This window comes from Zingiber officinale, chromosome 6B, assembly GCF_018446385.1.
Source record: "Zingiber officinale cultivar Zhangliang chromosome 6B, Zo_v1.1, whole genome shotgun sequence".
Taxonomy (NCBI): Eukaryota; Viridiplantae; Streptophyta; class Magnoliopsida; order Zingiberales; family Zingiberaceae; genus Zingiber; species Zingiber officinale.
The window spans coordinates 18,838,853-18,983,031 of NC_055996.1; the positions used below are offsets into that span (position 1 = coordinate 18,838,853).

At 38.0% G+C, this 144,179-nt stretch overlaps 4 protein-coding genes, 3 long non-coding RNA genes and 1 other non-coding gene across 11 annotated transcripts; 5 read left to right on the plus strand and 3 right to left on the minus strand.

Moving 5' to 3' along the window:
• Positions 1-1,509: 1,509 nt before the first annotated feature.
• Positions 1,510-1,865, plus strand: LOC121992189. The gene is made up of 2 exons (XR_006114817.1): positions 1,510-1,562; positions 1,726-1,865. It is a non-coding gene; the product is annotated as an uncharacterized LOC121992189 (long non-coding RNA).
• Positions 1,866-21,236: 19,371 nt separating this feature from the next.
• LOC121989972 lies at positions 21,237-21,973 on the plus strand. The gene is made up of 3 exons (XR_006114382.1): positions 21,237-21,469; positions 21,609-21,683; positions 21,918-21,973. It is a non-coding gene; the product is annotated as an uncharacterized LOC121989972 (long non-coding RNA).
• A 5,749-nt stretch (positions 21,974-27,722) lies between these two features.
• LOC121989973 lies at positions 27,723-29,496 on the plus strand. The gene is made up of 3 exons (XR_006114383.1): positions 27,723-27,779; positions 27,928-28,015; positions 28,266-29,496. It is a non-coding gene; the product is annotated as an uncharacterized LOC121989973 (long non-coding RNA).
• Positions 29,497-32,117: 2,621 nt separating this feature from the next.
• On the plus strand, positions 32,118-33,098 carry LOC121992190 (ubiquitin-related modifier 1 homolog). Of its 2 annotated transcripts, none has more exons than XM_042546390.1 (5): positions 32,118-32,270; positions 32,366-32,417; positions 32,509-32,584; positions 32,663-32,745; positions 32,874-33,098. In XM_042546390.1, exons 2-5 carry the CDS (start codon positions 32,395-32,397, stop codon positions 32,989-32,991), a joined length of 300 nt encoding a protein of 99 aa, XP_042402324.1. In that variant the 5' UTR covers positions 32,118-32,270; positions 32,366-32,394; the 3' UTR covers positions 32,992-33,098. The 2 variants fall into 2 exon arrangements, with proteins under 2 accessions (XP_042402324.1, XP_042402325.1); XM_042546391.1 differs by having other exon boundaries at positions 32,141-32,274.
• Positions 33,099-36,550: 3,452 nt separating this feature from the next.
• On the plus strand, positions 36,551-42,299 carry LOC121992191 (E3 ubiquitin-protein ligase At4g11680-like). 2 transcript variants are annotated; one of them, XR_006114818.1, is made up of 5 exons: positions 36,551-37,265; positions 39,750-39,869; positions 39,945-40,097; positions 41,106-41,267; positions 41,900-42,029. XR_006114818.1 is itself a non-coding variant. In XM_042546392.1 (5 exons), exons 1-5 carry the CDS (start codon positions 36,730-36,732, stop codon positions 42,068-42,070), a joined length of 1,122 nt encoding a protein of 373 aa, XP_042402326.1. In that variant the 5' UTR covers positions 36,557-36,729; the 3' UTR covers positions 42,071-42,299. The 2 variants fall into 2 exon arrangements, 1 of the variants encoding a protein (XP_042402326.1); XM_042546392.1 differs by having other exon boundaries at positions 36,557-37,265; positions 39,945-40,077; positions 41,900-42,299.
• A 798-nt stretch (positions 42,300-43,097) lies between these two features.
• Positions 43,098-50,246, minus strand: LOC121992193 (COP9 signalosome complex subunit 1-like). The gene is made up of 6 exons (XM_042546393.1): positions 49,692-50,246; positions 48,600-48,920; positions 47,219-47,335; positions 47,040-47,125; positions 43,547-43,781; positions 43,098-43,457 (listed from the first exon to the last, which is right to left on the minus strand). The coding sequence occupies exons 1-6, from the start codon at positions 50,118-50,120 to the stop codon at positions 43,281-43,283; spliced, it is 1,365 nt and encodes a 454-aa protein (XP_042402327.1). The 5' UTR covers positions 50,121-50,246; the 3' UTR covers positions 43,098-43,280.
• Positions 50,247-53,518: 3,272 nt separating this feature from the next.
• Positions 53,519-62,535, minus strand: LOC121992194 (inorganic pyrophosphatase TTM2-like). 2 transcript variants are annotated; one of them, XM_042546395.1, is made up of 12 exons: positions 62,346-62,535; positions 59,751-60,112; positions 58,446-58,560; positions 58,126-58,321; positions 57,885-57,998; positions 57,586-57,759; positions 57,016-57,210; positions 55,428-55,550; positions 55,205-55,326; positions 54,792-54,906; positions 54,389-54,649; positions 53,519-54,022 (listed from the first exon to the last, which is right to left on the minus strand). In XM_042546395.1, the coding sequence occupies exons 2-12, from the start codon at positions 60,085-60,087 to the stop codon at positions 53,822-53,824; spliced, it is 1,953 nt and encodes a 650-aa protein (XP_042402329.1). In that variant the 5' UTR covers positions 60,088-60,112; positions 62,346-62,535; the 3' UTR covers positions 53,519-53,821. The 2 variants fall into 2 exon arrangements, with proteins under 2 accessions (XP_042402329.1, XP_042402328.1); XM_042546394.1 differs by having other exon boundaries at positions 59,751-62,535.
• Positions 62,536-85,104: 22,569 nt separating this feature from the next.
• Positions 85,105-85,215, minus strand: LOC121993420. The gene has a single exon (XR_006115269.1). It is a non-coding gene; the product is annotated as a small nucleolar RNA R71 (small nucleolar RNA).
• Between the last annotated feature and the right edge of the window lie 58,964 nt (positions 85,216-144,179).

Genomic DNA, 144,179 nt, shown 5'->3' on the forward strand with positions numbered 1-144,179 from the left:
AGGTCGAGAGGGCTCGGTGGCCTCTCAGACCAAGTGAAAGACGAGAGGGCTCGGTGGCTCGTTCTCCGAACTAGGTCAGAGGGCTCAGTTTCTGGACCGGATGTGGAAAGTCTGGTGAGTGAAGCCGGTGGGAAAGTCCGGTGAGTGAAGTGTGGAAAGTCCCGTGAGTCGAAGTAAAAGTCCCGTGAGCAAGCGGTGGGAAAGTCTGGTGAGTTAAACCAGCGGTTGGAAAGTCCCGTGAGTGAAGCCAGAAATGGTGAGGCAGCTGTGAAACCCTAGTGAGTGAAGCTAGGTGAAAGTCCCGGTGAGTGAAGCCGGCAGGGAAAATCCAGATGTATCAGGGTGATCGGACATCCGGTGTTGAGAAGGTCAAGTAGGTCAAGAGAGTGACCGGATGCTGACACGGAGAGAAAAGTCCAAGTGGGTCAAAGGATTGACCGAACACTGGTGGGGAGTCTTAGCAGGTCAAGAGAGTGACCGGATGTTGCATGATGTACCAACAGTCAAGGTTGACCGGATGTTGGTTTGGAAGGTTTGGGACTTGGTGCAAAATCAGAAGCTCGGATCGATCGGTGGATCGATCCGGATACATCAGTATCCGGATCGGCGTGACCGATCAAGAACAAACAAGATGCTATCAGATGTTATCCGATCGGCCCGCACCGATCGAAAGCGCAACGAGGCAAAGAGAAAGGAGGGATCGCCCGGACCGATCCACGCACTCGATCGGTCCACGCATCGATCAGAGACAATCGAGAACTTGGGCGAGTTCTTCGAAGAATGCCGATCGGTGCGGGACCGACAAGATAGTCCCGATCGTCCACGCATCGATCAGGACCTCGACCGATCAGGATGGAGCCTGATCGGTCCAAGCCTAGCCGTTGTGACTCAACGGCTATCTCTGCTTCGTCTGCTTCGTCTGTTCTTCTTCGCAGGTTGCAGGGATCAAGCAGAGGATAAAAGGCCTCAACAGTGATCACTTCCACAAGACTGCTCTTACTCTTCTTCCTGGTTCTTACTGAGCTTTGCTGAGCTCTCATTGTGTTGAAGCTCTGCATGAGTTTCCTGCTGGTTTTCTAGCTGAGTTTGGATCCTAGAAGCTGCTGCTTCACCTGGGTTCCAATCGACAACAAGAGGCAAGCAAGTGTTTTTACATTACTATTGTTCTTGTTTTCTTGTTCTTCTTGTACTCCTTATTGTTGTTGCAAAGATTGTGGTGAGGTTTCTCCACCCACAAGGAGTATTTATTAGCCGGTTCTCCAGGAACTCATCCACCGACGGATTGATAGGCTTCGTCCACCTTACGGACACGCCGAGTAGTAGGAGTATCATCTCCGAACCTCGTTACATCTTCGTGTTGAGGTTTGCTTCCTTATTTTCGTTTCTATTTAGTTATTTCCGCTGCGCTAACCTAATTCGTAGGAAGAAACGAACGATTTGGGGTCGGCTATTCACACTCCCCCTCTTTAGCCGCGTCCATCGATCCTAACAGTTATGAGCAGTACTGTAGCAGATTAGTACCATCTCTGACCTACTATACCTAGCCTAGGATATGGTTTTAGGTATGAGCATATATCTACGATTCTTTTTAGTATCTGCTATTCCCTTTATAAGACTGTGTACTGTTGGCTTATTCTTTATTTATATGTAATGTTCATGCACTATCTTTTCTTACCCGCTGAGTTCCAATACTCACCACCCCGTAAAATGGTTTTCTTTCGCCAGGTAGCAGTAGATGATTCATGGATGCTTGGAGAGATGTCGGATGTCAATCCTGGGTCCTGCGTCTTATCGATTTTATTTCCGCTTTACTTGTATTTTTGGCATACAGCGATTTTTAGTATTGTATGAACTGTTCTGTGTTTTGGGGTTGATTCGTGGTGTTTTACTTTTCGTGATTTAACTGCGTGGTTGTGTTTATTTCATTTTTGTCCAGCCGGGTAGGCTGAGTATATTAAATTGCATGGTTATGTTGTTTCTATTTTATATATGTTCCAGCCGTTTGAGTTGATGGTTATATAGATATGTTATGTGTATTTATTGTTTCAGATTGTCACCCGTACAAGGGAGATGTTGCCGGATTTTTGTCTAGTAGAGACTCCTCTGGGGCGTGACACACATAACCTTTCAAAATCTTCATTGTCACACCCCCAAAGAAGTCCCTACCGAAAAATTTAGGAAGCATCTCCCTTGTACCGGTGACAATCTGAGGCATACATACATACAAAATACATCAACCATATACGGCTGGAATATGTACACAACCACGCAGTTAATAATGCAGCCCACACGGTTGAAACATAGCATAACCACGTAGTTAATAATGCAGCCCACTCGGTTGAAACATAGCACAACGGAAATCACAAAATAACGAACATGAAACGAACAAAACAACTCACTGCGAGCTGGCTCGACTTGACACATCATCACCCAACCAAATATAAGATGCCACAAAACAAAACTCCATATAAAAGAATACATAAATACAAGAACAAGTACAAAACCAACAATACAAAAGGAAACACTAACGAAAGGAGAAGCTCGATGTGACATGGGACTGACGGACGGATCTCCAAGCGACTCCATAAATCTTTTACCTGCTACCTGACGAAATAAACCAATTTACGAGGTGGTGAGTACTAAGACTCAGCGGGTAATAGACAGATAGTACATGAACATAATAAAGAACTAGAGATATAAAGTATACAGTCTCGTAGAGAATATAGCAGATACTACAGTGATATCATAATAAGTGTCCATACCTGAAACTATATCCTAGCCTAGTAACAGAAGGTCAGGTGTAGCAAAGACCTGCTACAGTACTACTCATAACTACATAGATAACATGTGAGGTACATACATATTACTAATAAGAAAACCAGTGTCTAAACTCATACCTCAGGTATATATCTCAACCTATGTAAGCATATCAGCATAAGTAAGCAACAACAGCATAAATAAACAATAGCAGCATAAGTAAGCAACAACAACATAAGTAAGCAACAGCATCTGCAAGTATAATAATAACAACGTATGCACGGATGGTCACTCCCGCCCACCCCTCTGTACCATGCCCCCTGTATGGTCGAGAGGCCGGGACAATAACATACTGTACACCACTCCAGCTACCACTACTCTCGAGTAGCCGAGGGGACAATTGCATAATAGCTAAGTAGCTACATCTGCGGCGGGGTCCCTGCTGCTTGCAACTCCAGCTATCACTACCCATGAGTGAGCGAGTGGGAGCACGTCAGGAGAAGTGACACGCTCCAACTATCACTACCCAAGAGTGGCCGAGCGTGCGACCTTGGCCAACGATCCTCTCAACCACAAGGGAGACATGGTCGTGGACATGCATGCAATGACATAATGCGTAAAATGCAGCAGCCATCATATATATATATAAACAGAAAAATGTATGTTACATGAAGCCAGCATGCTCAATAAGAAACGTGAATAACTAGCAGTCAAAGCAAGTAAGCATGATATCTGGTATCTATATATATCCAATATCTAATATCTAGTATCAGGTGTCTGGTATATATCTGTAAAATATCATAGATGGCAACAAGAGATTGTATAGATACAGAAATGAGTTTCTCAAAGATTGCGTGGATAAGCTTCAAGCACAAGAAAAATACGAGTGAAGTCAAGGTAAATACAGGAACTATTCGAAAATATAGCTCATGCACTAAGATCAATGTACTAAAGAGATAAGGCAAGAAGTACCCGCCTTTATCCGTCGATCGTATAAGACTAAAACCCACGTCGTGATGCTCGTCTCGAATCAACATCCTGCAAATCACGTGACGTATAATTTAGCTAATTTCATAAACAACAACTAGCTAAACCCAACCCAACTTAATTAGAGAAAAAACTCTAATCCAACTAAGAACCTCGATTCACCCAAATCCATTGATTAACTTAGATTTAACCCAACCTTATCAACTCTTTAATTAATACATATAGCAAACCATTACCAACAAGTCAATTCGATATAAATCCAACATACTTAATTCATCCAATTAATTAATTTAAGTTTAATCATATCTGTTGGTGCAATCGACCTCCAAGGTTTTAATGTCAGATAAATATGTTTAAGTATGGAGCTTGACCTAGGGAAGTCCTAGTTGTAGGCTAGGCAAGGAGAGAAATCTCGGTATATCGTGGAAGCCAGGTGGATAGGTCTGGAGGACTTGATCCATGGGTAGCTTAATACTGAGTCCTAGTTGTATGCTAGGCAAGGAGAGAAATCTAGGTATATCGTGGAAGCCAGGTGGATAGGTCTAGAGGACTTGATCCCTAGGTAGCCGAATACTGAGTCTTGGTGAGTGAAGCCAAGTGGAGAAAATCCTAGGGGATGGTAACCTTAGGTAACGAGAAGTCTTGGAGGAGTGAACTCCAAGCAAGGTTGATCGGATGGTTTCCGGTCGACCGGACCAGCGGATCTCGATAAATCTAGGTTTAGGTTTATCATTGTATTACTATTATTACTGTTGGCTAATGTAGTATTACAGGAAAAGTCTTAGTGGATCGGGCGATCAGACACTGAGCAGGCAAAAGTCCAAACAGATCTGGAGGACTATGTTTGGCAGGTAAGTTGAGGTAAGCAACTGGAGGAGCGACAGTGAGATCGAGTTCCCGAATGGAACAACCTAAGGTTGCTGATCCAACTGAAGAAATCGGGAAGGTTTCCAAGTTGAGATCAAGACAGTTCTACTGTCTAATATTACTCATGCATAATATATTATTACTATTCTAACCTTTATTTTGTAGGAATATTATTTAATTCTATTTTGCAGGTTTGGCCTGATCGGTCGACCGAACCAGCTTGACTCAGACCAGAGATCAGTTCAGATCAGGCAAAATAGAGTTCAGTCCGATCAAAGCTTGATCGGTCGACCGAACCAAAGGATTGGTCGACCGAACTATGGAGACTCAGCACTGGACAGCTCATCAGCAGCGATCAGCAGAAAAGGGAAAAAGAGCTGATCGATCGACCGAACCGGAGGACCGGTCGACCGATCCAATCAGAATTAATTACAGCATTAATGAAGATCTCAACTGATTTCGACGAACAGGGAAATAGACTGTTCGGTTGACCGAAAAATAGGTCCGGTCGACCGAACCATTTATGAGCATTTACTATAAAAGATCGAGCCAGCTTCTGTTTTCGACGAGGAAGGAATGGAGCTGGATTCGGTCGACCGAACAGAGGGATCGGTCGACTGAACGCTCAAGGAACTTATAAAAAGTGCTCGAAGTTAGAGGCTACAAGGAGACTTTCTGATCAACTCAAGTTCTATTCTGCAAGCTGTTCGTACTTAATCAACTCTGCAAGTCATTCCAATAGTGTCGATCGAGCTTCGACTTTCAAATCTATTGTCGGTATCTTTTATTTTGTATTGCACTTAAATTCATTTAAGATAGTAGGGGTGTTACTATCTTAAACATCTTTATATCTGTACGATCTGCTTCTTTCCGAGGATTTCGGAAAGAAGGGTTATAGTGCTTTGCCCATCGGTGCGGTCAAGAACCGCGGGCCTTCGAGTAGGAGTCGAGCTAGGCTCCGAACGAAGTAAATAACCTTGTCTCGTTTATTATGTCCGCTGCGCGACTTTGGTTTCAAAAGGTTAAAAGAAAAAGTTTTAAACGCGCGAAATTCACCCCCCTCTATCGCTCCAAACAATCTATCAATATCATCCAACAAAAACCACTAATCCTCAATCAAACCGATTGTTTCATCTTCTCATTCGCATTCATATTAAGTAACACATATATAACCAAACCTAGCACCATAATCAAATAAACAATAATTTAATCCATGAATACAAACAACTTCATATCTCCACTAACTCAACCCCACCATCAATTCATTTATCAAATATAATGTAGAAAAGAAATCAAATCTCAACATGACTTACCCCCAAGTTTGGCAACTAAGTGTCACTGAATATGGCTCACAACCAACAGCAACAATCCACTACTGTTCGCTAACTCCTTCCCAAGCGAACCTAATAATCCAAACAATGAATCCTATTAATTAACCTTGTACTCCAAACCGAGCTTGACTTCAACCTATAAACTAACACTTACCCAATCTCAAGTGAGCTACTAGTAGCTCATTACTAAAGATGCTCACAACTGGAACCGGATGGCCGACACTGTGGATCGCCGGTGAATAGTGCTGGCAGAATCTCAATATATTACCGACAGACTCCTCTCCATTACTAGATCATCCGACCACCAATTAATTGAGCGAGGAAGAGAGCAAGGCAGTGTTGATCCAAGCTAGGGTAGCGATATAGCTCCGTAGGCAACGATGGGATCGATCTGTGGCTGCTACCGCTGGAGATCACATACACTAGTACCAATTGGCGATGGCGATGGTGTCGGCACTAGGCGGGGTAGACCGCAGCAGAGACGAAGATGACAGAGGAAGTGGCAGTGGATCGGCGTTGAGGAAGGAAGGAGAAGCAACTTGAATCGGGCAGCCCAGTACCAATTAGAGTAAAAGATCTGAATGCTGAAGCTTGCCATCAGTGACCAAGACCCAATCGGAACCGAGCACCCAATCGAGGAGAAGGCTTGGAGTGAGAGGGTTCGGTCTCCGGTGGTGGTTGGCCGGGAGAAAGAGTTCTGGTGGTCGAAGCTGTGGAGCGTAGGTGCGATGAGGGAAAATCGACACTAGGGCTCGGATCTGCCAAGAAACAAGTCGCATAGATGCGGCGACTCGAGAAGGACGACGACCGCCAAGCGAGCTCGATCGATGAAGAAGATGGGTTGTCCAGCAGACGGAGAGTCGATCGGCGCCGGCCACTGCTCCGTTGGGTCGGCGATCTTCCGAGGGAGAGTCGCAAGAAAAAGGCTCGGGAGGAAATGAGAAGTGTTCGGCGATGTGGGAGCTCGGGCACGGATAATGAAGGGAACAAATTATATATAAATTAGGGATTCTCAATTAAACTCTAGGTTAACTATCTCAATCAACTCCTATCTTTAGATATTTCCAAACATAGAGCTTATAAACATATCCTCTCAAAATACGTCATACGAGCTCCAATTAAATCTCAGAAAATTTTTATAAATTCCTAAAAATTCCATTAAGATTATTCCTCAAATAACCTTATTATTTAAGTATTATTTTGGTGCCGTATTTTATATTCTCCTCCACTAACAAAAATTTGGTCCCCAAATTTACTGCTCAACCCAAGGATCCTCATCTAAGGGTAACAACTAAACAACATACTCATATACCACTTCATCCAGGTACCAAGAACAAATCTCCAACCGTAAGAGATCACTCCGTGGGTTATGACCTCACCTTGCTTCCGCTACGTTCACACTGTTGTCCAACCAACTGCGAGTAATTCAACTACCTCTGAACTCCATAATGCACAATATCAATAGATCCTCCATCCTCCACTTGGTGCGCTCAGACTGTCCATCTGTCTGAGGGTGAAAATTTCTATTACATCAAAGCTCCCAACTGCACTCTAGTATCTGAATCAACGGTGACAATCTTGCTAGTCTTTGATGCTTAACCTTCACTTGCTGACATACTTGATATCGAACTACAAAATTCGCAACGTCTTTCCCCCATGTCGTTCCTGTTAGAGTGTATACTAAAAGCCTAACTTTTGTAAACATTTATTTTGAAATAAAGAATCACATTGGTCAAAAATGTCTACATGCTAAGTGTAGTTGTTCAATTAATTTATATTGTAGATAACATGGTGTGTGGTGTCACACACAGAAGATCATGTTATCAGTTCCTTATAAATTATAAACAGTAGCTCACGACCGAGATGGAAAGGAACAAACCATCAGAACAGTCGTAGTGTAATTAGATATTAGTTTATCTTGACTATATAATTACACTAGTACACTTAGAGTGTATTGAGTAGGATCATTGAGGCAGTTTTTTTTTATACTGACTAAATAAAAGAACAAGACCTCGGTTATTATGGAAGTGTGTGCTCTTAATCCTAATATAATGATAAGCACATATATTTAATATTTATTTCTTTAATTTATCAATGGGTGAGATTTAGTTCGATAAATCAAAAGGCTCGATAAGTTGGGAAATGATATTATTAATAGTGTGTGTTGTTTATTATAGAAGGAAACTGTGTCCTAGTAATCTAGGTTGATAATGTCCCCAAGAGGAGCTCATAAGGATTACCATGTTAAACTCTGTAGGTGGACTTAGTCCGACATGATAATAAAGTTGAATGGTACTACTCTCGGAGCTAGATGTTAATTAAATGAGTTGTCAGTAACTCATTAAATTAATGGACATTCGATATCTTAAACACAGAGAGATTAACACACTCATGATAAGAAGGAGCCCATAATGTATTGGAACATTTCTATTGAGATTTGAACGACAGGTACTAGATTTCAAACTATGTTATGGTTTAACATGAAACCGAGCTCATCAAGGCCAAACCAATTTCTCCAGGTCTGAGCTAACTTCATTAATACCCCATATCTACTCATGAAAAGCCCATCTTGGTGTCCAAGAGGGGGCCGGCCCATGGCTTGGTGACCAAGCCATGGGGCCGGCCACTTCCTCCTCAAAGGGGCCGACCCCTTGCTTGGTGCCCAAGCAAGAAGGGGGCCGACCACTATATTCAAAGTTTAAGGGGCGTTTTGAATTTTTAAAATCTTCTCTTTGTAGACATCTATAAGTTTTAAAAAGAGGGATTTTAAATTTACAAAACTTTCCTTATTTGAATTAGGCCACATGGTTTAAAAGAAAGTTTTAAAAGTTTTAAAACTTTCCTTTTTTAACCATCCTCATGGTTTTTTAAAAGAAAGTTTTAAATTTAAAGATCGATCCACTGATCGATCCAGAAGCTTTCTGTTCGCTGGGAAAAGCCTGGATCGATCCACTGATCGATCCAGCTCCTGGTTTTTGCCCAAAACCAAGTCCCAAGCCTCTCGAACCAACATCTGGTCAACCTTGACCTGTTGGTACATCATGCCTAGCATCTGGTCACTCCCTTGACCTGCCAGGACTCCCCACCAAGTGTCCGGTCAATCTTGACCCATCTGGATTTTCTCGTGCCAAGTATCCAGTCAATCCTTTGACCTACTTGGACTTCCCAACACCAGATGTCCGATCATCCTTGATCCATCTATATTTCCCTTGCCTGGCTTCACTCACCAGGACTTTCACCTAGCTTCACTCACTAGGGCTTTCCTTCTGCCTGGCTTCACTCACCAGGACTTTCCATCTGCCTAGCTTCACTCACTAGGACTTTCACCTGGCTTCACTCACCAGGATTTCCTTCTGCCTAGCTTCACTCACTAGGACTTTCACCTGGCTTCACTCACCAGGATTTCCTTCTGCCTAGCTTCACTCACTAGGACTTTCACCTGGCTTCACTCACAAGGATTTCCTTCTGCCTAGCTTCACTCACCAGGACTTTCACCTGGCTTCACTCACCAGGATTTCCTTCTGCCTAGCTTCACTCACTAGGACTTTCACCTGCCTAACCTTCCAGTTAGGACTTCCCAGTCAGGTATCCGGTCACTCTTGACCTACTTGACTCTTCTTCATTCACACTGATCAATCCCTGATCAGAAACTCCCCACATGAACAACTGCACCTGCATTGTTCATGTGTCTACATGTATTGTCAAACATCGAAACTATGACCAAGACTCAAGCTTGGTCAAACCAGTCAGCCTTGACCTAAGGGATATTGCACCAACACTTATGTTTCAGATATCCGACGGGTTGTCAGTTATTTGGATATCCGACCCTATATCCAATGAAATATAAAATATAAATATAAATATAACAAAATAAAATTTTTTAAAATGATAATAGACATTACTCATTACACGTTATAGCAGCTAATCAGAAATAACTATTACAACGTGTAGCAGCTTATCGGCAGTAGTTGCTACAATGTGTAACAGCTTATTGGTTCGGTTATTGGGATAAAAAACTATCCGGTCCTACTAGATCAGATAATGCAATATTATGACCCTATATCCGGTGGATCATTTTTTTCGGTTCGATTCGGGTCGGTATAAGCGGGTTGGTCGGTTTGGTGGATTGACTGCTCACCCCTAGACTGTACGCATGATTAGTGCTAGATGTTAATTCCTTACTATATATATCAGTTGTACCTGCTGAGCATTGGACTCACTCCGCCTCCATTGTTGATATTTTTCAGGTTGATGCTGTCAGGAGAGAGTTCCAGTTGCTAGTCCCCTGCAGACCACGAAAATACTGGATGAACTTTTAGTTTATTGTTTTGACTATGTCCGACTTATTCTGGTTTTGATACTATGGATTTTTGATACTATGGATCTGGTATGAATGTATGTGTCGATGGTTTTGGTGTTTGGATATGTTTTACTACGTGCCTGCCTGGACGGCAAAAGAGGTAAGTTGATCTTATTATCGGATTTAAGCTTTACGAGTGTAGTTGAGTAGGGTTGTTTTTGAGTCCTCCTATTTCTGTTTCAGTTTGTTATCTATTAAACTGCGTGGAATGTCTGTGTGTTATATTTTATTTCTGTTATTATTCCAGCCGCATGTGGCTGAGGTATATGAGATGTAGAAAGTTTCATATTGTCCGCTGTATAGGGGAGATGCTGTCGAAATTTCTTCGGACAGGGACTCCTCCGGGGCATGACAATTTAGTGGTATCAGAGCTTAAGTTTTACGATCTTTGTTTTCGTATTTTGGATATTTGGGATAACCTTATACCAATTTATATGGTATCAGAGCACCAAAGTTTGGCGATACTTGTTTGATTTCCGTGTGTTGGATTTTCGAGATTTATCTGATACCAATTTATTGGTATCAGAGCAGGGTGTGATACCTGCTTTTAGTATTCTGGATATATTGTGCTAGCCCTAGTTTGCGAGTCAAACTGGGTAGTTATTGTTGGTTGCACGGGTTTTCCATTACGTATATGTTTTGGACTTTCGTTTCGGATTTATATGGATTTCCGGTGATTTTCTCGTACGGAATTCCGAGATCAATTTGGGGACTGGACAGCGACGGAACATCTCTAGATAGCAATTAGGTATGAAATTATTTTGGTAATTGTTGACACTTGTAGTAATATATGTGATGTAATTTAACAGATATGAGGATATCTACACGTATTGCTGCGAGACGTGGTGCTGGACGACCACGTACGAGGACCGCGGGATCTCTAGATATGCCAGAGTTGCCTTCTATTGATGAGCTTGTCACCAGTGACGACTCAAGACGTCATGGCGCTCGGCCTCGCACCCGATGGCTCCCTTGAGGTACCTACCTCACCGGCACCGACAAGATCCACCCTCAGATTCGATACCACCACCATCGGCATTCCCGACACCACCCCCACCGCGATCTGACCACCGCCACCGGGCCTACAGCAGTACCCGACACAACCAAGACACGTGCTCCTAAGACATACTTGTACCTAGCAAGACCGCATTAGGGATACCGACTTCTCCACATCCCACTATCACATCAGACATCCACCGCCACCCATGTTCACCCCACAACACCGAAGATATGCTCCAGCTTACCAAAGAAGACCGGAGTACCTCCTCCGGTTTATAGCGGTACCACCCGTAGCACCAGCTCTAGTCGGCCGTCCCGACACACCTCACTGACATTGTTGCAGCACGAGCCAGGATTCCAGTGTTGGCAGAGTCGATGAAGAGTCGATTTACACTCTTCCGAGGAGACCGTGATCCGAGTGTGGCCCTGTCTTGAATTGAGACTATGGAGCGGACTTTCTTCTATATGGCTTGCTCCGAGCGGGAGAAAGCAGAGCTGGCTGCTTTTCACTTACGGGACGCGACCGACACGTGGTGGATTACTCAGCGTTCCATCATCGGCGAGCAGAACATCACTTGGGCCAGATTCAGAGAGGCTTTTGAGAGCCATTTCTTTCCACGAGTTTATCAGATGGCTCGCCGGTAGGATTTTCTGAGTTTGTGACAAGACAACCGGTCAATTACAGAGTATAATATAGAGTTTGACAGATTGGCCAGATTTTGTCCAGAGCTAGTTGCTGAGGACAGTTCACATATGCAACAGTTCATTTAGGGGATGGATGGACATTTGCAACTAAGACTTGTGGGTCTTGGTATCACATCTTATGCGGAGATGTTGGACAGAGCCCTCATTATTGAGTCAGCTCAGCGGAGAGTTTTTCCGGATAGGAAAAGGAAGCAATGAGTCGACATCCGGATGATCCAAGCCACAAAGCTACACCACGCCAGAGCAAAGCGCAATGGTCATATCGTGGTACTTGGGTATCTCGTAGGTCTCGAAATCGTGATACATTAGACGCTTCCGGCCTCCACACAGTAACCTAAACAACCCGCCAATGACATTCGGTGTTTCGATGTGGGTCCCGAGATCACATCACCACAACAGATGATGGGAGCTTGCTTTTTATCAGAACCGCCGGGCATCGAGTCGAGATTGAAGGCTCAAAGATATCGCTCCCTGAGTTACCGTCAGGAGGACAGACAACAATGGTCTCGACGAGGAGGGCGGAGATTCCCTCACATCATCGCTAGGGACAACACCGCAGCAGATTTGGCATGCATGGACAGGAGTACTCAAGGCTTCCATAAGACCCCGCAGTTCCGCTCCGGACCTTATTATCCGACGCAGGGCGACGATGCACCTCACCTCAGGCCAAGCATTGCACTCCCCTCGCTATCAGACAAGATCGCCGCCTTCTCGCCTTCTCGCACATTATCCCAGCTGGCAAGTCACTACCGGCAAGCATTACCTCCTCCTCCGCCAGAGACTGGACGTGTTCATGCGATTACCAGGGAGGATGCACAGCGAGCCGACGGATCCGTTTTCCGCGATACGATTTCCATTTATGCATTTTCCGCTGATATATTGATTAATACTGGTAGCTCGCATTCTTTTATATCCCGTACCTTTATGCGGGAGATTGGTAGATTACTACTTTTAGACTGCAGCGATTGACTGTCTCCCTGCCGTTCGGTGATACTTTAGACGTTACCCAAGAGGTCAGAGGTTGCCCGTTAGATTTTGGCAACCTAATACTTATGGTGGATCTTTTAGTATTGGAAATGGTCGAGTTTGATATCATTCTTGGCATGGACTGTTTGTCAGCATATCATGCCACAGTTGATTACCAGACGAGGGTGGTCACATTCCGGCCTCCGAACCAACCCTCGTGGGATTTCACTGGCATCAGAGATGACGACATATCGATCATTTCGACGATTCAGGCTCAGAAGTTGTTGTCAAATGGCTGTCAGGGTTTTCTGTTATCTATGATTAGTACTGAGACAGCAGTAGTTCGCAACTCTCCGACGTTTCTGTAGTCCGGGAGTACCCAGATGTATTTCCAGAGGAGCTGCCAGGTTTGCCTCCCAGAAGGCAAGTGGAGTTCGCTATTGAGCTGTTTCCGGGGACCGCACCGACATCGAAAGCTCCTTATCGTATGACACCAAAAGAGTTGAACGAGCTGAAGGTTCAACTCCAGGAGATTTTGGATAGGGGATTTATACGCCCTAGTGTTTCTCCATGGAGTTCTCCAATATTATTTGTCAAGAAAAAGGACGGCACTATGAGGTTATGTATTGACTACAGACAGCTGAATGCAGTGACCGTCAGAAATAAATATCCTTTACCATGGATCGAGGATTTGTTTAATCAGCTCAGAGGTACATCAGTGTATTCTAAGATTGATCTGCGGTTCGGATATCATCAGTTGAGGGTCAGAGACTCAGATATCTAGAAGACTGCATTTAGATATCATTATGAGTTTTGTAATGTCATTTGGCTTACCAATGCTCCAATATGTTTATGGACTTGACGAACCGCATCTTTCCGAGTATCCGGATTAGTTTGTTATCGCTTTCATTGATGACATATCGTCTACTCATATTCGAGGAGGAACATGCGAGCATCTTCAGATAGTCTTGGAGACTCTTACGACATCAACAGCTAAGTTCGTGAAGTGTGCATTCGTTATCCTCACCGGTTTTCGGGACATGTGGTTTCGAAAGAGGTATTTCAAGAGACCTCTAAGATCGAGGCTATCACTAGTGGGGAGCACCAAGTTAATTCTGGAGATCCGCAGTTGGAGAGGCACATTACCGACATTTTGTCGAGGGTTTCTCGCATATTCGCTGACACGCCTTACTAGGAAAGGCGAAGTTCACGTGGTCCGAGGATCGCGAGACCGCCTTTCGTGAGTCAAGCGATATTAGTGTCGGCCCAGCTTTGGTTTTACCTTCCGAGAGGATGGATTAGACTTCACTCGACACGCCTCTTCGTGGTTGGGCGATGTTCGATGAAAGACGTACAGTAGTCTCCTATGCTTCTCACTCAAGGAGCATGAGAAGAACTACCCGCTCATGACCGAGTTAGCCGCCATCATATATGCTTTAAGATTTAAGGCCATCATCAGATGACATTACATTTGAGATTCTCACCGATCATAAGAGTCTCAAATACAATTTTATCGAGAAGGAGCTTAATCTCCAACAGAGGAGATGGATGGAGTTCCCAAGGACTACGATTGTACCATTAGCTACCACCCGGAAAGCTAATGTGGTTGCAGATGACTCAGCAGAAGTCCAGAGGGACTTGCTCGCCACCGAGTTTCAGCCATGCACTGGTCTGTGGTTTCTCCGAGTTAGATCTGAGGAGCAGGACCCAGCAGGTATTCGTTACCATGGTTGCTCAGTCGTCGATCAGGACGAGGATCCGAGAGGCCCAGGCTAGTGATCAGCATTTGCAGTTTATTGGCAGTCAGATAGCTTCCGGGCAGCAGACCGAGTTTACATGAGACGAGGAGGGTATTATATACTTCCGAGGCAGATTATGTGTACCTCAGTTTCATCCGGTCTTACAGGAGCTACTCCAGGAGGCACATCGCTCTCGATTTGCGATCCATCCAGGCGGGACCCGCATGTATCGAGACTTGAGGCGTTCCTACTGGTGGAACGGTATGAAGAAAGACATCGCGGATTTTGTAGCTAGATGTCTTGTCTGTCAGCAGGTGAAGGCTGAGCATCAGAGACCTGCAGGATTACTTCAGTGGATTCCTATTCCTGAGTGGAAGTGGGATCACATTACCATGGACTTTGTGGTAGGGTTTGTTGGAGTGTATACTGAAAGCCTAAGCTTTGTAAACATTCATTATGAATAAAGAATCACATTTGGTCAAATTGTCTACATTTGTTTGTAGTTTTTCATTTAATTTATATTGTAGATAACATAGTATGTGGTGTCACATGCAGAAGATGATGTTATCAGTACCTTATAAATTATAAACAGTAGCTCACGACCAAAATGGAAAGGAACAAACCATTAGAAGGTGTGTAATTAGGTATTAGTTTGTCTTGACTATATAATTACACTAGTACACTCAGAGTGTATTGAGTAGGACCATTTGAGGTCGTTTCTTTTATACTGACTTTATAAAGGAACAAAGACCTCGGTTATTATGGAAGTGTGTGCTCTTAATCCTAATATAATAACAAGCACATATATTTGATATTTATTTCTTTAATTTATCAATGGGTGAGATTTAGCTCGATGAATCAATAAGCCCAATAAGTTGGGAAATGATATCACTTATAGTGTGTGTTGTTGATTATAAAAGGAAACTGTGTCCTAGAGATACTAGGTTGATAATGTCCTCAAGAGGAGCTCATAAGGATTGTCATGTTAAACCCTGCAGGTGGACTTAGTCCGACATGACGATAAGGTTGAGTGGTACTACTCTTGACTAAGATATTAATTAAACGAGTTGTCAAGAACTCACTTAATTAGTGGACATTCGATATCTTAAACACAGTGAGACTAACACACCATAATAAGAAGGAGCCCAAAATATAATTGGGATTGGTGTTCAATAATGATTCTCTAGTGGAATGAATTATTATTGATAAAATTAAGTGTGTTCGGGAACACGGATGCTTAATTTTATCGGAGACCAAAACTAATTCCTCCTCTCATCCCTATCGTAGCCTCTTATTTATAGAGTACTATACCCACCTATACCCACCTTCTATACCCACCAATAGGGGGCCGGCCAAGCTAGCTTGGGAACCAAGCTAGGGCCGGCCTAGGTATAAATTGGGGTGGCCGACCCTAGCTTGAACCCAAGCTAGTGGGCCCGGCCAAATTAAATTAAAAAAGAATTTTAATTTTAATTTTTATTATGTGGAAGAAATAATTTATTAAAGAGAATTAAAATTAAAATATCTCTCTTGTAAAAGATCTATAAAAAATTAAAGAAAGAGATTAGATCTTTTTCCGTATTTGTAAATTGGTGAGATATTTTATTTTCTCTTTAAAATTATCCACATGTTGATAAAATTAAAATTATAGAAATTTCTTTTTATCAACCATGAAGAGATTTTTAAAGAGAAATTTTAATTTTAAAATTTCTGGAAACAAATTAGGAAGTTTTAATTGTTGATTAAAACTTGTCTAATTTATCTCTTTTGATGTGGCCGGCCATTAGAGATTAATTGGGAAAATTTTATTTTATTTTTCTCAATTAAATCATGTCAAGGGAATTAAAGAAATTTTATTGTAATTAAATTTCCTAAATTGCCTAGGCCAAGGAATATAAAAGAAGGGGTGAGGGTGCCTTCATGAGAAACAACCTTTATTATTTCTCTCCCTATTTTATTCCTTGGAGTGGCCGGCCATCCTCTTCCTCTCTCCCTTTTTGTGGTGGCCGAAACTCTCAAAGGCTTGGAGCTCTTGTGGCGGCCGGATACTACTTGGAGAAATAGAAGAAGAAGAAGGAGAGAAAGCTATCATCTCTTGGAGCTTGGTTGGTGATTTGTTCTTCATCCTTGGTAAAACTTCTTTGATTGTGGCCAAACCTAGCTAGGAGAAGAAGAAGGTGGTTGGTGGTTTCTCATCTCGGAAGATCGTTGCCCACACAACGTCCGAGGTTAGAAGAGGAATACGGTAGAAGATCAAGAGGTCTTTCTACAAGGTATAACTAGTAATTTTTCTTTCCGCATCATACTAGTTATTTATGGAAATAATACCAAATACAAGAGGCTTACGATTCTAGAATTTCGAATATGTTTTTCGATATTGTGTTCTTTTGTTTTTTTTTTCCTTGTGATTTGATTGTTCTTTTCGGTTAACCTAAAGTTATTTTAGGAAATTAAATATTAGATTTCTATAAAAGGTTTTGTCTAGTCGGTGGTGGTTGCTCCCATATCCAAGAAGGTCGTGTGCCTCGTCACGTCAGTACTGGGAACCAATTATGGAAATTAATATTTAATGGAATTAATAACTTAAGGTGATTTGGGTCGAACGTGTTAAGTTCCGCAGGAGATCCAAGTCAAAACCTAAAAGAACAAATAGATTAAGTTTTGGCTCAAACGTGTTAAGTTCCGCAGGCGATCCAAAATTTAATTTAAAAGAACACATGATAGCTAGGAAAAGGTTCAGATCTTTGTATAAAATTTTTATACAATGGAACCTCTAGGCTTTCCGAGTAGCAACCAACAGGGTTGCCGAGGACACGACGAGGTCATGACGCGATTTGGGTAATCGTTGATCGATTAACCAAATCTGTGCACTTCTTAGCGATCCGGAGGACTGATTCCCTGGATCGATTGGCAGATCTGTATTGTCGAGAGATCATCAGATTACATGGTGTTCCGTTGAGTATTATTTCGGATAGAGATCCACGGTTTACGTCACGTTTCTGGCAGAGTCTGCAGCAGGCCTTGGGCACGTAGCTCCGATTTAGTACAGCTTTCCATCCGCAGACAGATGGACAGTCAGAGCGGACCATTCAGACTTTAGAGGACCTGCTGAGGTCGTGTGTTATGGATTTCGGAGGCAGTTGGGAGGACCACTTGTCGTTGGTAGAGTTTGCTTACAGCAACAACTTTCATTCGGCTATCCAGATGGCACCGTTTGAGGCGTTGTATGGTAGACCTTGTCGGACACCCGTCCTCTGGGATGAGATTGGAGAGGCCCAATTGTTGGGACCTCATAGAGTTCAGCAGGATGCAGAGTTGGTCCGTACTATCAGACGGAGGATGTCAGAGGCGCAGGACCCCCAGAAGAGTTATGCTGATTGGAGACGCAAACCATTAGAGTTCTCTGTTGTCGACCATGTATTTATGCGAGTTTCACCCACGAAAGGGGTGAAGAGATTTGGCCTCAGAGGTAAGCTAGCTCCGCGGTACATTGGTCCTTTCGAGATCTTGGAGAGGATCGGAGCGGTAGCTTACCGACTGGCACTACCACCGTCCCTGTCAGGCGTGCACGATGTATTCCACGTATCTATCCTGTGGAGATACGTGCCCGACCCGACGCATGTGCTAGCAGATATCCCAGTTCCAGTTCAGCCTGACATTACATATGAGGAGATTTCGGTACAGATTCTCGATCGGAAAGAACGTCAGTTGCGGAACAAGACTATCCGGCTGGTTAAAGTCGGATGACAACATCATTCGGACGAGGAGGCTACTTGGGAGCTCAAGAATACTATCCGAGCTCGATACCCCCATCTTTTCACTTGAGGTATGTGATTTAATATACCGTTCAGCATTCATACTTTCTATATCTGTTGTTAGTATTTGCTGATGGTAGATAACGAAATTTGGGGACCAAATTTTTATTAGTAGGCGAGAATATAAAATATCGAAAATAGGCGAATATTAATAAGGGAATTTTCCGAAATTTTTGGATATTTTTCGAGAATTTTTCGGAGCTCGTACGGACGAGTTAATGGGGATAAAAGCGGGGCACCGGGAAAGCCTGTTTAGGCTACCCATTTAAGCGAGAAATTGTTTATTTTATAAATTTCTTTTTCCTTTTCCTTATTTCTTTTCCTTTATTTTCTTTTTCTGTTTTCTTCCTCGCCGAGACCTCCCGCACGCGCCCGATGCCTTCACTCGCTTGCCCTAATCTCCCTTCTCCTCGCGCCGAGTCGCCGACTCCTTGCCCTAACCGCAGGCAGCGGTTACTCCTCCTCGAGCATACAACCCCTCTTCCAAGCCCTCTCTTCTTCTTCTCCATTTTGTTTTCCTCCCGAGCCGCACACCCGACGCCATTGTCATTACTCTTCCTCCTCGCCAAGCGACGACGTCGATCGCCGGCCAACCGTTCCCCCCTCAACCCTAGCACCGTGCCCCTCTTCCTCTTAGCCTCTCCACCAGCCGCACTCGAGCACCGGCCGCCGACAAATCTCCCTGTGCTCTAGCTGTTTTCCCCTTGCCACGGGCTACTGCCGCCGCCGATCAGCAGGCACTCTCCAGCAACGCCGGCGTCCTCTCATGCCCTAATTCCCGACTCAGTGTCTGGTGTCGGCCTTTTTGCATGTCACAAGGCACCCCAAATTAATAAAGATTGGAACTCAATTAAAATTAAAACAAGTATTGTAGTAACGAGTCCCGAGTCGTATTTTTCCAAGGTTAACTAGTTAATGTGTGTGTATCCTACAATTAGTTCCAATCAAATTCCTACATCAACAAGATCAATTTAACTTTTCATTTAATTAACACTTCAAACTGAATCCTTACACAATCACAAATAGATCAAAGAATGTCCATTCTCACCTCAACATGATTAAACTTCTCCTCATCAAATTAACAACAATTAAACTCAAATTCTTAAGTATCAGCTCATCAAATAAATCAATTGAATTCCCTTCCATTCAAGTTCACAGAAATAGAGCCTTCAAGTATTTAACATTGACACTCTTAGTAGCCATAACTCAACTCAAATTCTCATCAAAGTTACAAGAACCGAAAATAACAATCCATTCTCTATCACAATCAAATTCAACACTTACTTGATCACCAAATCTTGAATTCACTCCACAATCAACAAGGTTAACAGAATTTATAATGAAACTAAACTCAAGAATTGAAACTAAACTCTAACTTGTTGAAACCAAAACATGACTTAAAAACTAGAAATAAGTTGCAAACTAAGTTAGTAACTGAACAAGATTTGGATTGCCAAAAAATCTCAAGGAATTAGAATTCGAATCAGAAATAAGAACTGGGTTTTTGCAACAAAGAAAATCAAAACAGAATTGCATAAGAAAAACTCAAACAAATTAAAATAGCAAAGTAATGGATCAGATCTGAGGATCTGAACATGAACATCAACAATTCAAAGACAAAACAAGTAAATCTAAACCCTAAGCATTCCTTAAACCGTATCCAAGCTCAAACTCCTCCAATCTGCTGTAACACAAACAGAAATGCCCTCGGGACCCCTATAAGCATTCAACAACAATCCAACAAGCTACCTTCTATTACCAGGGAATGCTCATAGCTCTTGGAAACCTCCATTCGAGCTCACATTCATCTAGTAATCCCATCAACCGAAGAACAGAGCTCAGGATCTGTGAAGTTGCAAACAAGATCGAATGGCCAATTCAACACAGTTTGGCTGCGGAATGGAGATCGGAAAAGGTCCAGTAGCTCTCAGGAGACCTCCCTCTAAGCTCTGGTGGATGCGAAGATCGCCGATTGGGAGACCTCCACAATCGGAATCGCGGCGATGAAACAAATCCCAAATCGCAATCGGGAGACCTCCCTCAAGCTCTCTGATCAACGGAAGATGGACGCCGGCAGCTCGGGTATTGCCGTCGGTGAAGAAGCCAGCTCTCAGATCTGGAATTAAGGAACGGGAACTCGGCGCCGCTAAGGAAGAAGACGATGCTACAGTGAAGAAATCGCGAACGCCCGAGCCCAGCTACTGTAGCTTCTCACGCAGGTTTTTAAACCTCCTCAGTTCAGATCCAACGGCTGAGATTCATTTGGGCTAGATCAACGGTGGAAAGTCATCCAAAATCCGATCTGAATGTACTGATGTTGATCTAGGGTCTGGATCTACTCTCCTGTAGGTCGGATCGATCAGATCATCACTGGATGGTCCAGATCAGCCCAGTCTTCAATGAACGGTCCAGATTAATCCGGCTGGATCAATGGCTGGATGAACTCAGATCTGGATCAAAACTTCTGGATCTTCATAAATGGCTCAGATCTGCTCCACTTTAAGGTGGATCGGCCAGATCTTCAATGGATGGCTCAGATCTACTCAATCTTGGATGAACGACCTATAATGCTCCGAGGCTTGATCTTCTTGTTTAGCCCTTGATTTGAGCCCAAATGCAGCCTGATCTGATCGGGTCCATGACCCTTTTTGATGCCTACAAAATAATAAGCAAATATTAGCATCAAATACCATGAAAATAGACTAATTTGCAATTAGGTCCAAAATTGATACAAAGTATAAAAATGTAGTGTAAATGTGGATTCTATATATGAAAACTACATCAAACCATGATTGTGTGAATGAGAATAGTATAGTAAAATCATGGTTATCAGTGTCCTAACTGTGATCGTGAGGTGAGTCCAGCAGAGAGGCTACTTTGTTGTTGGGTTTTCTTGGATCCGGCAGTCACTCTTTTCAGCACCAGCATGACTGTGAAATTGAGGTAAGGGCTTAGGGTTTGGTTTCTGAGTTTGTGCTATGTTTCTTGTCCTACCGTGAGCAGCCCTTGTATAGGGTGGAGGTTATGTTAGCTAGGGATGGAGGTTTCTAATTGTAGATTCATTTTGCTGGTGGTGTTTCAGGTTTCCAGCAGCAGCTATTCCTTCCGGCAGCACTATCTCTAGTTGTGGATCAACATCTGTACTGTGAGAATTTAGGTAAGGTGTAGTGCAATTGTTTCTTTTGTTGTAGCGTGCACCAATTTGTAGGAAAGGACAAGAAATGAATGTCACAAAAATCTATTTAAGTCTAAGTTGTTATGAGTAAATGGATTAGGTTTGGAATTTATCTAATGGTATGATTAGGGTTTATCCTAATTTAGAGTTAGAGGTTTTATTTAGCTATTTATGCTAATTTTAGCTAAATAAATGTATGTATATCGGTTGACACAGGACTTTGACGCGAGACGAGTATCTCGACGTCGGATTTGGACTGATTGGACTTATCCTATTGGAGGCGGGTACTTTTGACTTATGTCATTTGATATGCATAGTAATGAATTTAACAAATAGAAAAGATTATGTTTCTTATCTGTTTCGGTTAATCACTACCCAATACCTGTTACATACTTGGTTGATTGCTTGTTTTTCATCTCATACTATTCCTTACCTGCTTATACATGCTTATAGGGGTAGTGATATACCATGTTTCACCATGTTCAGGACATATATCTGATACCTTACCTGATCTGTGTGCCCTTGATATGATTTATTTGCTATGGTGCACATCATATGTATATAGATTGGTTCAGTATATTACCATGCTTAGTGGCATGCACCATTCGCATGATTGCATGCTGTGTGATAGGATTGCTCCATTATTGTCGAGCACATCACCAGTTTCATCACTGTTCGGTGCTCCATTGTGACGCTTATGGATAGCGTGACGCAGCGTGGTAGCACGCCGGCTTCTTCCTGCTCGGGTCCGCCCACGGGTAGTGTGATGCAGAAGTACGTTAGGATCCCTCCTCGCCATAGTGTAACGGAGACGAGCATCAAGGCCCCCATTTATGATTTGGGGTAGGAGTATGTGTGTACTCCGACAGATCCCGCCCTTGGGCAAGAAGCGTGATGCGTACAGCACGGTCGTCACAACCCTACCCACTCATCCCACTTTGTTGTGAGTCGGTGGCCGGGGTGACCATGACATCGCATCATACGATGCATTTATTGCAGGTTTATGTTTCACGCATTTATATGCCGATATTGTTTGGGTGCCCATGATCATACGCATACAGATTTCTATACCTCTCGAATGTTTGTCTTATACCTGTGTCCTGGTTACAGCTTTTCTCCTGCTTACTTGCATTTATCATTCTTATATCGGGAGTACGCATGATTAGTGCTAGATGTTAATTCCTTACTATGTATATCAGTTGTTAGACTCACCCGCCTCCATTGTTGATATTTTTCAGGTTGATGCTGTGAGAGTTCCAGTTGCTAGTCCCCTGCAGACCGCGAAAACGCCGGATGAACTTTTAGTTTTATTGTTTTGACTACGTCCGACTTATTCGGTTTTGATACTATGGATCCGGTATGAATGTATGTGTCGATGGTTTTGTGTTCGATATGTTTTATTACATGCTCGCTCGACAGAAGAGGCAAGTCGATCTTATTATCGGATTGAGCTACGAGTGTAGTTGAGTAGGTTGTTTTTGAGTCCTCCTATTCTAGTTTTGTTATCTATTAAACTGCGTGGAATGTCCGTGTGTTATTTTATTATATTATTCCAGCCGCATGTGGTCGAGGTATATGAGATGTAGAAAGTTTCGATTGTCATCAGACAGGGAGACGTCAAATCTTCTGGACAGACTTCATTCGTTGGTGTAACTTCTGACAGAACTCTAAGCAGCAGAAGGGCTATTTCGTCAAAGTTCTCAAGTTCACATTGCTGAAAACGTTTCTGCCTCTAAGCCGAAAGGCGGAAAGAAGAAGAAGAAACAAGTTGGTTCGGCAAAGAAAGTAATTCGACCTCAAGGGACTGGGCCGCAGGCAGGTGTGAAGAAGCCGAAGGGCAAGTGCTTCACATGCAAGCAGTCTAGACATTGGAAGGTGGGCTGTCCTCGCAGAAAGGAAAACAATAAAGGTATATCTTATTCATTAGTTGTTGAAACATGTTTAGCGATGTTATCTATCGGTACCTAGTGTGTAGATACGGGAGCTCCTCCGCTCAGTCGGACTCAACTACTCTTCCCCGTGGTGACTCGACTCGATAGCTCTTTTCTACTCGACCGGACTGACGCTCCGGTCATTGCAACGTTCTTCTGCTCCGTGATGAGCGCTTGATGATCTTGGATGCACGGGTGTTTGCTTGGACCAGACCTTTGTCAATCGGGCTCTTCTTGCCCGATTGGCCACTGCAGTAGAGCTCCGCTCGGTCCCCCTTTGGTGAGCCCGTTGGTTCTCTAACATTGACCTTCTTGACTTTGACCTCCACGTCGGCTGTTATCCCTGTCCTTTGACCTTAAGTGCGGGTCCCTTTTTATCATCAATATATATATATATATATATATATATATATATATATATATATATATATATATATATATATATATATATATATATATATATATATATATATATATATATATACAGGACTGATATCCTGTGGGACTTCGTTTCCGCCCTTGTGCACGACTACAGAGCTGGTATAGCAGACGTGGCTTATTTGCTTCTTTTATTTAGCTTTGGCGTGGCTTCATTTGTTTCTTTTATTTGGCTTTTGCTTTTTCACAGAACGCGTGAAGCTCTCTTCGGCAAACCAAAGGGACGAAGCTAGGGCACGTCGTCCTTGCCGCGACAAGTTCTCTCGGCCGCGAAGCTTCACGACGCTCTCTGTGCTCAGCAAACTCTCACAACGACGATCTTTGTGCTTTGCATTCTAGCCCCGACGCTCGCCGCATCCTCTCACAGCGAAGCTTTCCCTTGCTATGCGGTGTCCTCTTCCCTCGACGGGGAAGCTTCGCAGCGAAGCTAGGGTAGCGAGGCTTGGGCAGCAAAGTTTCTCCTTCATTGTTCCTCTCGACTGTGCTTACCGTCGTCTCCTCTCCAGGCATATAGGGTTTTCTACCAACTTCTAGCCCTAGTTTCGCCCCTCTATGTGAGACTCCTATACCTCATTTCTATTTACAATCCGTTTTTCCTGACATGTATCTAAAGGATCACACTGTTTTTATTTTCATGCGACTTTAGAAGATCCATTCTTCTTACCCATTCCTAAATGAAATGATTCAAAGCTTAATATTAAAATTTATGTTTATGTTTAGCAACTTGACAGCTAATCACCATGGCAGATAATTAATAGTAAGATTCAAGATGAGTTTGGGCAATCCGGTGGTTAACAACTGATTTTGGTTAAGGATTCAATTGAGATTTTTAGCAACTTATAATTGAGGAAATGTGCATTTTTATAATCTTTCTTTTTCCTTAATAAGAGTCCTTATATCAATTTGTATTCGTTAAAAAAAAATGCACATCTGCATGCATTTTTAGCAATTGATTGTGTTTTTTTTGGATGTCTTATTGTTATCTTTGTGTTTTTGTTCGGGTTGCATGCATGAGCTTGAAGTATCATTCTTATAATATTTTTTCTGGCTATTTGATAATGATATGCAGAATTTCATTTCATCTGCATCTGAAATTTCTTAGCAATGGGTGAAAATCATGGTGAAGATCAGCTATACATTTCTCAAGTTGCAGATGATCGAAAGCCAAAATATGGGATGAAATTCTCATCAATAGATGATGCATTTTTATTCTATAACCAATATGCACGCGAATCCGGATTTAGTGCAAGGATAAATAGTAGCAAGAAAAATAAGATAACAAATGAGGTTGTGTGGAAAACATTTGTATGCTTTAAATAAAGGCATACAGATGATCAACGGAATAAACAAGCAAAGGGTGATCAACGGACAAGGGAAAGAACACGTGGTGAAGTTAGAACTGGTTGTAAGTCAAAGATTTCACTTGTCAAGAAACAAACTGGATCTGTATGGGTTGTCACTAATTTCACAGAAGGTCATAATCATCTACTATCGACTCCTTCAAAGGTGCATTTGTTATGCTCACATCGTAATGTTTCAGCAGCCAAAAAAAGCATTGACTCAACGGTTTTCAGATGCCAATGTGCCAACTTGCCAACAAATGCGATTATAAGAGATAGAATATAGAGGGCCCGAGCAAATAGGTTGTACAGAAAGAGATATTAGAAATTTTGAGAAAGAGCTAAGGGATGAACAAAAGGGTATCGATGCTGAAACACTAATCGAGCTATTTGCATCTGAGAAAGAGAAAAATCTAGCTTTTTTCTTTAAATACCAGACTGATTCAGATAACAGATTCAGTAGATGTTTTTGGGCTGATCATGTATCAAGAACGGCATATAGTGTATTCGATGATGTGGTTGTATTTGATACAACATATAACACCAACAAATATGGGTTGATTTTTGCACCATTTGTAGGAGTGAATCATCATCACCAGACAATTATTTTTGGTTGTGGCTTTATAAGTGATGAGAAGACTAAATCTTTTGTGTGGCTGCTTAACAAGTTCATAGAAATCATGCCTAAAGGTGCACCAAATGTGATTATCATTGATCAGGATCCTGCTATGACAAAAGTCATTGCCCAAGTTTTCCCTCAAACAGTGCATCGATATTGTTTGTGGCACATACTGAACAAATTTCCAAAAAAATTGCATCCTTTGACTTTTCGTGACTACTATTAAAGTATAAATAATGTCATTAGAAATTCTACAACACCTGATGAATTTGAGAATTCATGGGAAGAGGTTATCAAGTGTGCTAACTTAGAGGAAAATGATTGGTTATCTTTGATGTATCGATTGCGACATAAGTGGGTGTCAGCTTATTTTAGCCATGTATTTTGTGCTGGAATGTCAAGTAGGCAGAGATCTGAAGGCTCTCATGCATTTTCAAGAGATATGTCTCAAATAAAAACTCATTGATGGACTTTATCACCTGTTTCAATAGGGCACTGAGACACCAAAGGCACAATGAGTTAGTTACAGATGATATTGATATGAATGAGCATCCTAGGATTAAGACAAACTGACCAATGGAATATCAAATGGTTAAATTGTATATGAAAAAAAATGGATGGAGTTTCAAAGTGAAATGAGTGAGAGTCATGGTTATTATACGCAACAAGTATCTATGGGAGTTGACTCAGTGGTTTATCATGTGATGAATTTTCAAAGTTGTTCTTCCTCCAAACCAAGGGTGCTCACACATGACAAATAGAGGGATAACATATCCTGTAGTTGTAGGAAATTTGAGTTTGATGACATTCCATGCAGACAGATGTTAGCTTTTTTTTGTATCGACCAAGTGTTTCATTTGCCTGATAAATATATACTCAAACGATGGACACGAGATGCAAAGGTTGGAGCAATATATGCTTTGGAGGTGCAAAATTTTATTGATGTTCTAGATAGGATTTTGATGTCAAGGCACTCAAGGTTATCTTATAAAGCTTTAGTATTAATTAATGATGCATCTTTGACAAATGAGGGGACAAACTTCTTGGATGAGCAATTGGATTGTATTTACAATAAAATTCAAGAGATGAATATTAGTAAAACATGTGACAATAGAGGTCAAAGGAAGAAATCTATGGATGAGTCCCCTAATATTATTGATCATTCTTTAATAAGAACAAAGGGGTGTGGGAAGAGATTGAAATCATCAAAGGAGAAGTCAACCTCAAAGTCCCGGTTATGTCGTGGATGTGGGCATCGAGGTGTGTCACATGACAAGCGCAATTGTCCCATTTTACAGCAAGGGTATGTGTCGATTAATTCTCCATTTGTATGATAATTTTATTTGCAAATCAATATCTTTTATTAAATGTGTACATTTGAAATGGTGTTGATTGTCAGATCAACTTTGGATAATCATCATAACAGCGATGATGACACATATGAAGAAGAATTGGCATCAATAGCAGGCAAGTATTATCAAAGTTTAATTTAAAGTTAGTGGTTGATTGATTGAGATATTAAAATTAATAATTGTCTTTATTATTGTAGGTTCTAACAATATTCGTTAGCAAATAAGAAATGGGGTAATATTATGTTTATTCAGTATCATTTTTCTATGGTAGAGATAAATTGGTTAAAGTTATCCATGAAAATATTGTTAAGGTCTTCCTTGGGGTTCTCTCTTGCAAGCAGGTGGGTCCTCTAAATCTCAATGCATTTGATCTAGCAGCATTATTTGACCGAAGGCAGGTAGACATCATTCTACAATTGGTACAATTGGTTTGTCCATGATGTTTTTTACAAGGATTAAATATTTGGCATTATTTAGCTTATGTTTTTCCTCTTGCCTGAGATGGTGATGCAGAAACAGAAATTAATAGTTGATTGATTGATGCAGAAACAGAAACAAGCTTGAGTTGGTGATGCAGAAACAGAAACAAGCTTGAGTTAGTGATGCAGAAAACGAAACAGAAACATTTGAGCAGGTTGTTTTGAACTCTTTAATTATTTCTGTATCTATTTAAACAAGCGTCATACTTTTCACATTTGAGTAGGCTATTGTGAACTCTTTAAGCATTTCTGACTTTAAGCATTTCTGTATGGAAATTGGGTGTTGCTATTTTAATTTGTCAATGTAAATTTCATCAAAAATTACTCCATCTGTTGTCAGTCTTTGCAAATTTATTTTGAGACTAGTAGATTAACAACAAAGGTAACTCTATCTGTACCCTGCAGGACTTAGAAAATGCGCTGTGCGAACTGCTGTGCTAGCAGGTATGAATTACATTGATTAAAAGTTTTTGAGATCTATAGCAGCTGAATTTTGATTGACAATGACAATGCTGTGCTAACTGGTAGGTATGATTCATTTTCTCTTCCAAACGCATACTTTTGTTGGTCTCTGCTTTGTCCATGTCTTGAAGCATATCTGCTTTGTTATGCTTCTTCACTTTCTTATATCTTATTTTCATGTTATAGTTCAACATCCAAAGGTTGTCATTCAAGGTGATCCAAAGGCTATCACTAGAGGATAGAATGTGACATACGTGATGATTCATGGTCTATATTGCTCACCGACTGGCATTACTTACATTGATAGTGATTCCCTTGCTAGAATTGTAGTGCACCATGCCCAATGCTATATAATTTTTTGTATCCACAGGTACCAGAAAAGTCTGCAAAAGATTGCTTTGATAGAATCCATGCCAATTTTGCAACTCCGCCTCAACACCAGCCACGTTCAAGAGCCAAGAAAGCTGATTTATCTCCAATAGTCCATTTTGCATTCGGAGACAAACCTCTAGATGGCACAAAGTTGAAAATCAGAAAGGCAAGGGGAACTCCAGATTCTTTGTTTACTACAGGTTTTCTGATGAAGTGCAGTGAGAGGTCTTCCTCAGCTCATAAGAGGCCTTTGTCTAGGTTTAAAACAAATGATGTAGATCCAAATCCAGAGGTTCTGAAGCGGATTAAGAATGTTGCTTTGCATGAGAGATATATTGATCATCTACATTGTATAGAAGCAAGAAGAAGGAGAACATACCATGGTAAAGAAAACCATGTCGTTAGTTGCATTAATATGAATGATACCAGGCCACAATCTAGAGTAAATAAAAGTTACGATGGTTACTTTAATGACTGAAGCCCAATCAGTTATCAGCCATTTTCAGGACAGGCAGGTGAATGCATTGGATTATGATGATGATAGTAGTTCTGCAGGGAACTGTAGTTTTGATTTGGATGACGACGCATGAGCAAATCTTCTTTCACTTTACAAGTTCGGCTGTGAAGATGAATTCATCAATATTCAACGCTCAACATCTGGTTGAAGTACAAATCCTTGGAAAAACAAAAAACTTCTGGGCTTCAGTTCCTATAGCTTGAAAATGTATTTTGTTTTTGCTAGTAGAAGACTAATGAATTTGGATCACCTCTTTTGTCTTTTTAGAAATGGATTAGAAGGTTATTATGTGCAACATAGCTTTTTTGTTTTTAAAAACAATGGATTATCAAATAAATGCAGTGGCTGCTGCAGCCTCGTCTTCCAATCCACCTGTTCGTTTTCCTTTGTATGCAAACAAATCTTCAACCATTCCTCTACGAAGCCACTAATTGCAGTCCAGATAATATTTCCAGATAACATTTCCAATTGCAAGAGACGATTATAACCATCAAGCAAACATACAGTACGCTAAAACTATTAGCTTAACAATATTTTGATGCAAATCATTAATTCTCAAGGTGCATAGCAACTCTACCATAGCAACAAACCACATCATGAAACCAATTTAGCTTAAAGTATCATTTTGATTTCGATACAACACTTGCAACTACTCAGAATAAAATTAGTGTTTGAAATTTGACTCATATAATGACTTGAAACAACATGCCTAATCATCATCATTATCATCACTGATCATAAGAGAATCCGACTGATGTTCTGGCTCTTTCAATGCATCTTTCAACTTAATAATTTTTCAATTTTTGAAAGTTTTCTCTTTAAATTTGAACTTGAACTTGAAGTTGCACATGATATTTCATTTCAACTTGGTGCAAAGGAAGTTGGTGTAGATTTTTTTATCTACGTATACCTCAAAAGCTTTTTTTTGCCTCCTCTCTACTTTTGAAAGATTTGTGTATAGCGCCCTTAAAGCGAATAACATGATCAGAAGCTTCTGCCTATGTTTCATAAATTCCCGGTTCACGTCCAATAAATACAACATATGTTTTTCCCTACATTTAAAATAACATTTAGAATCTTATAAAGACAATATATTAGAACTTAAATGAAATGATTACCATGGATTGGATATAAAGAGTCGAAGTTTTGCAAGTTTCCTGTAAAATCTATAACCAAAAGAATATAAGTTATCAAAGAAAAAATGTTGAAATCCAAATGAGACATGTCAACTGTAGAGAAATTTCATAAATAACTGATTGGTATAATATTGATGCAACCGATAGACAAAACATAAATTTTCAATTTAACATTTCTCTATTATTAACTAAATTTTATTCATAACACTTCATTTGACTAAGGAACCGTATTTATAACACTTCATTTTTAGAAGATAAAAATAAATTAATAAAGAGGTTATAATTTGTTTATGTAAATAAACTATAAATATTGCAACTCTAACATGTGGCCATTGTATTGTATGTTTTAACTAATCAAATTAAAGCAGTATATTGTGACCAACTTATTAATGGTTAAAATATACACAACAAAAATACTAGTGTCATTAGAAAAATGTAATTATATACAAAGATCCATGTTGATTTTCTTGGAAATACTAGTGGTTATTATAGCTGCAACAAATAGAAGACAAGATCTAGATCCTGCTCTTATAAGGTCCAAGGATTTGCAATCTAGCCATCACTCATACTTTTATAATTGTCTAAACATGCTATTAAGATAGTTATAAACTGCATGCTGGGTTTCAACTGTTAATTTTCTTTCTTCCAGCCGCTTTGATTCTACAATTATGTTTTCCCTACCGGATTTATAAACTCATGTCGAGATAGCTGCTCAATATGCAAAGCACCTATTGAAGACCGAATTACTACTGCTAGCTTCAGCTACACAAGGGTATCGTAGTATTTGTTTTTTTTCCACTTCTATGTGCATTTGGTCAAATGACTACACTATCTTAGTCAAGTGAAAAATCATGAAAAGACAAAGGTACTCCAAGAAAAAATAGGACAAGGATATCTGGGACAACAACCTACCTTTCTCAATCTTTCATCAAGTTAGAAGATTTTTAAACAAATAAAGCTTTCGAGAAAACAGAGATGAACAAAGATCATTTAGCCTTACATAGAGGTGTCCTCGTATGCGCGAGGCGGTGACGAGCTCGATCTGGAAGCTTCGTGCCCTAGCTTCGGGTCAGAGGTTTGACGAGAGAGATCGCCCTAGCTTCGTGCCCTAGCTCCGCGTCGGAGGTTTGCCGAGAGAGATCGCCCTAGCTTGGTGACCTAGCTCCGTGTCGGAGGTTTGCTGACAGAGATCGCCCTAGCTTCGTGCCCTAGCTCCGCGTCGACGAGGCCGGCGTGCCCTAGCTCTTCGTCCCTTTGGTTTGGCGAAGAGAGCTCGATCTGGAAGATTCGTGCCCTAGCTTCGCTTCGTCGCTGTGAGAGTTTGCTGAGCACAAAGAGCGTCGCGAAGCTTCGCGACCGAGAAAACTTGTCGCGGCGAGGACGGTATGCCCTAGCTTCGTCCCTTTGGTTTGCTGAAGAGAGCTTCACGCGTTCTGTGAAAAAGCAAAAGCCAAATAAAAGTCAAATAAAAGAAACAAATAAAACCACGTAAAAGCTAAATAAAATAAGCAAATAAGCCACGTCTACTATGCCAGCTTTGTAGTCATGCACAAGCGCGGAAATGAAGTTCCGCAGGATATCAGTCCTGTATATATATATATATATATATATAGTATATTGACATGGCATATTAAAATTTAAAAAAATGAAAAAATTAAGAAAACAAAAACTTGAGAGATTTAACTAGATGCCCTGATGACCATTCTGAAAGAACGCGACGACTTCACATTTCTTTTATTTTTATTTTTATTTTTAAAATTAAGTGCCCTTTTGAAAATTTGAGACGTCTTTTATTTTTTTCCCCACAAAGAAAGAACCCTAACGTCGCTTATTAGGTTAACCAGCCGTGAACCGTGCCCCAACTCCTCCTTTCCCAATCCGGATTCGCCGGCGGCCTCGCTCCCTAGAAAAAGGCAGTCATTTGTAGGTGGAAGGGCTTCTTCTCCTCCGTATTTACGATCCTAGTTACCCAATTCGCTGCCTTTCTTGTGCCCTTTATTTTCCTGTCCTTTTTTCAGCTGCGGCGATCGACAAAAGCAGAAGAAAAATGCATCTCACGCTCGAATTCGGGTAACCTCTTCCTCCTCTTTTCTAACTTTTACTTCGTCGTAGTTTCGACCGTTATCATTCTCACCTCGCTCCCATTCTTGCGGCACTTCAGCGGCGGCCTTGAGCTGCTCTGCCAATCCATCAAGATCCACACCGTGGACGTCAATCCAAAACCCGGAGAGGAAAAGGTAACATGAAATCGCCTCCGATTTTGTCCTCCCTGTATATATTACAACTCGTGATCTTCTCGGCGTCCTCTCCCGCAGTTATTGATGCGTGACCTCTTGTCCTGGGTCAAGTCGAATCTGATTAAGGAGCGGCCTGAGATGTTCGTGAAAGGGGACTCGGTGTACGCATATTATCTTCTAAGCTGTTCGATTTGTAGTTCTTGCCTTCATGATTTTAATCGTGTAAAGTTACGTTTTTGATGACTTTGTTTCCGAGTTTCTGATGGATTTCTGGTTTTTGGGTGCGCAGGAGACCTGGAGTGTTGGTTCTCATAAACGATTGCGACTGGGAACTTTGTGGTGGCATTGACACTGCGCTGGAAGAGAAGGACGTCGTGGTGTTCATTTCTACCTTGCATGGTGGTTGAGCATCAAGCCTGCAGGTAGACAAATCTTTAAATCGATTCTGTATGAACACAATGTTCTTTGTAACGCTCTCTAATATCTGCAGTCGAGTGAGGTTTTTCTGGTTCAATTTTCTTCTTGTTCTTCATTAAGACAACAAATTTCTCTCTTTCTCGGGACCATGCTTCGATTGTTCATCATTCAATTATCATCGAGGAATCCTCCTCAAGCACGGCATTCACCAGGAAATGCAAGCTGTTAAAATCCTATAGATTTCTTTTCTTTCTTTTTTTGTTTTGTTTTGTTTTGTTGAAAAGATGACGATTCACCCAATTGCATTAAAAAGGAATGAGATTGCACTTACCCCTGTTTCAGTTTGCAAAAAACTGCAGTTAAAATATGCACCTGTGTCAACCTCCGCCTTCATCATAGCAACTCCGTTCTTTTTCAACTTTGTCATTCTGCTCTTGAACTCTTAACCTTAGCACTGCAAAAGCGTCTTGTCACTGCAGCATAAACCATAATGTGCATCAGCTAACTATACTCTTGTTATAAAAGGTGATAAAATTTACTCCATACTCTTTATCTTAGCACAGAGATTGAATATAATGGCAAGCTGTGGGTTATAATACCATCCAGCCTAGACTATTAGGCGCCCATCCAGGCCCATGAGGGTAGCAATATATATATTCTCACAATGTGGGTGATCTTGTCTGAAAAGTCTAGAGATGATGCACTGGACACGGTGACTTAGTGGTTGATTCGTGGAAGACTTTTCACTCCATGGGAAAACTTTCTCTCAGCCTTGCACATACAGAAACGACTCAACAAAATGTCAGTACCTTGGAATCAGGAGGTGTCCCTAGGGAAGGTCCTCCGGTAGTCAAGTCAGTACAAGCCCGAGCGGATGAATGAAGAACAGAAAGGAACATGTGCACAGGAGTAAAGTTTAGATGTTCAGAGAACGTATCTTTCCAACGGAGAGAACTCCCTCTTTATATACCACTTCTCATAATTTCCACAATCATGAGGTGGAAAAGTGTATCAGAGGTTGTTAGGTAAAGGAGAGTGCGCAATCTGAACAATATACAATAATTGTTCGAGAAATCTTTCATTTATTCATATATATACCTTTTTTGTCGTTTATAGTTTGTGGCATTGTTGAGGCCGTTGAAGGAATATGTTGTCATAAGTGGTTGACTGATAGGGAACATAATAACCCCTTTAAAAGGTTCTAAAAGAATATTCTCTGACAAGTTGTTAGCATTCCCTGGCAATATTATTTCCTAGATGCATCTCGGTCGAAAGTTGGCCAGACTAAGCGCCCCTTGAAGTGAAAGCAGAATGGAAACTTGAGTTTTATAAGACTGGCCGGTATTTTGTACTACTCTACTATACCTACATGGTCATGTTGCAGCTCTGAATGAGTTACTACTCGATTCTTGTTGTACTGCTCTGTCATCCCTACGTGATCATATTGGAGCTCTGTGTGAGATATTGACCGGTCTTTAGAATCGCTCGAATATATGGAGTCATCTGGAGTTCTGGGTGAGGTATCACTCGGTCTTTAGGGTCGCTCGGATATATGGAGTTATCTGGAGTTTTGGGCAAGCCGTCCGGTCTTTAGGGTTGCTCAGATATATGGAATCATTTAGAATTCTCAGCAAGGTACCACTCAATCTTTAGGGTTGCTTGGATATATTGAGTCATCTGGAGTTCTGGGCGATGTATCGCCCGGTCTTTACGGTTGCTCAAATATATGGAGTCATAGAAACTAGTCCCTTGAGTCTGGACGGCCTTGTGACCACCTTACCATGTACAGGGCTACCCGCTTACCCTTAGGACTTGAACGTTCGTTCTTCAGGAACGATCAACCCTCAAGCAGCCCATCTTTAGAACGATTGACCCTTAAGTAGGTCATCTTTGCATTGGAGGCCTTAGTACCTAGTCGAGAGTCTAAACTCTGCCCCAGGGTGACCCTTGACCTCCACCCTATCTTGATTTTGACCTCCACCTCATCGTAACTTTAATTGCCACATCATCGTCTGGTCCGCTCGTTACATCTCATATCAGTGGGTTTTCTTTAAAAAAAATAAAAATAAAAGGGCATCTCAGATTTTATAAATTATAAAAGAGCATTTTAAAAAAATAATCAAATGGACCGTGTTTTCATGATTTTATCTCAAAATTACTCTTGGACTTAATACTATTGTAATAGTTATTGGGTAACTTCTATAATGGGTAAAAGTTATTGGATAATTGTTATAGCGTGCAGAAACTATTCAGTAGTTGTTATAATGTATTTAAGTGAGTTTATGATTTAGGATTTATACCGTGTAGAAGTTATTCAGTAGTTACTATAATGGATAGAAACTACCTAATAATTGTAATAATGTATTTAGTGTGATTTTTGGATTTAAGATTTATGGTTGATATCTAAATACTATTATATTAACATAGTGTTTATAATTATTTTAAAGTTATTTTTGATGATGTTTAAATAATTATAACTAAATAATATTTTGATATAATAATATTTTGATATCTTAAATCTTAAACTCACACTATACGTTGTACTAGATATCGAGTACGTTGTACTAGATATCGAGTAGTTTTTTCATGTTATAGCAATTATGAGTAGTTTCTACGATATAAATCTTAAATCCTAAACTTATTCTAAGCACATTATAGCATTCATTGAGTATCTTCTATATATTGTAGCGATTTCTGAATAGTTTTTACCCATTGTAGTAACTACTAAATAATTTTTATATGGTATAAATTCTAAATATTAAATTTACTCTATTACTTTTTACACGTTATAGTAGCTACTAAATAACTTTTATATGTTATAAATCCTAAATTTTAAATTCACCAGCTATCTAGTAATTTTTATAATATTGTTGGATCACAAGGTATTTTCAGAATAGGAGTGATGTTTCTATTAATTTAATTTTTGCCTTGGTTTTTTTAGCACTAGGTTTGCAAACAAATCTAGTCGAGATTTGGGGTATTCAAGTTTGTTTGATAAGGTAACTGAGTCAAATTGAGTTAAACTTAAATGAATCAAGTTTTTGAAATGATTGCTCAAACTTAACTTATTTTATTTTTTTTAGCTTAAGTTTCTTTGAACCTTAGCATTGAGATATTATCGAACTCTCAATTCAAACTTAGTTTGAGGTTTGTTCGTTTATATGTTATCGAGCTCTCAATTCAAGGTTATTTGATTGTTTAAAATTTTTACCTATGTGATTGATTATTAATTTTGATAATTCAAATTTTTTTTTTATTCAGCATATTGATAAGAATTTTATTAATAAACATGATTCATAAATATTATTTATGAATATTATTCATGAATATTAATAAATTGTATATATATATTTAAATTTATATTGTTTAATTTAACTGCTGTCCAAATTTATTTTATTGAATATAAATAGGTTGTTTTTCGAACGTTTAGTTCATTTAGTTTACAGCCCTATTTATCACATATCACATAGGCTCGTTCCCGTGGTCCGCGATCCACATTTAGGTAAAACGGTTCACGCTTCTCAGCCTCGCCTGGACGCTTTCGCTTGGCTGCTGTTGCTGTCTCTGTTAAACGAGAGGCACGAGAATTGTGAACGTATTTTCCGACTCGTTCACCCTTCTTTAGGGTTTCTCGATTTCGATCAGCATGACTGGAATCCGCCGGAGCTATCAGGCGTAGCGAAAGATTTCCAGCTCTCTTGCTTGATTTCGTTTCTTGGATCGTAGAGATGGCTGCTGCGAGCCTGGCGACCCCCGGCGCTGCCTCGAGCGCCGACCCCGCCCCGCTGCTCGGTACCCGCAACGGCGGCCGCCGCTCCGGCCGCGGATGGGGCCTTCTTCACACCGCTCGGTTCCTCCGACGAGCGAGTGGCCGGCACATGATGCGGGAGCCGTCGATGATGGTGCGGGAGACGGCGGCGGCGCATCTGGAGGAGCGGCAGAGCGACTGGGCCTACTCCAAGCCCGTGGTTTTGCTCGATATCCTGTGGAACCTCGCATTTGTGGGCGTCGGCGTCGGGGTGTTGGTCAAGAGCAACGATGAGACGCCGTCGATGCCTCTTCGGTTGTGGATCGTCGGGTACGCGCTACAGTGCATCCTGCATATGGTTTGTGTGTGTATCGAGTATAGGCGTAGGCAGATTCCCGAGGGGGCTCACCTGGACGAGGAAGAAGGCGGGAGTGGAAGGACCTCCGACTCAAATTCACCAAATGCAATAGGAGAGGCTGCAGACGATGAGCAGGGTGAGCAAGGAGGCAGTACTAGGTAATGGCTTACATGCTATTCATCTTGAATGTAACAGTTGGTAACATCGGCTTCCCATCAACCTATGAACATGCATGTTCAATATCTTTTTCTGTTTAATCGCATTGACTAATGGACATTCCAATTTCAAGATACTCATACTATCTCTTTTACCTGGAGATTAAAGATTTATTTTGTTGTTGATATTTATGCTGTAGCAAACTCCAATATAGTGCTAACTCATATTATGATACAAATATCAAGATTTTTAGAAAAGAAATAAATGAGTCTCCAAGACTGCCCTAAAGAATGTCCCAGTGTGACATTCTGATTCTTCATCTTAAGGATTGAATAGAATATTCATCGGTGCAACTGAGTTTGAGTAATATAACAAGGAAATCTGCCTCCTGACATTCTAGGAGAGCAAAAACAAACAAAATAAGTACATGTCTTGTAGGAAAAAAAAAGAGAAAAATAAAAGAAACATTTGTCACACATGATGACTTAGAATAACCGTTATTACATCATTATTATCCACAAACAAAATTTGACTCCTTCAAGTCTGGTTTAATGTCAGAAGCTCCCGCACCCATCTGTTGAATTACCCATGTGATACTGATCTTAATTATGCTTGATTTCATGTGTCCAATAAACCCAATACATGTGATAAAACTGGAGGACTTCAAATAAATATCCTTTAATAGAATAGGTGTAGACTTATAGTGATGCTGACAACTGGAAAATGCACATAAGATGGTGGGGAACTGCACGTTGAAAAGGATAGCCTGATGCATGAAGCTCCCGCTATGCGGGTCCCGGGAAAGGATCCATTCTACGCAACCTTATCCTGCTTTTTGCAAGAGATTATTTTCAGGATTCGAACCCGTAACCTTTTTGTCACAAAACAACAACTTTATCATTGCGCTAAGGCTTCTCTTCAGAGATGCGGGGTCCCAGGGAACTACACATTGAAGTGGTGGAGAAGTCAAGATGACAAGTATTTCCTAACTAAAAATCACATTCCTAACTAAAAAAAGCTCACCACTCGAACAAATCCACTAAGGAAAGAATTAAAAATCATTATTTCCTTTAAATTGCAGTGCTAGTTTTTGTGATTTAAAATGCCAAAGAATTTAAATGACGAGTAAGTGTGCAAAAGGATTTATCATAAAACTTTAGTAGAGAATGTTTTGAGGCTTTGTGAGTTCGAATTTCAAGCAAATGTTGAAATCCTATTTCAAGCTGGGGTTTGGTCCCTAACCAAAACAAGATGTGTTGGCCATTCTAGTGCTAGTGCTAGTGCTGTGATGAGCACAATTCTAGGTATAAGAGAAGCATGACTAACGAACCCTAGGTGGCGGTGATGGAGATCTAAGTGGTGGAGGAGGAAGATGTCACGACTTGGAGAAGAGGTAGAGGAGGAAGAAGATGGCAACTCAAGGAAGAGGCAATGAAGGTTGAGCGACTGAGTTTTCCACTTAGCGATTTAGAGATGAAGGATGAGCAGGTTGTCACGTCTCATGATGAAGAATAACTGGATTCGGAGCTTCTAAAGATTCTAGTGATGAAGGTAGTAGTTCACTTGCCGGCTTTGCATATTGATAGTTCTATAGCTTTATGTGTGCCAATTGGCTTCACATGTGCCAATTGACTGACGGAACAAAAAAAGTTTGTCTGTCAACCAATATAGAATGAGATTTAAAACACTAGGTTCCGATAGTGGATAATTGACTCCTAGGAATTTTTATTAATCCTGGAGCATGATGTATTCTGTGTCAATGCTTCAAAAGTAAATTTTGAATCCGAAGCATATGTTTGGGAGTGTGTCAGTAGATCAACACATGGAACTCACCAATAAACATCCTCCGTTCCTTGTGTTGACTCATGAATTCACAGTAGAAGGTGAAGACACTGACAGAGCTCTCAGAGATTCATTTGTATGATGTTGTGGTCTTTCAGTTACACACCACTATGGATAAATGCACCTCCAAGAACTGGCACACCTATTCGTGTATATGTTTCAAATATTTATGTGACAGATGTGTACTGATATGTTATGGATTTGAAGGAATATCTGTGTGTTTGCTTTCTTGTAGCTATACACCTTGTTGTACAACATTGTGTAGTGTATTTTTCTCGTTAAAACATGAAATTTGAGAATTCAACAAAAATAAGATACTCAATAACCTGTTTAGTTGCAAAGAGTTCATAAACTCACTATTCTCTAATCAATTACCTCTCATATTATTATCCTTTTTTTTTCTAACTTCAAATAATTTCTTCATATTGATGATTGGTGTTGGATTGCCATTCAAACATTTATGAAAGGAAAATGTAGATGATACATGCTACAAGTTGTGATTATGGTCTACAGATTTTTCTGCATGAGTACTAAAAACTTTTGTAGTGGATGGGTACCACCTTTGTTTTCATTTCAATAAATGAGTTCTTGTTAAAAATTACAAGTTGCATTTTTCTTGATCCTCCGTCGCTCTATTATGGCAGTTTTGTGAAACATTTGGAGTCTGCAAACACTATGTTCTCATTCATATGGTGGATTATTGGATTTTATTGGGTTTCTGCTGGAGGACAAGAGCTGACCCATGATGCGCCACAACTTTACTGGTTTCTCTATGACATAATATGTTTACCTTTGGTTCTAGAATTTAGTCTAATCTAATTTATTTTTTTATCTTGCAGGCTGTGCATAGTTTTCCTAGCGTTTGATGTATTCTTTGTTGTCTTCTGTGTTGCTTTGGCATGTGTAATTGGTATAGCTGTGTGTTGCTGTCTGCCTTGCATCATTGCAATTTTGTATGCTGTTGCTGATCAGGTGGACCACTTTGAGTGCTGGTGCAATTATTTGTCTTGCTTTTATGCAGCAACTGTCTTTCACTTAGCTGTCATATTGGACCATTGTTTGGGGATCTCAATTGTTTGATACTGCTAGTTTGAATGCATGGTTTAACATAAAACTTTCATCTATGCCTAGCATACTACAGCTCTTTTTGGTAGTTTGAGTGCTTTAACTTTATCTTTGGTTTCTTTGGTATGCTAATTTCTGTCATCGTTAAGTAATTATTCTTGAATTTAGTTTTATGGATACATTAAAAGGCTTCCATCTTATATTAATTGGCATGTGTTATTTCTGGGCAAATTTTCCATAGGGCACGCCTAACTTTTCTTTTTCCCTAAATCGTGCACCCTATTTTCATTGTTTTTCCCTATATCACATAACTCGTATCTTTTTTACCCAAAATACTCATATAGTGTGATTTAGGGAAAAATATAACTTAGGTGTATGTATTGTGAAGTTTCTTAATTTAGATGCACTTATCAGGAAATTAGTAGCCAAACACCATGGTTTAGTGAAATTAACCATGTTATTCTTTTAAAAAACTTTTGGTAGCACAAACCATAGTTGGAAATATCAGCCAATCGTCTTATGGATTGGCTGAGTTGGAGTGGTCAAATGAGCAAAACAAGAGAAGAATGTGATGAAAAAAAATCAAAACTCATGAATTTATGGAATTGGGCAATATTTGTCCGGATGGTTGAATTCTTGTTCAATACGACTAGGAATTGGTCCAACAGAAGCCACTCAATAACTTCAGGTTTAAATTCACTTCTCCACTATCTTTCATACTCATCATTCTTGCTCAAAACTCACAACTCTTTGGTTTCTCAAAAATCTTGGCTTCCATTTGCTCACAGTAACAGAGGTGTCCAGTCCTAGTCCTGCACGTGATTATGTGATAATACTTTTTGAACCCTCGAAACCAAATACACAAATGTTATATTTTGTTATTTTGCCATATGGTTTGTAGAGTTTTGTTAAGCATATTTTCATTCCTGAAACAGGAAGGAGCATCTGAAGAAGATATATGCCAACTACCAAAATACAAATTTCGCAAGATTGAAGATTCGGAAAAGCTTGATGAGTTATCAGGGCGTTTCAGTGGAATCATGACCGAGTGTGGAAGCGATCCACCTGTGGAACATGCCCTTTCAGCAGAGGATGCTGTAAGCTTCCAAGCTTGACCATTTCACTTTTTTGGTTGATTCCTTGTTGCTATATTATGTATGAATTAGTTATTAGGTAAAATTCAGATGCACAAAACAAATTTGTTACTTAATCATTTACTAATCACAGTGTGAGTTGCAAGGGCTGCTGTAAATCACTATTCCTGTTAAATGTGGAGTCATTTTCATAACATAGAAGCAAGCCATCGGATAATTGATTTCCTACTGCACATTTAAGCTACCCGATTATGCAATTATTCTTTTTTTTATTGATATTGATTCTCAATAACTAATGTGTGCATAAGAGTAAACTCCAGATTTTTGCTGAAGACTTGCTCTTGGATCTGTGGGAATTTCTAAAGAATTGTTTCTTGAGAAACCCTTCGTTTTAGATTATGTTTAGCCAACACAGTTTACTGTAATGAAAGTGAGGTTTGGTAATTTTGATATAGCAAGATTCATAAACTGTTTTATACTTATAAATCTGTCACATACCTCTTTAAAAGCTTCAGTTCTGTGCTTATATCATAGTCATTGATAGTTATAAGCTTTTTTTTTGTATGTGTGTGAGTGCAATAGTACAACCGAGTCTCCAGTCTTGTTAAGTTGATTCACTTGTTATCTACCTGCAGGAGTGCTGCATTTGCCTTTCACCGTATGAAGATGGTGTAGAGCTACGTGAACTTCCATGCAACCATCATTTCCACTGTGGCTGCATAGATAAATGGTTGCACATTAATGCCACTTGCCCACTCTGCAAGTTCAATATTATAAAAAGCAACAACAATGGAGGGGAGGTGTAGTTGATGCTGAAGCCCTGTACTGCTGATTGGAAATGTTATGTACTGCCTTGCATTTCAGAGGTCTCAAGTTGTGTGATCCAGGAGAGAGAGAGAGAGAGAGAGAGAGAGAGAGGTGGCAACTTTTTCCACCTCACCTTTCGGTACCCAATGTTTGATAGAAGAAAGACTGTTGCAAAGAACATGCTTAAATGTAAGTTTTGTGTGCTTCTGTTGGCTATTTTCTTAAAAATGTTAGCTTTCAAGATGGCAAAAGTTGAATACGTTCGTCCCAGTGTCTCCGTCAATTCGTTCCAGGGTCAATATGAAAGAGATAAATCATGGGCAGTTATTAATCTTGGGAATAGTGACTTCTTTATAAGGGAGAAAAAAATGCTAGCTTTCAAGTATCCACTTCTAGAAGTCTGGATGAACCGTCTATTTTCTTACAAGTGCTAGCTTTCAGAGTATCCACTTTTAGAAGTCTGCATGAACTGCATTTTGTAATCTCATTCTGCCATATAGAAATATGATTGTTCTTTTCCGCACTTTGAGTTTGACAAAATTGTGTCGTGTGGTGGCAGCCAGAGAATGAGACCCTGGAATGGTCCTTCGGATCGCTCAACCTAAAAAAGTAATCGTCCACAATATGCTCGATGTATTCTTGTCATACTGTTGTTTTGTTTCGAAGACGGTTCTTTGGAGGCAAACAAGCGACGGCTGAATTGATGGGGTTGACTTTCTGATTAAAATGCCAAATGCTTGCCTCTGGGCGAGATCCGTTTGATTTCGTGACCATCATATCCAAAACAAAATTGTTTACTGCCCTTGAATTCCAACAATTTTTTTTAGACAATGTACAATAATTTACTTAATAAAGACAGATCTATACGCAGCTCAAATAGATAATTCATTGAGAAACAATAAATTTTAGATTTAATACGCAAGGGGTAGGGCTAATTGTTGCTTCTTTTTTTTTAAGAAAAACGATGAATAGACTTGAAGACCTATAAAGACTGCCTTGTATGTATGTATCAAGCACGAAAAGGTATAGATAAGATGACGCTGACAAAAAATAATGTTGACACCCAAAGTACCAACCTTCAAATACAAAGAAGTCACGATATCAAGCATGTCATCTAAGAATGCAGGGGAAAAAAAACAAGTGCATAATCTTCTCTCAACCCCGTATGCAAATCTGAAAAATCCGCAAACACGAGATCACCAATCAGCCTCAAAGCTTCCTAGCTGACTTCATTATGCTTTCATGTTTGATCAGATTGGCTCTCAACAGCATGGCTCTAACATCTCTCTCAAACTCAACACCAGTTTGTAGGACGCGTTGGAAGGTTGCATTCCTTTGATCAGCGTGTCTTGCATAAAGAATTTTGTTGTGTGAATCTATGCGAGCCTGTAGCCAATCAACATGAAAATTGTATTATTATGTTGCAGTTCTAACTCAGTTTATGATGAAACATAAATAAATAGATCAACGTTTACTTGAATTTTGTTCTCGGTGATTAAAGCCTCCAGTTCTTTCTCTAACCCAGCAACACTAGTTTTAAAAGCACCAGCCATTGTATGAAGCTCGACAGAAATGAAAGGAAGAGTGTACTGAATGATGGCTTTGTGGCGAATCTCTGTGTAAAGCATTTCAATATGATCATGCAGATGGATATCCAGTAGTAGATTTGGTTTTAGATTCTCAAGATACTCCAGGCATGATGCATAGTGACTGCAACAGAAGTTGTTTTGTAAATAAGGATAAAACTAAAAATCCCAAAACTGCATACTGTAGAATTGTACAAATACAGCAACACAATGAGGCAACTACTATCCAATCCCCCAAGCTTTTTCTGCAGGAAGCGTATGATGATGGTAGGGGAAAGAGATAACTGACTAATTCAGAGAGCCTGCAAGTTGTATCTTTAGAACAACAATAAGGCAGCCAGGACAAGACTGATTTATAAATCAATTTACAGATATCATCTGGGGAAATAATATTTCCTTGATGAAGGTAAAACAAGTTCGAACAAAAGCTCTCATGCTCCATAGCTAGTTTCAGTATACCTTTTCAAAGAGTTGCTACTAATTAGCTGTCTGGTGTTAAAAAAAAAAAAAAAAAAAAAATGCCATATAGGCATTTAGCTTGTAGAAGTTCAAGTATCAGTTTTCCTTCAAAACATCAATCCAATATATAAAGATTAAAATAATATGCATGTCTATAAATCAACTATACAGCTTAACAAAGAAAGCTCGTTTTCATAAGAAAAGCAAAAGCCATGAGCGGATTGCCTTTGCTGGTTGATTGATTCAGATGTGATCCCAGAGGTTGAGTTAAATTCTTGGATACAATGAGTTAGATGAGTGGTTATAGTGAGTTAAATGATATGTAGAAGCCATGGGGCCAAGCATACACTGCATATGTTATTTATCATTTTAAAAAAAATTAAATTAACAAAAATTATACTGTCATCATTTACTAAACATCAAAATAAAAGCTAAAAGAATCATCTAGACAGATGTAAGCTGGATATCCATACATGGTTATAAAACATAAATATGTGTGTGTGTGTATTAAAAAAACTAATGATAATATTCAAGGAAAAAAGAAAAATAATTAATAATTTATTTAACTTGTTATGTATATCCAATGATCCAATCAAACTGTTTAGATCCTACTATTATTCTCAAACAGTAAAAATATTCTAGACTGAGACTACAAGTTCCTCATCATATAACGCTACATTTAATTTATGGAATGGAATTGATAGGAAATAGAATTACTATTCCTAGGAAAGGTGATACAAAAGAGAATTGGAATATATATTGTTTGATTTGGTTATGGAATGAAATAGATGGATCATTTTAATTCCTATGTTTGGTTTGTAAGAATTTATCAATAATAGATGATAAATAAATCTCCATGATAAAATATCCATCTCAATAATAATTAGTCATTCACCCAGCCTGTGCAGCTCTCACAGCCCATCAAACCCATTCAAAATATGTGCTTTTCTTAGAGAATTTAGAGTAAGGATTTTTTTTTTAATAAGGAATGGATAGGAAGGATATTTAGACTGACAATTTTGTCAGAATTGGTGTTCTCAGTTCATTTGGAAATCCGAGGGAAAAGAATATCTATTCATGTAATAGTACTCCAGTAATTCAGTTGAAAATACTTTGATCAACAGTGTGTTAACTACCATCCCTTCATACTGAGTATGTTTAGGAGCCCCAGTGTGCATTGCACAAGATTGGGGGGTGGGGTGTCTAGTGAAAGTAGTGTCGGAATAAAACTAGTCGCCGAAGTCAGAGTCCCAGCGAAGAAGGGAACAAAGGTTGCAAGCTCACAGCCAATCAAAAGATTTCGTGACACAAACACCAAGCTCACGACATTGTCTTTATTCCCACGTGTCAACGCCTCGCAGCAGAAGACACAAATCATGAGGCTTATATATAGGGTCCCGATGTCACCATCAACTGTATGTGGAATTAGACTCACCAAGTCCCCGTGCGATCTCTAGAATCACCAGCTCATACCGGTAATATTCTCCACCTCATAACAAACTAAATGAAATTCAGTTAAACCCCCTAGGGACGATATCTGACCTTGATCAGTCTCCTTTTCAGTTTGGGCAAAGTGAAACACCTTTTTAACTTCCCTTGCAGCTCAACCAAGCCATATAGCCATCAGGCCAAACACAGATACTTCCTCTAACCATATCCCACAGTTAGCCTACCCTAGTCAATGTCATCTGTTATAATTTGTCTATAAGACTGGCTCATAAATCAACTCTTACAAGTACTCAAGCTTTAAAGGATTAGTTTGATGAAGAATAAGGATGTAGATGGGAGAGTTTTTCAAAATACCAATGACCCATGTTAATTGGGTTCAAGTACCTTGTAAATAAGGGATGGATTTAAGTTGAAATAGTAGATACTTGTCATGGGTATAGGAGAGATTTAGTTAAAATACCAATGGTCAAAATTATCGGGTTCCAGTACCTTCTAGATGAGTAAGGTATGGATTTAAGGGCAATAGTAGACACATGTCATAGTTATATGAGAGTTTTAGTTTTATGTTTTAACATCCAGAGTTCGGGTAACTGGATATATATATTAGCATGGTGTACTTCATTTGCTATCCCATCTACAACAATGTCGATTGACAACATTCGCTTGATCTTGTATATGTTTTATCTTAACTTTGATGGATATTATGATTTTAATAGGTATGTCAATTTTACGGCTTGACTTACATTTCTGTAGAGATATTTTATTAATGAAAAATTGATTAGACAATTTTGGGGATCTATTACGGAATTATTTTGTTTATTGGTAGTGTCATGATGCATTAAAGTGAGTTTGGATCCAAGTTAGGTCAAGAAACCGCAAGTAGTGATGGGACGAATATGAATAGAGAAACAATTACCTCTCCTATGTATGTGATGGAGGATATGGGTTTGGATGTACCAAGTGGGTATGAGTATGGTTAGCAAAAAATTCACAAGTACAAAAAATAAATGAAGAAATCACCTGAAAGTAAACTATTAGAACACCACTAACAAAACGAATGACATTCTCTAATTTTCTTAGAACATGTGACCACAAGTCTATTTCATGTGTGAACAGGAAGGAACATTAGGCTTTAAAATCAAATATCAGATGGAATCATTAGGATTTTAGAATGTGATTCACGATATTTTCTATTAGACACTCACATTCCAAGAGATTGATGTCATGTTTATCTCCAATATTCAGGTTGATTTCATACTCCAGAAAAAGAAGACAAGGTCCACCAAGAAAACAATTATTTCTAATATGTTAATATCTGCACTTATCATAAAGCTCAACAAGAAATATTGAGCTCTAATATACGAGAGAGAAAACTCAGCTGTTTGAATCATACCAAGAAACCACTTAAGTCTAACTTTAATGAAATTACCAGGTTGTCAGAACTACAATGAACAAAATATTAGTCCTATCTTACCTTGCGTAGAAGTCATTTATAAGTTCTCTTACTTCTGGCACCAACTCTAAAAAGTTGCTGAAGTTAATATTGTCAATAACTTTGTTCTAGTAAAAAAGCAAGGTAATTAATTAATAATGGGTAAATGGTATTAGATAAATAAGAAACGATAACTGACATAAGATGAAGTTGTTGAATACCTTCAACTCTGTTCGATCAAAAGATGCAAGTGCACAAAGTCCACCATATATAGCAACATCTTGTGGTGCTATCACATCTGTATAATTGTTACCTAATTCAATTCCTGTCTCTAAAAACTGTGGAATTTACAAATACAATCAGGAAAAATTTACCAAAAATGATAATCTGCAGAAAAAAAGAAAATAAGTATATGGTTTGTGGAGTTTTACTTCACGACAAGTATCTCTATCACTACATTATATTTCAAACATTCAGTAAATGTGAAACTTTGGAAAAATGTCTAACATAAACTGGTAATTACAGTTATGTCATTTACATTGAAATTCAAATCTTCATCCGTGAGCAATAAAAGTACAGGAAAATCAACTAGAATTGACACTTATGTCTAATTCTATAAATTTTCACTCGTGTCAACTAGCATGACTTGACACTAAGCCTCAATCAAATAGAGTTTTCAGCTAACTCGAGAGTCAACTGTAAGCACTATGTTCGGAGGACAGAATGTCAGTTCAGGCTCTAGTCAACTAGACTAATGAGCAATCACTGAAGAATTTTCCAATTGACTGGTAATTCAACCCAACCAGTATTGAGGTTTTAATGCTTTGGAATGATGCACAAAGAGAGATGAAACCATTTCTCCAGAGAAAGCTTGTCATTAGCCATTATAGTTGATCCAAGCTTCCACTAGACACCCCCACAATGTTTGTCAAATCCAGTCTTTAGGAGGTGGTTATAGTCGATTGGACTGATGAGCAATAAATAGAAGAGTTTTCCAATCGACTGATAATTCAACCAATGTTAAGGTTTTAAATGCTTTGGAATGATGCACCAAGCGAGATGAAACCATTTCTCCAAAGAAACATTGTCATTAGTCATTATAACTAATCCAAGCTTCCACCACACACCCCCAGTGTTTGTCAATCACCAAAGTCTGGTTCTGACATGAATGCAAAGCTTTGATTGGTGTCTCAGCAGAACCATATATTAGGTGTGATGAATGAAAATTACAAAATGTGATAATGGAAGTTAATTCAAAATTGACAGAGTTAAAATATTATATAAAAATCCTTTCAATTTGAAGTTTTTTTTATTACTTCTCATTTTGAATTATTATATTTGTTTAGTATTTTGACATAATATTTGATTACAAGAAGAGATGAAAAGGAATTGAATTCCAAATGAAAGGAGATTAGAGCAACAAACATAGAAATAAAACCAAATATCACTTACGATGAATTTGCTATTTTTGTCTTGAAATAAAATGAAACTTTATGAGGTACTTGTATATTAAGATCGTTATGTATGCGATACTAGATTCTGTAAAGACAAATATGCTATTTCATTATATTTTCCTCAACAAAGCAGTAGCAAAAATCATACCTTCCGGGCTGCAAGCTTATACTTTTTTGTTTCAAGATATGCTAAACCAGCAGCGCACCGCAGTTTTGAATTCATTATAGGATCCAACTGTTCTGGCGTTTGCTCTGCTTTACTCACATAGTTGGATACATGCATGAATTGTTCCAACTCAATACTGACAAGAATGACATTCAGACACATCTGGATTATGTGCTTTGAAGTAGTACAATAGTCACGTGTACGGACATAATTCTTGAAGGCATCACCGAGTTGACCGTGAGCATAGTAAAAATCTGCTATGTCATTGTAGCCCATTCTGATGCTTTCTTTGATCATGTTAGTCTGCACATAATGAATGTTTGCCTTTTTAATTTGGGCAATACCCAAAGACCAAATTTTGAGGGGGAAAAAGATAATGATAAGCTTATATTTCTCTGGCTCCAGGGACAAAATTTGTTGAACTAAATCAATAGAACAAGAAATCCCAAATTTTATTGGTTAAGCAACATCTAAATTTGAACAGGGATAAAGGACTTGCAAGCCCTGCTTTACCACTTGGCCATGTTGCCAAATTGATCCAACTCTAAAACAAAATCTAAAATAGGTAAAAAAAAAAAAAGAGTATTCATCCATATTCTTTTACTATGATTATATTATTACTTCAAAGGAGCAAGACAAGACAAACTCATGGAACAATTCACAAATTCATGGTGCAATGCGTTATATATATTCGTCTAAGGAAGCAATGGCATTCACGCTAAAGAAGACTTTATATGAACGCCAAGACAGGATCGTCATGTCTACAGTGGAGATTCACCTTGACTTTTAAAAATAAGGGGCTTAAACAAACGCACAAAAATGTCTTGTACTTGGATATGCATCTACATGTTCATCTAAATCAGTAACTAGCTCAGTCATACCTAAGGATCATCGCGTTTCGCGTTTAGGAGCAATCATGAGGAAGTACTGCACCATACGAGGCATATAAAGATTTGTGAAGTGCACGGAAACTTCACAGAAAATAACATGAAATTTAAAGTCACAAACAGCATATGTAGATTCCTCAACGGTAATAAAAAGACAAACTAGGATAAGAAGCCCAAGGCAAGGTACCTTATAGGAATTAAACTCGTTCTCGAGCTTCTCCTTACGATGTTCAGCGCGCCGATCTACAATGTCCGCCCAGGTTTGGTCGAGGGCATACTGTGGGCCGAGCCGATCACCGATCCTCGCAGTGACCTCATGGTAAAGTTGCGTATCTTCCCCCTTCTTGATCTCGTCATGAGCCATTCGTAGGGCTTCCAGCTGCATAGCTTCATTGCCGCAGCGCTTGGCGATGAAAAGCAACCGCACCACTTTGGTCCGGCCAGTGTAGAGTGACGCGTAGGCCTCCACGTCCATCAGTTCGCCGCCTCCGGAAGCCCCTGCCTTTCCCAGGGTAGAAATCGGTGTATGGCGCGGATCGTCAATGTCGCCACCGTTGGAGAACATCTCCTCGTTTCCCATCGGCGCCCCATCGAAGGCCTCGTCATCGCCTTCCATGGCCTCCTCCGCTATGCCCTTGCGAAGAGGTGCAGATAGCTGCTTCTCAAAACCCTATCAGAATCGCCGGAGACTCGATCGATGATGATACAGAAAGTCTCGATGAAACAAATAAATAAAAATAAATATACGAAAAGTCTGAAATACCAATAAAGGCTGGCTGCTAGTGCTGGGGGCACCGACTCAATTGGGATCAGGCATCATCCACCGTCGGAACGACATCCGACGACTGTTATATCAGACTTCATCCGCCGTCGGACGCCACACCGCCATTGATCATGCGCCTCGAAGGATAAATCATAAATAAATATAGTGTAAAAATAAAATTATATTTATTCTCTTAGATATTAAAATATAAAAATTAGCCCGTAATTCAATAGAAATATATTCGTATTTATATTTTTTTTATTTCGTGCATATGAAAAATTAAAAAAATATTACTAAACATGGTAATATTTATTTTTTAGAATAAATAAGTGATGTGATTTTAATAAAGCATATCTTTAGTGTTGTTGGCTTTTGTTGGTGCAAGCGCATTTTAAGTGGTCAGATTCGATATTAAATTTTTGATATTTGTGTGTTAAACTTGAGTGTGATTATATATGTGTTTGTTAAAATTTAACATCTAAAATTTTACTATAAATCCGACCTTGAAAGACTGTTGGGTGATAGATTTTCTCTTTTACTATAATTATTACGGTGCCATTATGTTTCATCGTATCATCATTTATTGATTATATGCTGATATGTTTTTTTAATGTAATAATCTGAATTACGATTTCAAATTGAACTACACTAAAATTAAATTCCAACCAGGGCACACTATAAAATTGTAAAATGTTTTATTGATCAATGGTTTTTTTTCAGAAAGAATTTTTTGCAAAGGTCATTTTCCTGGCATTTAATACAAGCTCATCCACCGGATCATCGACACCTACCTAAAATGACGCTTTTTGAGTTATAACATGCCAAACATGTATACAAAACTATCAAGAAGATACGATGTTTGATGAGAGATAATATAATTAAATTTATAATATAATATTATATTATTATGTTGGGTCAAAAGTTTATATAGTATGTAGGTACTTTCATTATAAAGATGATTATATTTTTTTTATTTAATGTCCATTAGATGTACAGTAGTTTAGCTACATATCTTTCTAAATTTTGATGTCCATTAGATGTACCGTAGTTCATATCTTTTCAATTCCATTGTATTGTCGGAATCCATGTTGTATATTTGAAGGAGGTTGACATCTTTGTTTCTCTCATGGTACAATCCTCTTCCCGCTGAACCCCCTTTTTCCTCGGTCCACGGAGACAAAAATGTAGGACTGATGCCAACACTTCATCACGGAAGAAAAGACTCACCGAACCGGGATCGGTAACTAATACTAAATATAATAAAAAAAAACTGTCTTTTCTGTATATTTTTCCCCGATTCCATTGCTACCGCGGACCTTACGCAATCGATCGGATCATATGGATATTACTTCAACACAACATAGATCATCGAAAGGATCTCGGACGACTCACCAAAGCACGAAAGCCAGGATCTTTCAGAAAATGAATTCCTATTTGAAGAGTGTATAACTGCATGGATAAGCTTACACTAACCCGTCAATTTTGGATCCAATTCAGGATTTTCCTTGGGAGGTATCGGGAAGGAATTGGAATATAATAATATCGATTCATACAGAAGAAAAGGTTCTTTATTGATTCAAACGCTGTACCTATGCTATTGGGTAGAGACTCCTGATCAGGAGTGAAGGTCCAATATCTGATGTCTTGGCCCCAGGCCAACATCAAGTACTTCTTGCCATTACATCTCTCCAACACCAACTACAATCAAATGTAGGGATGAGCAAATCAATTCGTCAAATCGATCAACCTGTTTATATCGATTCGAATCGAATCGAAAAAAAAATCCATCGGATATAGAATCGGATGTAGGGTCCTGATATTGCATTATCCGATCTAGTAGCGCGAGATAGTTTTTTTATCTCAATAACTGAACCAATCCGATTCGCGATCACCCTTACTTGTAGCAACTACTGTCGATAAGTTACTACACGTTATAGTAGTTACTGTCGATAAACTACTATACATTGTAGTAACTACTGGTGATTAGCTGTTACAACGTGTAATGAATAATGTCTATTATCATTTTAAAATATTTTATTTTATTTTTATTGTTTTATATTTATATTTTATATTTCATTGGATATAAGGTCGGATATTCAAATAACTAACAATTCGTCAAATATTTGATACATCATAATTATCAGATATAGAACCGGATTTAATAATAATATTATATTATCTTATTAGTAGATTCAGATAATTTTTAATCCTAATAATCAAAGTAACTCGATCCACGATCACATCTAATCAAATGATTGGATGTCAACGATGAAAAACGTAGTGGTTGATGCGAGAAAAGAGAAATTTTGTTTTGTCACCACGTCGCCTCTATCTATGAGGATGGGAGGATGAGATCCTTCTTGGAGGGGAACTCGACGGGGGTGACCGCATGAGAAGGCGAAGATCTGGACGAGGACGTCAGTGGGCATGAGTCGAGGAGGAGATTGTGTGACAGCGCTGCGGCTTCCATCTCGTTGTTGTGTTCGATGTCTTCGTTTCCTTCTCTATTCCGTTGATTTGTTCTCGATTCCATTAATTTATTGCTACATTCAAAGTTTTGGCGAGGCTTTTAATGGAAATTGGAATGTAACAAAATTTTATTACTTTTTATAATTTAAATTACATTATATTAATATAATTTTAAAATTGTATCAAATAAAATAATTAACTAATATGATTACCCCTCGCCTAAATGACTCATATCACACACAACTATTCTTATTTATTTATTTTTCTATAACCACATTAAGAAAGATAAAATACAAAAAAGATTTCAAAATGTTTTTTTTTACAAAATTTAATGTGACTGGGTTGCAGTTCAGTCTCTATTTTTATGGCAAATTTATTTCACACAAAAAATTCAATATATGTATTCTCTCGAGTAGCCTTCAATAATCCGCGTTAGGCATTTTAGCATCTCTTAACCTTTTCAAAATTCCTATGAGAGAAAAAGCATGCCCACGTTGTTTTCCACTGGCTGAAATTCTTGCAAGCTTAATTTATGACAACAAAAATTACAAATTTTTGGATGTCTAGTACCTGAAATGCTAGCCTACAAAAATAAATATAGAATAACTAAAAATTAAATTAAACTATAATTTTTATGGTAAATAATAATTTATAAATTAACTTACAATAATACAAAAAGATGGTAAATGTGTCATAACCAAATAAGAGTGGTGTGGATATATGCCTAAAATATTCAATTCAGGTGTCATAACCACATAAGAGTGGCATGGATACTTGAGACAAATAAATAAATAGTGGTTCTCCGTGCCATTGATTTTTTAACTATAAGTTCTGCTGTCTGAAATGTACAAATTCAACTGTAGCTCTTCAGAAACAAAAAACTAAAACAAAAAGGAAAATAGAGAAATAAAGAGAGGTGCACCACGACTCCTGCAAAATTGTAGCGTGTGTTAGCTTGGTAGATTTCATTAGATCCCATCTGAGCCTAAGGCCCTGCACCAATTGTGTAGCATGAAGAGGTTAATATCTCAAAGTCATCAATCACGATCCTAAGGTTCATGTCAAATAGAAGTTGAGGGTTCATTTTAATTCCTGTTCAGATTTTTGAACAGAAAAATGCCAATGCAACCCATCGCTAATACCCCTATCATATTCCAGTCAAGCGATCCACTTCTGTTATCGGTTAAGCCTTTTTGGGACAACAAAGGCAAGTGCTCGTGCATCAAATTGTTAAGGTTATCCAGTTGATGCATGATTTGCCGCTGACCCCGTGAGACGAGCATTAGCTGCCAATGACAGAAAGCATCATCATCATCGATTCCATGAATGCGTAGGAACATATCAGTAAAGTTCATAGGGTGATTACGGCTCTGAACTAGCCAGTTAAAACATCAGCTGTAAAAGGATTTTAGTACTACAATTCTATAACTAAGAGAATAAACAAGAATCAAGAAAGCTGTTGGCGTGTCATTTTAGGCACTGGGGTCTTAAAATGAGTTTGCTGTTGTACTATTTCAAAAAATGGAAGGTTAGACTAATATCGGATAATACATAAAAAAAAAATCAAATATTCAAAGCAAAGGACTTATATCCCTGAAGCCTAAATCTATTTATTTTTACAACAAAAAAAGGTAGATGGAATTGGTGCATACCTCATCCAGTAGGGGAGAATCCTTATTCAGTTGGGAAGAAGATGATGAGGTAGGCAAAAGGGTGCCATTGCCCAAGTTAGACACAAACAATGTTGTTGGGACAGAGCCATTACAAGCTTCCCCTTGGAGGGCCAAGTTCTGCTGGCTCATAGAAGTTCTCTGTGAGCTAAACTTCTTATTGTATTCTTCCATTCGTGAACTAAACTCATCAAATCTTTCATTTAGAGCTGAAATCTGCTCTGATAGATGATTAACAGCTTCCTATACAGCATCAGTAAATACACAAAAAGAAAGTTGCATCGTTAGACCATTTGTAACATAAAATCCATTCATGCAAAGAAAATAAAACGAGACTTATTTCCCAATTTCTACGAGATGAACATCCTGTGTTATGACAACTAACCCGACTGATTGCAGGTGACTCAGGTGGTTGTTTCTCGAACCTTCTCTGGTTGACGTCAAGTCTGAGTTTGGCAATATTTTTCTCCCTTTGCGTAGAGAAGGAATGGGACATTCCACTGAGGAAACAGAGAAGATTCATTTCAAAATAATTGTTACCTTGAGATACCAACAAGGATTAGGTTAGATCTGCAGACAAATCATTAGAGATGTATTGATAAAACCAAGCCAGACCAATTGGTCTGCTAAATGTAAGAAAAAGAAAAGACCTAAGAATCTTTATTAGGAATCACAAAATGTGCACGTCTATATTAGATGATGACATGTTGTATTGGCCAAGTAACTGATGCGTATTATAATTTTGTAATTTTGAAGGAGAACTAAATTATCATCAATGATGATAATACATATACAAACCTTTTCAGAAATTTATTTCTCATGGCAACCCTATCAGCAGATGCCCGTGAAAGTGCTTCTCTAGGACTAGAGACCATGTCATCATCTATGCTGAGCTTTGTCTTTAAATCATCTGGCAGGGCCTGCAGTTAACAATAAAATAGGCAAAAACAATGCAAAGAATAAAAAAAGCTAAAATAGCTCGAAGCTAAGTGCAACAAGAATTGGTGTAAAGAACCTATACCATCACGTCATTCACGAGCTTTTCAAGTTGAATCTGCTCAATGTAAGTACGAGGAATGAAAGCACCTTCCAGACCCAATTGCTCCGCTATATGCTTAACATACAGTCGCTCTTTTCCTTGCACCTTTCATAATCGCACAACTATAAATTTGAGACCAACAAAATGGATTTTGAGCAAAACACATTACATATGTATAATGAATCACACAATCTTTATAATTATAATGAAGAAACAGAAAAATAGCTTTCCTCAAAAAATGCACATGACCAAAGAAGATAGAATACAATTAAGAATCAAGAAACATAGGAAACAGCTGAAGTTTACATACACCACTAAATTCTTTCCTGAGTTGATGCACAGTACAATTCTTTATAGTCGTGCAGACAAGAATGACAACCCAGAATGCATAGAAGAAAATTTCTTTCTAGTTCAGCTAACATGATATCAGAACCCTACTCCAATTTCTTATGTTTGGTGATTACCCTTAAAATGTAAAATTACATGATCTGTAGAGTTGCATGGATCCCGTAAGCTTAATCATTGTCAATCCTAACATCGAATTCATGCCAGTCATTCAAGAGATGTTTCATTGAGTTAAGCTGTAGAAAGCTATATGATAATAATATATTACATCAACATTAGCTATACAGCAGAGCCTACATGGGGAAGGTCAAGATTGTTTTGCATGCACCATGAGGCCCATGTTATGATGAATCGAAACTTACAATAGAGTACATTATGTTGTCATATAAATTTTTAAGTTTCACCATGAATTGATGTTAGGAACAAAACCATCACAAGAAATAAGAATCAAGACGTACAATAACACCCGTGTATCCCTCAATAGAGACTGATGAATGTAAGAGATCTAGCAAGAATACTGAGGAACAATCAAGAAATACTATTTCAAATTACTGAAAGTATTTCAAAATTGCCTAAATTAGAAGCCACTAAGAATAACTTCCACAGCTGCATTATGCAACTATGGAAGACCATCTGCAAGGTACAGTTTCTATATGTTTAATTTCTCACAAGCAACAAAGATAGTTTTATCCTGTTCCTTGCCATACTTATGAGTTATGGAGATGCATGAACCATAGAATATTGACCATAGAATATTGATGTTTGACTTCTGTAGCTAATTGGATGAGTTCTTTCAGTATACACGATGTGTAAAGACTTGGATTGCAAATAGTTCACTGGAACCAAAATATAAAAATAATATTCACCAAGTCCAATTAAAACTGCTTTAGTGATATCGTAGATTTGGCCACAACCTAACTGAACAATGTATCATAATGCAACTATGGAAGAAGTGTCCAGATATATCTGAAACCGGGAATTACGTAACTTAATTAAACATTGGCTCATTATACCATAAAAGGTAATGACTGACAATAGCAGAAGAAGCAACAGGAATTTCATGGTGAGTAGCCAAACTACAGAGGTATAGGCCATTATTAATACGTTAGATTAAGGAATTATGTCGAGGCATCTTTCATCAAACAATATTCAAAACAACACATAATACAAGAAATTTTTAGCAGTTTCAGAAATAAATAACTTGCAAATATTCAGTTTCAGTTACCTGAACATATTGGCGATTAAGTTGTTCTAACCAATCAATTTTTACAACCACCTTGTCATCAGAAAACACATGACTGCTTCTCTTCAGAATAGCTGCAATGGTATAGCCTAGCGCCATTAACCCACCGAGAAGACGCACACTAACTTCAAAAGTAATTCTGGGTGATATGATGAAGGGACTATCAGTTACCCATTCCTGAAAATTCACAAGTAGTCAATAGTCAAAATGACATATGAAACACTCTAAATAAATACATGCAAAGGAAATCGTATATGCAAAGTATAAGAATAGGCATGTGAATCCAGAAACTCCAAATAAATATTACTGAAGATGGGCAATGCATTTAACAAAAGTTCCATCCCATGCATATTGATATAAGAACATCAATACTCAAATTTATAAGTTAGCAAAATCTGCAAATAAGCACATAATGCCAACAGAGAAAACAAAATTTTCATTTACATGTTTCAAGCAATTCTCTAAAGTTTTTTTTTAAGTGACCCTCATCCATAATACATAAGTCACACATATAAATAAAAACTCCACAAGGAATTATCCAGAATAGTATACCTCAAACATAAGATTGTACTTCCCATCCCTGTTTCTCATTCTTAAATAAGATTGGCATGCTTCTGGATCTTCACCTGGTGGCAATAGGTATATATCGTAGGTTTCTTCTGTACCTTCTTTGTGTTCTTCAGAAAGAACAGCTTTGATTTGATCCACTGCTACACTTCTTGGTGACTGCAATAGTAAAAAAAGTCAAAGATTTAAACAAAATAACTGAAGACATCAATAAGAACAGTTTGTAAATACCATACCTCTAATCATTAGCAACCATATATGCAATAAAACCCCCAAAGACTAACCTTTAGAATGTAGGTTGGATTCTGGAAGCCTGTAAATGGATTGAACTTGTTGGAGATTTTTATATGTGCTGTTTGCAAGTCTGGCTCAATGAATGCCTTGTACATTGGATAAACCTGCATAACGTGGACAAGTCAGTATAAATGGTCAGGGTTCAGGAGATCCAAGTAAATGACCTTACTAACATCAGCTAATTTAAAGTGCAGTTAGCAGAAGTTAGGAAAAAAAGATAAAGTAGATAACTGTTTCTGAAATTTGATGAATTATCTCTTCAGGTTCTTGTCCGGCACGCTGTATGTCCCGCAAAACCCTTTTAACAAGGTCAAAATGTACACCACCAGTCACAGAAACCCGTAGATCAAGTAAAGGGCGCAACTTCTCACTCAAAGCATAGATCCCTTCAAGAAAAACAATCCTAGAGCTTGGGACATCAACAGTCCTGCCAAGAAAACAACAAGAAGGATGATAAGTCCTTATCCTATGAAAAGATGGTCAGGAGTTCTGGTGCACTGCTACCTAATTTTATAGATATTTAAAAAAATCAAAATTTTGTTGATATTTACCTGTATCCGATGCGACTGCTTGACTTGAAATCATATATGGGCACCTGAACAGATTTCCCTTCTTTTAGTCCGCGAATATTTTCAAGCAAAGTGTCATAATCTGTTAACCGTGGATCTGGAAGAAAATGCATGAATTAGAAAGCATAAAATGATGTACTGTAACATGTATAATTCCAAGCTTCATAACATGAAGTTGTTTGAGGCCATTAACAAAAAGATTATAGGTACAAAAAGAAACAAGTCCAGTTCCAATCGTGAACATACAGGAACAAACAACACTCTACTCTGAAGAAACAAATGATAAGTGCAAGAACAAAAACAAATCATTGTGATGCAACTATAAGCCATGTTACTCGGATCGAGATACAACTATCCTACATGAGTATAGATCCAAGTGTATTGACTCGTCTAAAATTGTTTGCATGTGATCAATAAAAATATTGATTCTACTAGGAGTGAGAGTATCTGAGTGTTGTGTATTTGTCATAGGTTAGAGAGGTAGATGAAGAGTCCAAATATGATACAGTATAAACAATAAATGAAAGATAAGTTAGATCCAAAAGTGTGTAGGCCTACAGATTAGTTATGGTAAAATTTATCGTTTGGAAGCATTTTTACATTAAGGTGGTTGCATTAGAGAATATTTGTGTTAGATAAGCATCTTCAGAATTCATGAACAAGAACCACAAGTGTCCATTGCATCTAAGTGTAGCCTGGCAGTGGCCTTGGGGGCCAATCTTTGTTTGAGTGTATTCGTGCACATTGTGGTTAGCCTATATATTCTTCATTAAATAATGTTTTAAAGAGAGGAATGGGAAAAGGAGGAAATACAGGAAGCAAGCTGCAATTCAGTCAAAAAAAAGCATATTGAAAAATGTAAAAATTGTGATTCCCTACTCAAAATAATAATGCAGTATTATCATAAAAAACTCCAAAGTTTTCATTCTACTTAATTTATTAAAACTGGATCCACAAAATTCAGGAAAAAGCTACCGAAAAGGAACTTTCTTTTGTTATCAAAATTATAAACACTTGTAAGTGAGGCAATTCATCAGCACACTACAACCAGCTGGGCGAGTGAATCTTTTTTACCTACCTAAATATAAAAGTGATAGATAAAAATTTTTAGATAGCAGTAGGTATCAGATCCATGCTTAAAGAATTGAGGAAAAGATATAAGAAGAACAGAAAAGAAAATGTATAACATCAAGATGGAGAGCAATATGCTTGCGACAGGAAAAAGAGATTAAAGAAACCAGGAGCAAAGTATCGAAAGAAAAAATTCTTCCTCTGAGTAAAACTTACCATCAAAATTTCCATCAATGATGCGACTAGAATCATTGTAGTTGTCCATAGATATGACAGCAATGCTTGGCATGAAATTGAGAACTTTCTCAGTAAATACAGTCTTCCCAGCACCAGAAGGACCAGCTACCCCAACCACAATTATCCCATCATTCTTTTGGGCCAATAACTGGCATGCTCTTATTACTATGAAGAAACCTTTTTCAAAAGACAGTGGATCTTGAATTGGAACAATTTCATAACGATCAGAATCCTTTCTCTTCACCAACTGAACTTGATCTCTTAATAGGCCATGCCTACGTCGAGGTGAGTCCATCATAGAATTATCTTGATCCATCAACAAAAAAAAAAGTGGGATAGCTCTGTACCACAAGAAAAATAAGCATGAGTAGAAGAAATAAGCCATAAGCAAAAGAATATAAGTGTAGAATGGAGATTGAAACCTATAAGAAAAATTAAATTATAATCGTAATAACTAAGCTAGTGGATGAAGGCTGCTAAAGAATCTACAATTTAAAGTGCAAACTATACTAAAGTGTTTGAACTTTTCCATTAAACTGAAACATTTGGCAGAAGTTTCTACATTCAGACGAGGAATAATATCATCTATAGTGTGAAATAAGATTATGCAAGATACTCAAGCATTTGAATTATCAACAGCTAACACAGTAGTCTAGAACTAGACATAGTTAACAGTTTTTATGACATAAAGATTGAATCAGTTCCAAAATTAACTAAGGCAACAGAAAACTCAGTTAGTTGCCATTAAAATTTTAGGTACAATACTAAAAAATTTGTCTAAAATTTCAAAAGTGATCATGTTTCCTTATTAACTCAGCTAGTTGCCACCTAGCTTGGCACAATCAATTCAAGCATAAAGTCATCCAAGCTGCAAACTTTGAGTTTCCTTATTAATATTAGGAACATTAAGCTAATCATGTTTTAAAAAAGTATTCATTTGGGGGTCATATGCAGCCTCCTAGGGGAATTTGGAAGTGAACACATAGTGACTACATATGACATACAGTTTACATGTGGACAAAAAATAAAAATTAAAAAAAAAAATTAGTTGGATCAATTTTAATTTTTTTTAATTCATATTTGTTGTTATATGTTTTGTATTGTATGATTGACATAATTTTTTCTCTGTGGGACAGTGGGAGTATAAAGTGGATGTGTTGATACTTAATAAAGATGCTCTATTGTGTGTAAATTAGTAATTTTTATCATTCTAAATATTTAAAAAAATTATGACAATGATCACATATCGCCCCTATATACTGTATATCTACTGTATAGTAGATTGACCCTGTGCTGCCTACATAAGCCAGAGAACCAATACCGCATACTAAATTCAGTCATTAGTCAGAAGTCAGAGAACCACAAAAAATTAACATAATGTATGCATATAGTATTATCTTATTGCTTATTTTTGTTCGAAAAATATTACTTACTGTAATTATGAGAAATGATGGACTGAACGTGATGGCTTGTATGAACATTTCCAAGCTCAGATATAGGTCCCTATGTGCACCAGGAGTGCAAATTCTAGGATTCTAGCAGATGGAAGTTGGAAAACTTCCTGCTTGGACATGGAGTTATCCAGAAAAACATATTCTTGCTCTTTCATTGATTTAGGCAGCCAATGGAAACCTAGTTTTGGTTTAAGTGGAGAAATAAATCCTTAAACCAAATCATAATTTACGTTACGGTCCTTTTATCTTTTTCAGCTGAACCATGCGAAGTGAATAGAACACCAAACAAGTATGGGTTCCTAACGGATGTTAGTAATCCAGTCGGGTAGAAAAACGACTCTTCTTTACTTTTCTGTGCTATCATGTGGTTTTTCAGGTGGTCTCACTTTTGGCAGTTATCTCCTTGAATTAGGCATACACGCCCAGTGCTGGAGTCAACAAAGAAATCTACTATATAATCATGTTGAGATACAAAGAATTTGCTGACGGTGAGGTGACTTTTCTACACCTAATGCATTCTGATGAGTTCAAAAAAAGATCAACTTTATCGCCCCCAAATATTATGTTCTAAAGAACAAAAGATATGGACAGTAACAAGACAATATCAAAGAAATCCAGCACATACGGACCATATGTCATACAGATTCCTATCTGAATGCACGTAGACCATGGTTTAATCCACCCATCAACAAATACAAAAATTAAACAATCGATACCGACATATATCAGATGAATAAGCCAAGCGTAGGGGGGAAAATATCGCTCAGTGGAACAGACGTTTAACAAATAAGCCAAAAATGTCATAGATTTCTGCAAGTCGAATCATCACTAGTTTAACCTATCAAGCTCCTGTCACCGCAAAGTCAAGGACAACACTCAAATCATAATCAAAAGAATAGACCTAGCAACTCCAACACAAAAGAATGGAACGCGTCGAGAGATCTAGAAGAACGCTAGCACCAAAGTCAACCGCCTCGCAACGGAAATTGAAAGGAAACTCACTGGACACTCCTGAGGATAACTCAAACAGAAGATTTTAGTGAAACAACGAATCACACCCCATTGTTGGAACAACTGGAAGAGCAGAGGAGAGCGAAATGGAAACACGTCATAGGATTACCGACAGGAGCAGCGAGATACAATAACTGACTGGGCGGTGGGATATCGGCGGCGGAAGCGACGGCGAATGGAGGGCGGCGGCTGGGAGGAGGAGCGAGAGGCCGAGAACGATCGAGAAAGCGCTGGCAAGTGGGGGGAGATCGCGCGACCGGATGATTCCGAACCCTGGGTGGTGCCACGGAAACCCACGGTGGACCTTTAAATATATAAATAATTCACTATCCCACGGCTCCACCCACTCGCCCACCGCCCATGGCGAAGGCATGCTGTGATTGGACAGAAGTGGGGCCTCCAATAAAAAAATAAAATGCAGGCCTGGAGCCACGCAGCCGAACAACAAGTAGCTAGGCGGCGTGGGGCCCGCGGAATAGACCCGTGTTGATCTTTGGTCGGTCTCAAATTTTAAATTTCTATTAGAGGAACTTTCCATAGGATTTCCTATGAGGTCAAGGGCTATGATGTTCATAAAGCACAATAACTATTAAAAAAAAAAGTAATGTAAAATATATGCAAAATAATAAAATTTCGTATAGAATTTTATCAAAAAAAAATTCTCTTCTCTTTACAATCGAGTAAATAAACTATTAATGTTGAAATTAATACAATCTACTTGTCTTATATCTTTTAAATATTATTTAAAGAATATTATGCCATCCAAACAGATGGTTCCACAACTAAATCAACTTGTCTCATATCTTCGAAGATATGCTAATTTGTAGATTCACAACACAACAAAGAGATGCCTTTATGTTAGGAGATGGCCAAGAGTTAAGTGTATATCTAGTTAAATTGAGTTGAGTTTAAAAAGAATCAAATCTTTAAAATGATTTTTAAATTTGACTTAATTTATTTTTTATAATCTTGAGTCTATTTGAGATGTAGATCCGTTATATTAATGATTCTCTTAGTGTCAGTTTCACGGATATGGAGGAAGGTACATGTAGGCACACAGGCGTCAGGCGCATGGTGGGGTAAATCCTAAGTCGTCAGTTTCTGATAATCGACCCCTGGTTATTACTGTTGGAGTGTATACTGAAAGCCTAAGCTTTGTAAACATTCATTATGAATAAAGAATCACATTTGGTCAAATTGTCTACATTTGTTTGTAGTTGTTCATTTAATTTATATTGTAGATAACATAGTATGTGGTGTCACATACAGAAGATGATGTTATCAGTACCTTATAAATTATAAACAGTAGCTCACGACTAAAATGGAAAGGAACAAACCATTAAAAGGTCGTAGTGTAATTAGGTATTAGTTTATCTTGATTATATAATTACACTAGTACACTCAGAGTGTATTGAGTAGGACAATTAGAGGTCGTTTCTTTTATACTGACTTTATAAAGGAACAAAGACCTCAGTTATTATGGAAGTGTGTGCTCTTAATCCTAATATAATAACAAGCACATATGTTTGATATTTATTTCTTTAATTTATCAATGGGTGAGATTTAGTTCGATGAATCAATAAACTCGATAAGTTGGGAAATGGTATCACTTATAGTGTGTGTTGTTGATTATAGAAGGAAACTGTGTCCTAGAGATACTAGGTTGATAATGTCCTCAAGAGGAGTTCATAAAGATTTTCATGTTAAACCCTGCAGGTGGACTTAGTTCGACATGATAATAAGGTTGAGTGGTACTACTCTTGGACTTAGATATTAATTAAATGAGTTGTCAGTAACTCACTTAATTAGTGGACATTCGATATCTTAAACACAGGGAGACTAACACACTCATAATAAGAAGGAGCCCAAAAATATAATTTGGGATTGGTGCGGTAGTTCAATGATAGTTCTCTAGTGGAATGAATTATCATTGATAAAATTAAGTTGTGTGTTCGGGGCGAACATGGGATGCTTAATTTTATCGGGAGACCAAAACCAATTCCTCCTCTCGGTCCCTATCGTAGCCTCTTATTTATAGAGTTCTATACCCACCTATACCCACCCAATAGGGGTCGGCCAAGCTAGCTTGGGAACAAGCTAGGGCCGGCCTAGGTATAAGATTGGGTGGCCGACCCTAGCTTGAATCCAAGCTAGTAGGGCCGGCCAAAATAAATTTAAAAGAATTTTAATTTTAATTTTTATTATGTGGAAGAAATAATTTATTAAAGAAAATTTGAATTAAATTATCTCTCTTGTAAAATTTACAAAAGATTAAAAAAAGAGATTAGATCTCTTTCCTTATTTGTAAATTGGTGAGATATTTTATTTTCTCTTTAAAAATTATTCACATGTTGTAAAATTAAAATTATGGAAATTTCTTTTTATTAACCATGAAGAGATTTTTTGAAGAGAAATTTTATTTTTAAAATTTCCGGAAACAAATAAGGAAAGTTTTAATTGTTGATTGAAACTTGTCCAATTTGCTTCCCATTGATGTGGCCGGCCATTAGAGATTAATTGGGGAAATATTATTTTATTTTTCTCAATTAAATCATATTAAGGGAATTAAGGAAATTTTATTGTAATTAAATTTCCTAATTTGCCTAGGCCAAGGAATATAAAAGAAGGGATGAGGGTGCCTTCACAACACACAACCTCTATTGTTTTCTCTCCCTCTTTTGTTCCTTGGTGTGGCCGGCCATCCTCTCTTTCTCTTCCTCTTGTGGTGGCCGAATCTCCTTCTTCCATTGGAGCTCTTGTGGTGGCCGGATACTACTCGGAGAAGAAGAAGAAGAAGGAGAGAAAGCTAGCATCTCTTGGAGCTTGGTTAGTATTTTGGTTTTTCTCCTTGGTGAAGTTTTCCTTTGTGGCCGAACCTTGCTTGGAGGAGAAGAAGGTGGTTGGTGGTTTCTCATCTCGGTAGATCGTTGCCCACACAACGTCCGAGGTTAGAAGAGGAATACGGTAGAAGATCAAGAGGTTTTTCTACAAGGTATAACTAGTAATTTTTCTTTCCGCATCATGCTAGTTATTTATGGAAATAATACCAAATACAAGAGGCTTACGTTCTAGAATTTCGAATATGTTTTTCGAAGTTGTGTTCTTTTGTTTTTTCTTTTCCTTGTGATTTGATTGTTCTCTTTGGTTAACCTAAAGTTATTTTAGGAAATTAAATATTATCTTTCTATAAAAGGTTTTGTCTAGTCGGTGGTGGTTGCTCCCATATCCAAGAAGGCCATGTGCCTCGCCACGTCAGTACTGGGAACCAATTATGGAAATTAATATTTAATGGAATTAATAACTTAAGGAGACTTGGGTCGAACGTGTTAAGTTCCGCAGGAGATCCAAGTCAAAACCTAAAAGAACAAATAGATTAAGTTTTGGATCAAACGTGTTAAGTTCCGCAGGCGATCCAAATTTAATTTAAAAGAACACATGATAGCTAGGAAAAAGGTTCAGACCTTTGTACAAAATTTTTGTACAATGGAACCTATAGGTTTTCGAGTAGCAACCAACAATTGGTATCGAGCTAGGGTTTTGCCTCTGTATTTGGTATTTAGTTTAATTATGCACATATGTCATACATAATTTAGGCGGGTTAATAGTAGGATGTGCTAACTTTGTGGATCAGGATCCAACTATTATGGCTTTTAGTTATTATGTGTGTGATTGGACCCTGGACATGTCAAGGGCATTTATATGTGTGCATGATTGTATTAAAATACAGGAGTATTTAGTTTTATTAGGATTTTATTTTTGATCTAGATACATGTACATTCCTTTTATGGAATATAGGATCAAAAATGTAAAATTCTATTTATGTCGCGGATCGAATCTTGCAAAGCGTGGAACCTTCTAAGGACCAGAGGCGCAGCGGAACTAGGAGCAAGATGGATGCGACAGCTAGACCCGATGGCGGTGGCCAAATATGGCAGCAGCTTGGGATGACAACACACGGAGAACAACTAGAGATAAAAGCCATAATAGTTGAAAATTAAATTTTCTATTTATTGCTTTTATATTGTGCTGTGTGTGCATGTTAGTTTACAAGTTTAGTAGGCTAGCATAGTTAAAATTCCTCGTTTATAAATAACTAAGTGGGAGAGGAATTTTTAAATAAATCCCATGGTCTCCATTACTGGTTTGTAAGTGATACAAACAAGCTTGCGCGTTGGCTCTGAGTGCCTTCCTCCATAACGGATGAGCTTGTTTGTGGATCACTAGAACAGACTTCCATTTTTGGATGACTATAGGAAATTAATTAAGAGCGTGTGATCTTCCCCAACGGAAGGGGCATAATCTTATTAATGGACTTAGTGTCAAGTAATGGTATACACTTAGACACATCTAATAGTATCCTCCCCAACGGAGTCACTACTATTATTTGTGTGACCAAATAATACCAACTATTAATTTTATTTGTCAAAAAGTTAGGTTGACAAGATAATAAAATTAATGGGTTAAAACCCTCCTTTTACAAATGTTGAATTTGTATACGTCCACACTAACGTGGCATACAAAATTCACGGTGTTATGAAGTGTTGGTTAATTTAAAATAGTATTGTTTGAGGAATCAATATTATTCTAAATTTAGAGTTCTGACCAAAAGTTATTTGTGATTCTTAGGATGACTTTCAACCCACTGTCCATCATACTTCAACAAAATAGACTTACTGGACCTAATTACATAGATTGGAAAAGGAACCTGGACATTGTTCTGACTGCTATAAATTTATCCTGACTGAACCTTGTCTGATGCACCCATCGTGAATCTACCCAAGAGGAGATTGAATATCATAAGAGATGGGTAAAGGCGGATGAGATGGCGCGGTGTTACATTTGGCTTCAATGTCAAATGTATTGCAACATCGGCAAAGATTTACCAACGACATGATATTATGAACAATCTCAAGGAACTCTTTGGTCATCGGATAGGGCTTCTAGACAAGAAGCTATGAGAAAGATAATGACCACCATGCAAGAGGGTACTCATGTAAGGATCATATCCTAAAGATGATGGCTTATCTAAACGAGATACGAGATCCTTGGAGGAGAAATTGATGGAAACCCGGATCGATATGATCCTCCAACGCTACCTAGAAGTTTTGAGCGGTTCCCTTGAACTATAATATGAATAAGAGAATTTATTCATTAGGGGAACTACTGACATAACTTCAGCAGAAGGATTATTTCGTCACAATTCTCAAATTCACTATCTTGAAAATGGTTCTACTTCTAAACCGAGAGGAAAGAAGAAGAAGAAACAAGTCGGTTCAGCAAAGAAAGTGAATAAATCTCAGAGTACGGGATTTAAAGCTGGAGTGAAGAAGCCGAAGGGCAATCTGCAAGCAAGCAGGACATTGGAAGGCGGATGTCCTCGTAAGAACCAAAACAAAGGTATATCTCATGCTCTAGTTGTTGAAACATGTTTAGCGGTGTTATCTACCAAAGACCGGTGTGTAGATATGGGAGCCATGATCATGTCTGCAATTCCTGGGGTTCCAGAAACCCGACGACTATCTGAAGGGAGATTACCGTCTACATGGGCAATGCTACTAAGGTGGCATTGTTGGAGTGGGAGGCGTCTACTTATCTTTTAGTAGAAATAAAATTTGGTTTTAAGAAATTGTCTTTATGTACCCAGTTTTAGAAAGAATTTAATTTCAGTTTCTAAACTGTTTTTAGATGGATATTCAGTTTCTTTCAGTAACGATGTAGTTATTAAAAGAAATAAAGTGATTATCTGTTCTGGTGCATTAGTTGACAATTTGTATACTTTAAATCCAATTTCTTCCACAAAGCAAAACATGGAAATTTATAATTCATCTTCTAACTCAAATAAGAGAAAAGAACCTTCAGAAATGAACCAAGCATATCTTTGGCATCTAAGGCTTGGTCATATTAACTTAAGTAGGATTCAGAGGCTTATAGCCGATGGACTTTTGGGTTCATTAGAGTTGGAAAATTTTCCAACTTGTGAATCTTGCTTGGAAGGTAAAATGACCAAGAGGTCTTTTAAGGCCAAGGGGTATAGAGCCAAAGAAATGTTAGAATTGGTTCACTCTGATTTGTGTGGTCCTATGTCTGTCCAGGCAAGAGGAGGTTTTGAATATTTTGTCTCTTTCATAGACGATTATTCAAGATACGGATATATTTACCTAATGCGCTGCAAGTCCGAGTGCTTTGATAAGTTCAAAGAATACAAGGCTGATGTGGAAAAACGATTAGGTAAAAGTATCAAGACACTACGATCTGATCGTGGTGGCGAATACCTCTTAGGAGAGTTTAGGAATTACTTAATCCCAATTGTCTGCACTGGAACACCCCAACGGAATGGTGTAGCGAGCGAAGGAATAGGACTCTTATGGAGATGGTTAGATCGATGATGAGTTATTCAGAATTACCAAATTCATTTTGGGGATATGCTCTGGAAACAACAATATATCGTTCGAACTTAGTACCTTCTAAATCAGTTTCTTCTACTCCCATAGAATTGTGGAATGGGCGAAAACCCAGTCTAAGACATATTCGGATTTGGGGTAGTCCAGCACATGTGCTGAAACCAGATGCTGATAAGTTAGAATCTCGTACAGAAGTTCGCGTGTTTGTAGGATATCCCAAAGGAACGAAAGGTGGTTTATTTTATAGTCCTAAAGACCAGAAGGTCATTGTTAGCACCAATGCCCAGTTTTTAGAAGAAGACTATATAATGGATCACAAGCCCAGTAGTAAAGTTGTTTTAGAAGAACTTAGAGAGGACATGTCTACTTCAGTACCAACAGTACAAGATGAAGTACCACAAGAGACTGCAACACGTGTCACACATGATACACAACCACAGACAGTGTCTCGTCGTAGTGGGAGGGTTGTAAGGCAGCCTGAAAGATTCATGTTTTTGGGAGAGTCTTCGGACTTGATCCCGGGTAAACATGAACCTGATCCACGAACATATGACGAAGCACTCCAAGATATAGATGCAGCATCTTGGCAAAAGGCAATGAATTCTGAAATAGAGTCTATGTACTCTAATAAGGTCTGGGAGCTTGTAGAACCACCTGATGGTGTAAAAGCCGTTGGATGCAAGTGGATCTACAAAAGGAAAAGAGGGACAGACGGGAAGGTAGAAACCTTCAAAGCTAGGCTTGTTGCGAAAGGGTACACTCAGAAAGAGGGAATCGATTATGAGGAAACCTTTTCACCGGTAGCCATGCTTAAGTCTATCCGGATACTCTTATCCATTGCTGCTCATATGGATTATGAGATTTGGCAAATGGATGTCAAGATAGCTTTCCTTAATGGAAGTCTTGAAGAGAACATCCATATGAAGCAACCAGAAGGATTTATTGAAAAAGGCAAAGAGCATCTAGTGTGCAAGCTCAATCGGTCCATTTATGGATTAAAGCAAGCTTCAAGATCTTGGAACATCCGGTTTAATGAAGTAATCCAGTCATATGGATTTATTCAAAGTCCGGATGAGTCTTGTGTATATAAGAAGTGTAACGGAAACGTGGTGGTATTTCTTGTACTATACGTAGATGATATTTTGTTAATTGGCAACAATGTCAAGGTATTATCAGACGTAAGAGTATGGTTGTCCAAACAATTTGATATGAAGGACTTAGGAGATTGTGCACACATTCTTGGGATCAAAGTTATAAGGGATCGTAAGAAAAGAATGTTGTGTCTATCCCAAGCTTCATATATAGATACAATCCTTGCTCGTTTTAGCATGCAGGATTCCAAGAAAGGTTTCTTACCTTTTAGACATGGAGTAGCTCTATCTAAAGAGATGTCTCCAAAGACATCGAAAGAGATAGAGGACATGAAAGCAGTTCCTTATGCTTCAGCTGTAGGAAGCCTAATGTATGCAATGCTATGTACGAGACCTGATATCTGTTTTATCGTGGGCATGGTCAGCAGATATCAGAGTAACCCTGGACAAGGACATTGGACTGCGGTAAAGCATATATTAAAGTACCTGAGAAGGACTAGAGATTATATGCTAGTTTACCAAGCAGACGATCTGCTCCCTGTGGGTTACACGGATTCAGATTTCCAATCAGATAGGGATAACAGTAAGTCTACATCAGGCTATGTGTTTACTTTAGGAGGTGGAGCCATTTCATGGAGGAGTGTTAAGCAGAAATGCGTTTCGGACTCAACCATGGAAGCTGAGTATGTAGCAGCCTCTGAGGTAGCTAAAGAAGCAGTATGGCTCAGGAACTTTCTAATGGACTTAGATGTGATTCCTGGTTTGCCCAAAATCATCACAATTTATTGTGATAATAGTGGTGCAGTTGCAAACTCGAAGGAACCACGAGCCCATAAGGCAAGTAAACATATAGAGCGCAAGTACCACCTGATACGAGATATCGTGAAGCGAGGAGAAGTTGTCATCGCCAAGATTGCATCAGCAGATAACCTGGCAGATCCTTTCACTAAGGCCCTTCCAAAGCTTTCGATCGGCATGTGGAGGGAATGAGAATCAGATGTATGGTAGAAGATATGGCAGCTTAGTCATTAGTATAAGTGGGAGATTGTTGGAGTGTATACTGAAAGCCTAAGCTTTGTAAACATTCATTATGAATAAAGAATCACATTTGGTCAAATTATCTACATTTGTTTGTAGTTGTTCATTTAATTTATATTGTAGATAACATAGTATGTGGTGTCACATACAGAAGATGATGTTATTAGTACCTTATAAATTATAAACAGTAGCTCACGACTAAAATGGAAAGGAACAAACCATTAGAAGGTCGTAGTGTAATTAGGTATTAGTTTATCTTGATTATATAATTACACTAGTACACTCAGAGTGTATTGAGTAGGACCATTAGAGGTCGTTTCTTTTATACTGACTTTATAAAGGAACAAAGACCTCAGTTATTATGGAAGTGTGTGCTCTTAATCCTAATATAATAACAAGCACATATGTTTGATATTTATTTCTTTAATTTATCAATGGGTGAGATTTAGTTCGATGAATCAATAAACTCGATAAGTTGGGAAATGGTATCACTTATAGTGTGTGTTGTTGATTATAGAAGGAAACTGTGTCCTAGAGATACTAGGTTGATAATGTCCTCAAGAGGAGCTCATAAAGATTGTCATGTTAAACCTTGCAGGTGGACTTAGTTCGACATGATAATAAGGTTGAGTGGTACTACTCTTGGACTTAGATATTAATTAAATGAGTTGTCAGTAACTCACTTAATTAGTGGACATTCGATATCTTAAACACAGGGAGACTAACACACTCATAATAAGAAGGAGCCCAAAAATGTAATTTGGGATTGGTGCGGTAGTTCAATGATAGTTCTCTAGTGGAATGAATTATCATTGATAAAATTAAGTTGTGTGTTCGGGGCGAACACGGGATGCTTAATTTTATCGGGAGACCAAAACCAATTCCTCCTCTCGATCCCTATCGTAGCCTCTTATTTATAGAGTTCTATACCCACCTATACTCACCTTCTATACCCACCCAATAGGGGCCGGCCAAGCTAGCTTGGGAACAAGCTAGGGCCGGCCTAGGTATAAGATTGGGTTGCCGGCCCTAGCTTGAACCCAAGCTAGTAGGGCCGGCCAAAATAAATTTAAAAGAATTTTAATTTTAATTTTTATTATGTGGAAGAAATAATTTATTAAAGAGAATTTGAATTAAATTATCTCTCTTGTAAAATTTACAAAAGATTAAAGAAAGAGATTAGATCTCTTTCCTTATTTGTAGATTGGTGAGATATTTTATTTTCTCTTTAAAAATTATTCACATGTTGTAAAATTAAAATTATGGAAATTTCTTTTTATTAACCATGAAGAGATTTTTTGAAGAGAAATTTTATTTTTAAAATTTCCGGAAACAAATAAGGAAAGTTTTAATTGTTGATTGAAACTTGTCCAATTTGCTTCCCATTGATGTGGCCAGCCATTAGAGATTAATTGGGGAAATATTATTTTATTTTTCTCAATTAAATCATGTCAAGGGAATTAAGAAAATTTTATTGTAATTAAATTTCCTAATTTGCCTAGGCCAAGGAATATAAAAGAAGGGATGAGGGTGCCTTCACAACACACAACCTCTATTGTTTTCTCTCCCTCTTTTGTTCCTTGGTGTGGCCGGCCATCCTCTCTTTCTCTTCCTCTTGTGGTGGCCGAATCTCCTTCTTCCATTGGAGCTCTTGTGGTGGCCGGATACTACTCGGAGAAGAAGAAGAAGAAGAAGAAGAAGGAGAGAAAGCTAGCATCTCTTGGAGCTTGGTTAGTATTTTGGTTTTTCTCCTTGGTGAAGTTTTCCTTTGTGGCCGAACCTTGCTTGGAGGAGAAGAAGGTGGTTGGTAGTTTCTCATCTCGTTAGATCGTTGCCCACACAACGTCCGAGGTTAGAAGAGGAATACGGTAGAAGATCAAGAGGTTTTTCTACAAGGTATAACTAGTAATTTTTCTTTCCGCATCATGCTAGTTATTTATGGAAATAATACCAAATACAAGAGGCTTACGTTCTAGAATTTCGAATATGTTTTTCGAAGTTGTGTTCTTTTGTTTTTTTTCTTTTCCTTGTGATTTGATTGTTCTCTTTGGTTAACCTAAAGTTATTTTAGGAAATTAAATATTATCTTTCTATAAAAGGTTTTGTCTAGTCGGTGGTGGTTGCTCCCATATCCAAGAAGGTCATGTGCCTCGCCACGTCAGTACTGGGAACCAATTATGGAAATTAATATTTAATGGAATTAATAACTTAAGGAGACTTGGGTCGAACGTGTTAAGTTCCGCAGGAGATCCAAGTCAAAACCTAAAAGAACAAATAGATTAAGTTTTGGATCAAACGTGTTAAGTTCCGCAGGCGATCCAAAATTTAATTTAAAAGAACACATGGTAGATAGGAAAAGGTTCAGACCTTTGTACAAAATTTTTGTACAATGGAACCTATAGGTTTTCCGAGTAGCAACCAACAATTACGTCAGAGATGTTATGTGTCCACCGACTGTGCTACGCCTTGGACCTATCTTGAGCTTATTTGAATCTTGGCTTGAACTTGGTTCGTTTAGATGTTATTGAGCTCTCAATTCAAGTTTGGTTCAAGCTTGTTTGATTATTTGAACTTTTAGCTATTTGATTGGTTATTGAGCGTGATAATTCAAATTTATTTGTTTATTTTATTTTATTATCTATTTAACATATTAATAAGAATTTTATTAATGAATATGGTTCGTGAACATTGTTCACAAACGTTGTTCATGAATGTTAACGAGCTGAACATATATGTGTTCAAACTTGTTTGTTTAGTTTAACGAATTATTCAAGTTTATTTATTTAATTAATCTTATATACATTGAACGAATATAAACAAATTCTTACCAAGCCGAATACTAATCTTGTTCACGAACGCTTTGTTTTTCTATAACCCTAGTTGTGAAACAAAGAAGAGTGAGGTAGAGAGGAATCCATGGCCCATATAATTAGAACTCCGTTGTGACACGAATGCAATGAAGGAGCTCCCTCCCATAGTGATTTAAATTCGTTGATTTCCGCTTCTTCATGTTTTTATTAAATGTTTTTTTATTTCTGTTTAAACAAATAAAAATAATAAAATGTTAAAAAAAAGTAAGGTAACATTATTTTCTTGTTAATTTATGAATTTAAATTCTATAAAAATTTAATTATATATAATATAAAATATGAAGGAGAGATGAGAAATATATATAATGAAAAGTGTGGGACCTATGAAGAAGTTGTTGAGAGATTTTGTTGATAGTGAAGAAATAGATGAGGTTTTTTTACTTTTGACATGACACATATATGGAAACGAAGGAGCTCATGAAGATGTTCTACTATGGATGCCCTTAAAATGCATATTAAGATGTCAGTTAAAGTGAGTCAGATGTGACTCAACGGGACTCAGATTCGGCCTAGACAAGATTTAGGTTTGATTAAACCTGATCAGCACACTCATATAGAATTTGTTTGAAGATAAGACAACTACTAAGATTTGGCTCCAGTCACCAACACCATTATATCTCAGCTTCGGGCACTAACGTCAATGAAACTACCCCTATGGAATCCTATTTCAGCCTTAGTCATCGACATTATTTATATCTCAACTTCGGATCCCGATATCTTCTAGCATCCTGTTTCAGTCTCAGTCGCTAACATCACTCATATCTCAACTTCATATCCCAACATCTTATCTGTCTCAGCCGTCAACACCCTCTGTCTTAGCCTCATATCTTGGCATCCTCCTTGTCTTGGTCTCAGTTGTTAATATCCTCCACACCTCAATCTCAGATTCTGACATCCACCTTTCTCAATCTCAGATCATGACATTCTGTCGACACCCTTCATGTCTCAATTTCATATCCCAACATCTTCCCTATCTCGGCCTTAGTTGCCGACATCGTCCATGACTCAGTCTCAAATCCTGGCATCACACCTCTCTCGACCTCAATTGTCAACATTCATGCCTCAACCTTAGATCCTGGCATCATCCTGCCCCAGCCTCAATTGCTGACTTCATCTATCTTCAAGGTTACTCAACATCGATCTCATTTCCTCATCCATCCTCAAATTGTACCCACACTAAACCCCTTATTAATGAAATCATTTTCCCCAAAAGATACAAACAATGACGATGAATATTCCAGAACACATGGCACCGAATGAATAGAGAAACAATTTTGTGGCTGTCAGATCTGGTCTCCTAAATGTTCTCCTTCAAACACATGATGCTTAGTGGATGGAAAGGCATTTAACGACTATCGAATCTAGTTTCCACATTAGCTCTAATGTGGAGATGCTTTTCTGACAACTATATAAACCCTAGATGAGATAAGTGCAGGGAGGACTCTCTCATACACTCTCTTTGGCTATATAAGCTCTCACATCTTCTTCTTCTTGCTCCTGCACTAGCTTAATACCTTAAGAAAACTCTAACTTGAGCGTCAGAGTAGCCAATTGGATTTCTCCTCGACATTATTCTAATACTTTGTTAAAGTGCATTTCAGGTCCTCGTCTTCTTCACCAATGATCTCCGGAGAGCGTGCACATCAAATTGTTCGTTAACCGTTGGCTTGCCCATCCATGATATTTGTCTGGAACAAATTAGCATCGTCTATGAGAACTCTGAACCAAGGTGTTGCAATGGTTAACACTTAAAGAACTACTGACAACCGCGACTTCGTTGGAGAGAGAAGTGTCAGTCAAGGTAGGTCGGTTAGAGGGGAGTGAATAACCCTAAAAAGAAGTTAGAATAATCTCTTTCTTTTGAATAGATCAAGAACACAATATTAATTAAATAAAAACATAAAAAAATAAGTAAGAGAACAAAAGAATTTTACTTGATTATAACTTAGGTATTGTTAACTAAGATAGTTGAAAGCTTCACTAAAAAATCTCCTTCATGAAGGCAGAGTAGCCTCTTATAGTCTTTGAAACCTCATAAATAGCTAGGAAAATGAATACAATGATTGATGAATAATTCCTAGCTCCAGGGGATTTTTTATAGCCTCTTAGGATAAGTTATCGTTGCTTGAGGCACTTCCAAAGCCATCTAGAGCATCTCTAAGTGGATAAAGTTTTATTCACTTTTTAACGGTCATCCAACGGTTATTGTTCATTAGAGGTGTCTCTTAGAAGCTCTAGGGAACCTCTAAGGGAGGCGTGAGGGTGCCTCCAAGCTCCATCAGGCCGCCTCCAAGCTTTATGAGCTAGGATGCTTCCATCAAGAGACGCAAGGGAGCCTCCAAGCTCCTTAAGGGCACCTCCAAGCTCCTTTAGGGCGTCCAGTTAACCTCCAATTGGTTAACTCTTCTTCATGCTTCTTTGGGTGATGCTACGACCATTCGAAATTGAGCTCACTTAAACCCAACTCTGATCTTCTTCTCGAGCAGGCTTCCTCCTGATTTCTCGTCCCACGAAGGCTCTGTGCACGCCCTTCTCATCCACTGGTGTACTCTTTTGTAACTTTTCATCCCTCGAATGCACCGAACCCGTCGACTCATTTCCTGTACTATCCTTCTCACTCACTTTTTCGCTTAACTTCATGTGTTCCTAAGTGTTGGTGTAATTTTTACTAATGGTTTAACTCAAGTTTTGATGAATAACAAGTGAGTTAAGTTAGGTGTTATCATGATCTAACCTTATTACCGAGTGTGCAGGGTTGACTAACTTGATGGGTCAAGAGGACCTGACACCAGGCAAGAAGTCTAGTTGAGATGTGTGATTTCAGTAGGAGATCGAGATGTGCGATTCTAGAGTGGCGAAGTCCGGATGTGCGATTCCAATAGGAAGACTGGGTGGGTCATATTAACATCAAGGAGGTAACTTGACAAGAGATAAGTGAAGGTAAGTCACTAGAGGAGAGTGACTAAGTGAGGACGTGCCCCGGTCGAGGGGACAGTAAGCGTTGATCCAATTTAGGTCCAATTCAAAAATCCAAATTGAGACCTTGACTAGATCCTAGTCTGGAGGATAGGGTCTAAGTCATAAATTAATCTTATTATTGTTGTGCTAAATTTATTTTGCAGGTTAGATATTGTCGTGTTGGACTAACCTAACTTTTAGGGTGAAAGGAACAAAAAGTCCTCAGATGAACAATACCCGAGGCGCCCATAAGCGTTGGAAGGCGCCTTCAGTACTGTTCATGGAAGACGTTTTTGGTGCTATGGAAGACGCCTTCCAATTGATAAAATTCAGACCTCATTGCAAATAAGGAGCAACGATTTTAGGATAGGATTTGCATATGGAAGACGCCTTCAAGGCTATAGAAGCCGCCTTCCACACTCTTTATAAGGGTGTCTCGACCAAGTATTCATCATCAACTTATATACAAGCTTCTATGCGTCCGATTAGCTTTCAGACTGCTCTGACTTCCTGCTGTTGCCCTGCTACGACTCTGTTATGCCCAACTATTGCCAAGAAGTTGTTCAAACACTGAGCTAGAGCCAACTGTCTAAAGAAAGTGTTTGGTAATGAAGAGTTAATTTCTGTTCTTAATTACTTTAAACGGAAAGTGTATCTTGTTACATTCTTTCTATTCTTTTTGTACTTGATTCCCTCTTTTAGCAGTTTCAAAAGAGGTTTTTAGTGAATTATCCGTCGATAAATCCGTGAGACCTGGATCTTGGAGTAGGAGTCGCCGAAGGCTTCAAACCAAGTAAAATTGAACCGCGTCTTTTACTTTTCTATTTTCTATTCTTGTTTCCACTGTATTTACTTTATTTTTTAAAATTAAAAGGAAAGTTTTAAAAACCATGTGATTTCCCTCTCTCACGTGTATCTCAATCTAACAAGTGGTATCAGAGCTAGGTTTTTCTCTGAATTGGTGCAACCACCAATCAAGCCAGGGAACCATTTTTTTTGGATTTCGATTTTTCATGCCTTATTTGAATTAGTAAAATTTACCTCTTCAGATAATTTTTTTTTATTTAGTTTTTACTTGAAATTGGTGCAACACCACTCAAGTCGTCGACCTATTTTTCTCAAGTACTACTAATCCAAGACCAAGTCTTGGTACCTCCTTCTAATTGTCTATTTTCAGTGATCAATGGTCCAACTTAAGGGATTCAACACCGCTCGTCCTTCTCTCTGCAATGGAAATAATTTTCCATATTTGAAGAAGAGGATAGAAGTTTACTTGAAAATGGATATCGAGCAATGGTTCACCATCCGACGAGGGTACCGGGTGCCAATAGATGAAATAACAAAAGTACCACTCGATCCTGAAAGATGGAGTTTAGAAGATAAGAAGAAAGCCCAGATCGACTCAAAAGCGTTAAACATGATCCAATGCGGACTCATAAAAGAAGAACTCAACCAAGTTGGCTCGCACGAGAATGCAAAGGAGCTATGAGACAAGCTCATCGAACTACATCAAGGAACTACTGACTCAAGGGTAACAAAGTATGATATATTATTGAATTATTTACTTAATATTAAAATACAAGATGAAGAAATCGTAAGCCAACTACACACGAGGATCAAGGATATCTAGGACTATAAATGAACCAAGCGTTCATGAACAAACTTGATATTCGGCTTGGTAAGAACTTATTTATTTTTGTTTAATATACACAAGATTAATTACACAAACAAGCTTGAATAGCTTGTTAAGCTAAACAAACAAGCTTGAACACATATGTGTTCAGCTCATTAACGTTCATGAACAAAGTTCGTGAACAATATTCATGAATAACATTCATGAACAATATTCATGAATAACGTTCATGAACAATGTTCATGAGCAACATTCATGAATAATATTCACAAACTATATTCATTAGTAAAACTCTTTTTAATATGCTAAATAAATAATAAAATAAAATAAATTTAAATTATCAAATTCAATAACTAATCAAACAACTAAAAATTTTAAACAAGCTTGAATGAGAGCTTGATAACATCTAAATGAACCAAGCTCAACCCAAACTTGAATTGAGAGCTCGATAATATCTAAACGAACCAAGCTCAAGTCAAACTTCAAATAAGCTCAAGCTCATAAAAAATTAACCAAGCTAAGCTTGAACAATCATTTCAAAAGCTTGGTTTATTTTAAGTTCGACTTGGCTAGGCTCAACTCGATTACCTTATCAAACAAGTTTGAACACCCCAAAACTTGGCTCGGCTCGGCTTGTTTACAACCCTAAGGATATCCTCAACGACCTACACATGATCAGACATCAACTCGAGAATCACAATGTTTCAGGTACGTGTTGGATCGATCACACGTGAGAGGGGGTGAATCACGTGATTTTCAAAACTTTTCTTTTCAGTTTTAAGAACTCAGAGTAAATAACGCAACGGAAAATTAAAATGAAAAAGCCAACACCAGAAGATGTAAGTGGTTTACTTAGTTTGGAGCCTTCGGTGACTCCTACTCCAAGACTAAGGTCCCATAGACCTATCGACGGATAATCCACTAAGGCCTCTTCTGGTACCTCCGAAAGAAGAAATCGAGTACAAAGAAAGTTAGAACAAGTGCAGCACACTGCACTTGTCCTTTTGTAGTAATCAAGTATACAAGTAAAAAGTTACCTACACTTTAGAGATAGAAGTAGGGAAACTCATGTGTCGGTGTTGGCTTCCAGCCACGATTGGAAGTTCTCAGAACAGTTGTCGGGCGTAACAGCTTCACAACAGAGTCGTAGCAGAAGCCTAGAGTAATCAAAAGTTCAATCGGATGCGCAGTATCTTGTATCGGTGTCATGTTTTAATGTCTTCTCAAGACAACCTTATAAAAGGCATGGAAGGTGTCTCCAATGAGGCAAGTTTGATCCTTAACAACCCGACACTTATCCAGACTTTAACCAAAATTTATCCTGTGGAAGGTGTCTTCCATAGCCATGGAAGGCGCCTTCTATGAACAATACGAAGACGCCTTCTATCAAGCTTGAAGGCGCCTTTGGACATTGTTCATCCGAAGGTAAATACGCTCCTTTGTCCTACAAAATAATATTAGTCCAATAAATAAAATAATAACCTACAAGATAAATGTTAGTACAATAATAATGAGCAGTATTAATTAGTTCTTGTTCTCCCAGGATCATGAACTAGTCAAGGTCTCAGCTTAGGGATCCCAAATGGACCTAAACTAGACCGACGGCTACTGTCCCTTCAACCGGGATGCGTCCTCACTTGGTCACTCTCCTCAAGTGACTTACCTTAACTTACCAGTTTGTAGACATTCGGTCAGCCCATCGACCTGTCTGGACTTCATGCCAGCTATCTGGTTGGCCCGTTGACCTAGCTGGACTTCTTGCTAGATATCCGATCAGCCCGTCGACCTATCTGGACTTCGTACCAGCTATCTAGTCAGCTCGTTGATGTGCGTAGATTTTATACACTTGTTTAGCATATTTTGACGCACATTCTTATATTTTATACATGCTTTATCTATGCACTTTCATGCTCCTTACTTCACTTTTGGCATAAATATTTTTCTTTGTTCGGAGATCTGCTCTTGTGCATTTTCTGTATTCAGGAGTCGAATTTGGAGAAGAATTAATGTTCATGGCTGATTCTACAACTAGATGAAGGAAAGATGACACCAGGTGTGACTGCCACACGGCCATACAAAGGGGAGTGACCTTGGTCGTGTGAGGGTAAGAGGGTTGTGCAACCTCAGCAGCAAAGGAGAAGGACATGGTTGTGTGAGAGCCACACGGCCGTGTCACTTTTGAAGCCAGTCAGAACACGGCCGTGTATGGTTACGTCGCCATGTAGCCTTTCCAGAGACAAAGAATGGCATGGTCGTGTGTGCCACACGGTCGTGTGACACTTCCAGAGACAAAGGCTGGCCAGGTCGTGTGGATCTGCACGGCCGTGCATGCCAACTAGGGATGAAGCTTAGCACGGCCGTGTGAGGGTCACACGGTCGTTTGACCATAGCTGAGAAGGGGGCTGACAGGGCCGTGTGAGATTCACACGGTCGTGCCCTGGGTCGTGTGACGCCCAAATGCCCTCTTCTATATATAGGGCTTCTTCCTCTTTGAAAGGGGGAGGCTCTCCCTTTGGGGAGACCAATTATTGGGTGCGGTTCCTATCATTCGAGAGGTATTTTCCGTCCAAGATTCGACTTCGGGAGCATTGGATTGGTTCCGAAGATCACTCGTCGTATTGAGATAAGCATTCCTATTCTATCATCTTGATTTGGATCGGAATGATTAGGATCTTTTCATCTTCGGTTCTTTTCTTATACTCTATGGAGTAGATTTCTCTGTTTTAGGATAGAGGGAGTAATTGTGATGTAAATTAGTGTAAGATTCAAGGATTTGTCATTTTCTTGATTCAAGGATGTTGTTATGTTTTGTATCAATCAATCTTGTGTGAATTGTTGTGTTTCGTGCCTAATTACCATTCTTGATTGGTTGTTTGTATTTCTTGTGAAATCTTGTTGAGGAATTCTCTAAATTGTATGACTGAGGGGAGTTGTGACAGAGCTGCCCCGCTAACGGATATTTAGGGGATCACCTAGAGGGGTGAAGCAAGAACCTACAAAGAAGCAGGACGGATTGATATGCTGAATTCTATATCTTGATGTGAATTGATTAGTGATGTGCTTCTATGTCGTATGATCGAGGGGCGTCGTGATAGGGTTGCCCCGCTAACAGACTTCATAGGTATCATAACTCTTTGATTGCTTAAGGTTTAGATGTTAGTCCTTGATCAGTGTTTTCTGCAGGAAATAACCAGTAACTTCTTACAAATACATTACAATTGAGGACAAGAATTGGTAGATTGTATTACATTGATGAATATCACAAAGAAACCAAAACTCTTAGAACCTTTACAAAACTGAGTTTCTGCATTTAACCCTTACTTCTAATCTTTAGTTGTATGCCCTTTTAATCATTTGTTTAGCTAATTCGCTTTTGAGACATCTTTAGTGATTATAACCAGTCCCTGTGGATTCGATATTCTTTTATTACTGACGACGTAACCATATACTTGCGGTGCGTAACAAGTTTTTGGCGCCGTTGCTGGGGACTGCGTCTATAATATTAGAGATTATCATTTGAGTTAGACTAAACTTTTCTTTTCTTTTCTTACATCTAAATTGTAACTAGTTTTTTTTTTCAATTCTGTTTTGCATTCTTTTATTACATTCTTTCTTTACATTTGTTATTCTGTAATCCTTTTTGTAAATCAAATTCTTTGCATTCTTTTCTTGAAAGTAAATTCTTTAATCTTGTTCTTGTATGCGAAGATCTAATCTTGCAGGAGAATTATTTCCTCTTGATCCTGAGATTGATAGAACATTTTATAGAAGGAAAATCTTGCAAAGACATCAAGAAGAGCAAGAACAATCAAATATGACAAATAGACCACTTAAGTGTTAGGATGTATACTAAAAGCCTAACTTTTGGTATAAACATTTATCTAGAAATAAGAATCACATTGGTCAAATGTCTACATTTATGATAAATGTAGTTGTTCAATTAATTTATATTGTAGATAACATGGTGTGTGGTGTCACACACAGAGGATCATGTTATCAGTACCTTATAAATTATAAACAGTAGCTCACGACCAAGATGGAAAGGAACAAACCATTGGAAGGTCGTAGTGTAATTAAGTATTAGTTTATCTTAACTATATAATTACACTAATACACTTAGAGTGTATTGAGTAGGACCATTAGAGGTCGTTTCTTTTATACTGACTTTATAAAGGAACAAAGACCTCAGTTATTATGGAAGTGTGTGCTCTTAATCCTAATATAATAATAAGCACATATATTTGATATTTATTTCTTTAATTTATCAATGGGTGAGATTTAGTTCGATAAATCAATAAGCCCGATAAGTTGGGAAATGATATCACATATAGTGTGTGTTGTTGATTATAGAAGGAAACTGTGTCCTAGTAATCTAGGTTAAGAATGTCCCCAAGAGGAGCTCATAAGGATTGTCATGTTAAACCCTACAGGTGGACTTAGTCCGACATGACGATGAGGTTGAGTGGTACTACTCTTGGACTAAGATATTAATTAAGTGAGTTGTCAGTAACTCATTTAATTAATGGACATTCGACATCTTAAACACAGGGAGACTGACACACTCATAATAAGAAGGAGCCCAAAATATAATTTGGGATTGGTGCGGTAGTTCAATAATAGTTCTTTAGTGGAATGAATTATTATTGATGAAATTAAGTTGTGTGTTCGGAGCGAACACGGGATGCTTAATTTCATCGGGAGACCAAAAACAATTCCTCCTCTCGGTCCCTATCGTAGCCTCTTGTATATAGAGATTTATACCCACCACATACCCACCTTCTTATCCATCCAATGGGGCCGGCCAAGCTAGCTTGGAACCCAAGCTAGGGCCGGCCAAGACCAAGTGGATGAGCCAAGTTGGTGGCCGGCCAAAGTTTAGGTCCCAAGCTTAGGTGGCCGGCCACTAGAATATTAAAAAGGATTTTTATTAAAATTATTTCTTATGATATCATGTGGATATCATGTTTTTAAAAGAGAGTTTAAAAAATTAAAAATTTCCTTTTATAGCTTTCTACAAAAGATTAAGAGAAGAGATTAATCTCTTTCCTTATTTGTAGATTAAAAGGATGATTTTAATTTTTGGTTAAAACTTTCTTTATTTGTAAATCATCTACATGTTTAAAAGAGAGTTTAAAATTTAAAATATTTCCTTATTTGTTGATTAAAAGGTAGATTTTAAAATTTAAGAAAACTTTCCTTTTAACCATGTTCATGATTTAAAAGAGAGTTTAAAAATTAAATATTCTCTTTTATAAGTTTCTACAAAAGATTAAGAAAAGATTTGATATCTTTCCTTATTTGTAGATTAAAAGAGATTTTAATTTTTAGAGATAACTTTCTTTTTATCCACATGTTTAAAAGAAAGATTTTAATTTATTAAATTTCCTTTTTATAAACCAATCATGAAGGGATAAAAATTATTGGAGAAATTTTTATAAATTTCTGGAAACAAATTAGGAAGTTTTAATTCTTGTTTAATTAAAACTCTCCTTGATTTGGGGAAGTAAGTGGCCGTTATAATGAAAAGAAAAATTATTTTTAATTAAATAAAATTTTCCTTTTCATGGAAAAAGAATTAAGGAAGTTTTTATTTAAATTTCCTTATTTGCCAAGATCAAGGATTATAAAAGAGGGGGTAGAGGTGCCTTCATGGTAAACAACTCTATTATTCTTTTCCTCCCTCTCTTCCTTGGTGGCCGACCTCTTCCTCTTCTCTCTTCTCCTTCTTGTGGCCGAACCATCTTGTTCTTTTGGAGTCCTTGTGGTGGCCGGATCTAGCTTGGAGAAAAGGAGAAAAAGGAGGTTTCGCTCTTGCATCCCTTGGAGCTTGATGGTGGTGGCCGAACCTCATCCTTTCTTGGAGTCATGTGGTGGCCGAACCTTGCAAAGAAGAAGAAGGTGCCTTGGTGGTTCTCGTCTCGGAAGATCGTTGCCCACACAACGTCCGAGATTAGAAGAGGAATACGGTAGAAGATCAAGAGGTCATTATCTACTAAGTAAGGTATAACTAATATAGTTTTCCGCTTCATGTTAGTTTTATCTCCATGTAAAAATACCAAATACAAGAGGCATGCGATTCTAGGTTTCAAATTAGTTTTCGATGTTGTATTCTTTTGTTTTCTTTTCGAACTTGTGTTTCGATTGTTCTTTTTGGTTAACCTAGAGTTATTTAAGGAAATTAAATATTAGCTTTCCTTAAAAGGCTTTGTCTAGTCGGTGGTGGTTGTTCCCATATCCAAGAAGGCCATGTGCTTCGCCACGTCAGTACTGGAAGCCAATTTTGGAAATAGATATTTAATTGTCTTCGTAACCTAGGTGATTTGGATCAAACGTGTTAAGTTCCGCAGGAGATCCAAGTCTAAACCTAAAAGAACAAATAAGTTAAACTTAGGATCAAACGTGTAAAGTTCCGCAGGCGATCCAAGTTTAATTTAAAAGAACACATGGTAGCTAGGAAAAGGTTCAGACCTTTGTACAAAATTTTTGTACAGTGGAACCGTTAGGCTTTCCGAGTAGCAACCAACATTAAGGATTATGCAGCACCTTATGCTAGAGGGTTCCGCTCAAGCATTACTAGACCCTCTGTAGAAGCAAATAACTTCAAGATCAAGCCTGCAATAATCAACATGGTTCAGCAAAATCAATTTGGAGGTGGACCGCATGAAGATCCTAATCAACATTTAGAAGTCTTTTATGAAATCTACGGTACTATGAAAATGAATGATGCTCCTTCTGAAGCTATTAGATTATTACTGTTTGGGGTTTCTTTACGAGATAGAGCTAAACAATGGTTGAATTCTTTACCTCCTAATAGCATTACCACTTGGGAGCAATGTGAGCAACAATTCTTAGATAAGTTCTATCCCCCAAGCAAAACAGCTCATATAAGAAATCTTATTGCAAACTTCAGAAAATTCGACTCCGAATCTTTATTTGAAGCATGGGATAGATACAATAATATGCTCAGACAATGGCCACATCATGGATTGGAGAAATGGTTAGTGTTGCACACATTTTATAACAGTATCAATTACCATACTAAGGTGTCCCTAGATGCAACTACTGGAGGGACACTTATGAATAAAAACTTAGATGAGGCCGAAGAAATCATTGAAAGTGTAGCACAAAACCATCATCAATGGGTAACGGAGAGAAGTGGAGGCTATTCCTTTACAAACCCAACAAAAACATCAAGAAAATTTGATGTAGATGCATTACCTTAATGACTGCAAAGCTGGATGCTCTTACAAAGAAACTAGAAAATATGGGGACTAGCACTAATACAGTGAATTCTATAGTATGCTGTTGTGAAACATGTGGAAGTTCTGATCATTCTCAAGACTCATGTCCTTTGGGAGCTATTTCTGCACAAATAAATCAATTAGAGCAATGTGACGCTGTCATGGGTTTTAATCAACGACAGAACAATCCATATTCCAACACATACAACCCTGGGTGGAAGAATCATCCTAATTTTTCTTATAGAAACAATCAAGAACAAGGATCATCCATGGTGACAAAACAAAATTTCCAGTCGAGGCAACAAAATTTTCAGCAACAATAACAATCTTCTCAAAGCTATCAGTTTTCAAAAATTGAGAAGATGCTTAAGGAAATTATCTCCAATCAAAATGAAATGAAGAAAGATATTTTGAAACTAACTCAGAGAATGGATAATTCCAAAAAACATCAAAAGATTCAAAATAGCCAAATTGTCCAATTAGCTTCATCATCTTCAAGAGCACCAGGACAATTTCCTAGAAAATCTGATGTTAATCCAATAGATCATTGCAATCTAATTGAGCTTAGGAGCGGACGGACCTTGGGGGATCCTCAAGTGACTACTCCAAAAGGGATGAAAGCTGAAAAAGAGCTCTCTCCTCCAGCACCCAAATCCACTCAAATGCAAGAAGATGAGGAGAGTACCATTAAGGTTGAAGAGACTCTTCCACTAAACCCACAAAGTTAAGTAATCCCTTTTCCTCAAAGATTAGTGATGCTGAAAAAAGACAAAGAGTTTGGTAGATTTTTGGAAAAAGTTAAAGAAATTTGTGTTGAAGTTCCCTTAATTGATGCAATTTTACAAATGCCTAAGTTTGCCAAATTCTTGAAAGACATCATGTCAAACAAAAGAAGAAGGGGAGACATTGAGACCATAACACTTACTGAGGAATGCAGTGCTTTATTTGAGAAGAACATTTTCCTAAAGCTTAAAGATCCAGGAAGCTTTTACATCCCCTACAATATAGGATCTGAGTTCATAGAAAAAGCCTTTTGTGATTTGGGGAAAAGTGTTAACCTCATTCAATATTCAATCTGTAATAAATTGGGTCTCAAAAACTTAAAACTTACTACCATGACACTACAATTAGCTGATCATTCGTGCAGGTATCCAATGGGAATTATTGAGGATGTGCCGATAAAGGTTGGTGGGAATATAATTCCCACAGATTTTGTAGTACTGGACATGGTAGAGGATCCGAAGATTCCGATCATATTAGGAAGACTTTTCCTTGCAACAGCTGGAGCAATAATTGATGTTAAAAACCATAAACTTTCATTGGTAATTGGTAAGGAAAGGTCGGAGTATGATTTGTCTAACTCTTCTAACCATGTTTCTTCTTTTCTATTAAGTGTTTGCAGCGGGGCGGACACTTATGAGCTTGAGGATTGGAATTTCCATCCTCATGGGAGGCCACCGGATGAGGAACATGATCCGGCGAGTGAAATTGGGAGGAGGCTTCCTAATAACAATGAAAAATACATCTGCCCTCCTAGGGCAAGGAAAAGAGAAAAGGACTAAAAAGATCGGTTGAGCTAAAGACCTTAAACAAGCGCTTCTTGGGAGGCAACCCAAGGGTTCTTTAGTATTTTCCAGTTTAAGTTTTTCTTTTTCCAGTACTTTTAAATTTGTTATTACTTTTGTTTTCTAGTTGTAATCTTGCTTCCATGAGCTGTCCATGACTACTTCATGGGCATGGTAGCATTGGAAAAGTCGGGAAGAAGTAAAACCATCTTTATAGAGCAAAATAGAGTTCGATCGTGTACCAGACACGGCTGTGTAAAGCTTACAGAGAAGAATAGGCACATGGCCATGTGACTTGCATGGGCTGTGTGAACCTACCCGAGAAGAAGAACTACTCGGTCGTGTACCACACACGACCGTGTGATGATTCCAGAAGAGGAGATGCGCTCGGTCGTGTCCCACACACGACCGTATACAAATCCAGAGAAGAAATCTGCACTACCCGTGTGTCACACACGACCGTGCAAAATTACCCGAGAAGAGGAAGAATAAAGCCGTGTCCTAGACATGGCCGTGTGAACAAGGTCGTGAAGGAGATTTGTGTGGCCGTGCAAATTGGCACGACCGTGTGGACTAACTCGAGAAGGAGAAGGTCGGGGTCGTGTAGATCTACACGACCCGTGTGGAGTGATCTGCCTTGGCATGTTTGGAAGGCACGACCATACCTAGGTCATGTCGACACACATAACCCCCCATCCTTAAGTCACTCCTCTCTCCCAAACTCTTCTCTTCTTCAACTTCTCCTCCAATCCTCTCAGATCTAGATCACAAACTCATTTCTCTCCACAAACTTCTCAAGATCTAGATCTTAACAAGGCTTCTCGCCTCTCCTATCTTCAAGATCTACAACTCCTAGTCCCAAAGATCTTGTCTTTCAAGATCTATTCTTTCAAGAGCTTACTTCTCCAACAAAATAGCACCTTTCCTTACTCAAGCTTGACAACATGCCCAATATTTTGAGGAGACTTCACAAAGGAAGCAGTGGATCAAGCGGAGGAAGGGAGCCAACCAAAGAAAAAGGAAAGCAACTGACAAAGGGCAAAGGAAAGAGGATTGCACGCGACGAAGGTAACGACAATGAATTCAATATTATTTTTAGAAATAAAGATAATAAGTCTAGATTTGAAATTCTTATCAATAGAAAGATTATGTGTACACATTATATGGACCCAACTGTTTTAGACATGTTAGGAATTAGGGATGATATAGATTGGATGATTGGGTCTCTTGATTGGAATGATATCATGTACACACATCTACCTACATATCCTCGAATTATACTGGATTTTTTGAGTTCACTAGATGTTCACTTTTCTAATGAAGATGATTTTGTTGGCAAGATTACTTTTAGACTAATGAATCAAGAGTTTCAGTGGACATTTAGTGATTTCAATAATTGTTTTGGATTATCTACTGGTAACTCTCGCAGGTTTGACTCAAGATTTAATTGGAATCATTTTTGGAATTTGGTTACTGGATTAGATCAACCCTATGAGCCCTCTAGAGCTAAAGCTTCTCATATGCAAAATCCCATTTTTAGATATTTACATCGTGTCATGAGTAAAACTATTTTTGGTATAGGGGAAAGTGATGGAGTTATAAAGAAAGTAGAACTTTATGCTTTGTGGGCTATGTTACATAAGGTTGACTTTGATTCTGATTTCCATTTTTTGTAAACCTTGGTGAGAGCTGGAAAGGCATCCTCGGGATCGACTGTTTTTGGTGGTTTGATTACTCAAATAGCCATAAGTTTGAATCTTGATCTAGATGGGTTGGAGGCCATTCATGGCAATGACATGATTGATATTGATACATGTCTTGCCATGAAAATGATTTGTCGGGATGAGAATGATTTTGCCTTTCCTAGGAAGAACGATTTTCCATTACCTCTTCCTTATCCTGAGCGCACCTCTATCCACAACCTTGCTAATTGGATAATCACTGATAGAGATCCTGAGAATGTTCCTTCCATATCCGGAGACACAGAGCCCACCTTAAGCCCTTGTCATTTGGATATCCGCAGCCTTCCAAACATTCGAAACCTGCTAGACACTCTTCTACCTATGGTACGGGTAATTCCAGATTTGATTTTTCTGATTTTCGTGCATCTCTAGACTCGCTTCATGAGAAGCAAGATGCCCAACAAGCAATGTTGGAGGGTCGCTTTTCTTTATCAAATGACCAGTTTAGAGAAGTACAAAATCATTTTTAGTTCACGAGGAATTTTCAAGGTCAAGTTGTCGAATTTGTTCAGGACTATGATATTGATCAAGCTAGAATGAGAGAATTTATGCAGTGCATGAGTATTACTAGTCAACAAGTAGATGCCATCTATAAGTATCATAGGATCCTGAGTGAGACTCCAGGTTTTCTTAGCTTTCCTATTGGACTTCCACATAGGCCTCCTTTCCCTCGTCCACCTCCTCCACCATATTGATTTTATCGGGACGATGAAAAGTTTAAGTCTGGGGGGGGGTTTGTAACCTAAATTTTTTTGCATTTTTTTCTTTCAATTTTCTGCACTTTCAGTTTTTAGTTTTGCATTTGTTTTCCTTTGTTTGGATTGTTTTTGATAATCATTTGACTGCCTTTTGAAAAGTTTTGTGGCATCCCTATTGAAGAAACATCAATCCTCACTTTTATGCTTACTTGGCCAAAAGCAAAATTGTTAACACATTCTTTATCTTGATTCATGATATTGTAAATGATGCTAGTATGTTTAGCGTACCTCTTTTCTCTATCTTGAGTAGCATGATGTGAGCTAAGTATCATATGCAAATAAGTTTGAGTTTTGGCTTAACCTTAAGGATCTTACCTTCACTTCACTTTACTTGAACTTGAATAGTTGATATCATTGAAATAGTCATGATTCATCCTATTTGTTTAGTACTTAGTTTCCATGGTAATTTCTCAAACTTCATTTTGGTTACTGGATGAGGCTCAAATCTTGTAAGCTCATTTGGAAAAAATCAAAATATCCCAACTTATGTGTCTATGAATGTGTTTAAGTGTTGCACAATGCAATCACTTAATGAATGAAAAAAAAGTGAATGAAAAAGTGAAAAAAAAAGTGTTGAAAAAGGGATATAAAAAATAATTGTCGTGAGTGGAAACTAGCAAGTCATCCCTTTGAGACCGAGTTAGGTTATTGGGGAAATGACTGCTATGGTTCTCTTGATATCAAGCACACCTTTGAGACCTTGGGTTAATTGAGAAATATGAACAAAGTGTGTCTATCACCGGAAACATTAGGAACTCAATTGGATGCTGACTTGACTAGGACAAAGATTGAAACTTGAAGGGTTTGAGTTGCCTTTTTGTACTATGCACTAGAGACTTATGCTTAAGCCATACTTGGGTTATTTCTATGATCATGCTCATCATTGAAACTTGTAGATAGAGTTAGGAAAGTGTATTAAGGATTATGATGCATTATTGAGTACATGAATCTTGATTGCGACATTTTGCTTGAGGATAAGCAAAAGTTTAAGTCTAGGGGTGTGATGTGCGTAGATTTTATACACTTGTTTAGCATGTTTTGACTCACATTCTTATATTTTATACATGCTTTATATATGCACTTTCATGCTCCTTACTTCACTTTTGGCATAAATACTTTTATTTGTTCAAAGATGTGCTCTTGTGCGTTTTCTGTTTTCAGGAGTCGAATTTTGAGAAGAATTAATGTTCGTGGCGATTCTACAACTAGACGAAGGAAAGATGACACCAGGTGTGACTGCCACACGACCATACAAAGGGGAGTGACCTTAGTCGTGTGAGGGTAAGAGGGTCGTGTAGCCTTAGCAGCAAAGGAGAAGGACATGGCCATGTGAGAGCCACATGGCCGTGTCACTTTTGAAGCCAGTCAGAACACGACCGTGTATGGTTACGCAACCGCGTAGCCTTTCCAAAGACAAAGAATGACATGACTATGTGTGCCACACGGTCGTGTGACACTTCCAGAGACAAAGGCTGGCCAGGCCGTGTGGATCTGCACGGCCGTGCATGCCAACCAGGGATGAAGCTTGGCACGACCGTGTGAGGGTCACACGGCCATGTGAAGGTCACACGACCATGTGAGGGTCACACGACCATGTGACCATAGCCGAGAAGGGGACTGGCAGGGCCGTGTGAGATTCACACAGGCGTGCCCTGGGTCGTGTGGCATCCAAATGCCCTCTTCTATATATAGGGCTTCTTCCTCTTTGAAAGGGGGAGGCTCTCCCTTTGGGGATGTTGGTTGCTACTCGGAAAGCCTATAGGTTCCACTGTACAAAAATTTTGTACAAAGGTCTGAACCTTTTCCTAGCTACCATGTGTTCTTTTAAATTAAATTTTGGATCTCCTGCGGAACTTAACACGTTTGATCCAAAACTTAATCTATTTATTCTTTTAGGTTTTGACTTGGATCTCCTGCGGAACTTAACACGTTCGACCCAAGTCTCCTTAAGTTATTAATTCCATTAAATATCAATTTCCATAAAAGGTTCCCAGTACTGACGTGGCGAGGCACATGGCCTTCTTGGATATGGGAGCAACCACCACCGACTAGACAAAACCTTTAATAGAAAGCTAATATTTAATTTCCTAAAATAACTTTAGGTTAACCAAAGAGAACAATCAAATCACAAGGAAAAGAAAGAAACAAAAGAACACAACTTGAAAAACCATATTGAAATACTAGAACGTAAGCCTCTTGTATTTGGTATTATTTCCATAAATAACTAGCATGATGCGGAAATAGAAATTACTAGTTATACCTTGTAGAGAAACCTCTTGATCTTCTACCGTATTCCTCTTCTAACCTCGGACGTTGTGTGGGCAACGATCTACCAAGATGAGAAACCACCAACCACCTTCTTCTCCTCCAAGCAAGGTTCGGCCACAAAGGGAAACTTCACCAAGGAGGAAAAACAAAATACTAACCAAGCTCCAAGAGATGCTAGCTTTCTCTCCTTCTTCTTCTTCTTCTCCGAGTAGTATCCGGCCACCACAAGAACTCCAAGGGAGAGGGAGAGGTTCGGCCACCACAAGAGGAAGAGAAGGAGATGATGGCCGGCCACACCAAGGAGCAAAAGAGGGAGAGGAATAATAGATCTTGTGTCTTGTGAAGGCACCCTCACCCCTTCTTTTATATTCCTTGGCCTAGGTAAATTAGGAAATTTAATTACAACAAATTTTCCTTAATTTCCTTGACATGATTCAATTGAGAAAAATAAAATAATATTTCCCCAATTAAACAATGATGGCCGGCCACATCAAGAGGAAACAAATTGGACAAGTTTTAATCAACAATTAAAACTTTCCTTATTTGTTTCCAGAAATTTTAAAAAATAAAATTTCTCTTTAAAAATCTCTTCATGGTTAATAAAAGGAAATATCTATAATTTTAATTTTATTAACATGTGAATAATTTTAAAGAGAAAATAAAAAAAACTCTCCAATCTACAAATAAGGAAAGAGATCTAATCTCTTTCTTTAATCTTTTGTAAAACTTTTACAAGAGAGATATTTTAATTTTAATTCTCTTTAAAATATATCTTCCACATAATAATAAAATCTAAAATTAAATTTCTTTTTAATTTAATTATGGCCGGCCCTACTAGCTTGGGTTCAAGCTAGGGCCGACCACCTTAACAAGCTTAGGCCGGCCCTAGCTTGGTTCCCAAGCTAGCTTGGCCGGCCCCTTTAGGTGGGTATAGAAGGTGGGTATATGTGGGTATAGTACTCTATAAATAAGAGGCTACGATAGGGACCGAGAGGAGGAATTGGTTTTGGTCTCCGATAAAATTAAGCATCCCATGTTCGCCCACACACAACTTAATTTTATCAATGATAATTCATTCCACTAGAGAACTATCATTGAACTACCGCACCAATCCCAAATTACATTTTGGGCTCCTTCTTATTATGAGTGTGTTAGTCTCCTGTTTAAGATATCGAATGTCCACTAATTAAGTGAGTTACCGACAACTCATTTAATTAATATCTAAGTCCAAGAGTAGTACCACTCAACCTTATTATCATGTCGGACTAAGTCCACCGCAGGGTTTAACATGACAATCTTTATGAGCTCCTCTTGAGGACATTATCAACCTAGCATCACTAGGACAGTTTCCTTCTATAATCAACAACACACACTATGAGTGATACCATTTCCCAACTTATCGGGTTTATTGATTCATCGAACTAAATCTCACCCATTGATAAATTAAAGAAATAAATATCAAACATATGTGCTTGTTATTATATTAGGATTAAGAGCACACACTTCCATAACAACTGAGGTCTTTGTTCCTTTACAAAGTCAGTATAAAAGAAACGACCTCAAATGGTCCTACTCAATACACTCTGAGTGTACTAGTGTAATTATATAGTCAAGATAAACTAATACCTAATTACACTACGACCTTCTAATGGTTTGTTCCTTTCCATTCTGGTCGTGAGCTACTGTTTATAATTTATAAGGTACTGATAACATCATATTCTGTATGTGACACCACATACTATGTTATCTACAATATAAATTAAATGAACAACTACAAACAAATGTAGATAATTAGACCAAATGTGATTCTTTATTCATAATGAATGTTTACAAAGCTTAGGCTCTCAGTATACACTCCAACAGGGGAGACCAATTGTTGGGTGCGGTTCCTATCATTCGAGAGGTGTTTTCCGTCCAAGATTCGACTTCGGGAGCATTGGATTGGTTCCGAAGATCACTCGTCGTATTGAGATAAGCATTCCTATTCTATCATCTTGATTTGGATCGGAATGATTAGGATCTTTTCATCTTCGGTTCTTTTCTTATACTCTATGGAGTAGATTTCTCTGTTTTAGGATAGAGGGTGTAATTGTGATGTAAATTAGTGTAAGATTCAAGGATTTGTCATTTTCTTGATTCAAGGATGTTGTTATGTTTTGTATCAATCAATCTTGTGTGAATTGTTGTGTTTCGTGCCTAATTACCATTCTTGATTGGTTGTTTGTATTTCTTGTGAAATCTTGTTGAGGAATTCTCTAAATTGTATGACTGAGGGGAGTCGTGACAGAGCTGCCCCACTAACGGATATTTAGGGGATCACCTAGAGGGGTGAAGCAAGAACCTACAAAGAAGCAGGACGGATTGATATGCTGAATTCTATATCTTGATGTGAATTGATTAGTGATGTGCTTCTATGTCGTATGATCGAGGGGCGTCGTGATAGGGTTGCCCCGCTAACAGACTTCATAGGTATCATAACTCTTTGATTGCTTAAGGTTTAGATGTTAGTCCTTGATCAGTGTTTTCTGCAGGAAATAACCAGTAACTTCTTACAAATACATTACAATTGAGGACAAGAATTGGTAGATTGTATTACATTGATGAGTATCACAAAGAAACTAAAACTCTTAGAACCTTTACAAAACTGAGTTTCTACATTTAACCCTTACTTCTAATCTTTAGTTGTATGCCCTTTTAATCATTTGTTTAGCTAATTCGCTTTTGAGACATCTTTAGTGATTATAACTAGTCCTTGTGGATTTGATATTCTTTTATTACTGATAACGTAACCGTACACTTGCGGTGCGTAACACCCGTCAACCTAATTGAATTTCATACCAGTCATTCGGTCGGCCCGTTAACCTAGCTGGATTTCCTACACACTTAATCAAGTGGTTAGATCATAACAAAACCTAACTTAACTTACTTGTCATTCATCAAAACCTGAGTTAGACCGTTAGTGCAAAACTGCACCAAGAGTACGCTCTGAACTTGGTCCCTTGAAACTCATTAGGGCATCAATCGTATATGCCTATAAGGTTTCGAGGAACCTCTCAAAATTAAAGTTAGACGAACTATTTTGTGAATTGGAGTTGCACGAATAAATTAATGGCCCAAAGGTTAAGAAAGGATTTGCTTTTCTTGTAGGCACTTCAAAGGGAGCTAAACTCGAAGAAAAACTAAACCCGAATCAGAATCAGACGAAGAAGAGCAACTAGTGAACATGGTAAGGAAGATGTTCAATAGACGCAAGAAAAACTTCACTAAACATGACATGAATGTAATACCCACTAAGCTTGTAGGATAAATATATGAATGTGTGATTTTTCCTTAGAAAATAATAGGAAGTGAGTTGAACCAAAAAGGAAATAAAAAGAAATAAAAATAGGGAGAGGTCAAGGATTGAACCTTGAACCTCTTATATGATAATTCATAGAATTAATTAGTAGAAACCAATTGGGATAGAGAGAAGATATTGATAGCAAAGGAGGGAAACTTATGATAAAGGTAAGAGTAAAAGCTAACCAAAAGAAAATAAGAAAAGAGCAAGAGAAAGGCAACTTGCCTTCCTCCCTTCCTCTCCCTCTTCCTCTTTGATTTTGCCGAAATGTTTAAAGAGGGATTAAGGGGATTCATTCCCCCTTATTTCACCATGAATGATGAGGATAAATAAAAAAATAAAAATAAAAAAATAAAATAGAAAAAAAGGGCTAAGGGAGAAGGAAAGCAAAAACTAAGTTTGCTACCTCTTCCCCCTTAACATAAAAGGGAGCAAGAAAAGAGAAAACTATTTTTCTCTCATTTTCTCTCATTCATCCTCTCCCTCACCGAAACCACAGTCCCCTCTCCTCCATCTTCAGCCCCAAAGCCAAATTTTTCCCTAAGAAAACCTAAGATACAAGGAGGACTTAGCAAGGGAATCAAGGGAAAGGAACTAGAAGAAGAGACTACTTCTTCTTCACCATACCTTAGATCCACAAGCGAAAAGGATGTAAGCTTCCCCTCACCTGTGGTACAAGGCTTTTATGTGCTTTTCGGATTTTATGAATATTTTTAAAACCTAGAAACAAGTTTAAGAAAATTCGGCCAAGAAGAGCTTTCAAAATCTAGTGATGTTTAAAACTAGTCTTCATTTCATGATAGATTTTCTATGCTATGTAGAAGGGTTTTTCTTCATGTTTTTATACCTATATGATACTTGATCAGTGGGGTACTTAACCCTAGAATTTCGGCCAAAAATATTTTAAGGAGGCTAGGGAAATTATTGTTTTACCAAATTAGTACAAGATTCTCCCTATGAAATATTAAGGATCTTGTATTAGTTTTCTTGCTTAAAAGATATTTGAATCTAAAAGAAAACCTCTTATATGTTTCGGCCAAGAAATGATTTAGGGTTAGGAAGACCTTTAAATTTAAATAACCATGCTCATGTGATAGAATACAAAGATCTTAAAGGATTTGTATGCTTGAATATTGCTAGAATTTCATGAACTCCTTCTTAGGGTTTTTCGGCCATGATGAGATGGATAGCTTAGAAAAGCTTAAACAAAATTTTAATATGCTCAAGACCTCTGTACTATTTAGATATGAAAGTTGTTTAATGCCCTCATGCTTAATTAGGGTGTAGAAAAATTAGTTGCATGACATATAACATGTATGACCACAAGGGGTCCTAGCTTATTCATGAACCAATTTGTATATATGTTTCTTAGTAACTTTTGCCATGAAACTTACTTAGGTTTTTCATGCTTTAGGCCACTTAAAAACCTAGCTAAGGAATGGTAGGTTTCGGCCATGAGAAGAAAATAAAAGAAAAAGAGAAAAAGAAACCTAGAAAGCCTAAGACACAATTCATATGTATACTCATTATACTTGTCTTTATACATGCTATGAAACTTGTATAAATTCTCATGCTTTTAGGCTATTTGAAGCAAGTTTATATTCTGTGAGTTTCGGCCAAGTAGGGTTTAAAAGACCTAGAGGCCTTAGAAATGAAACCAAATGTGTTAAAAGTACTTCTTATGAAAATAGGATAATGTGTTAATTGTTTCACATGCTTGTATAATTTTTTTTCCATGACCTAAATGAACCCTTGCATGTTTCGGTCATGAAGGAATAGATGCCCTAGAAACCCTAGGACTTAAATTAAATATGCTCATGTCACTCTACATGAAATATGATAAGTAGAAAGACAAGGTTCAATTGCTATATGTGGTTTTATGACCTAAAATGATGCTAGGGTATGTTTCGGCCATAACTATTGTATGATGCCTTGTATGAATTTATAAATAATGTTAGTCCAAGTTCACATGCTTGTATGCTTGTTTGTAGCCCTAATGAGAACTTGTTAAATTTCGGCCATGACATATGTTAAGGGCTTAAAGAACTTAGGAACTAATTCAAATGTGTCAAATGTGTTTACCTTGTTCCTTGGTAAAAATGTTATAAATATGATTTAAAGTTGTCCATGCTTTTATGTCATATGGAACCTTCTTTCACACCTTAAGGTTTCGGCCATATGAAATTAGAGACTTGAGGAACTTAGAAATTAAGTTAATCATGTTTATAATGCTTCCTATGAAAATGTTATGATGATAATTTAGGTGCCACATGCTTGGATGTTGTGTTTAACCTAAATTGAGCTCTAAAGGGGTTTCGGCCACAAGGGTTTAGGAAGCTTAAAACCAAGATAAATATGATACCATGTTTCCTATGATAGGATATTCACAAGATACACCTTTATGCTTAATATGTATGCTTGTGATTTATGACTTATGATATGAGATATGCATGCTTTCATGATATGATATGTGCTTAAGAAATATGCATGCTTTCATGATATGATATGTGCTTAAGAAATATGCATGCTTTTATGATATGATACGTGCTTAGAGACATGCATGTTTTATGATATGATATGTGGTTAAAAATGCATGCCTTGATGATATGTTAAGTGCTTAAAAATGTGCATGCTTTAAAATGTGATATGTGGTTAATATATGCATGCTTGATGATATGTTAAGTGCTTAAAAATGTGCATGCTTTAAAATGTGATATGTGGTTAATATATGCATGCTTGATGATATGTTAAGTGCTTAAAAATGTGCATGCTTTAAATGTGATATGTGGTTAATATATGCATGCTTGATGATATGTTAAGTGCTTAAAAATGTGCATGCTTTAAAATGTGATATGTGGTTAATATATGCATGCTTTGATGATATGTTAAGTGCTTAAAAATGTGCATGCTTTAGAATGTGATATGTGGTTAATATATGCATGCTTTGATGATATGCTAAGTGTTTAAAAGAATGCATGCTTTATGTTATGATATGTGGTTAAAAATGCATGATTTGATGTTGTAATGTATGCCTAAGTGATGCATACTTTTATGAAGTGATGTATGCCTAAGTGATGCATACTTTTATGAAGTGATGTATGCCTAAGTGATGCATACTTTTATGACATGATGTATGCCTAAGTAATGCATACTTTTATGATATGATGTGTGCCTAAGTGATGCATGCTTTTATGATACATGATATGTATGACATGTACTTTACTTTATTTGTGAGTGGCTTGTACCAAGGGTGGGCTCCATAAGCGCCCCGGGGACTAAGGACCTCGTTAGGGATGGGCTCCTAAGTGCCCCTAGGACTAAGGGCCTAGTATGTTTGCCTCGTAGGGTTCAAGACTTGCTACCTTGGACCTACAAGGTTGCGCGCAATATGTAAGTGGTACATAGCCGGGATCCCCCTTATGTTGAGATTACTTTCAAGTATATATGTAAAAGAAAATGATTTTAAAGATCATGAGACATACACATGTTTTTCGGATACATGTTTTCCAAAATCATATTGCATACACCTTATGATTATGCTATGTTTCATGTTATGCTCTTGATTATGATATGCCATGATAAGGTATGATTATGTTATGTTCATGCTATACCTTATAGACATGTTTCGATTATGGATATGTTGATGCCTGATATATAGATTTTGGCCATAGATATGATGATGCCTTGATGTACATGTTTCGGCCATAGTATGATGCTTTGATATACATGTTTCGGCCATGCTTTGATATACCATGATACTTGTTTGTTATGCCATGTCTAGCTATGTTTTATGCAATGCACTATGTATATGTTTCGGCCATGGTGATGCTTGATATGCTATGACTAGTTGTGATTATATTATGATGCATGATATGCTTGAATAGAATGCTATGTTATGCCATGATTAGTTGAGATTATGACTTGTTGATGCATTCTTGATTATGTGCTGATTTTTGGCTTTAGTGAGTAGGAAAGGAGCTTACTGAGCCATGAGTGCTCACAGCTTACTTTCCTTGTACCACAGATAAAGGGAAAAGCTGGATGAGCTAAAGGAGCAGCAGGAGGGGCAACGAAGATGTGTGTGGCAATGGCTAGGCAACCAAATAAATAAGAACCTGCTTAAAGTTTCTTTAAAGAACTATGCATTGGTATTTTATGACTTGTGATACCTAAACATGTGTGGCTTGACATTATGGTTCCACTGGATTTTGATGTTATGATTTTGATGCCATGTGATAGTATAGTTCAAAAGAAATTTAAAAGAAAAGTTTTATTAAAACTATGAAAATTATTTTAAGTCTTCCGCTGTTTTAAAAAGAAAAATTTATACGTAGAGTATTGTAGCCCCGTCCCTTAGGGTAGCAGGGAGGGCGGGCGTTACAATGAAGAAGATGTCCAAGTTCTCCTTTTGCTTTGTAGTAGCTTCGTTGTCCTTGATATGTCATTTTTCTTGGCAGTTGTAGCAATGAACTTTCTTTTTTTCTTCATAGTAGCTTTGTTGTCAGTTTCTTATAAAAATTTTTAGCTTTAAAAACTAGTAAACTTCCTTATCATGTAAGCTTCTTCATTTTCATCGAGCGATGATTCTGACTCTGGCTCAATCTTCTTAGCTCTGAGTGCTAAGTTATGGGTTGACCTTTCTTCTTTATTTCTCTCTGTGCTGATCTCTAGGCGCTACAAAACCATATTTAATCATAAAAAGAATTTTAAAATTAATTTTGAAGAATACCTCTGCAAACTCTCCCTCTAACTTTAGTGAATTGATGCTGGATCGATATCCGACCATCATTTTTGTAGTTTAGTAGGCGGTTAGTCCTTCTAGAGTGGTCTAGCTTTGACACCAATTATCGGTCTAGGTAGGCCCACTAGAGAGGTTGAAAAGTCCTGAAAATAAGTTAAAATAATCTCTTTCTTTTGAATAGAGCAAGGACATAATATAAATTAAACAAAAACATAAACAATAATTAAGAGGACAAAAGAATTTTATTTGGTTACAACCTAGGTGGTCGTTAATCCAAGATAGTTGAAAGTTCTATTAAAAATCTCCTTCGTAAAGGTGGAGTAGCCTATTACAATCTTTGAAAGCTCAGAAATAGCTAGGAAGATGAATATAATGATTTCTTAATAATTCCAAACTCCATGGGGATTTTTATAGTCTCTTGAGATAAGTTAGTATTGCTTGGAGGCGCCTCCAAAGCTATCTAGGGTGCCTCTAAGTGGATAAAGCTTTTGTAAGTAACTTAGGTTGGTTTTATCAACCAAGTTAAGTTAGGTTTTGCGATTTTGATGCCTTGTGTCTAAGTGTATAGGGACTTAGGAATATAAGAAGTAGAGCGGAAGACACAACTAGCGAGAGGGATGACACAGAATCAAGTTGACGGACTCGGTGCATCCGAGGGACAAGGTGTTACGGAAGAGTGCACCAGTGGACAAGAAGGATGCGTGCAGCGTTTCCAAGAGATGAGAAACCAGGGAGTAAGATTGTTCGAGGAGAAGGCCAGAGTTGGGTTCGGGTGAGCTCAACTCTAGATGGCCGAAGAATCACCCAAGCAATCGAAGAAGCAGTCAGACAAGTCAACGTGAAGTTAATTTTGTCCAGGCATCTAAATTAGGTCCAAGCACCTAGAGTCCAAGAGCTTGGACTAGGTCCAGGTGCTCGGATTAGCTCAGGTCAAGTTAGACACCTATTCGAGCCGTTGTAGTGAGGATCAACTTCGGAGTCCACATCAATAGCCTCTAAGCACATGGATCAACTCCAGACACTAGGGCAATGATAAGAAACTTATCAGAAAGTCGTTGCAAAGTGAATCAAGGTGACCAGTTTAGGCCCTTAGATCGAGTCCAGGCGCCCAAACTGCGACATGTTAGCAAACGACTATTTTCGATTAGTGGTTATAAATAGTGCTCTAATCCTCATAGTTTAGAACAACACTCATTAACAACTCTATACTTTCATTTCTTTACTCTGCTTTGTAAATCTGCACTGTCAAACGTCTGTAAGAGGCTACTCCACCTTCACCGAAAGAAAAGTTTAGTGAGCTCTTATTTGTCTTAGATTAATAACCTCCTCAGTTGTAACCAAGTAAAGTTCTTTGTCTCTTCTTTATTTAGTTTATATTTTTATTTGTTCAACTAACATATGTTCATCTTTCCTGAGTTCAAATAACAAGAGATAGTTTTAAATTTAATTTGCAGGCTATTCACCCCTCTCTAGCTGGCCTACACAGGATCAACAACTTTATTCACTTTTCAACGGTTAGCTAACGACTACTGTTCATTGAACGCGCCTCTTGGAAGCTCCAGGGCACCTCCAAGGGAGGCGCGAGGATGCCTCCAAGCTCTATCAGGGCACCTCCAAGCTCCATGAGGGTGTCTCTATTAAGAGGTGCAAGGGCATCTCTAAGCTCCTTCAGAGTGCCTCCAAGCTCCTTTAGGGCATCCAGTTAACCTCCAATCAGTTAACTCTTCCTTGCGCTTCTTTAGGTGATGCTACGACCGCCTAGAATTGAGCTCACTGGAATCTAACTTTGATCTTCTCCTTGAGTAGGTTTCCTCCTGGTTTCTCGTCCCTAATGCACCATGTGCGTCATTCTCATTCGCCGGTGTACTCTTCCGCTGCTTTTTGTCCTTTGGATGCACCAAACCTGTCAACTTATTTCCCGTGCCATCCTTCCCACTCGTCACTTCATCTGCTCAACTTCTTGTGTTCCTAAGTTCCTGCACACTTAGACACAAGACATCAAAAAGACATATGATCTAACTTAACTCAGTTAATCACATCAAAACCAACTTGAGGCACTTACAAGTGTTGGTCCCGGTGTGGTCGGTAAGAGGCGGTGAATTACCTAAAACCATAATTTAAAAAATATCTTTTGATTTGCTTAGCAAGGATGCATAATTAAATTAAGCAAATCAAGACAATTAACATTAACGAAACTAATAACAACTTAAAAAAGATTAAGTAAGAAGGTCAGAATTTATTTAGTTACAATATAAGTGGTTGTTAATCTAAGGTAAATGAAAGCTCACTAAAATTCTCTTTTGTTGAACGTGAAGAAGCCTCTGACACTTGTTAGAAGCTTAAAAATAGACTAGGAAATTAATACAGAAGTTGTTATTAATTTCCTGGGTCCAGGAATTTTTTTATAGCCTCTGAAAAATTATATCCGAAGCTTGAGGGCGCCTTTAATTGGATCCAAGGCGCCTTCAGTAGGCTAAGGTTTATCCGCCGAAGATAAAGTTTTAACTTTGTCTTATGACTATAGAAGACACCTCCAGCAGAATGGAAGGCGCCTTCAATACTATTCATGGAAGGCACCTTCCAAGCTATTGATGACACCTTCCCTGAGGCAAATCAACTCCTTAGCCGATCTTCTTCATGTGGGTGATGCTTCAGTTAATCAAAGTTGAGCTTACTTGAACCTAACTCTGACCTTCTCCTCGAGCATGCTTCCTTCCCGACTTCTGATCCCTCGAACATATCACAAGTCTTTCTTATCCACCGGTGTACTTTTCCATAGCACCTTGTCCCTCAGATGCACCAAGCTTGTCGACTCCCTTCCCGTGCCATCTTTCTAGCTAGTTGCATCTTTCATTCGACTTCTTGTGTTCCTAAACTTCTACACACTTAGACACACGGATCAAACACAAACAGAACCTAACTTAACTTGGCCGAGTACATCAAAACTATCACAGGGTACTTACAATAAGAAGCAGCGACCATGACACAAGAAGACATCAATTGACTAGTCTCCACATCGCTACAAGAACTACTGCAACAACACCCACTCTAGCAACCACCGTTAGTGGGAGCATCTCCTCTCCCAGCAGGTGTGCCCCCTCCTCTGGACAAGATGCCACCACCCTTTGTGGGGGTCTCACCCGTTATCATCTAATCAACAAGGATGCAACACTCCTGGGCGAAGGTTCGCATGAGTCATGAGCAGGGAGATACTTTCTCAAGACTGCAAAAGAAAGACGCCAACCTCCAATGAGGAAAGTGTCCGAGGAACGCCTTTCTCTAGAGAAGTCATCGAACAAGAATTGCCTCGTCATTTTTGACAACAACAACTGGCGAATAAAGGGGGCCATCAAACCCAGAAAACTATCTATGTCTATTCAAGAATGTTTCCCTGTTGCATTAATACACAAATAGTGTCAAGTGCTGAGTCTTCTTAACTACTTTGTGAGGCTCAACCCGATGGTGGGGTTAGTCGACTCCCAACCTCTTCCATCAACTCCTTGACAACTTCAAAGTCACTTTCCTACATCAATTTGCAACAATAAGAGGTATCTTTGATACATCATAACTTATTCACTGTGAAGCAGAAGCCTCGAGAGACCTCTGAGAGTACCTTTAATGATTCAATCGAGTCTTTTGAGGCATCCTACAACTCCCTTAGAGATCTTAAACATCACTGATCCTATCTGAAAATTGTAGAGATGACACATTTGGCACGGTGGCTTGGTTGTTGATTAAGAGAAGACTTTTTGCTCTACCGAGAAGTTTCCTTTCAATCCTGCGTACACAGAGACGAGCCAACAAAACGTCAGTGCCTAGAAACCAAGGGGAACTTTCTAGCGAAGGCCCTCTGACGCTCAAGTCAGTATAGTTCTGATGCTCAAGTTAGTATTAGTAATCCACTTGGAAAATAATATGATGTCTTAGGCGTGCTAAAAATCTATTCAAGAAGCTGTATGAAGTACTGTGCATTCTGTAAATCCATTTGAGAATCAATATGAAGTCAAGTGCCTTTTAGCCCGACCAACCTTTTATTTGGCCGGACATGCATAAAGAGATTTGTGAGGCTAAGTGCCTTAAGCCCGGCTGACCTTTTATTTGGCTGGGGACGTATAGAGAGATTTGTGAGAATTGGGGAGACCAACCATTATTCTGACCAGACCCTTGGTTGGCTGATTGCGAGGTGGGTTAAACATTCCCATCGGCCTATAAGGTAAACCGTCTTTAAATCTGGTTGGGCATGCTATCTTTTTAGTTCAAGAGTAAAGTGCTAGACCTCTTATGTTCGACTAGCTCAAGAGTCAGTATGCCCTCTCCCGTTAGGCTTATAATCCAGTCGAACTGGACCTGAGAGCCTTAGCGCTGGGTGAACAATGAAGCCAGGTGGGGAATGCTCTCTTCCCTTGGCTTTAACTGTCACGTCTCCTTGACTTTGATCGCCACATCACCTTGACCTTGATCGCCACATCATCTTCTAAGTTCGTTCGTTACAACCCGTATCAATCGCCTTCTCCCAAAGTCTAGTAGATGGGGACTTCTTTAGATACCTAGTGAAGAAGCCTCTAATGAACTATAAAACGTTGTTGGAATGGGCTGAGAAGTACATACACTTGAAAGAAGATCAGCTAGCACGCAAGGGGATGCCTTCGTGGCCCCTAGACCGAATAAGAAGCTGCTTCAGTCTCCACCTAAGGGCAATATTCCTCATCAACTCCTCAATTACGTCCCAACTCATTGAGAGGAGTGAGTGGTGCGAGCCGTAGACTAGGCTTCCCCATTTGTAGAAGGATCGAACCAATCGCCCTGGGAGAAGTTGGCCGGTTTTTGTACTTATTGTAAGTGCCCCGTGGTAGTTTTGATGTGATCAACTAAGTCAAGTTAGGTCCTGTTATGTTTTGATGCCCTGTGTCTAAGTGTGCAGGAACTTAGGAGCACAGGAAGTTGAGTGAAAGACATAGCCAGCGAGAAGGATGGCAGGGGAGAGAGTTGACGAGCTCAGTGCATCCGAGGGATGAGGTGCTACAGAAGAGTACGTTGATGGATGAGAAGCAGGCGCATGACATTTTTGAAGGACGAGAAGCCGGAGCAGAATGTTGCCCGAGAAGGCTAGAAAATTGATTCGGGTGAGCCCTATTCCGGATGACCGAAATCACCCAAGCGAGCGGAGCCGGAGCGAGAGCCCAGACCAAAAAGTTAATAGTAAGGTTTGTTGGTGCAATCGACCTAGGTTTTGATGTGTGTGTCAAAGAGTTTAAGTTAGGCTTTCATATGTATTTGATATGTGTTTGAGTCTTGCAGGACTTTGTGGAACACATGAGAACTTGGTGCGGCCAAGTGTGGGAAGCTCATCCAAGGGCTCGGATCGTTGAGTCGGTGAAGGGTGGTGTGGAAGACATCCGAGGGACCGCAAGACGAGGAGCAATGGAGTGGAGCCGAGGGAAGTGGACTTCAAGGCAGCGTGAAGGATGGCACGGAGAGGAGCCGCGGGCTCGGGTGCATCTGAGGGACGAAGGCCGAGGAAGAGGACTTCAAAGGCGACTCCGGAAAGGATGAGAGGAGTGAATGTACTGGGACCAGTCGACTGATCCAGCTTCACAGAATGCACAGAAGCATTCTGTGCTTGTCGGCTACGGGGATCAATTGACTGGTCCTGAGACCAGTCGACTGGTACATAGCCGTTGGCAGAATTTGCCTTTCTGCAGAGAGCCGTTGACTGGGTCCAACGGCACACCAGTCGACTGATGCTTGGACCAGTCGACTGGTGTCGGGGTTTGAGTTGATTTGTGATCAACTCTCTCCTCTTATTTAAGGGGAGCTTTGGGGCATTAAGGAGGTTACTGATGCTTATAGATTAACTCCTATTCTGTGCCCAAAGCTCCCAAGTCAAACACTCTTCCTCTCCAACCCTAAACTCCATCTTGTAAAGAGGAAGAGATCATCTTGTGAGAGGTTTGCTCCACCGAGAAGGAGAAAGCTCTATCCGGAGATTGCCGGGGACTGATCCACCGAAGGATCAAGGGCTCGTCCACCTCAAGGACACGTCGTGGAGTAGGAGCATCATCTCCGAACCACGTTACATCGAGCGTGTTAGCATTTGTGTTCTTGTTTGTGTTTCATTGTGTTAGTTTCTATATTTCCGCTTGTGCAAACTAACCTTTTGTAGAGAAGAAATCAATTTGGGGGTGACCTAGCTATCCAACCCCCCTTCAAGCCGACCACCGATCCTCCAACAATTGGTATCAGAGTGAGGACGCCCTTCAACGAACTAATCGCCAAGAAGAGCATTTCATCAAATGGCCGGCTCAAACATTCATCCACCCAAATTCAAAGGCGACTTCTCTTGGTGGAAGAAGAGAATGGAGGTATTTTTCAATACCGATTTTGACATATTGCTAATCATGAGAAATGGTTTTGAAGAGCCAAAGGATGAACGCAATGAGACAATCGACATAACAAGATGGACCAAGAAGCAAAGAGAAGAACATGTAGCGAATTCTAAAGCCATACATCATCTACAAAATGTCCTTCCCCAACAAGAACTAACGAGGGTTGGAACCTACTCAAGCGCTAAGGAGTTATGGGAAAAGCTAGTGGAGCTTCATGAAGGGACATCGGAAGCGAAATTGGCAAGAAGAGATCTCATTCGAACTCAACTCAACAATATCAAGCTTGAGAAAGGAAAAAAGGTATCAATTTTACATTGTAGAATTAAGGAGATTATTAATGGACTAACAAGTGTAGGTGAGACACTTTCAAATCGAGACGTGATTACGAAAGCCCTAAATGCTTTTCCAAGATCCACAACTTGGAGTTCCATTGTAGATACATATTACATATCAAAGGACCTAGAGAAATCCTCTCTAGATGAACTCTTCTCAACAATGGAGCTTCATGAAACAAGAGTTGAGGGATTGGATGGAGAAGCTCATAGATCAAGAGGAGTAGCCCTTGTGGCAAACAAGGGAAAGGGGAAGAAGAAAGCTCTATCTCCATCATCTTCCGATTCCGAGGAGTCAAGTGCCTCAATGGATAGTGACCAAGAGGCGTATATGGTAAGGAAGATGAGAAAAGCATTTAAATCTTTTTCTACTAACAAATCTCATGCTAGGAGAAGCTCAAGAAGTAAAAGTAGAACAAGGAGGGTAATTTGCTACAATTGCCAAGGAGAAGGACACATAAGAGATGATTGTCCTCTCTTGAAGAAGAAGGAAGGGAAGAAGAAGGAGGAGAAGAAGACAAAAGAAAAGGGGAAGAAGACTCAAAACCTAAAAGCAACATGGGATGATCCTTCATCATCATCGGAGGAAGAAGAGCATCACATAGTTAATTTTGCTCTAATGGGGATTGATGATGTAGCCTCCACCTCATCCGAACAAGAAGAAGGAAGAAGCTCAAGTGAAGATGAAGAGGGGAGCTCAAGTGAAGGGGGAGGTCAATCATCAGATTCGGATTTCTCGGTAAGTGAGGTACATAATCTTCCTCCCCATATTTTAGTTAAGATTATTTCAAGTACAAATGATGATTTATTTAAGGCAAAAAGAAAGAACAAATCCTTGAAAAATGACATTTGCATGCTTAAAGAAAAATTAGAATCCATGCCTATTAGGGATGATGATTTGCATGCTTCCTCTACAAGTTCAAATGATTCATGTTTAGAAGAGGAAAATAGGAAATTAAGGGAAAAGGTAGAATACCTCACCATAGCCCTTAGAAAATTTGAAATTGGCTCAAATACCTTAAATATGATCATTGGGAGCCAAAGGGCAAGTTTTAAGAAAAATAGGATAGGATACAATGAACCAAATAATGAAAAGACCTACCATTGTTTACTTGCTAGGGGACAATCAAAAACAAAGACCATAGATAGAAAATGGATTCCCAAGGAATATTTGGTTAACCCAATTAGAAAAAATTTCTATTGGGTGCCAAAATCGATCCTCAAGGGTTAGAGGATTTTGGGTTTAGTCAACCAATGAATTCATAACTCAAATTTTTGAAAAAAAAAAATGGTTGACTTGGAACCTTAAGGGGGAGGACTTAGCCCTGATAGAGATTCATGATCAAGAGGGCTAAGTAGAGGTTACCTTTATCTCACAATGATTTGTATTATTTTCTAACCATGAATGTGAGATATTAGGATGATACAAATAATTCACTTATGCTTATGGCATTTTGATGAGTTATGAATTGTATCATATAGTTAGTAATCATAGACCAACTATGGGGAAAGCAAATGTTTAATTAATGGACATCTTGCCCATAGATCATAGTTGGATATTTTAAATATTTTGAAAACAATCCTATGTTTTATTTACTATGGTATAGCTATATTGAAACATATGAGTGCAAAACTGGGTTTTAAATTGATACAAACTTGCATGATTTTGAGATTTTTGAGATTTGGTCAAAATTTCAAAAATACTTTGACTTTTCATGAAAACATATTTTGTCTTGTTGAAGAACATGTCAAGAAATATGTGTTCAAAATTTCATGACTTTTTTGAATTTTCTGGAATTTTTTATACATTTCTGAAGTTGGCCTCAGAAGGCTGAAATTCGAATTCAGCATGTATTATTCGACTGTGACAGGTACCAGTCAACTGGTACCAGCCTTACAGCACTCTGAGGGTTTCTGAAATCAAGTTTTTGGTCCAACATTGATTAAAATTGATACCATAGTATGTGTACGTGTCTGGTACAATATTTTTGATGGTGTCAAAGGGGGAGAAAAGGGAAGGTTAAGTTAAGTTAGTAACCTACTTGGTTTACTTGTGTGCAAATCTTTGAAAATTAAGGTTGAGAGCATGTGTTAAGGGGGAGCTTGGGTTTTATGCTTCATGTTTACATATTGCTTCAAAATTTTCAAAGTTGTTATTTATGCCTAACTTAAACATATTGCCACACATCAAAAAGGGGGAGATTGTTGGTGCAATCGACCTAGGTTTTGATGTGTGTGTCAAAGAGTTTAAGTTAGGCTTTCATATGTATTTGATATGTGTTTGAGTCTTGCAGGACTTTGTGGAACACATGAGAACTTGGTGCGGCCAAGTGTGGGAAGCTCATCCAAGGGCTCAGATCGTTGAGTCGGTGAAGGGTGGTGTGGAAGACATCCGAGGGACCGCAAGACGAGGAGCAATGGAGTGGAGCCGAGGGAAGTGGACTTCAAGGCAGCGTGAAGGATGGCACGGAGAGGAGCCGCGGGCTTGGGTGTATCTGAGGGACGAAGGCCGAGGAAGAGGACTTCAAAGGTGACTCCAGAAAGGATGAGAGGAGTGAATGTACTGGGACCAGTCGACTGATCCAGCTTCACAGAATGCACAGAAGCATTCTGTGCTTGTCAGCTACGGGGATCAGTCGACTGGTCCTGAGACCAGTCGACTGGTACATAGCCGTTGGCAGAATTTGCCTTTCTGCAGAGAGCCGTTGACTGGGTCCAACGGCACACCAGTCGACTGATGCTTGGACCAGTCGACTGGTGTCGGGGTTTGAGTTGATTTGTGATCAACTCTCTCCTCTTATTTAAGGGGAGCTTTGGGGCATTATGGAGGTTACTGATGCTTATAGATTAACTCCTATTCTGTGCCCAAAGCTCCCAAGTCAAACACTCTTCCTCTCCAACCCTAAACTCCATCTTGTAAAGAGGAAGAGATCATCTTGTGAGAGGTTTGCTCCACCGAGAAGGAGAAAGCTCTATCCGGAGATTGCCGGGGACTGATCCACCGAAGGATCAAGGGCTCGCCCACCTCAAGGACACGTCGTGGAGTAGGAGCATCATCTCTGAACCACGTTACATCGAGCGTGTTAGCGTTTGTGTTCTTGTTTATGTTTCATTGTGTTAGTTTCTATATTTCCGCTTGTGCAAACTATCCTTTTGTAGAGAAGAAATCGATTTGGGGGTGGCCTAGCTATCCAACCCCCCTTCAAGCCGGCCACCGATCCTCCAACAAGGTTGACTTTGGTCTGGGCACTGGACCAAGACCAGGCACCCAGACGATCCGGGCACTTGGACCCTTTCTAGGCACCCAGACCAGAAAAAGTATCAAAATGCACGCTGTCGTGATCCATTGTGTCGTGGATAAAATTTTATCCACCCAAAGAGGCCTGAAACCCTTCCAGGTGCCCCGATCAGGGCTATAAATACAACCCTTATCCCAGAAGCTAGATACAACACTTGTAAACTATTCCATTTGAGTTTATCTTTGTAATTGTGAGTTTTGACTGCTGTAAGCGGCTTCTTCGCCTGAAGGAGACTTTAGTGGACTTTTCAACGTCTTAGATTAACAATCCCCTGATTGCAAATAAAGTAAAATCTCTGTGCATCTTTCTCTTTTTAATTAGTTTCTTCATTCATTTTATGCAAGTGTTTATTTTAATCAAGCTATAAAGTTCGAGAAAAGTTTTATTTGTTTTATTTTGTGCAAGGTAATTCACCTCCTATTGCCGGCCTTCAAGGGACTAACAATTGATATTAGAGCCAGGACGCTTCAAGAGGACTAACCATCCATCGAAGTACAAGAGATGGTCGGACCGAGCATCTACTCACAAAAGTTCAAGGGGAAATTTACGAATTGGAAGAAAAAGATGAAGGTATTCTTTAAGATAGATTTTGATTGATTACTAATTATGAAATTTGATTTTGTAGCACCACAGGGCAAAAGAAGAAAAAGAAAGGTAAGATGCTACCATTGAGATGAAGAAGGGCACGTCAAAGATAACTGCCCAAAATTGAAGAACAAGGAGAAAAACAAGAAGTCAATCCAGACAAAGTATAGAAATCTAAAGGCGACATGAGACGAAACATCGTCCGAATCGGAGATCGAAGCCCTCTCTAGACTTGCAATAGTGGCAAGTCACCAAGAAGAAAAAGACAAATCAAACTCATCCGAAATGAGTATCGAGAGCATCGATAAAGGGGGAGCAACATCAGAAGGAAGCAGCACTTCAGGAGAAGGATCAGAGATCGACAAGGTAAGTCAGGTATGGTCTTTACCTCCTGACTAGTTATTTAAATTCATAAAAATATTGTCAAAAAATGTCTGTAAATTAGAAATTAAAAATATAAAATATAAAAAGAAAAATGATGAATTAAAACTAACCTTAGCAACATCCTGTCGATTATAAGATTTTGACAAGATAAAAATTGAAAATGAAAAGTTGAAAATAGAAATAGAAATTTTGAAAAAATTTGTATGCTCACATGTTCAACTAGCTTGAAATTATTTAGGACTTAATTGGTATTATAGATATTTTAAGAACCAAATCAGAAAACTATCACCAAAACATATTCTGAAAAAAAAATCTTATTAATCCGGTAAGAAGGAATCTATTTTGGATTCTAAAATCATGCTTGGATTGAATTTTTATTTATGTCTTACATTTGAATTGATTTAATATTTTTATTGCTTAGAATTGGCTAAATAATTTTTGATATAATTTCTGTTTGAAATAAATTTGATCTTAATTTTTTGAGAAAGAGAAATTTAATACTCATCTATAGAAAAAAAATTTAAATTTTTTTACCATTATATTATTTTTCTATGAATTTTTTAACAAAATTAAAAATTTTGTATTTAAAATTATTTCGCAAGGTTATCCTTGCTAACTTTATTTTCTTGTGACTCTATATCATTTTCTATATTTAAGAAAATTTTTCTGAAATTTTTTGACCGTTGATGAATTTTCTATGAATTATTTATCTAAATATAAATTTTTAATATTAAAATTTTCAAAATTATAATTCTTGAAAATTTATTTTTTCTATAAAAAGCTCAATTACATTTTCAAAAAATTTATCATGATTTTTTGAACATGGAAAGTATTTTTAAATAATTTTTTTTTCAAATTTTTTTTTAGAAAATAATTTTTTAATACTTATTTGAAATCCATAACTTAGTGAAAAATTTTTCATAACTCTGGATATTTATGCTTCTCTATTGTCAAAATTTTCAAAATATTTTTAACTCTAAAATGATTTTTTTTTTCCAAAAATCCAGATTTTCAGAATTAAAACTTGATTATTTTTTTTTGTCACTATATTTTTATCTCTTAGACTTTGTTTTCAAATTTATTTCCAAGTCATTTTATACTTGCCCCTATTTTTAGTGTGATCATTGGGGGAGAAGTTGAACTTAAGTCTAGGGGGAGGGCACATTTTTGATTTTTTTTCGATTTGCGAAAGATGTACTCGCCATTATTATTGCTATTTGTGTTTGATTTACCTTAACTTAATTTGAGGTTGCTCACATCAAAAAATGAGAGATTGTAAGTACCTCGTGGTAGTTTTGATGTGATCAACCAAGTCAAGTAAGTCCTGTTATGTTTTCATACCCTGTGTCTAAGTGTGCAGGAACTTAGGAGCACAGGAAGTCGAGCGAAAGACGCAGCTACAGAGAAGGATGACACATGAGAGAGTCGACAGACTCGGTGCATCTGAGGGACGAGGTGATGCGGAAGAGTATGCTAGAGGAGGAGAAGGAGGCGTGCGACATTTCTAAGGGACGAGAAGTCGGAGCGGAATGTTGCTCAAGAAGGTCAGAAAATAAGTTTGAGTGAGCCCTATTTCGGATGGCCAAAATCACTCAAGCGAGCAGAGCCGGAGTGAGAGCCCAGATCAAAAAGTCAACAGTAAGTTGACTTTGGTCTGGGCGCCCGAACAAAGACCAAGCACCCAAATGATCTGGGCGCCTGGACGAGCGGAGCAGAGTGAGAGCCCAAACTAAAAAGTCAATAGCAAGGTTGACTTTGGTCTGGGCGCTTAGACCAAGACCAAGCTCCTGGATGGTCCGGTCGCTTGGATTATCTGGGTGCCTCTAGGGCACCTCACCGTCCGAGCTCCCAAAACCCTTTTAGGCACCCGGACCAGAAAAATTATCGAAACACGCGCTGTCACGATCCATTGCATCGTGGATAAAATTGTATCCACTCTCAGGCGCCTGAAACCCTTCTAGGCACCCCGATCAGGGCTATAAATATAACCCTGATCTCAGAAATTAGATACAACACTTGTAAATGATTCTATTTGAGTTTAGCTTCGTAATTGTGAGATTTGATTGTTGTAAGAGGCTTCTCCGCCTGAAGGAGACTTTAGTGGGCTTTTCAATGTCTTAGATTAGCAATCCCCTGATTGCAAACCAAGTAAAATCTCTGTGTCTCTTTCTCTTTTTAATTAGTTTCTTCATTCATTTTATGCAAGTGTTTATTTTAATCAAGCTATAAAGTTCGAGAAAGGTTTTGTTTGTTTTATTTTGTGTAGGGCAATTCACCTCCTCTTGCCGACCTCCAAGGGACCAACACTTATCACTAGTCGTACATTCATGGCACCTAAGAGTTTTGACAACTTGCTGAAGAAGTTAGTTAGGTTCATAAAAGAATGACGTCAAGGCAGGAGAACTTCACCCATTTCTATTAGGCGTACACCCTTAAGGATCAGCAGATGCAATAGAAAGGGGGGGGGGGGGGGGGAATATCATACGTTAAAAAATTTTATTTTCAAGCGTTAAAGCATGAGTAGTGCAGTGAAAAATAAAGAATAAGTTTTGGTTACTTGTTCGGAGCCTAGGTCGACTCCTACTCCAAGGCCCGCGATCCTTGATCACACCGTTGGCCAATCCACTAAAACTCTTCTTTTCGAAACCTTCATAAAGAAGTAATTCGTACAGATGAATTAGAAGATAGTAACAGATTACTATCTTATTTAAATTTAAGTACAATGTATGCTAAAATAAAGTATACCGAAAAAGAGTATAAATGAAGATCGTCGACATCTTATCGGAGTAGTAGCTTGCTTGAAGATGTGTTGCAGAATAGTAGCACGAACAGAACTTTTGCATAAAGGTGAACAGAAGACTTGATTCCTACCTTGGACCTCGAGCTCTCCTTTTATAAGCATCGCTTCGTCGACTAATAAACCCATCGGTCGACTGATCCGTTTGGTCAACCGAACCTCCTATCAGTAGACTAATCATTGTGCTTTCCTTCTTTACTGAGATATGATCTTTGTGTATTTATGATCTTTAATGGTTCGGTCGACCGATCGTCTGGTTCGGTCGACTGATAAGTGAACTTTCCCAGTTTGCCGTGATTCACATTTAATTCTTCATTAATGATGTGATCGTTCGGTCGACCGATCCTTGTGTTTTGTCGACCGATCAACCTAGCTTCCTTCTTTGCTTCGGCTCTATCTGATCTCTATCATGTCATCATGGTTTGGTCAACCGATCGTTTAGTTTGATTGACCGATCAACCTTTGATCGAACTCTGTTCTACTCTAGTCTGAATTCTGGTCTTAGTCAATCTGGTTTGGTTGACTGGTCCTTGGGTTCAGTCGACCGATCAAATCAGTTCCTGCAAAATTGAGTTAAACACAATATATCCTTGCAAAACAAAGTTAAGACAATAATATATGAATAGTAAGATGCATGAGTAGTATTTGACAGTAAAACTATCTTGATCTCAACTTGGAAACTTTTCCGGTTTCTTCAGTTGGATCAGCGACCTAGGATTTGTTCCTTTTCGGAACACGACCTCACTGTTGCTCCTCTCAAGTTTGTTTACCTCAACTTACCTGCCAAACATTGATCCTCCAAACCTGTTTATACTTTGCTTCTTGTTAGAGTGTATACTAAAAGCTTAGCTTTTGGTATAAATATTTATCTAGAAATAAGAATCACATTGGTCAAATGTCTACATTTATGATAAATGTAGTTGCTCAATTAATTTATATTATAGATAACATGGTGTGTGGTGTCACACACAGAAGATCATGTTATTGGTTCCTTATAAATTATAAACAGTAGCTCACGACCAAGATGGAAAGGAACAAACCATTGGAAGGTCATAGTGTAATTAGGTATTAGTTTATCTTAACTATATAATTACACTAGTACACTTAGAGTGTATTGAGTAGGACCATTTGAGGTCGTTCCTTTTATACTGACTTTATGAAGGAACAAAGACCTCAGTTATTATGGAAGTGTGTGCTCTTAATCCTAATATAATAACAAGCACATATATTTGATATTTATTTCTTTAATTTATCAATGGGTGAGATTTAGTTCGATCAATAAGCCCGATAAGTTGGGAAATGATATCACTTATAGTGTGTGTTGTTGATTATAGAAGGAAACTGTGTCCTAGTAATCTAGGTTGAGAATGTCCCCAAGAGGAGCTCATAAGGATTGTCATGTTAAATCCTGCAGGTGGACTTAGTCCGACATGATGATGAAGTTGAGTGGTACTACTCTTGGAGCTAGATATTAATTAAGTGAGTTGTCAGTAACTTACTTAATTAGTGGACATTTGTTATCTTAAACACAGGGAGACTAACACACTCATAATAAGAAGGAGCCCAAAATGTAATTTGGGATTGGTGCGGTAGTTCAATAATAGTTCTTTAGTGGAATGAATTATTATTGATGAAATTAAGTTGTGTGTTCGGGACGAACACGGGATGCTTAATTTCATCGGGAGATCAAAACCAATTCCTCCTCTCGGTCCCTATCGTAGCCTCTAGTATATAGAGATTTATACCCACCGCATACCCACCTTCTTACCCATCCAATGGGGCCGGCCAAGCTAGCTTGGAACCAAAGCTAGGGCCGGCCAAGATCAAGTGGATGAGTCTTGTAGGTGGCCGGCCAAAGCTTGGGTCCCAAGCTTAGGTGGCCGACCACTAGAATATTAAAAAGAATTTTTTATTAAAATTATTTCTTATGTGGATATCATGGTTTTAAAAGAGAGTTTAAAAAAATTAAAAATTTCCTTTTATAGCTTTCTACAAAAGATTAAGAGAAGAGATTAATCTCTTTCCTTATTTGTAGATTAAAAGGATGGTTTTAATTTTTGGTAAAAACTTTCCTTATTTGTAAATCATCTACATGTTTAAAAGAGAATTTAAAATTTGAAATCTTTCCTTATTTGTTGATTAAAAGGTGGATTTTAAATTTTAAGAAAACTTTCCTTTTTAACCATGTTCATGATTTAAAAGAGAGTTTAAAAATTAAATATTCTCTTTTATAAGTTTCTACAAGAGATTAAGAAAAGATTTGATATCTTTCCTTATTTGTAGATTAAAAGAGATTTTAATTTTTAGAGATAACTTTCTTTTTATCCACATGTTTAAAAGAAAGATTTTAATTTATAAAATTTCTTTTTTATTAACCAATCATGAAGGGATGAAAATTATTGGAGAAATTTTTATAAATTTCTGGAGACAAATTAGGAAGTTTTAATTAATTAAAACTCTCCTTATTTGTAGCTTTAATATGGTCGGCCATTATAATTGATGAGAAGAAAATTGTTTTTAATTAAATAAATTTTCTTTTTCAATGGCAAAAGAATTAAGGAAGTTTTTATTAAATTTTCCTTATTTACCAAGACCAAGGATTATAAAAGAGGGGGTAGAGGAGGCTTCAAAGTGAACATCTCTATTCTATTTTTTCTTCTCTTTTCTCCTTGGGTGTGGCCGGCCCTTTCTTTCCTCTCCTCTCCTTTGTGTGGCCGAAACCTTCTCATGGTGGAGATAGCTTTGGTGGCCGGATCTAAGAAGGAGAAGAAGGAGAGAAAAGAAGTCTCTTTTCTAGCATCCCTTGGAGCATGGTGGTGGTGGCCGAACCTCTTCATCCTAGGAGAAGTTTTGATGGCCGAAACTTGTAAGGAAGAAGAAGGTGCTTGGTGGTTCCAATCTCGGAAGATCGTTGCCCACACAACGTCCGAGGTTAGAAGAGGAATACGGTAGAAGATCAAGAGGTCTTTCTAAAAGGTATAACTAGTATTTTTCCTTTCCGCATCATACTAGTTATTTTTGGAAATAATACCAAATACAAGAGGCATGCGATTCTAGTATTTCAAATTTGTTTTCGATGTTGTGTTCTTTGTTTTTTTTCTTTTCCTTGTGATTTGATTGTTCCTTTCGGTTAACCTAAAGTTATTTTAGGAAATTAAATATTAGCTTTCCTTAAAAGGTTTTGTCTAGTCGGTGGTGGTTGCTCCCATATCCAAGAAGGCCATGTGCCTCGCCACGTCAGTACTGGGAACCAATTATGGAAATTAATATTTAATGGAATTAATAACTTAGGTGATTTGGATCGAACGTGTTAAGTTCCGCAGGAGATCCAAGTCAAAACCTAAAAGAACAAATAGATTAAACTTTGGATCAAACGTGTTAAGTTCCGCAGGCGATCCAAGTTTAATTTAAAAGAACACATGGTAGCTAGGAAAAGGTTCAGACCTTTGTACAAAATTTTTGTACAGTGGAACCATTAGGTTTTCCGAGTAGCAACCAACAATTGGTATCAGAGCTAGGGTTTTGCCTCTGTGTATTTGGTATTAGTTTAATTATGCACATGTCATACATAATTTAGGCAGGTTAATAGTAGGATGTGCTAACTTTGTGGATGCAGGATCCAACTATTATGGCTTATAGTTATTATGTGTGTGATTGGACCCTTGGACATGTCAAGGGCATTTTATTGTGTGTGCATGATTGTATTATAAAATACAGCAGGAGCTGTATTTAGTTTTATTAAGATTTTATTTTTGATCTAGTTACATGTACACTCCTTTTATGGAATATAGGATCGATGGATGTAAATTTTATGTACGATCTAGTTTACATGTACATTCCTTAGAGGAATATAGGATCAAAATGTAAAATTCTATTTATGTCGCGGATCGAATCTTGCAAAGCGTGGAACCTTCTAAGGACCAGAGGCGCAGCGGAACTAGGAGCAAGATGGATGCGACAACTAGACCCGGTGGCAATGGCCAAATATGGCAGCAGCTTGGGATGACAACACACGGAGGACAACAAGAGATAAAAGCCATAATAGTTGAAAATTAGATTTTCTATTTATTGCTTTTATATTGTGCTGTGTGTGCATGTTAGTTTACATATTTAGTAGGCTAGCATAGTTAAAATTCCTCATTTATAAATAACTAAGTGGGAGAGGGATTTTTAAGTAAATCTCATGGTCTCCATTACTGGTTTGTAAGTGATGCAAACAAGCTTGCGCGTTGGCTCTGAGTGCCTTCCTCCATAACGGATGAGCTTGTTTGTGGATCACTAGAACAGACTTCCATTTTTGGATGACTATAGGAAGTTAATTAAGAGCGTGTGATCTTCCCCAACGGAAGGGGCATAATCTTATTAATGGACTTAGTGTCAAGTAATGGTATACACTTAGACACATCTAATAGTATCCTCCCCATCGGAGTCACTGCTATTATTTGTGTGACCAAATGATACCAACTATTAATTTTATTTGTCAAAAAGTTAGGTTGACAAGATAATAAAATTAATGGGTTAAAACCCTCCTTTTACAATGTTGAATTTGTATACGTCCACACTAACGTGGCATGCAAAATTCACGGTGTTTGAGGTGTTTGTGAATTTAAATAATATTATTTGAGGAATCAATATTTTTTTAAATTCAAAAGTTTTTGACCAAATATTTGATCAAAGACAAATCAACTATTAATTTTATTCGTCATAAAGTAAAGTTGACGAGATAATAAAATTAATGGTTAAAATCTCTTTTTTGATTTTGTATACGTCCACACTATCGTGGCATACAAAATTCATAGAGATTTTAAAAGAATTGATCTTGACCAAATATTTTTGTGATTCTTAGGATTTAAAATGTTTGTCAATCCCCTAGTAGTCATACTATAAGAAAGACTTAGTAATCCCAAATGTAATGATTGGAAATAGGACTTGGACATTAAGGTAAACTGTCTTCTTAGAACTAAGAACAATATAGGTGTATTTAATTCATTAGTTGAAACATGTTTAGTGGTGTTATCTACCAGAACCTGGAGTGTAGATACAGATGTCATTAATCATGTCTGCAATTCATTGCAGGGTTCCAGGAAACCCGGCAACTAAATGAAAATTAAAACACTGTCTACATGGGCACTACTGTAAAAATGGTAGCTGTTGCAGTGGGAGATGTTTATCTTTTGATAAGAATAAAGCATGGATTTTTGAGAATTGTCTTTACGCACCAAGTTTAGAAAGAACTAGTTTTCAGTTTCTAAACTATTCAAAGAACTTGATATTCTGCCTCTTTTAATAACAAAGTTGTTATTAAGAAAAAGAGGGAAGTTATCTGTTCTGATACGTTGGTTGGCAATTTATAAATCAAATAACTCTCACGATGCAACAAATGGAAATTAGTAACACATCTTCTAACTTTAAGAGAAAGTAACCTTCGAAAATGAACCAATTATATCTTTGGTTTCTAAGGCTAGGTTATATTAACTTGAGTAGGATTCATTGGTAGCTGATGAACTTTTGGGTTCATTAGTAGTGGAAATCTTTCCAACCTACGAGTCTTACTTGGAAGGAAAAATAACCAAGAAGCTTTTAAGTCTAAGGGGTATGGAGTCAAAGATATATTGGAATTGGTTCATTCTGATTTGTGTGATCCTATGAGCATCCAGGCAAGAGGTTGTTTCAAATATTTCATCTATTTTATAGACAACTATTTGAGATACGGATATATTTACTTGATGTGCCACAAGTCTAAGTGTTTTGATTAGTTCAAAGAGTACGAGGCTGATGTGGAGAAACGACAAAGTAAAAGTATCAAGACACTACGGTAAGATCGTAGTGGCAAGTACCTCTTGGGAGAATTTAGGAGTCATTTATCAGAAGTAGGGATTCAATCCAAACTAATTGCACCTGGTACACTCCAACAAAATGATGTAGGAAAAGGAAAGTATAGGACTCTTATGGAAATAAGTAGATTGATGAGTTATTAAGAATATTATCAAAATCATTTTAAGGATATACTCTGGAAACGGGAGTGAATATAGTACCTTCTAAAGTTAGAACTCTCTACTCATATAGAATTGCTGAATAGGCGTAAGCCTATTTCGAAGCATATTCGGATTCAGGTAGTCCAGCACATATGCAGAAGAGAGACAATGATAAGTTGGACAAGAATTCACTTGTTTGTGGGTTATCCTAGTAAAATGAAAGTAGGTTTATAGTCTTAAAAATCAGAAGGTCATTGTTAGCATCAATAACCGATTTTTAGAAAAGGACTATGTAATAAACCATGTGCCCATAAGAAAATTTGTTCTTAAGGAAATAATAAAAGGCATGTCTAATCTAGTACCAACTGTACAAGATGAGATACCACAAGGAAACTGCAACACGTATCACAAATGATACACAATTGCAGAAAGTGCCTTGTCGTAGTGGGAGGGTTGTTAGGCAACCTAAAAAGATTCATGTTTTGGGAGAGTTTTTGGACTCGATCCCTGGAGGACATGAACCTGATCTCCGGACATACGACGAAAACTCCAAGATAAAGATGCAACGTCTTGGCAAAGAGTAATGAATAATAGAATTAGAATATATGTATTCTAATAAAATCTGGAAGCTTGTAGAACCACCAAATGGTGTAAAAGCCTTTGGGTGTAAAAAGGTCTATAATAAGAAAAGAGGGATAGAAAGGAAGGTAGTAACTTTCAAAGCAAGGCTTGATGAAAAAGGAAACTTTTTCACTGGTAGCCATGCTTAAGTCTATCCGGATTCTTTTATCTATTTGGCAAGTGGATGTCAAGACAGCATTCCTTAATGGAAGTCTTGATGAAAGCATCCATATAAAGCAACCAGAAGGGTTCATTGCAAAGGGCTAAGAGCATCTTGTGTGCAAGCTCAATCAGTCTATGGACTTAGGCAAAGCTTCAAGGTCTTGGAACATCCGGTTTATCAAAGTAATCCAGACCTATGGATTTATTGAGTAAACGGATAAGTCTTGTGTATACAAAAGGTGTGATGGAAACGTGGTGGTATTTCTTGTACTATACGTAGATAACATTTTTTGGTAGTTGGAAATAATATCAAAATGTTGTCAGAAGTAAGGGTATGGTTGTCCAAATAATTTGATATAAAGGACTTGGGATAATGTATATATTTTTGAGATCAAAGTAATAAGGGATCGAAAGAAAAAATATATTTTACTTATCCCAAGCTTGATACATCGGAAAATCCTTTCTCGTTTTAAGCATGCAAAACTCCTCGAAAGGTTTCTTACCTTTTAAGCATGGAGTGTCTTTATCTAAAGAGATGTCTCCGATGACATCAAAGGAGATTGAGGACATGTAGGCAGTTCTTTATGCTTCGGCAGTTAGACAACCTAATGTATGCTATGCACGAGATCAAAAATCTGTTTTGCCAAGGGCATAGTTAGCAGATATCAAAGTAACCCTAGACAAGGACATTGGACTGCAGTAAAGCATATATTAAAGTACCTTAGAGGCGCTAGAGATTATATGTTAGCTTACAAGGCAGTTAATTTGGTCCCTGTGGGTTACACAGATTTTGACTTCCAATCGGATAGGGACAATAATAAGTCGACCTCGGGGTTTTGTGTTTAGTTTAGGAGGAAAAGTCATAACTATGGAAGAGTGAAAAGCATAGGTGTTTTTCTGGACTCCACCATAGAAGCTGAGTATATGGCAAGCTCTGAGGTAGCCATAAAAGCTGAATGACTTAATTACCTCAAGATAGACTTAGATATGATTTCTAGTTTGTCCAAAGATTATTAAAATTTATTGTAATAATAATAGTGCAGTAACAAACTCGAAGAAACCATGAGTCTATAAGGCAAGTAAACACAATAGAGCGCAAGTACTACCCAATACGAGAAATTGTATAACGAGGAGAAGTTGTTGCCGCCTAGATTGCATCAGATGATAACCTAAGGTCCTTAAGGCAAGAGCTTTTTGAAAGGCATGGGAATCAGATGTATGGCAGCAGATATGACAACTTAGTCTTTTAGTATAAGTGGGAGCTTGTTAGAGTGTATACTAAAAGCCTAGCTTTTAGTATAAATATTTATCTAGAAATAAGAATCACATTGGTCAAATGTCTACATTTATGATAAATGTAGTTGCTCAATTAATTTATATTATAGATAACATGGTGTGTGGTGTCACACACAGAAGATCATGTTATTGGTTCCTTATAAATTATAAACAGTAGCTCACGACCAAGATGGAAAGGAACAAACCATTGGAAGGTCATAGTGTAATTAGGTATTAGTTTATCTTAACTATATAATTACACTAGTACACTTAGAGTGTATTGAGTAGGACCATTTGAGGTCGTTCCTTTTATACTGACTTTATGAAGGAACAAAGACCTCAGTTATTATGGAAGTGTGTGCTCTTAATCCTAATATAATAACAAGCACATATATTTGATATTTATTTCTTTAATTTATCAATGGGTGAGATTTAGTTCGATGAATCAATAAGCCCGATAAGTTGGGAAATGATATCACTTATAGTGTGTGTTGTTGATTATAGAAGGAAACTGTGTCCTAGTAATCTAGGTTGAGAATGTCCCCAAGAGGAGCTCATAAGGATTGTCATGTTAAATCCTGCAGGTGGACTTAGTCCGACATGATGATGAAGTTGAGTGGTACTACTCTTGGAGCTAGATATTAATTAAGTGAGTTGTCAGTAACTTACTTAATTAGTGGACATTTGTTATCTTAAACACAGGGAGACTAACACACTCATAATAAGAAGGAGCCCAAAATGTAATTTGGGATTGGTGCGGTAGTTCAATAATAGTTCTATAGTGGAATGAATTATTATTGATGAAATTAAGTTGTGTGTTCGGGGCGAACACGGGATGCTTAATTTCATCGGGAGACCAAAACCAATTCCTCCTCTCGGTCCCTATCGTAGCCTCTAGTATATAGAGATTTATACCCACCGCATACCCACCTTCTTACCCATCCAATGGGGCCGGCCAAGCTAGCTTGGAACCCAAGCTAGGGCCGGCCAAGATCAAGTGGATGAGTCATGTAGGTGGCCGGCCAAAGCTTGGGTCCCAAGCTTAGGTGGCCGGCCACTAGAATATTAAAAAGAATTTTTTATTAAAATTATTTCTTATGTGGATATCATGGTTTTAAAAGAGAGTTTAAAAAAATTAAAAATTTCCTTTTATAGCTTTCTACAAAAGATTAAGAGAAGAGATTAATCTCTTTCCTTATTTGTAGATTAAAAGGATGGTTTTAATTTTTGGTAAAAATTTTCCTTATTTGTAAATCATCTACATGTTTAAAAGAGAATTTAAAATTTGAAATCTTTCCTTATTTGTTGATTAAAAGGTGGATTTTAAATTTTAAGAAAACTTTCCTTTTTAACCATGTTCATGATTTAAAAGAGAGTTTAAAAATTAAATATTCTCTTTTATAAGTTTCTACAAGAGATTAAGAAAAGATTTGATATCTTTCCTTATTTGTAAATTAAAAGAGATTTTAATTTTTAGAGATAACTTTTTTTTATCCACATGTTTAAAAGAAAGATTTTAATTTATAAAATTTCCTTTTTATTAACCAATCATGAAGAGATGAAAATTATTGGAGAAATTTTTTATAAATTTCTAGAGACAAATTAGGAAGTTTTAATTAATTAAAACTCTCCTTGTTTGTAGCTTTAATATGGCCGGCCATATGAATTGATGAGAAGAAAATTATTTTTAATTAAATAAATTTTCTTTTTCAATGGCAAAAGAATTAAGGAAGTTTTTATTAAATTTTCCTTATTTACCAAGACCAAGGATTATAAAAGAGGGGGTAGAGGAGGCTTCAAAGTGAACATCTCTATTCTATTTTTTCTTCTCTTTTCTCCTTGGGTGTGGCCGGCCCTTTCTTTCCTCTCCTCTCCTTTGTGTGGCCGAAACCTTCTCATGGTGGAGATAACTTTGGTGGCCGGATCTAAGAAGGAGAAGAAGGAGAGAAAAGAAGCCTCTTTTCTAGCATCCCTTGGAGCATGGTGGTGGTGGCCGAACCTCTTCATCCTAGGAGAAGTTTTGATGGCCGAAACTTGTAAGGAAGAAGAAGGTGCTTGGTGGTTCTCATCTCGGAAGATTGTTGCCCACACAACGTCCGAGGTTAGAAGAGGAATACGGTAGAAGATCAAGAGGTCTTTCTAAAAGGTATAACTAGTATTTTTCCTTTCCGCATCATACTAGTTATTTTTGGAAATAATACCAAATACAAGAGGCATGCGATTCTAGTATTTCTAATTTGTTTTTGATGTTGTGTTCTTTGTTTTTTTTTCTTTTCCTTGTGATTTGATTGTTCCTTTCGGTTAACCTAAAGTTATTTTAGGAAATTAAATATTAGCTTTCCTTAAAAGGTTTTGTCTAGTCGGTGGTGGTTGCTCCCATATCCAAGAAGGCCATGTGCCTCGCCACGTCAGTACTGGGAACCAATTATGGAAATTAATATTTAATGGAATTAATAACTTAGGTGATTTGGATCGAACGTGTTAAGTTCCGCAGGAGATCCAAGTCAAAACCTAAAAGAACAAATAGATTAAACTTTGGATCAAACGTGTTAAGTTCCGCAGGCGATCCAAGTTTAATTTAAAAGAACACATGATAGCTAGGAAAAGGTTCAGACCTTTGTACAAAATGTTTGTACAGTGGAACCATTAGGTTTTCTGAGTAGCAACCAACACTGCTTAGCATCGGATCGACTCACTAATACTTCCTCTTGATCTTCAGTCCTCCAAACCTATCGAGCTACCCTATCAAGTGTCAGGTCCTCTCGATCCACTTGAACTTCCTGCCTGCCTTCTATGATCTGCTATGACTTCCCTGGTTGAGTAAACATCCTGTACACTTAGTCAACTTATTAGATTACAACATGACTTAACTTGAACCTTTGACAACATTAAAACTAAGGTTCAATTCTGGTGCACCCTGCACCAACACACCCATCTTCTACACTCGGCACAATGACTCGGGAGATTGACAGAACTGATGCTAAGCCGATTCGGTCACCAGGAGAGAACCAAAACAGCCTCAGCACACTCCCCGAATTGTCATGATAATCATCGAGACAATCACTGAGATGATCGTTGAGATCATCGTCGAGATCATCAGGACAACATGGGCCATCAAGGTGACATCAACATGATTTTAGGTAACTCCATTGATGGAGACTCCAACCGAGTCAAGAAGGCTCAAGGATAAAGATTGGAGAATTACATTGTCGACATCAACAGAGGTCAGGAGAGCAGCCCTCGATAAACTTTGGGCCCAAGATTTAGAAGGAGTTGTCATCCCGCATGATGACGTCTTAGTTATCTGCGCCATAATAGCTAACTACGACATGGTGAGAGTATTCGTGGACACAGGAAGCTCAGTGAATGTGATGTACAAGGAGGTTTTTAATCAAATTTAAATTGATCGAGAGGAGCTACGACCCACATCAATTGCTCTATTTGGATTTACAAGTCATGAGTTACAACCACTGGGTAGATCAACCTCGCTCTCTTTCTAGGTGAAGAACCTTTAAGGAAAACCCGGAGCACCATCTTCATAGTGGTCGATGATCCATCCTCTTACAATGTCATCATGTGAAGAACGGCTCTTAGCTCATTCTACATGGTGGTCTCCACCTTTCATCAGAAGCAAAAGTTTTTGGTCTCAGATCTAGTCGGCTTAGTCAATGGAGATCAAAGTGTCACTCGCAAATGTTACGTATATATGGTTAAAATCGACATTAGGAAAGCACGAAGGACTCAGAGATGGGATTGTACACTCCTTATCAAAAGTGTCTATTCCTCAGCCAATCCATGAGAAAGAAAAAAAAACTCAAGTGACCTCGGAATGCAACACATTTTAGGCCTTATCAGACCTTATCATATCCTTTTTTCCTTTCCTGTTATTCATCATTGTAAATATTCACTCTCTTTCTAGAAAAATTGTAGCCTTTCACTTGTCCATCTCTTCTTACACAGTAGCCTTACGACGATCCTGGAACTCCTAGTTTTACGATAGTGACTTAGCCTTACGATAGGCCCAAGACTCATAACCCTTTTAGCCCCTCTCTAACAACTCCGTCTTACACCATGCCTGAAACTCCTAGTGCTAATGGCTTAACCTTACGACATGACCGAGACTTATGAACCTCTTAGCCCCTCACTAATGGTTCTGCCTTATGATAGGTCAGAAACTCCTAGTCCTGCCCTAGCGACTCAGAGACTCATGGACCTATTAGCTCTTGGCTAATGACTCTACTTTACAACAGACCCGAAATTGCTAGCTTTGTACTAGTGATTTAGAGACTCATGCCCCTCTTAGCCTTTCGCTAATAGCTCTGCCTTATGATAGGCTCGGAACACCTAGCTTCACGCTAACAACTTAGAGACTCATGACCCTCTTGGCCTTTCACTAACGACTCCATCTTATGATAGACTTGGAACTCCTAACTCCATACTAGCGACTCAGCCTTTTAACAAGTCTGAGAGTCATGCCCCTCTTATCCCCTCACTAATGACTTCTCCTTATAATAGGCCCAGAACTTTTAGCTCTATGCTAGCAACTCAGAGACTTATGACCCTCTTATCCCCTTGTTAATGGCTTCGCCTTACAATAGGCCTAAAATTTCTAACGACTCAAAGACTCATGACCCTCTTAGCCCATCGTTAACATCTTAGTCTTACGATAGACCCGGAACTCTAGCTCTGCGCTAGTGACTCAACCTTATGATAGGCTCGAGACTTATGGCCCTCTTAGCTCCTCACTAATGGCTCCGCTTATGACAGCTCTATAACTCCTAACCCTTCACTAGCAACTTAGCCTTACGACATCCCCAAAATTCATGATCCTCTTAGTATCCCGCCAATGACTCTGCCTTACGACAGACCCGAAACTCCTAGTTTCGAGCTAACGACTCCGTCTTCATATAAACCTTGAGACTCATGACCCTCTTTATTGGTCTAATGGTCTAACTTAGATTTTGATGAATGATAGTGAGTTAAGTTAGGTGTAATTGTGATCTAATACATTTTTACCGAGCATGTAGAGATTGATGAGTTTAAGGGAACTGATAATAAGATGAGACCCAACTAGGTTTGAGGACCCGATAGTTGGTGCGAAACCTAGATAGGACAAAGAGGTGATCTAATATCTAGCAAGAAGTCCGGCTGGGTTCGTGGGGCCTGACAACTGGCTAAAGTCCAGTTGGATTTGTGAACCTGACAAGTGGTGAGAAGACCTGGTGGATCGAGATGATAGTTGATAGACTGCAAGTTGGTAAGTGAAGGTAAGTCAATGGAGGAGAGTGACTCAGTGAGGATGCGTCCCGATTGAGAGGATAATAGACGTCGATCTAGTTTAGGTCTATTTTAGATCCCTAAATTGAGATTTTGACTAGTTCCTAGTCTTGGAAGAACATGAACTAATTATTACTGCTTATTATAATTTGTGCTAACTTTATTTTGCAAGTTAAATATTTTAGTATTTGATTAACACATTTTACAGCAAATGGAACACAAAGTATTAGTGCATTTGGCACAAATGATCAAACCTGAATTTTGATGAATGATAAATGAATTAAAGTTAGATATGTTGTTGATCTAACCTTGTTATTGAGTGTATAAAGTTTACTAACTTGATGGGTCAAGAGGACCTGACACTAGACAGGAAGTCCAGATGTGGAATTCTGGCAAGAGATCGGGATGTTCGATTCTTGACAGGAGGAAGTCTAGTTGTACGATTCCGACAGGAGATCGGGATGTTCGATTCCCGATTGGCAAAATTCGGATGTGCGATTCTGGTAGGAAGACCTGGTGGATCAGATTCATATAAAGGAGGTAACTTGACACTTGGTATGTAAAGGTAAATCACTGGAGGAGAGCAACTAAGTGAGGACATGTCCCAATTGAGGGGATAGTAGGCATCGACCTAATTTAGATTAATTTCGGAAACCTAAATTAAGACCCTGACTAGATCCTGGTCTGGAAGATAGGATCTAAGTCATAAATTAATCATATTATTGTTATGTTAACCTTGTTTTGTAAGTTAAATATCTTTGCATTGGACTAACACTTGTTGCAGGGTAAAGGGAGCACAAAAGTCCTCGAGTGAAGAGTACCCGAGGCACCTTCCAGGCGATGGAAGGTGCATTCAGTACTGTTCATAGAAGGCACCTTCGAGAGCTTAGAAGGTGTCTTCCAATGGATAAAATTAAACTTCGTCAATGATAAGGAGCAGGTCTTTTTAGGATAGATTTTTGCCAATGGAAGGCACCTTCAGAGTTATGGAAGGCACCTTCCACACTCTATAAAAGACCATCTTGACCAAGGCTTCGACATCATCTCTCATACAAGCTTCTACTCGTCTGATTGGTATTCCGACTGCTCCAGCTTCCTGCTGCTACTATGCTACAATGCTGTTGCACTTGACTACTGCTGAGGAGTCATTCAACACCGAGCAATCTGATCATCTTTGAAAGTGTTGGGTAAACAAGTTAAAATTCTGTACTTACTTTTTATAACAGGAAAAGTATAGTGTATTACACTTGTTCTTATTCCTTTTTACATGATCCCCTCTTCTTACGGTTTCAGAATAGGTATTTAGTGGATTACTCATCGATAGATCCGCGGGATTTGGGTCTTAGAGTAGGAGTTATCGAGGCTCTAAACCAAATAAAACCAACCAAGTCTTGTTTTCTTATTTTCTGTGTTTGTGTTTAAATTTTTTGCTGTGTATACTTTGATTTCAAAACCAAAAAGAATTTTTTTTTCAAAACCACATGATTCACCCCCCTCTCACGTGTGTCTCGATCCAACAAGTGGTATCAGAGCCAAGTTAGCTCTAAATTGATGCAACCACCAATCAAGCTGTGGGAATTATTTTTGTTTTTTTTATTTCAGTTTTTTATATTTTATTTGAATTGGTAAAATTTAACTTTGCCCATGATGATCGGTCATGGCCCGTCCCAAGTCTGGAAAAAGGAGGAGAGTTGCGTTAGGTTGCCAGCCAGCGTCAAAACTATGACAAATATTCAATGAATGGATCCATTAAACTATTGTGTTAATGCTAAGTTGTTCCCTGGAAGGAATGCGTTGCAGGGTCCGACTGTAACGTCTCGGCAAGGACCACTATATCTCCAGAACTCAGGTGTAGTGCTAAATGTGCAAGAGTTTGCGTTACAGGGTTTGACTATAACGTCTCAGCAAGGACCGCTAAATCTCCATGAGAACTTGGGTGTAGTGTTAAATAGGCAAGGGTTCTCACACTATAGGTTGGATAAAAATAAATATGATAGGAAAACTAATAATCTGAGATTTAGAACATGCAACATAGGAACTCTTACTGGTAAATCAATGGAGGTAGTAGATATGATGATTAGGAGAAGAATTAGTATTTATGTGTACAAGAGACAAAATGGACAGACGAGAAGGTAAAGATGATAGATAATTCGAGTTTTAAGTTATGGTACACTGGAAAGAGTAAAGTAAAAAATGGAGTGGGTATTATTATATATAATTTGTTAAAGGATGAAGTTATAGAAGTAGTTAAAAAAGGGGATAGAATTATAGCCCTTAAGATAATAGTGGTGAAAGAAACTATGAATATAATTAGCATATATGCACCACAGGTAGGATTAGATGAAGCTACCAAATCAAGGTTTTGGGAGGACTTAGATGAAATATTACAAAATATTCCACCAAATGAAATGATTTTAATAGGAGGTGATCTAAATGGGTATGTCGGAGTGAAAAATGAGGAATATGATAGAGTACATGGTGTTGGATCGAAACGCTAGAGGGGGGGGTGAATAGCGCTCGTGGCTTTCACTCTTTTTGAATTCGTAAAACTATCGAGTTATAACGCAGCGGAATAAAATAAAGAGCACACACAAAAGCACACCAAGATTTACTTGGTTCGGAGCCTAGGGCGACTCCTACTCCAAGGCCCACGCTCGTTGAGCGTTTACGGTGGGCAACAACTATATTTCGTAAAATCTATTTCAAGCTAAGTACAAATTAACAATAAATGAACTTTATACCGACAACAGCAAAATGGAAATTGAAGCTTCGGGTCGTCGGGATGTTGTTGTAGCACTTCGGGATCGTCTCATAGGCAGCTTGCAGCGTAAGGATTGCTTAGTATTCGTTGTTTCAAGCTGCTGGTCGAAGTCCCCTTTTAAACAATGCTGGAGGCGCCTCCAAGCCTATCCGAGGCACCTCCAGGCTGCCGAGTCGCACGCATGGATCAGCTCTGATCTGGTCGCACCTTATCCCACTGAAGGCGCCTCCAAGCTGCTCCAAGGCGCCTCCAACGCCTAGTCCAAGGCGCCTCCAGTGACCTCCGAGGCGCCTCTAGTGTCTCGGGACAGCTGGCTTCGGCTAGCACCTAAGGCGCCTCCAATCCCCATGGAGGTGCCTCGGACACTGTTCATCCGAGGTTAAAGATGCTCCTTTGTTCCTGCAAATTGTGTTAGTCCCAAACACAAACCCTGCAAAACGAAGTTAGCACATGGATAATATGATAAATATACTTGACAATCGTTGGACTGTCCGGGTCTGACTTCGGATTTCCAACCGGAAACCCTAGGTCGACCCGACGCCTACTGTTCCCTCTACGAGGAACGCGTCCTCACCTACTCCACTCAGGAGATTTACTTGATGCCAGTGCGATCCTCCAGATCGACTGGGCTTTTGCTCAGCATTCGAAGCTTCCGGACTTTCTGCTGGACTTCCGCTTTCTGGCTGGTCCAGTCTTTCACCTGGTTCGCGACACTAGGACTTTCCACCTAGGGTTACCCCCTAGGACTTTTGCCTGAAGCTCTTGACCCGCCAAGACTTTCCGCATAGGGTTACCACCCCCTAGGGTTTTCCACCTGCCTAACCGCAGCTAGGTTTTTCCTGAAACACTCAATTAAGTGCATTAGATCACAAAACAACTTAACTTTGAATTCCTTTACCATTATCAAAACAACGGTCGATCGTCGGATGCTTCCCGCACCAACACATGAGAGTTATGAGTTTGGAACGAGGAATGAGGAAGGGAAAACTATATTAGATTTTACGATAGCATATGACCTTATATTAGCTAATATGTTTTTTAAGAAAAGAGAAGAACACTTAGTCATATTCAAAAGTGGGAATAATAAATCACAAATTGACTTTCTTATGGTTAGGAAGAAGGATAGAAAGATTTGTAAAGATTGCAAAGTCATCCCTGGAGAAAGCTTAACTACCCAACATAGGGTAGTAGTGTTGGATATACACCTCAAATATAGTAACAATAGAAAAAAAAATATACGATTCCTAGAATTAAGTGGTGGAAGTTAAAGGATGGGAAGCAAAATATATATTAAAGAGAAGGTAGAAGCACAAGCATTAGGTGAAATATATGATGACTCTAATAAAACATAGGATAAAATGGTATCAAAGTTGAAAATAGTAGTTAAGAGTGTACTCAGTGAGTCAAAAGGACATGCATCACTAAGTAAAGAATCTTGGTGGTGGAATGAGAAAGTACAAGAGAAAATGGAGGAAAAATGAATAGCTTATAAGAAATTATATATTTGTAAGAACAAGGAAAACTTAAAAAAAATATATAATAGCCAAGAAAGAAGCTAAGAAAGTAGTGAGTGAAACAAAAAAATGAAACTTTTAAACGATTATATCAAAAATTGGATACAAAAGAAGGGGAAAGAGACATTTATAAAATAGCTAAAGTGAGAGAAAAGAAAACAATAGATCTTAGCCAAATAAAATGTATTAAAGATGAATACAATAGAGTATTAGTAAACGATGGAGAAATAAAAGAGCGGTGGAAGAGGTATTTTCATAAACTTTTTAATGAAGGTTTAGGTGACCAACTTAACTTAGGTAATTTAAGTAGGCCAAATGAGCATAGAAATTTTAATTTTTATCGTAGAAAAAATATCAAACTTCAGAAGTAAAACAAACTTTAAATGAGATGTACAATGAAAAAGTCGTTGGACTAGATGATATTCCGATAGAGGTATGGAAGTGCTTAGGGAAACAAGGTATTGAATGACTTACAAAATTATTTAACATAATATTGAAAACAAAAAAAATGTCTGATCAATGGAGGATAAGTACTCTAGTTCCCTTATATAAGAACAAGGGAGACGTACAAAATTGTGCAAACTATAGGGGTATTAAACAAATGAGTCATACTATGAAACTTTGGGAAAAAAGTAATAGAAAAAAGATTAAGGAAGGAGACTACAGTGACAGAAAATTAATTTGGGTGTATGCCTGGAAGGTCGACAATAGAAGCTATACATTTTCTTAGACAATTAATTAAAAATATCGGGAGCAAAAACAAGATCTACACATGGTATTCATTGACTTAGAAAAATCTTATGATAGAGTCCCAAGAGAAATTATATGGAGAATTTTAGAAAAGAGAGGTGTTAGCGTAACATATATTTAACTAATTAAAAATATGTATGAGGATGTAACGACCATAGTAAAGACTTCAGGCGGAGTAACTGAAGTATTTCCAATAAAAATAGGATTATATCAAGGATAAACTCTAAGCCCCTATCATTTTACACTAATTATGGACGAATTTACTGTGCACATTCAAGACACAGTACCGTGGTGCATGTTGTTTGTAGATGATATTATTTTGGTAGATGAAACACGTGTAGAAGTAAATGCTAAACTAGAATCTTGGAGGGAAACACTAGAAGGAAAATGTTTTAAGCTTAGTAGATTAAAGACAGAATATATGAAATTTAAGTTTAGCAATATTAGAAGTAATGAAACAATTATTAAGATACGAGAGGATGAGTTACCCGGAACCGAGAGATTTAAATATATAGGATCATTTTTGTAAAATGATGGAGGGATTGAGAGAGATGTCTTACATAGAATACAAGTAGGATGGGTGAAATGGAGGGGAGCGTCGAGTGTTTTATGTGACCATAAAGTACCTCTTAAACTTAAAGGTAAGTTCTATAAAATCGTAGTTAGACCTTCTATGTTATATGGAGTTGAATGTTGGGCTATGACTTGAGCACATGAGCAGAAGATGAGAGTTCCAGAGATGAGGATGTTAAGGTGGATGTGTGGACATACGAGGATGGACAAAATAAGAAATGAGAGCATTAGAAAGAAAGTCGGAGTTGCATCTATTGAGGAAAAACTCTGAGAGACACGTTTAAGATGGTACGGGCATGTACTTAAACGATCAATAAATGCTCCAATTAGGCGATGTGAAACTATGATAAATATGCATATAAAACGAGGAAGGGGAAGACCAAAAAAGACTTGGTTAGCAATAATAAAATAATATAAAATTTATTTAAATATAGATGATGATATAATAAGAGATAGAGCTCAATGGCGTAAAAGGATTTATACAGCCGACCCCACCTAGTGGGAAAGGCTTGGTTATTGTTGTTGTTATTATTATTTCAATTGGTAAAATTTACCTTTTCAAATAAATCTTTCTTGTTCAGTTTTAACTCGAAGTTGGTATAACACCACATGAGTGTTTGATATTTATTTTTATCTCAAACTCTACTAATCCAAGACCTAGTCTTGGAATATTTCTCTTCATTTTTTTGTAAGATATTTCAAATGGCTCAACTTGAGAGATACAACACCGTGTGTCCTCCTCTATTCAATGGAAATGACTTCCCGTATTGGAAGAAGAGAATAGAGGTCTACTTGAAGACGAACATCAAATAATGGTTCACCATCTGACGAGGGTACCGAGCGCTTGTAGATGAAGCAACTAAAGTACCACTTGATCCAAAAAGATGCAATCCAGATGACAAGAAGAAGCCCCAAATTGACTCAAAGGCATTGAACACGATCCAGTGCGGACTTACAAAAGAAGAACTCGACCGAGTCGGCCTACACGAAAATGCAAAGGAGCTATGGGATAAGCTTATTGAATTGCATGAAGGAACCAATGATGCTAAGGTAACTAAATGAGACCTCCTTCTAAATACTTTATTTAATATTAAAATTCAAGATGGAGAAATCGCAAGCCAACTACACACAAGGATCAAAGATATTCTCAACGGCCTGCACATGATCAAACATCAACTTGAGAACCGTGACATCATAAGGTACGCTCTGAACTCATTTCCTCGAACCTCACTATGGGCATCGATCGTAGATGCCTATAAAGTTTTGAGGAATCTTTCAAAGTTAAAATTAGATGAGTTATTTTGTGAATTAGAGTTGTATGAACAAACTAACTCCATAAAGGTCGAGAAAGGAATTGCACTTCTTGTAGGTACTTCAAAGAGAGCTAAACTCAAAGCAAAAACTGTGTCTGACTTAGAATCAGAAGAAGAAGAGCAGCTAGTGAATATGGTAAGAAAGATGTTTACTAGATGCAAGAAAACCAAACGTGACATGAAGAAGATGCCCAAGTTTGCATCTAACAACTCAAAGGCAAACATCACGTGCTAGGGCTGCAACAAGAAAGGGCACTTCAAATACGAATGCCCAGATGAAGACAAGATCAAGAAGAAAAAGCAAAATAAAGCACTTAAGGTGACTTGGGACAAGTCTTACTCGGACGGATCGGAAGCTAACGAACCTAAGCAAGCAAGTTACCTTATGCTAATGGCAACTGGAGGCGAATCAGATCAAGAAGAAGAATCCAAATACAAGTCAAGCAACAGATCCGCATCTGGTTCAGATGAACCAACTGGGGTAGCCTTTAATTTTACTATAAATTTTTTTTAAATCATTTCCTGTTTAAATAAAAAATTAACAAAAATTGAGGAACACACTAAACTCCTCCTTAAGGAAAATAACATCTTTAAGGAACAACTGAGCTTGATCTCCCTAACTGACCAAGCTCAAGATAGAAATTTAATCCAAGCTATAAATCTTGAGGAAGAAGATTTTGTCTTGAAAAATCAAGTTAAAGAGTTAAAAGAATAGTTAGAAAAGTTTACATCAGGAATCAAGTATCTAAACATGATACTTGGATCCCAAAGAGTTGTGTACAATAAATCCGAGCTTAGATACAAGTCTAACTCTACCTTTAAATTATTTTTAACCCTAACTCAAAATAAAAAAACTGACTAAAGCTTGGGTTCTGAAAGTGTACCTGATCACGTAAGTAGGACTTAATCAATATTATGTACAAAAAAAATAAAATACACTATTTAAATCAAAATGAACCAAATAACTCACTCTTAATCTCAAAACCTTCAAAACTAAATTCCAACCTAAAGAATAACATAAAATCAAATAATCAAAAACTAAACCTAAAGTAAATAAATACAAAATTAATATAAACTCAAACTATAAATAAGTTTATTATAACTATAAAGTAAATCGACACAAACCTAAAACTAAACCCAAAGTTCAATAATTTAGGGAGAGACTTCAAATTTGTTGACACTTCCAAAATAATAATTTATTCGGCTGTAATTGGACTTGGATAAATATGTTAGTATCCCGTGATAGTTTTGATGTAGTCAACCAAGTTAAGTTAAGTCCTGTGTATTTGATCCTTATGTCTAAGTGTGCAGGAGCTTAGGAACATAAGAAGTTGAGTGGAAGGCGCAGCTAGCGAGAAAGATGGCATGGGAAGGGAGCCGACGGGCTCGATGCATCCGAGGGATGAGGTGTTGTGGAAGAGTACATCAGTGGACAAGAAGGATGTACACGATGTTCGAGGGATGAGAAGCCGGGGAGGAAGCCTGCTCGAGGAGAAAATTAGAAGATGGGTTTGGGTGAGCCCAATTATGGATGGACGAAATTACCCAGGTGAATAGAGCAGTGGAAGAGCAAAATGGAGCTGCTGGAGGCGCCTCTAATGCTGCTGGAGGCGCCCTCGCGCCTTTCTAGTGGAAGATGCCTTCAATCACTTAAAGGCGCCTTAGACTGAGCAACAAGTAGCTGTTAGCGAGAATAAAGTCTTATCCTCGCTAACCTCACTGGAGGCGCCTTCCAGCTTGTTGGAGGCGCCTTCCAACCTTGGATAAAATTTTCCAAGGGTTATAAAAAGACCTCTAGAGCTAGGAAATTAACAACAACTCCAGTATTCATTTCCTAGTACATTTTTGAGCATTCAACGAGTGTAATAGGCTTCTCCGTCTATACGAAGGAGATCTTTTCAGTGCTCTTTTCTATCTTGGATAAATAATCACCTATGTTGTAACCAAGTAACTCCTTAGTGTCTTTAATTTATTAGTTGTTTAATTTTCTTTTTAAAAAGTGTACTACTAATTTGAGTTGGAAGATTGAGAAAGGTTCACGTTGTTTTTAACAAGCAATTCACCCCCTCTTATCGGTCACACGGGTCCTAACAATATAGGGATAAAAGTTTAACTTGCTAAAAGATACTAGAGAAATTTTGAATGATAGTAGGTTAGGGAAGCTACGTCTTTGTATATCTAGGAAGATATGACTTTGACCTTGTGCATTTGGCTTAGTGGAACTAATTGAAGTCACCCCTTACTAATCCTAACTAGTTAGACTAAAGTTTTATATTAAGTTCAGTGGATATGACTATTTAAAAATTTTCAAAGGCGTGGTTACTCTAATGATGTCTAGGTGACTCACCACAGCTTAGAAGTTTATTCAAAGAATGTATATTTGTTGAATCCAAAGCTAAACTTGAATCTAACACAAGTTAAACCAAACCCTGAAATTCAACTTAACTCATCTCACAAAATTATAGGATTTCCTGATTGAAAATATAGATTGGGTGAGTTGAATAAGGATTAAAATTTAATTAAAACAAATTAATAAATAAATAAAAATAAATTAAATTAAACTAAATTAAAATAAATTAAAATAAAATAAATTAAATTAAATTAAATTAAATCAAGTTAAATCAAGTTCACACTTGAGCTAAAATTTTTTTCCTTTCTACTCTTTGTAAAAATCTAAATGGATATTGGACAATGGTTGCTCCCGATACATGACTGGAAATCAAATAATGTTCACAAAATTAACCTTCAAAAAACTATGAACAGTTACGTTTGGAAACAACAACAAACTGAAGGTATTTGGAATATGTAACATTAAACTAGAATCTAATTTCATTATTCATAAAGTACTACTTACTGAAAATTTCAAATTTAACTTACTTAGTGTTAGTCAATTGTGTGATTCAGAGTATAAGGTTAAGTTTACATCCACTAAATATTTAATTAAACATATGAAAGACCCTACAATAAAATTAAAAGGATATAGGAATAATAACATTTACACAATTAACCTAGTCAGCTCATCACTTAAGTGTCATTTGACACCAAAAAGAGGAAACCTGACTGTGACATAGGAGAATGTTCCACACTAACTTTAGAAATCTCACCAAACTAAATGACTTAGTTAGAGGACTACTAAAACTATCCAATTTAGACTCAACAATTTGTAATATTTGTCAACAAGGAAGATAGACCAAATCAAACCATAAACCGACTAATCAAACTTAAAATAATTCAACACTTGAATTATTACACTTAGATTTATTTAACTCGCATGGGATTAAATCTATTAATAGAAATTTATACTATTTAATAATAATTAATGATTACTCAAGATTCACTTGAGTAAAATTCTTAAAAAATAAAGATGAAATATTTAAAATATTTAGTAATTTTTGCAAACAAATTAAAAATGAAAAAGACTCAAAAATCAAAAGAATTAGAAGTAATAAGGGCAGAGAATTTAAAAATCATAGGTTTACTAAATTATGCTTAGAAAATAGATACCATCAATAATTCTTGTGTCCTAATACACTCCAACAAAATAGATTAGTTGAAAGAAAAAAATAGAACTCTCCAAGAAGCCACTAGGATAATGCTTAATGAATATCAATTACCAAATATTTCTGGATAGAAGCTGTTAGTACAGTTTTCTATGTACAAAATAATAAATTACTAAATAGTAAATACTTTAAGGTATTTTGATATTCTGTTTATATATTAAACACAAGAGAATACTTAGAAAAGTTTACCTCAAAGGTAGAAAATAGAATATTTATAGGGTATTTCCTAAATAGTAGAAAATATAGAATTTACAACAAAACTACTCTAAGAATTGAGGAAACAACCAATGTAAAATTTGACAAAATTATTAAAGAATCTAACTCAACTCAATCTCATTATCAACCAATTGATTTTGTTAAAGCTAGCATTGATCTAGGGAGAGCAAGCGAAAACCCAATAGATGAATACGAAGATAAACAAAATCAACCATGAGAAAATGAACAAACGTAAACTGAGCCTAGAACAATAAGAGTCAGCTCAGACCACCCAATTGACTACATAATAGGTGACCCAGAACTAAGGATTCAAACTAGATCATTATTTAGAAATCTAAGTCAAATATCCTTAATTTCTAAGGTTGAACCCAAAATAGTAGAAGATTAATCCCTACTTGATCCAGACTTGTAACACCCTACCCTCCTCACTACTAGTCTATGAGGGTGGAGCACTACTGGACTACTAACTTTACTTAACTAGAGTTGTTCACATGTAAATATCAGTATATAAAACACTCTAAACATGCAATTAGTGACAGCAGAAAACTTAAACAACTCATCCTATCATATTCACAAGCATATATTCACAACTAACACTACGTATCAATCTGAACATGCTAAACACATATCTATTAATATGAACATACATGCAATAATACTACAACTCAAATAAATAGAACTAATGTGCACCACAAAAGAATTCTAAAACATAATTATTCCATAAGCAAATCTAACATCAAAGGAAAAATAATTCTAACATTCTGAATACAAAATCTTAATAAATTTCTAAACTAAGTCCCAAGGCTTCTATAGTCCAAACATCACACATCCATCCGCACCTTCTTGTCGCCTTCCTTCGCTATAACTTTTCCTTTCCTTTATCTGCAGTAAGAGGAAATGCAACTATAAGCAAAATTGCTTAGTAAGCGCTATCTAACTCACAAAACTCGAATATGCATGTGAATAAGAATAAATCTAAAACTGAATGCTTTAAAGGAAATACTACACATGCTCATCTGATAATAGAGGAATCAAAACATACTGTAATGCTAAACATGTAAAGCTGCTCATGCTCATCTAACAACAGTATGAAAATCTAAACAACATGCTAGCATATCAGAAACTAAACTTGCTGAACTTTAAACTCATGTGAAGCTTATTTCACTTGTTTAAAATCTTATACTTTTATACTTCAAAATAATAATCAATTCTTTCTTGGGCCCAGGCGTAGTACCATTGCGCGCTCCCTAGTAAAACTGAGGTAGCGAGCCACCATTTCTACAAGGGTAAAGACCTTGGTCTTACCAGGGCCAAGACCTCGGAATTGGTCACCTGGATTTGTTTAATGACAACCTCGGAAGTCGGGTACTAGCCCCTTAAAGTAAAATACTTATTATCTTCTAATTCTCCTAGTATAGAATGCCTCGGCATTTCTTTAAACACTAGGCGTGCCTTTGATCCTCAACTTCTGGAATTTGGAATCAAATCAAGACCTTGGTCTTTTCTTGCTTATACTTCTCACAAAACCATTTATGAATTCATATAAAAATCTGAAACCATGCTAAGAAACTATTCTTTTAACAATTGGTTTTAGGTAGCAAGAAATCCAGACTGAAATCGAAAACTGCAATGCTAATCATAATAGAGTTTAAGCTTGGTACGGTAACAAAAGAAATCAAACCGCATGCTTAGAAATGAAAGGTTGTCCAGGCTTGTTAAAATAACAAGAACTTGCAATGAATTATTGAGCATCACAGAAAAGCCTAAAATTTCATACTTGAATCAAACAACATGATCTAATCTGGAATACTAAGCCAAAATCACAAACTGAAAGCTAAATCTGCAGGGATAAACATAAGCCGATCATGCCCATTAAGGTAACAAGGGAAACCTAAATCTGTGCTACTAATGAATCACACATGCATTCAAAACTAAAATAGAAACTGCTAAAACTTTAAAAGGAATCCACAGCATGCTCATCACATACACAGCAGGCATACTTAATGCATCTAGAAAAAGGTTTGCAGCTGGGAACCAAATCAAACGTATCTATTCTTCATACCCAATGCCACGGTAGGAAAAAAAAACAAAATACAACCATACTTCATGCTCAATACCACGGCAAGGAAAACACAAAACCCGATCATTACTATTCTACAGTAATCCACAAAAAGAACACTTACCTACATGCTTAATCTAATTACCTTCTTCCTTTAAGATCCACGGTAGAAATTTCAAAACCAACAATCTTATCACATACTTCAAATTCAAGAAGAACAAAGGTCCAGAAACTACTCCTACTGCAGGTGAGTAATGCTTACCTTGGTGTTCTTGGACTTACAACCGAAGAAAAGCAGCTAGGGCTTGGGAAAACTCAAGCTCTCGGACTCTGTTTCGTGCTTACGGCTTCTCCTCAACGAGAGGATCACAACCGTGTAAAGAACCCACAAAATTAACCCCTCACTGACCGCCGGAGATGAACCCTAGGTTCAGCTCTGTTTTCGCTCAAACACAGAACGGTGCTGCTCGAAATCGGGATCGGGAGAAGGTATTCCCTCTTCCCTTTTTATACTTAGGTATTTTCCGATTCTGTTATGGCTTAAGACCAATTCGTTATTGATTTGTTCACAAAACACCTGTTGAACGCTTGGCTATCGCGATTTGCCTAAGTCTTGGATCGAGTTGGAGGTCGCGGGTTCAAACCTCGGCCGAAACTCTTTTATACTTAATATTTTCTGTTTTCTATTACTGCTTAAGTTTATTTCGTTATATATTTAATCAGCACGGCCCTGCTGGGTTCCTGGTTATCCAAAACAACTTAAGGCTTTGTTTAATTAGAGGTCTCCGGTTCGATCCTCGGCCGAACCTCTTTATTTTTTGTAACTTCTTTCTTTTGGTAAAAATACCAAACGAACTCCAAAAATTTTCTAAAAATATTCTAAAAATTTCTAAAAATCTCTAAAATATTTCTAAAGCATCTCTAAATATTTTTAATTACTATTAGGACTTGGAATGAGGAAATTTGGGTTGCTACAAGACTGGGTTATTGCCATGTAGGAAGAATTAGCCTAATTTGAAAGAAACTAAGTTTGGGACTTAGTTCCTCTACCCAAGAATAAAAAATTCATTGAGACTAAGTGGGTATTTAGGAATAAATTAAATAAAAGGAGGAAATTGTTAGAAATAAAGCTAGACTAGTAACTAAAGGTTTTTGTCAAGTAGAGAGACTTGGCTATCATGAAATCTATGCCCTAGTAGCTAGATTTGAGTCCATTAGAATGCTACTAAGCTATACAGCTTATAAAGGGTTTAAGTTATATCAAATAGACGTCAAATCAGCTTTCTTAAATGCATTAATAAAAGAAGAAGTATATGTAGGTCAACCATTTAGATTTGAAAACCTAGAATACCTTGATTATGTTTTCAATTAAATAAAGCCCTATCTGGTCTAAAATAAGTACCTAGGGCTTAGTATGAATGATTATCCACTTATCAGATTTTAAAAGAATTTAAACAAGGTCGAATTAATCCAACCTTGTTTGTAAAAACCTTTAAATATGATATTTTTATCATCCAAGTTTACGCCCATAACAAAATCTTTAGATCTACAAACTTAGACTTTCTACAAAAATTTATAAATCTAATGGAACAAGAATTTGAAATAAGTCTAGTAGGTAAGTTAACTTTCTTCTTAGGCTTACAAATTAAATAAACTAATGAAGGTAATTATGTCTATCAAGAAAAATATATAAAGGAATTACTTAGAAAATTTGGAATGGATAATTCTAAAAAAATAAAAACACCCATGGCAACAAATGAAAATATAGATAGTGATCCTAATCGAACACCAGTAAAGCTTAAGTATTATAGAAGTGTCATAGGTAGTCTATTATACCTAACTGCAAGCCAACCTGACATACTATTTACAGTTAGTATGTGTGCTAAATATCAAATCTGTGCTAAGAAATTTCATCTAAAAATTGTTAAATGAATTTTTAGATATCTAAAAGGTACACAAAATATAGGAATGTGATACCCTAGGATAACTAACTTTGACCTTTTAGGATATTCTGACTTAGACTATGCTAGTTGTAAATTAGACAAAAAAAGTACAAGTGATGCATGTCAATTACTTGGATCATCACTTGTCAGCTGGTTTAGTAGAAAATAACATTGTGTTGCTTTATCTACAATTAAGGCTGAATATATAGCTGTGGATGAGTATGTAGCACAATTATTATGGATGATGCATACATTACAAGACTTTAATTTAAACTATAAACATACAAAAAATCTTTATTGATAATATAAGTTCAATACTTTAAACAAAAATCTAGTGCATCATTCAAGAATCAAATATATAGAAGTTAAACACCATTTTATAAGAGATCATGTAGCCAAAGGCGATATTGAACTTAACTATGTTGAGTCAAAATCGAATTTGGTTGACATATTTACTTAACCATTATTAGAACTCAAATTTTGTAACTTAGGATGAAAATTAGGAATGTGTACGATAGACTAGGACCGTTATTTTTAAATAGTTTACAAATTCTAGGAAAATTCTTTACTTATATTTTCTAAAAAATTCCCATTTCCCTAGTATTTCAAAATTGATTTTGGCTTTAGCCTAGATCGCAACCATAGAAAGTATGATCCTATAGTTCTAAATAATGAGCATCTCATAAACACACTAGATTTACCTTGATTGTGTATTAAAAAACTTAGAACGACGTGAGATGCGTAGGCCTATTGTCTGGACTTCAGATGCTTATATCAGTACATCACCATAAGTCTGGACGAAAAATATCAAAATTACAATCATCAGGTTAAGTAATCCATTTTAGTCAAATATTAACTGGATACATTTACTTAACTTAACTAACTAAGTGGACATTATTATATTCTGATAGTTAGTTAGTAACTAACGGTTAGACATTTAAGATAAATTTTTAGATAAATAATTTTTAAACAAAAATATATCAGGCTTAGGGGGAGGATATTTGAAAATGATTTTTAAAATGATTTATTTCCTTTCCTACTACTTGTTACAAAAATTACTTTACTCAATCCATGTGAAAAATCTTTTGCAAAATAATTTTGAAAATACCTTTCAAATACTTGCTTTGCAAAAATTCTTACACTCTTTTCAAACATGTGTTTTGAAAAATAAAATGCAAGTCTTTTAAAATTTTGCTTAAACATACCTTAAATATGTTGGTGCGGGAAGCATCCGACGATCGAATCGGTGTTTTGATTATGTCAAAGGGTTCAAGTTAAGTTGGTTTGTTATCTAATGTGCTTGAATGAGCTTTGCAGGAAAGTCCTAAGTGTTCTTAGGCAAAAGTCCTAGCTGCGGTTAGGCAGGTGAAAACCCCTAGGGGTGGTAACCCTAGGTCCTAAGGGGTGGTAACCCTAGGTGGAGGAAAATCCTAAGGGACGGTAACCTTAAGTTCTAGGGGTGGTAACCCTAGGTGGTGGAAATCCTAAGGAGAGGTTACCTTAGGTACTAGGGGGAGGTAACCGTAGGTGGTGAAAAACCCTAGGGGGTGGTAACCCTAGGTCCTAGGGGGTGGTAACCCTAGGCGAAAAATCCAGCTGATCTGGAGGACCAGACTGGCGTCAGGTATGCTCTCCTGAGTGGAGTAGGTGAGGACGCATTCCCCGGAAGAGGGAACAATATGCGCTGGTTCGACTTAGGATTTCCGGTCGGTAATCCGAAGTCAGAACCGAACAGTCCGAAGACTGTCAAAATAGTTTATTATTATGTTTATTATGTGCTAACTTTGTTTTCCAGGATATGTGGTTGTTTTGTGAACTAATATATTTTGTAGGGATAAAAGAGCACATTATGCCTTGGATGAACAGTACCCGAGGCACCCTCATGGAGCTTGGAGGCGCCTCGGGTGCAAGGCAGAAGAAGCGCGCGCATCAAGGCTGGAGGCGCCCTCAAAGGAGCTAGAGACGCCTCGGATAGGCTTGAAGGCACCCTCAAGGAGAATGAAGGTGCCTTCAAGAGGATATGCTCCGACCACTTCTGATCTGATCTACGTAGTTGACTCGGTGATTGGAGGCGCCTTCAAGGAGGTTGAAGGCGCCCTCAGTGGGCTTTATAAGGGGTATTCGACCAGCAGCTTATTTTAACAATTCTCAAGTGATCTTTCATTTGTGCACTGCCCAAGAGACGTTCCAGACGTGTTGTAGCAACACCCCGATGACCTGACGCTTCAATTTCTGTAACTTTGTTATCAGTATTATTTAAATTACTGCTGTACTTCTTCATGCTTGTAATCTTTGCAATGTTATAGTGATTGCCCAAAGTAAACGATCAACGAGCGTGAGTCTTGGAGTAGGAGTCGCCGAAGGCTCCGAACCAAGTAAAAATACTTGGGTCTTTTTGTGCGTGTTTTGTTTTAATTTCCACTGCTTAACTCGTCGAATTTTTGAATACAAATTGTGAAAGCCACGAGCGCTATTTACCCCCCCCTCCCCCCTCCCCCCTCTAGCGCTTCTCGAT

Bases quoted from the DNA above. Each gene is read 5' to 3' on its own strand.
- LOC121992190 (XM_042546390.1), top strand. From the start codon at position 32,395: ATGCATCTCACGCTCGAATTCGG. The intron at 32,585-32,662 runs GTAACATGAAAT...CCTCTCCCGCAG, and splicing joins CAAAACCCGGAGAGGAAAAG to TTATTGATGCGTGACCTCTT. The intron at 32,746-32,873 runs GTACGCATATTA...TTGGGTGCGCAG, and splicing joins TTCGTGAAAGGGGACTCGGT to GAGACCTGGAGTGTTGGTTC.
- LOC121992191 (XM_042546392.1), top strand. From the start codon at position 36,730: ATGGCTGCTGCGAGCCTGGCGACCCCCGGCGCTGCCTCGAGCGCCGAC. The intron at 40,078-41,105 runs GTGGACCACTTT...TTCCTGAAACAG, and splicing joins TGTATGCTGTTGCTGATCAG to GAAGGAGCATCTGAAGAAGA. The intron at 41,268-41,899 runs GTAAGCTTCCAA...ATCTACCTGCAG, and splicing joins CCCTTTCAGCAGAGGATGCT to GAGTGCTGCATTTGCCTTTC.
- LOC121992193 (XM_042546393.1), bottom strand. From the start codon at position 50,120: ATGGAAGGCGATGACGAGGCCTTCGATGGGGCGCCGATGGGAAACGAG. The intron at 47,126-47,218 runs GTATTCAACAAC...CTTTTTTACTAG, and splicing joins TTGATCGAACAGAGTTGAAG to AACAAAGTTATTGACAATAT. The intron at 43,782-47,039 runs GTAAGATAGGAC...CTTCTGTTGCAG, and splicing joins ATAAATGACTTCTACGCAAG to TCACTATGCATCATGCCTGG.
- LOC121992194 (XM_042546394.1), bottom strand. From the start codon at position 60,156: ATGGCTTATTTCTTCTACTCATGCTTATTTTTCTTGTGGTACAGAGCT. The intron at 58,561-59,750 runs GTAAGTTTTACT...ATTTTCTTCCAG, and splicing joins CATTGATGGAAATTTTGATG to ATCCACGGTTAACAGATTAT. The intron at 55,551-57,015 runs GTAACTGAAACT...CGATTATGAAAG, and splicing joins TTAATCGCCAATATGTTCAG to GTGCAAGGAAAAGAGCGACT.